We start from the raw sequence: 144,179 nt of genomic DNA, 5'->3' as shown, positions 1-144,179 counted from the left end.
ATGAAAAAAAATACTATTGGAAAAAATTGTTTTTGAAGAAATGCTGCATACCCTACAAGATTAATTATTGCAGATTTGAATTCCTCACAGTCAGAGCTTTCCAAGCATATATAACTTTCTATACCTCGGGAATGTTTACCATATTTTGCGCGGGGCTAGAAAAATGACCCAACAGATTTCATTTTTTTAACAGAAAATTTTACCTTGCCATGTTCTTACTGTAACTCTCCCTTGAGGACACCAGACATGTATTAAATGGTCTAATTCAATTTGATAAGGCATCCAGAAGCAGCAAACCTACTAAAATAGGTATTAATTCCTCGTAATAAACTGCATTATCTCGTTGTATACAAATGCGTTGATTTCAGTGAAAATTCTCCATTTTTTGTACAAATTTGCTTTACAGAAGAGTTATACTAACTATACAAAACAATTCAAATAATTGCTAAAAACAAAATTTACATTTTTTGTACTGAAACGGGGGTTGTTATTTTTCTCGGTCTGCTTTTTGCTTTGTTGAAGACTGATACCACAATATTTTAAAACACACTTCTGTGGTACTATGGCCTCCTCTCTTCCTTAGCAAACCTTCCTTTTTCCTTTAACATAACAACCTTTGTACCTGAGTGCTATACATATTTTGATTATGACCATAATCTGACTGCATATTGTTTTCAAGAGGAACCACGCCATCTGATATGACATGAAGCAAGAAATAGGAATATAGCATCAGATGATGGTTGAATTGCAGTGACAGCTACATGTAGGTCCTTAACAATCAAACTGGTATAACCTGTGTCACATTTGATCTGCAGAGTCCTCTGACACCCTCTCATCCATATCACTTGCATTCACTCCATCGCGACAAATAGGCCTGGTTTCTCTTGGTTTTTTTTATTTGCTCAAGTCATAACCAAGTTTGTCAGTAATATATATGCAAATGCTTTTTAATTGGCTTGATTATGCTAAATATACATATGTATGAGGTTCAGTTTCAGAATCTATGAATCAATTTGAGGCCTTGACTGCAAAACCATGACCGTCCTGATCAAAGTACTTGACGTACAGTCATAGTTCTACCAATGCAACGTAGGACTGTAATTTTAAAATAATTCTTTAATTAAGGTAATTAACACTCATTAACAAACATCCAAATGATCAAAATCTGATTAGTTTTAGTAATTAGCCACAGTTTATGTACTCAAATGCAATAAATCCTAATATGAACATGATTTAACTTAGTTACACAACAGATGCCAATTTTGCTGCGCCAGATCCTCCTGCGCCAGATCCTCCTCCACCCTGGAGCTTTGTTAATTAACAAGTAATTAACAGAACATAATAAATTTTTTACATGTGTTATCACTTCTATCCTCTTGCCCTGCATGAGTGCTTTAATTTAATACCAAATTTAGCTGTATATCTTGCATAATTTTAGAGAAAATTAAATAGATGATGTCATTTGTGCTGCGCAGATGTCACAACTCCACCTATATATGGGCCCAGTTCAAAACGTATGGCCATCCCTGTCTGAGTGAGTCTGCCTATTTTTCTCTCTCCGTCTTTCAGACAGACGTGTCTATCTGTTTAACTGTGTATTTACAATATCAGAGTCTAATACACCCTTCCCAGATTGTAACATGTTTAGTACGAATAAACTTGAAATAAAACTTTCATAAAACTTGTGTGTGGTTCTACTTTAATTTCAAACACAGCATACATAGTTTTCCTTGCAGCAACTGTGAAAATAACTTAATCTAAAAATAGGCGATATACACACATGTACGTAGCTTGTATATTTGCAGTGCGATTTTTTTCACGGCGCATTAAAACCTGTTTGAACGTGTTTCATGGTTAAGAAACATAGGAAGGGGAAATTCTTGACTAAATAAGAATTATGATTGAATTTTCCTGTAGCTTTGCATCATGTTGTACAAATTCCACATGAATAATAGTCGACTTTCCATTTTGAAAGATAAAATTTGGTAATTCATAATAATATAAAACGAATGTTTTGAAAGATATTGCATAAATGATCTTGTCATTAAAGCTGATGAAGCACGGTTTAAATGTTGTAGACACTATTCAACATTGTGTCCTCGCGACATACTACAACATGGAATAAATTAAAGCATCCATTTGAATTTTTAATAATATTTTCCGTTATGACATGAATACAAATTTTCCACCCCAAAATTGTTACCACATGTATCATATGAAAGATGTTAGTGGTAATATACACGGAGATGATCATATATATTGGAAAAAGATAAAACTTGGCCAATTTTGGTTTTTTATTAGATTTTTATGATATAGAAAAAGTTGGGTTTGGGACTATATCCAAGATAGCATGTCATCCAACTCAGTACTCGAGTTTACGCATACAGGAACCACACTACTAATAATATATACTCATTGTGACTGAAGCACTTAGCTTCTAATAAAGTGCCAGTTACGAGTTTATACTTGCCCCATCCAGCTACCAGCTATGGGAAAAGTCTCAAGCTTGCTTGCAAGCAAGCGCTCAACGAAGAACGGCATTATCATGGAAAAAAAGTGAATTTGGATCAAAATATGTGTGCGTGCTCTTTCGGCAACTCTTGCCTCGTGGTGTATTATCATAATATCAGCATTTTTCAAGATTTTTACCCTTTTCCTCAAGATTTCGTTTTACAAAAAACAAATTGAAGAAAACATTTCATGCTAAAAGATCAAAGTCATGGACGAGGGACTCTGAGAGATATCAATTTATACTAGTGATCTTCTGCAGCAGGGAGGGGCCAAAGCACTTTTTGGGCAGGGAACATTGACCCTAGTTCAAAGGAAATTTCCAGCATTTTCCAGTTTATCCTAGCAGAAAAGCTTTATTTTGTTTTAAATGAGGCGAAGTACCGGATGAAAAATATAGTCCAAAACTAAAGAAATTTGGAAAAGTTTAGAAATATATCTTTTAATTGCATATAGATGTATAGAATTTTGTCATCAGGAAATAAGAAAATTTGACTTAAAATGATTATCTGTAGGCCTAATCAATTGATTTTCCGATTTGAAACGTGATTTAAAAAGTGAAAAGATGATTGGCAGTTAAGTGATAATTACGCTTTCAGTCATATTGTTAATTAAAATTACTTAGAATAATCAAGATTGTAGAATTCCTTACTATAACGTTATCAAAAAATAAAATCAGTCGATAGATTAATAATGAAAAAAGCTGAATCCATTCAACCCATGAAAGCACTTTTATAAAATTAAACAGCCCTGCACACTTCCACTAAATCGTTTTGTAAAAGAAAAAGGGAAAAAATACGCTTCCACAGCCGTGCGTCATTACACAGCGAGTTAATTTCTTTTTCAATCTAGGAATAGATTAGAGGTTTTAATATACAAAGAATTGGTTCTCCAGAGAATACATGACAAAGCAAACGCGTCAAAATTTTAGAATTGTATCTAGGAGCGCACTACTACTATTACTAGGGAACAGCTCCCCCCCCCCTTCCAAAAAAATCTTTTCCATACGCAGCAGGCGGCGTGTGCAGCACACAGGTACGTACTGGCAAGTGAGGCAAGATTTCATGTTGTAACATGCAAAAACCCAATGTTTTCAAGGTTGGTAAAAAGAAATGATTGCAAGGAGTGGCAAAGTCCCCAAGATTTGCTGGCAGATTCCATATTCTTTATTGTACCAAGACTCTTGTAATGTTAGAATGAAAGCCAACACTACGCCACTCATTTTAATGTGATTCGAGGGCTTTGACCTGTCACTATGAGTTTCCTGTTGATACCCCAACATTTTTATTTTTACACATTGTCGGGATGGCTATGTTGCTGTGTATGTTTCTATGTTTTGTTTGTTTGTTCCAAATCCCCTCGCCAACTTTCCACTCTATGTGAAAATATAAATCAAACATAAATTCTAACTCTGTTAGGCTATGAGTTGTTTGTATGTATTAAGCATTTCCTTTATATAAGGAAAAGAAATGTTGTAGTCAATAATTACATTATTCTGTGTACAAAATATTATACTAGTCAAAATCTGAAGACGCCCTGTGACACTCCAGTCTTGAAAGCGAGCATTGGTCATAAAGGTGGGTCTGTACTTGCACTCAAACATGGCCAATGGGTCAATTACATGTAATCTAACCAGGAGGCTTTGAAGATTTGGACAAATGTTTTGAGTAGATCTTGGTATGGATCTCCCACTCAAATGTAAAGTGCCTTGTCAGATTTGCCTGTAGACTAAAAGACTCCCTCTGTTGATAAGGGAAGAAGTCTTTCCAACCAAGTTTTGTGTCTACTGCCCCCTTTTGACACCATTATGAAGTGCAGAAGCTGTTTGAAATATGCTGTTGCATTCAGATCATGATGGCTTTTGTCAGAGTTTGAAACCAAGCATGTTTTGTCAAGTTTGATAAATTATATGTGAATCGACAGAAGCGATAATCATGAAATTTGATCCATCTTCCATCTTTATCAGTGAACCCTTCTTTGCAACGTGTGTCTGTGAAACATTGACATACTTCAAATTATGATTGATTGGTTAATTTTAGCATCATGTATTTGAGATTTACCTGTACGTAATAACGCCTAAATCCCCCACTCAATTCCACAGTCAAACCTGATCAATGTGATTGTTACCCAAATTCCTCCGTTTTCTCATGTTGATTTTCCAACAGACAGAGCATTAGTTAAAAATTGTAGACGCCTTTTTTTTTGTGTCATGTCATTACTTTACAGAATCAGGTGGGTGAAAATGCACAACAGAAATACACGTACACATTTCTTTTTTCTTTTTTGTTTTCATTTTGTTTATCATCACACATCTGACTGTGCACAATATCTAGATGTGAGTTTCTCTGATAGTAGCTAGTTAATATTTTATTGTTGCTGATGGCACATGGTGACAAACCGGTATCGTTGATGATGAAGCAAGATTGGTTTCTTGACACTGTTAAAATTTGTGCCCACCTCTTTTTGATCCAGCATTTTGATTTGATTCTTGAGAAAACATATGGACATCTCTTCAATCTCTGTATACATTGTGCGTATTTGTTGTGTTATTGTACAATAGAAACGGTTTTGCTGAATGTTAAACAAGCTGTGATTGTGTTAAAATTCATTTTTCCCCCCTTCACTTTATTCCACCAGACTGCCACAGTATCAATCCCATCATCAAGTGGGTGACTTGAGAATGTGTCAAGATTTAATAGCTGCTTCCTAAATTATTTAAAAGATACAACGAAGACTACATTACAATAGGATTTAGCATCTTTCACTGGGGGCATCTAAGTGTGAATTCTCTAGTCTTCTGACGGGAGAGGGGGCACTTTCACTAACTGTATTATATGTGAATGTGGGAAGCAGGGTACCTGGTTGCCATCCATTAAACATTTTGAACCCTATCGCAATACGGAAACAATTTTGAAGTTGTACTTCATTCTTTCAACAATTTAACAACCCCTAACCTTTCTGTTTAGATACATGTTTTTAGGGGAAGGGGGTGTCAGCTGAAAAAATTCAGGCTAGTTACGACAAATTCTACCCAAAGTAGTCCTTGTCTGTGCCTTTTGCCATTGCCAAAATATATTTTTTCAATGTGACCATTTTGTAAAATCAGGGAAAATCAGTCTTGGTCTTTGAGTTTTTAAGCCATTGGGGTGGTCGGAAAATCCTGATTTATTTATTTTTAAAGTAGGTAATAGTTTTACTTTGTTACATGAAACCAAGTGAAAATGTTTGATAGATTTAATATGCTCTTTTGTAATCCAAATATTCCCTATATCCCATAACTGATTTCATATGAACATCAATGATGACTTCAGGCAGCTATATCAGTCTTGACCATTCTACATTCACCACACAACACAGATCACACCACTAGATAAGCAACTTGACAAATTGCACCATCTCTCTTTGAATGTTAACACTTCCTCGCTACTTGTCATTCCAGACGCACACCATATGATGCAGATGGCACAGGTTGCACAGGCACCGAGGAGAGGACGCAAACCACTGAATGAGAAAAAGAAGAGGCGCAAGAGGAATCGTCCAGGCTCTCATATTAAGAGAGCAAAGACAGCTTATTTTTTCTTCTTGGATGATTTTAGGAAAAGCTACTGCAAAGATGGCGACCAGATTCCCAAGGTAAAGTACCGGGTGAGTCTGAAAAATACTTTTTTTGAGAACTAAAATTGGTACGCGCAGGGAAACTTGAACTAAATTAACTCATTAATCAGCTTTCACATATCTGGTGAATTTTTGAAAATTAACGTTTCCATTCCAGTACTACACTCTGTTTCACCTACAGTTTGGTTGTGACATCAGTGCATTTACGCATTTGCTCCGAAAGCATACAGCAAAAACGCTCTTTCATCCGCAAGCGTGCAAACAAACCGCCTTTGAACAGGAGTGTATATGTTCTGCAGGATTCGATTAGCATGCAAAATACGCACCTACATGTATGTCACTACCAAACTCGAGGTGATTCACAGTATATCTGGATTTTACCCCAAAAAAGACAAGTTTCGATCTATTCCACAGACTCCGTTTCTGCTTCACAAATCAGCAGTATGCAGTGTCAAATCGCGAACCACAATGTCCAAAATGTGACTTTTCACTAGTGATGATATTAATTTGCTGCATTACTGGGCAATCTAGGCTGAAGTAGTCCCAATTGCTATGAGACAATAGAAGCTAGCATTGATAAATATTTGATTGTGCATTTTTTGAATTATTTACAAAAGAGAAAACGTGTAAATTTATAGAGCCATTGACTTGTGGCGAAGCAGTGACATGGCGAAGCATTGCTTTCCACATGAGCCTTGTAAGTGGGATGAATCGGGACAGTCAGGGTTTTTTACCCTACTCTTTTCGAAACTTATTGCGATATATATGTATAGGTAGGACTCTAAATACACGGAACCGAGTGACGGCTAAACATCCCCTTTGAAGGACAGTACTCCCATGATTCATTTATTCAATTCTAAATGAACATGGGGCGAGCAGAGTCTGAATTTTAATCTGCAGATGTTGCCAATTAATTTCCCAATTCAATACCCCTGCAAGTTGCCACCGCCAGGAATTGAATTGCAACAGGAATTGAATGGCAAGTACCCTAACCATTTGGCCATGCTCTCCCTTTGAGTGGTTGGATGCTGAATCCGTGGAATAAATTTAAGGTTGCATGTTATGGTTAGTTCAGGAATGCAAATATAAATTTTTAGCAAATTCAAAAAGTGTGTGAAAGCTGATTAGCCAGTTCATTTGGTAAAGTTTCCCTGTGCATGCTATTTTAGGTCTTGAAAAAACCCCATATTTTTCGAGAGTACAGTTCGTTCAGACTCGCCCTGTATTTATACAAAGTCAGTGGTAGAAACAAAAAAGAAATGTCTAATGATCAGATAATATGTTGAATTATTTCATCTGCGTCAATGCATTTCATTATTTGCACAACACACCAAATCACTCATACTTGCTATTTATCACTCAAACTGTTGTCTGTTATTCTTAAATTTGGCTTTTCATTTCGATAATATTTTAAGGATTGTTTTTAATCACAATGGGAAATGGTACTGACAAACTGGTGCTAATTTGGAATTTGGTTATAATTCATTTGCACTAGCTGAAGCATACAATCTTCTATCAAAATGATTGATACCTTCCAACAGTTTTCAACATGTATTGCCAAGATCACCTCGCCCAACTGTGGATCCATTTGAAAGGACTCGGATTTTAGTTGTAATATTTGTCATCACGTAAAGCTACAGATCACGGCTTATGACCTACTGTTGCATTTGGATGATAGTAGTTTCATCCATAACCACTGGAAACTAAAGCGGTATCAGTCATTGTGATAGCAGGTTGTAACGACTCTTACCTGTGAACTCGCTTAGAGGGTTAGTGTTGTTAGCTACCATTCATTGCCTGCAGCTCCCTGCCTGACCATTTACACTACCCAAATGAAGCGAGGTCTGTGTGCGCAACTACTCATTTAACTGGATAGGTCTTGCTTAGGTGATGAAAAGATCAATGTTGATGCTGTTATGATGAGGAACAGGTGCTTGGTAATTTACTTTAAGGAAATAAAATTGTTTTGGTCCGTTCTCAAAATGCTGCAATATTATGTTCGGAAATCAGTGGTTTGCACAGAGCACACCCCTGGCGATTGGTATTGTCATTGCCTTATTTATCCAGGTAGATTATATATACTTCCTTATATCAAGGACACCAATTCCTGTAAACGTGTTGTTGCCCCTAGTGATAAATTATATGCTGGCAACATTAAAATTATGTGCTACCACTACCATATTAGAATGAATTGGCTATATTGCGCCCATGTGCTCAGATCTTTTTATTACCAAAATCTGCTCTATGCTTTTATGGACTTTTGAGGCAACCCACAAAAATCTGAATAACATCACAGCAAAATTACTGGCCGGATGCATAAGTTTATTTTTCAATGTTTATTATTCACTGGCTGCTCTGCAGAAACATTAACAATTTGTTTGAACTTGACATTGCAATGATATTGGGCTTTCATACACTCTTAGATAGCTGGACCTAATCGGAGGTAAATGTTAGAAAAATGCAAACCATGCATTGATTGTGTATAATGCATGAGCGCGTACTATGCACAGTGCTTTCGGGCGCTTTCATTTGTTTTGCAGGTTAATGCATTTTTATTTTCTTGTATTTTTCAACCTTTTTAGTGACAATTTTGTTATAAAAAAACCAAAAAATTATGGATTTTTCTTCCTTGTGTTTGAAATACATGTCGGTTAATAAATGTGTATCACTTGTTGCTGGAGAAATTGTACAAAACAATGCACTTGTACTGAGATGTTGGTGCATCTAATGTGCTCCCCCTGCAGGGCTCGTGCATTAGAAGCATCATCAATGTGTCAGTATGCATGCATTATTTTGTACAATTTCACTCCCAACAAGTGATACGCATTTATTAACCTATAGTCGTTTCAGAGTAACTAACTGACCATGTTAAATTGCATTGCACAAGCATAATGGTGTTGCTATAAAGTATAATGCAGCAACAGTACTAATGTGAGAGAAGGACAAAGTGAAAGTTATTATACTCAATAAATTGATACATTTTCAGATGTCAGGACTGAAATTAGTTACTCTTCAGGACACTAATAATATATTCTTCTGAAATATTAATACTTTGTATATTAACTTTTTAGTACTATTTATACTCCTGTTTTGATCCTTTGTGTATAGGCTAGTGAAATAACCAAGGCATGCGGCAAACAATGGGGTATTATGACAGAATTAGACAAGAAACCATACGCAGATAAGGCAGCAGAGGATAGGAAGAGATATGAGTCGGAGGTAAGAAAACGCACCACTCCGCGCTATTGGATGAATTTCTAACTTACAATCAAGGCCACAATTTTTTAAGACCAAATTGAATTGGATCCACAAATTGGTCAGAGAGTTGTCTTTGACTGTATTGCTCTATTAAACCACTCAGCTGCCACATGATATACTTTCAATCAGAGAATATATTTCTAAATTTTATCATTTACAAGCCACGCATACTATCAGAAACACTGAAGCTCCAGAGCTCTGTAGAAAAATTGTGATCCAAACAGATTGTACAAAAGCTACTTTGTATGCCCCCCTAAACAAATGTGTGTATGTAGTGACCATCATTCCAGTGCTTCTTTATTTTGCAAAATCTAAGAGCGGATCCAAAGAGAAATCCATACATGTAGATTACAACAGTAAATCTGCAATGTTTACATCATATGAGAGCAGTCGTTAGAGCTCCTCTGTCAGTCAGTTATTTTGTGGTGAACCTAAATTGGTGGTGTGGTTGGCAATTATACCTGGTAATGCAAGGTATCATTTAATATCATCGAGCGATAAACATTAAATTCTATACCATTTTCACCCTGACATGACAGTGACGTCAGTTCGCATTTCATCAGGCGCAGCTTCAAGTAGCTAGCATATATGCTCAAAGGTCTGGCGTATGCAAGCTTGCCCTTAAAGATGCGCACATCAGGGTGAAAAATATTCTATCAACCATTTGAGGTTTTTTTGTGGGTGATGCAGAATTTTAAATATTCTTATTTGTGTGTAGTGTGACAGTTACTGGATATTTGTGATGCGATCAAGCTAAATGAGTCTGATGTCGATCAAAATCATAATTCAGTTTTCAATTTTATTACGTGAGCCATTCCAGAGCTTTATTTTGCTAAAATCCCCATCATAATTGGACTTGTGGTTCCAGAAATATGGTCATTTTAGTGTTGCTCAGAACAATAAAATACAAAGGAAGTTGAATACTATTGTTGCCTATATCTCAAAATCAATATTCCCGACATCTGACTCATTTTGCATGATCGCATCACATTTGTCATCCTAGTACATTACACAAAACACGATTACTTGCCTATATTACAAGACGCTTTGAACACCAGAATACATGTTTGGAGAACAACTTGATGTAATATAAAAGCCAAAAAACACATAGTGATACTGAGTGTTCAGCAGAAAAATGCTGGTTAAAATCACAAACTGTAAGATTTGCTTGCAGGTTCTAAATAGGTATGTTAATTCCAAGTCAATATGGTCCAAGCTCTTACATTTACTGAACTGACCCAGGTGTAATCTAATGCCCGATTACCCGATGTGCTTATGAATATGAAATAAACAATCGCTAACTTGCGCATAGGGAAAAACACAATGTTAGATGCCAAAAAAACACATTTTCTATTATTTATGGAAAACATGACCATCATCACTGTTCTATCAAAACCCTCGCATGTGATTTTCAACCACCACCTCAAAACCACCCCATCCCTTTATCTGGTGATTATTAAAATGGTCACAATCAAGGTTTTGATTGTACAGCGTCCAATGTGACCAACCATTCGTCAATCGCCAGAATAAGATAAGGCAATTTTTCACAGGGTAATCAAAATCACATTGAAAAGGTTTTGATAGAACAGTGATGTCATGTTGTTTAGTGTGTACATTACACTAGATAAATATACATAGTTCAATTTTTAAGTGATGCACAACTAAGGGGAATTGTTATTTATTTTCTTAGAAATATAAATCATGTTATTGGACAGAAAAGCAAATGTATACTCGGTTAAATGATATAATGCCAAATTCTCTGAAAGAACAGTCCCTGGTGATGTGCAAATGCTACCAGCGATTCAGTTGTGCCAAGAAATACCAGGGCAAGTTGAAATCGCAACTTGACATTGGTCATGCTAGTCAAATATATTGGCTGTCCATGTTTCTAATAAATGGAGCGAAAAAAACCCATGAAAAATGCTATTCTGGTAGTGACTGCTTAATATGATATGATTAATACAACCACAATATTAGAAGGGTAACAATTTTATTTGATTAACACTAACCCTATTATTTTGTTCATCATTTACTACTAGATTTCAGTCTACAGGAAAGTGAGGGACCCAGACAAGCCCAAGAAACCCCCAACAGCATACTTCTACTTTCTGACGGATTTCCGTGCACAGATGGCCGGCCAGAAGATCGAGAAGGGGCGTAGATTGACAGAGATCTGCGGTGAGGAGTGGAACAAGCTGACTGAGGAACAGAAGAAGCCATATCTTGATAGAGTGGCAATAGAGTACAAGAAATACCAGGAGAGAATGGAAGAATACAGAAGAAAGGTTGGTTCACTTGAATCATGGGTCCCAAAGAAGATATTCAGGGTATCCCATAATGCACTGCTGTGAGACCTTTACACCAGCTGAGCCAATAGTAATATTTGTTGAAATCTACACTGAATGAAGACCCATTGCATTGTTATTAATGAAGCTATTCAAGTATTCATTTGTATTTGAGTGGGAACATTATCTATGCATTACTTATGTTCACAACCTAAGGGCTCAGCTATTTTAGACAAAATGGGGTCATGGAACCAGCAACTCATACTACTTGAATGCAGTAAACTCAATTCCCTGAGGTGTTTGATCTGACTGATAAAGGTCATACAATGATATATTCCTCCCCTGGATGTATTTTGAGATGCTATGAAAATCTTCTTAGGTACAGATATGGTAATGGTATACAGTAATACAGCATATTATGTAATTGCCAGCCACAAGGTCTGTGATGTAATCAATGCCTATGAATATTGATTTTGAGATATGTCCAAAACATGTGTGCTGTTTCTTAAAACATCCAAAAGGGGTGGGGTGAAATTGAACAATCTCCAGCAACCAACTTCCAGAATGACTACCTGGAATTTCATGTTTAAAAGCTGAAAATGGCTTGAATGGATCAGTCTAAGTCTGAAACGGGTCTAAGCCTGAAACGGGTCTAAGCTAAAAGGAAGATAAGTGAACTATTAAAATAATTTAAATGCATTTTACCTTTGGTCACTGGCCATTTGTAAAAAGTTGATAAGAAGTGGCTGTTGAGGGCACTGTAACTCACATTTTTAATACTCTTTTTGGCACAGTATGTTGGTAGAGAATTCAGGTACACCATTTTATATTTCATTAATCAAGATTCAGTTTTCACAAATTAAGTGTCCTATGCCTGGATGTTTAAAGAGACAAACGTGTTGAGTTTGATTCTGGTAAATTGATATTCTGTGTAGAATTTAAACATTTGGTCACGATCATCTTCAACTGTAAACAAGGTGTTACCCCCAATTATTGTAATTTTCAGCACCAGTTCAATCTCAAAATCACTGACAGGGTAGCACCCATAGGTGAAAAAATATACAGACCATTCACCAACAGGCAATGCTTCATATGCTGCGAATTCATGCATACTCCTGAGGGCTGATCAATCGAACGGATGGGTCTAACAAATCACGCACACATAGTGTGTGGCTATCATGGAACTGCATTAGGGTTTATTATCAGCTCTATGGTGCCTTTGTACCTTTACGCAAAAGATGTCAAGATTGTAAAAATACACTGTAACAGGCACAGAATGGGCATAGTGTTTTCGGGCGTGTGCTTCATGGAACGATTGACCCTCAATAACAGATAATGCTGGACTTTCTTTGTTGATGATTAGTCTGTATCTCTTTACTCTATGGTAGCACCATTTTTACCGATTCTTTTTTTTTTTTTTTTGGTGCACGGCAGCCTCCCAGACAGGGTTGGGCTCGCCAGGGTAGTACCGTTACATGTCCGTGTTCAAGAGTTGATGTCACATAGAGAAAATATCAGGGTTATTTTAATTACAAGCCTAATGTATTCATGCCAAAATTGTAACCCTGTTTTTGTATGACGTATATAAGTTGATAACCAATACCCTCACCATTGTTGTTCCTTTACTTTTGTTTTAATTACAGAAGGGAATGGCGCAGCCTCCACAAACCCAAATGAGAGCCCAACAAAGGGCCCAACCAATTCCACAAGAAATGCCAACACAAATACCAACACAAATACCATCACAAATACCATCACAAATACCAATGAGTTACAATGGCAAGTCAAGCATCGCGATGCCAGTTCCACATGATGAAGAGGAAGACGAAGACGAAATAGACGATGAAGAAGAGGACGAAGAGGATGATGTGTAGATATACAAAAACAAACAGAAGAGACTGATAAGCTTCCAAGAAGCCCAGCGATAAACAAAGCGAAAAAAGTGTAAAAAAATTAAAAAGTGAAAAAATGCAAAAACACCAAAAACAAGACATGCCATCTCGTAGTCGTGAAACATGCTAGTAAGTAGGTAGTCTGGAATGAAAAAATACTGCTCTGGTAAATGCCTCTCTCCCTAATGTAAAAACACTTTGAAAGTTATCCTGTTGCCAGGAAACTATACAATATAAAGACTTAGTGTTTCTAGATTATTAAATGTCTCATGGAGTCATGGGAGAGAAACTCTTACTCAGACTAGTGTGTAAGCAACCTGTTGCTTTACGTACATACATACGTATGAGAGAGTGTGTGAAAGGGTATATCTGCGGTACGTAGTCTCCAGATATAATTGATGACGTTGAAATATATAAAAGAAATATAAATAATAATGCACCAGTGAAGTGTGAACTCTTGGGAAAAATAGAATTCAAACATTTTGTTACTCTATTCACTTTCACAAGGCCTAGATTTCGTCTTGGTTTGCGAGAATCAAAATCCATCATAGTCACTGCACTTACTGTATGATACAATGAGAAGTTGATTCTCGCAACTGAATCTTACGAGAATCATTACGAGAATCGATTCGGTGATTCTCGTCGAAATCTAGGCCCTGTTTCAAGTGATGTTTTTTTTTTTTTTAATTCTATTTTTTGTTGTAGTAAGAGCAAACAATATGTTTGCCTTCTTTTTGAATTCTTATAACCACTTGAATTGAGGAGGGTCATATAGATGAGTTTGGGGGAACAGACTGATGAGAGAGGATATGGTATGTAATCAAAATTATTTCTGCTTCAGACTTAGATATTGTTTTAGGATAAAAAGCTATTGAACAATAGGCTGTCCGAAATGGAGGTCAGACCTATTCCAAAATTCTGTCGACCTAAAACAGTGAGACAAGCAATTATTCATTCATGTTATCTTTCATTCCATTAAGATTTCATAGCTTAATATACTTCAACTCTAAATGATACTTCTTAGAAATGGAATTGGTAAGGACGGTTTTGACCAGTGTATCCCCATGATGGTATTTGTTTACTACGGGCTTCTAATTCGTATGTGTATATATTGACACAAGAGTGAACACCTTGTTGATAAGAAACCTTTGAAGTGGTGTATAAACTTTTTTTTTTTCCAGGAGTGCACAGGGATGGTTGCATGTGATATACATATCTCTCTAAACCCGCCGATGACACATGCATTTCATCCGACTAGCGCATTGGATTAATGCAAGAAAAAAAAACCAAAATATCGCAAAGATAACAAATGATAAGATGTGTGATATTTGCAGTCAAAACTTATGGTGTGTAATTTTTCAGTAGCTATCATGTGTTTCAAGTGTATAGTTTCTTCCACGTTGGACATTTAAAAGAAATGGCTCAAATTTAGTTGTCTAATTTTTTCCTGTATTCTGAATAAAAAGGGAAATATTGAATGTGCTATTACTTGGCAGCTGTATATTTTGACCTAAAGTAAATTTAGATGTTATTATTGTCATCTTTTTTGTGATATAAAATGTTGAGCATTTGATAAACGCACAAAACCAAAGAAATGATTACTGGTGATGGTGGTATGGGGGGCTATGAATGCAAATACCACAAAAAAGATGACAATGATGAGATCAAATCCGTGCTGCTGCTTCTAATTTACCTTTAAACTTATGCACATGGCTTGCCAAATGTATATCACATGCCGCTTAAATGCACACCTTATGTACAAAAAATGTGCTGTGTTGGATCGATCTACTGCTACTCGGATCTTAATTTCACACAGAAATCAACTCAGTGGTTTTCATATACCTTTATTGCTCATGCCAGGTTTGCATGCGTGCCATTTTTTAGTGCTTTGTATCTAAGAAGAAGAAAAAAATACTTGTATTCCGTGTCTCGAGGTAGTGTTACCGAGATAAAGATGTTGTCAGTGTAATTATTATTATTATTATTCCTATTATTATTATGATTGTAGAATTGTAAGTTGCCTATTCTTCCAGAAGATTTTGTAGCAGTATTCAAACATTGGTTCTGACTTTGTCAGTGTACAAAGAGAAACCTGCAATTAAAAAAAGCAAAACCCAAATCCATGTCCCCATCTTATTTGGGGCAAAAGTAACAGAAAACCAGTCACATAAATATGATTTATCCTAAGTTTTCTGAGAAAAGAACAAGAATTATTTGTCCTATTTAATAATGTTGTGAATAGATATGAATATTTTTTGTTTTCGACTTGAGTCGGCAAAAACGTTGCCGGCTCAAGTTTTGTGGTTAACTGTAGTTTGTTCCTTCTCTGTCGATGTGCACAATTGCCATTTTCTATTCACCAAGTCTTCAACTCTAGCTCATGAAGTAACTTTGCCACGTGCAGTATTGATTATGAAGTAACTTCACCCTTTGCAATCCAACGCAATTCAGCTCATTCATATTTGCAACTCAGCAATGTATTTTTTTAACGATGCATCAAGTTTTGAATCGGAAAAAGGAAGTGCACATCACAGAGAGGGCGCTTTTTCTTAATAGCTTTAAAGACTTTATTTTTTAAAGTGACGGTGCTTGAGAACTTGTTGTGTGCAGCATTTCTGTATATTTTTAGTTAGTTGTAAGATTTGTAGTTTTTTTAGCGCTTCTCATATTAACAAAGTACCTGTCAGAGATCTATATGTATTCTTAATTTTAAAATTGGTGATACAATGTTTGTCATCAGCTTAGGAATATTCATAAATATGACAGAAGAAGTTTGATCAAAATATCACAATTGTGTTAGATTTAATTACATATGTATTATATATGTATGTAAAGTCTGCTTATAATAGTTTTATTTGGCTCCCTTTGCCACCCACCTTTATTTCAAAACACCATGTCTTGTGCCTAGGTATTTTATGTTGACTCCTATTGTAGTATTGAAGTGGTTTTGATGTGTGACTCTACATTGTACCTCACTCACTCGTTCACTCATTCACTGTGTTATGTATATTCTTAACATGTATATTTGTATAATATCACATGTTCAGGAATTTATGTGCTGCGAGTCGCACGCAAGGCTCACAGCAAGATGTACATTGTAAAGGCATCCCCATTTTCATGTTTGAAAAGAATTGACATCTTCCTCAGGTGATTGTATAATTGGGGTTTCTTTGTTCTTAGAAGACTTTTTATTAATTCCAATATCGGTTTGGGGTTTGTTTTTTTATCTACGCACTTGTATTATGTACAACTGAGATATATGCTCTCTCTTGAACGCCAAACTATAAAAATCACCAAATCAAAAGAAAACAAAAAATATCTTTTTATCTCTTTGTAAATTATGATAAGACTCACTTCTATAAAAAGTGGATTTTCCATATTTTCATGATGGATTAAATGGGAGATGCCTATAACACACCAATACCACAAACATGTATGAACGTCACAAAAAAGCTTCAGACGCAAGTTGTAATTGAAGAATTATCTGATAGTAAGAAAGCTAGGAGCCCAAGAAGTCTCCTAATTCCAATTTAAATGTGTTACTTTCACTCTTGATATGATAAAATGAACAACCTTAAAGTGGATCCATTTTAGAGGATTCTGTTTAAATTCTTTTTACTTAAAAATTGTTTTTACTTACATCAATTGCATCTTTGCATAAGTGATTTTTATGTGTACAAAAGAAAATTACTCATATTTATGCAAAGATGCAAATAATGTTGTTTAAGAGATGATCAACTGTCAGTTTGCGCCATAATATAATCCCATTTTAATGGATCCAAAATTAGGTGAACAGGGTAATGTAAAGCACCCTACTCAAAACATGTGCCAAATACTATCAGATATTCTTGTTTTTTGCTCGAGTTTTATTTACTTTTTTTAAACAGTAATGATTAATCCTTCCATGTTCAGCAGCATGAAAAGAATTCCCCTATGGCCTGTATTTTGATATATTCGCAAAAAAATTTGAATGTGATGCTAAAAAATAGTGTTAAAAGAAAATTCCAATGCATTGAATTTAAACAATTTACATGTGTAAATATTGGAACCATTTTACTTTATCAGCAAGAGTTATTTTTATATGGATAATTATGTGGTTTGAATTTTAAATATTTAAAGAGAAGAAAAGATTTTATCTTTTGTGTTGAGTCCTTATATGATCGTTTTTTGGCTATTCAATGTTGAACTTCAATGAGTATTCAATTGAAGACCAAAGTTTTATCCTTCCAAGCCCTTGGTGCCTATAGACTTCTTGTCAATATAACTGTGATGACTTCAACCTGATTTGAAGATCTACAGCGGAAAATAAGTCACGAATAATCCAATTGCCATTTATATGAAAATCTTAGTGGAAATACCCTTTGAAATAAATGGCTGAAGTATTTTTAGTAAGTTATTATGACAGGTTTCAGATATTAATATTTCTTATTGCATCATTTGTATTGTATGCAAATTTGCTGGGCATAAATTATTCATGCATATTACTTAAAAGCAAGTTAATACTAGAAGATGGTTCATAGATAATTGTGTACTTCATGTTGTAGATTGCAAATTCTTCATTGTATAAATATAGAAATGTTAGGTTTAATGAACTTTTTGAATGTATTGTGCGCTAACATCTACGAGAAAATAATGATTAATATTTCATGATATGTCGAAAAAGTCATAATATTATAACTTCATATCATCAGCTTTTGAAAAAGTGGTAGTTTTGAAACATGTCATTCGAAGAATTATTGCCAGTCAACTTTGGTATCAAATTTAGAACAATAGCACTTTTCAATGACTTCTTAAATGTTGATTGATTCAGAAATCAAAAATCTGCATAAGCTTTAATGGGCATTGTATATTAAGCTCAAGTAAAAAAAAATGCTGCGAAAAAGAAATTAAAACCTGCACTGGAGTAGTTAACCTGTACCCTCTGCTGATCAGTGGAAATTACTGGAAAAAAATATATGCTTAAGTGGAAATAATAAAAAAAAAAATTGTGGTTCTTAAGAAAGCTTCTGCATGCAACCTTCCAGATGTATAATTAGGTTGATAGCCTACAAGGTGTTCTGCTGGAAAGTTCGCTTATCCAAAAAAAACAAAAATCTTGACCGTTCCAAAAAAAACCCGTCCAAATACTCGTCGCTCTTGTACAAAGCTCTCACTGTGATCACATTGTATAATTCCTGCTTGAGCTGCATTTGTGTGTATCACTGTGCTAGTTGTTAAACATTTCACTTCAGAAGAAATTTAACTTTACAATTTCCTGCTTGTGCAAAGAAAAAAAAAGTTCACCAAGTGAACAAGTACATTGCTTTTAACTTATAGATTCAAAATATATTTTGATGACAACCTAATAACTGTTTTTGTCCTTCTATTTACCCCAAGGGTACTACTACTTGAATGCCTCTGGTCCACAAAGAATTGTAATTTTTATGAGAACCTGACTTTTGCGTGTATTTTTATGAACAATAACTTACCCCTTTTTGAGCCTTGTCATTTACTTGATATTTATCAGCCTTTGTAGATCTCTTATACAACTCTTTGTAAAATAACCAATAGATTGACGTATTGGTATTTTATGAGAAAAATAATGAAAAATTCACCATGGTTACTGGTTATATAAAAGGTGTATTGATCCAGACTAAGTGTCCAATAAGATTGAAGAAACTTTTTGCCACAAATTGCAATAAAACGTCATAGATACCAATAACTTATTCACTAAGAAGCAAATATGTACAAACCATATCATTGATAACAGACCGTAACCAGTCAAAAAATTGACCCAATTATTGGGTCAAGTGAAAGTGACCAAATATGAAAAAAAAAGTATTTAAATGCAACTCACGAATCCAGTGCCCATTACACAAATATAGTTGCCTTTTTTTCAATATTGTCCAAATCATATCACGTGTTGATGAAGAAATGTTGAGTTTTTTTTCCTCTTTTTTTTAATGGCATGTTTGGCAGGGATGTGTATTACTAATGGAAGTTACGACATAAAAAAATTCACTTTTCTAATAAACCGTAATAAATCCTAAATATTAATAACAATAATGTACTTCTCAAGTATCCAATTTTTGAGACTTCAACCAATGTGTGGAAAAATTATCTCAGGCATTGTATTTTATCAGACGTTTATCGTCTCTGGCCTTTATTATTATTATTAATAAATGGGTATACATAAGATTTGAATGTTCCATGCAATTGACAATTTTAAAACCTTAATAAAATAAGGTTATTATTTTGTAAAGGGTGTTTTAGTAGCCCAGGGAATAATGTAGTATGTTTATTGTATGTTTCCTTACATGGGAAAATTAACAAAAAAATTGAAAAACTTATCCTTTTGTCATAGGTATACCCGTTTTGTACCAGTGTATTTTGCTCTTAAGTTTCTGCATTTTTGTGGTAGGTTTTAAGTATAAGCAGACATTTGTACCTATGTGAGTTTTAAATAAAGATGAGACAGACGTGTCACCCTTATGGACCCCAAACTTGAGTGTATCGTGGTCTTTCTATGCTTATGTGATTGTGTGAATCTCAACTGCAGTAATTTTTAATACCAGCTTCAAAATAATATCATTCTTGTCTTTGCAGTTTAGTAATAGAGAGATTGTGATTTCCAAACGTAGCATTGAACATATGTGGAATCTATTCAAAATCCTGTCACAGGAGAGTGACTTTGAATAGATTCCACAAACGTTCGAAACGTACGTTTGGAAATCGCAATCTCTCTATTATGTGGATCCTGAGTTTCTCGAATGGAAGTCCGTTTGACCAAAGTGACCTCCCACAAGGTAATAGGCATAACAATATGCATATATCTCGGAGGTTAATCCATCTCCTTTGTTATACAATATGCGTATCGTCGCTGGGCATGAAAAACCTATGTAAATTTTCACTGTTGTTTGGCAAAACGGAGAACCGTACAAAAAATTTTAGGTATTTTTATTTTGCAAGGTACTTAAAAAACATGTTTGAACAGTTAGCAGTTTTTGCATCTGCAAAATGACAATGCCTTCTAATTTAACAATTTGTACTGTTCCTTGTTATGCCATATGAGTAACAGGGACAATTTGCATAAGAAGTTTTTCCTACCCAGCGACGATATTGTATTATGCGGAGGAATTTCGATCAACTGACTTTTGGTAAAGAAATGCAGGATCCACATATTGCAAAGCACCAAGAATGACCAAATAGCCTTGTAACACCAATCATAATAAAGGAGCGTGTATTCTTTGGAAGATGCTTTTCAATGCGATGTGAATTGTGCCACTGGGATGATCAGATGATGGAACATAAGTTGTGCTTTATTTCAATCCATGTTGAAAAGTATTGTCCAATGATTATGCACTCCCCCTATGTTCTGATACCACCCTTGGTCTGTTCTGCAAGCAATCATGTTTAGAAGTAAGTTTATTGTAGAGCCAACTCGCACTTGCAATGGAACAATATTTCTTTATTATCTTCCAATTTACACAGGGTTGGTTGGTAGCAAGGTTGGTAACTTTTGTGACATCCAAAGTATGCCCCATAATAATTATGTAATGGAGACCCAGGGCAAAAAGTAAAGCGTCATTAAAATTATTACATATGAGACAGAAAAATTTGGCTTGCACCCCTACTAAATTTCTGGCTACGCAACTCTGAAATGTAGAGTAAACGGCCATAAGCGTAGATCCAGGGGGATGGGGGATAAATCCCCCCAATATTTTGCCAGGGGGGTGGTCCATACAATCACCTCCCCCCATGTTTATGCCTGTATGTGGGTTTCTGACCAAATTAACCTAATATTTGGCTATTTTAGCTCCAAAAGTGCAAATTTTCAATATGGCAACATTTTTAGTGCGCAACATTTACCATAAACTTATTCTTTCACCAATAAGTTCTGGATTCACTATACTTCAAGAAATTTTTCCAACCCCATCCCTCCCAATGCCAAGAAGAAATCTACACCACTGTAAACAACGAATCAGGATTATGTATAGGATAATGACCCTCAAACATGTCTTTGAAATTTGGTTAGCTCTCCATAGGCTGTGTGTAAATATTATTGAAAACCTACTTCGGGGCATTATTCCCCTTCCTTCAGAAGTGTCAGTCGCTTATAGTTTTTGGCAAGGTCCTTCAGCAGTGTCCGACTGCTCTTCCTGACTATCGCGTAAAAAGAACTAGGCCAAATCTGGGTCATGCGACGTTACGCAGTGGGATCAGCGTATAAGGTGCCGATGTAATGATGATGTGATTAGCAAATCGGAACCCCACTTCCGTGCTTATGCTGTAAGCTGCGCCAGATCACTGAAGAACCTTGCTGAAAACTAATTTGCAAAGTTTGATTAGTCAAATGCACTTGATTTTATTAGGGCCAAATGGAAACATGTATTTAGCCCAAGAATTTACTTATGTGAACTGGTTTACAGGCAGAAGTACATGATCCCTGGCATCATGGGTTGGCAGCAAGGTTGGTAACTTGAATCAGGAAATTGAATCTGTTACTGCTTGTTTGTAAGTAACTTTTCCTGCAAACAATTGCAGTCCTATTTCCTGCTTTGTAATTACTTCACCATGTGTACTCAGAAGTTGAAAATGTGTACAATTAAAATGTCCAGCACAATGCAGTGGCAGTCCACCTTGAGCCCATATCACTGAGCCAACCTTCTGGCAGGAATAAAAATGTCAGGAGTCCCAGGTCCATGACAGTTTTGGCTGCTTCTTCCATTATATTTTGTTATACCTAGATGTGCCAATTTGCAGGTGAATTTGGAACCTGAACCCCCGTGAAGTGTCACTCCCATTGTGGCCTGTACACCATCCGCGATAATCAACTTTTGAAAAGCACCCTCAACAAGGATTTAACCCTTGGCTAAAACAATACCCTAAGCAGGTGTTTTCACACCCTAAACAGGGATTTTATTCCTGGCATCAAATTTCATACCCTAAATGTCATTTCCGCGTATTAGCAATTGCAATTTTGCTACCATTTTTTCCAATATTCCATGTTTTTAACACCCTAAACGTGTTACGCCCGTATCGTGCCTACCCACAAAAAACTACCCTTTTTACACATTTTTATTATCGCGGATGGTGTACAGGCCACAATGGGAGTGACCCCCGGGCCTGAGTCCCGGACCTGAAATCTCAAAGTCAGCACTACCCTGACTTGTTTTCCCCCACATATTTGGCAGCATTCTGTTGAAACAACCATCACCTTGCTATCACCATGGCACCTTTGCAGCTTTTATATTTTTGAAGTGTGGGCCCTACTTACTGTGCCTTTGTTGGAAATAAATAATTGGAGAGGGGTGTGTAGGGGTAGGGGTGCTGTGGAGAAGATACATGCATGACCAAATATTTTTCACAACTAAACCCTTACATAGATACCATTTGTCCAAAAGCAAGGTTTTTAACAAATAATGCACCCCTTCTTGAAAATCAGTCAATAAATCAATTGATTGATCAATGGATCGCTTAATCAATCTACATGGGCTCTGGAACTGGGGGAAGGTGAGTGTTCAGTCATCAATAATTTGGGTGAGGGGTTTGAATCCTGGTCCCGAATACCCTTTGGACCCCTACCAATACCAGGCCTCTGCCCCAATGTTACAAATCTACATAACCCTATGAATGATCAATCCAGCAATCATTCCATCAATTACTGCATGCAAGCGGGCATGCAAGCACATGGATAATAATCAATTAATCAAATAGTCAAGTAATCAAACATTCAATCAATAAATCATTCAATAGATCAATCAGTTAATCAACATGGGCTCAGGAATCAGAGTATCTAGTGACTCAGCTGGCCGGGTCGGCTGGTCAGTCCCTCAATAATTTGGGCGAGGGGCTACCAATACCATACCTCCCCAAATACCAGGACTTCAGACCTTTCCCACATGTAAACAATCTTCATAAGCCTATAGATCACTCAATCAATCGATCAATCAATCAATGGTTATAGAAATCAAATGTATTCATTCAATCAATCAGTCAATACACAACTTAATGCTAAAATCAAGTAAAATAAATAAATAAATAAATAAATAAATAAACAAACAAACAAACAAACAAACAAACAAACAAACAAATAAACAAATAAATAAATAAATAAATAAATAAATATTATTGAATTATTTAAGGGATGGGGTATGAATGTTTGGACAGTATTTGTTTTGGGACATTAGAGCACATCAGACATATCGAATATTGCATTCTGAATACGAAGAATGTCCTGATATCAAATAATTTTGATTTTTGAAATTAGCAATGTAATACACATTTTATGGCAAATGATTAAAAATTGATATTTTTGATATTTAACAGTACTCGGTAAACTTTATAAATCTGATGATTTATACTTAAAGTGTATGTAGGTGGGATGAAAAGCCGATGATCAATTGAACAAAATTTTCAATTGATCATCGACTTTTCCTCCCAACTACATACACTTTAAGAATATATCATTAGATTTATGAAATTTACCGAGGACTGTTATATATCAAAATGTGAAAAATATCAAATTTTAATAATTTGTCATACAATTTGTATTATATCGTGAAAATTATTTGATATCAGAAAGACATTCTTCGTATTCAGAATGCAATTCGATATGTCTGATGTGCTCTCATGTCCCACAAAAAATACTGTCGAAACGCTCAAAACGCTCATTCCAGATCCCTTAATAACTGTGCACTCTCAGAAATGCATTAAATAAGTTCTTTAAGGTGGTACTACACCCACTGATAAATTTTGTGACTAATTTTTAATTTTTCTCAAAAAATAACTGTACACTGTAACAAAAGTTATGTATATTAATTTATTATAGGGGCAAGGAATCCAATTACTTCACTGAAATTTCAGTGATTCAAGACAAGTGGCTTATTATATATGTTAAGAAATGAGGTACATGTACATTCTAGCGGTACCTCTTTTCTTATCATAAATAACGCACCGCTTGTCTTGAGTCACTGAAATTCCATTGTAGTAACTGGATTCTGTGCCCCTATAATATACATAACTTTGTTACCAGTGTGTTATTATTTTTGAAAAAATGCAAAAATAGTCACAAATTTATCAAGGGTATAGTCCCACCTTAACTTCTGAATTATTTATGCAAGATTATGTAAAGTACAGTATATATTTTGGAAAGGAATTAGTCAAGGAATCAAAATATAAACACAGATTTGGTGTAAAAACCACAATTTTGGAGAATATCACACACATACACCCCCACACACACACACAAAAATGACCTCAACTGCTATAAGAAAAAATTTTGTCATTTCATTTTTGAATATTGGCTTTTTTTTTTTTTTTTTAAATAAGGCCAAAAATATGACTTTCATCATTTTTGGCTTGAATGAATGAATGAATGAATGAATGCATGCTTGAATAATTATATAGTTGGATTTATTAATCTATTAATTGGATTATTTAATTAATTAATAATTAATTAATTAATTGAATGATTTCTAAATACATAAATATGAATGAATGATCGCATGAATGAATAAATTATACAATTGGATCAATTATTTTATTAATCAGATTAATGGATGAATAAATTAATGAAATTGATTATTAAATTAAAGAATATTAATTAATTAATTGATTGATTGATTGATTGATTGATTGATTGATTGATTGATTGATTGATTGGTTGGTTGATTGATTGATCAAAATCCATTTTCTTTCTTGCACCTTGGTTTATAGAACCATAGATATACAGGGTGTCCCAGAAAAATGAATAAAATTGAACGTAAGTCAAGAAATAGACAACAGAATCAAAATAATTCAAATGTAATCCATAGCCTATTTCATTGTGCATCACATACCAAAATTTTATTTGATTCGGTTGACTGGTTGCGAAGAAATTAACAATTATATAATGCGCACATCAATGCAGTTCATTCCAAGTTTGATCAACAGGCGCTTTTGTCATTCTCGCTCACCGCTTCCTAAAGTTTGTGTATCTCATTAAATTTAGTCCACATCTATTTTATAATCCAATGGTGTTATGTTATTCATGCTTTCACTAAAGATAAATAACAGTTTTTCCAAGAAAACTTTGATTTCTGCAACTTTAATTCTTATAGGTTGTGCAAATATGTTATAATTTTACTTTCCAAAGAAAATTTGAGCCAAGAATGACAATGATCAAGTGCTTACAGCTTTACGTGTGATTTTTGATACCATGCAACATTAATGTGTTGAAGTTTAAAAGATTTAAACTTTGTATTACAATTTCTTGAAAATATTCCAAAAACATTAATGTGTGTGAGAAATTTATAAAACCAGCTGGAATTCTTTATGCAATAATTCTTTATGCAACATTTATATCAACATTAGGCCTAAAGAAAAAAGATATTTACAAGTAACGAGCATCATCTTACATGCAAGTTTTCATTTTCAATATCGTGCAGGTTTCAAATTTGAACAAAACCTAATTAAATGTTTTGCAAGAAACAGGTTGTTTAAAAAGAAAGATTTCACAGAACAAAATATGAAGCCCATTGACAGAATTAACTAATGCACATTGTGTTCAATGATCTTTCTTTCAAACTGGGAATGAAGTGAATTGACGCATGCGTTATATAATCGCTCATTTCTTTGCAATCAGTCAACCGATTCCAGTAAAATCAGCGCATAATATGCAGAATAAGATGGGCTACACACTGAATTTTAGATTGTTAGATTCTGATGTCAATTTCTCGACTTACATCCAAATTCATTCGCCCAGTAATTTTTTCTGGGACACCCTGTATGCTGGATTGCTAACATAGCCTGCTTTATATACCTCATATATAGATTCCTGTCATCTGATTGGTTGGATGTGCGTCACGATCAAACTGCGCGTTTTTCCCAGCGTAAAATGATATTACGCACGTGTTAATGTTTTTACGCGCTATATAATTACGCATAAATCGCAGATTGTAATCTGTGTGCCGTTCGCTTTGAAACTATTAATTTCTCTTCCCAAAATCGATGCTTAACCAAACAGATGACAAGAATCTTAAGATTTGGTATATAAAACAAATATTGACTGCTTTTTATTAGGGGCATGGTTAAAATTATAGGCCAGCGGTGATCTCAAAACCATGACTATGCCCTTCGGCTATGCCTCGGGCATAGTCATGGTTTTGAGATCACCAAGGGCCTATAATTTTAACCATGCCCCTCATAGCAGTCAATATTTGTATAATATTCATGCTGGAAGAACGAGATACTGGTAAGTGATAAATTATGAAGTTTTTAATGCTTTTTTTCTTATTTATTTTATTGTTTTTTACTCCATATTTTTACCTTTATCTCACTCAGTTTCAAATTTGCTGCCTTTGGCCCCCATGGACCAGATCATGTCACATACATATGATATGAGCTTTCACCTGATATCAAAATCTGCATTTTGACGGGGTGGGGGATGAGGCTGTCAATCAGGTTACCCCCCCCCCCCCTTTAATGAGACAAAATAGGACATTTTTACACAAAACTATTATTACATGTAAATGAATGGGTATACAATTTTGGTCACATTTTAATTTGGTTATTCTTTGCCAAATTTGGTAAAATATTAGTAGTACCGGTAACAACTGTCAGGAAACTTTTTATTCAGATTTTGGCACCTTTGTTAGTGTCATAGATGTGAACTTAGCCTCCTGAATAAGAAATTTTACATGAATCTGTAATTTCTACTTCATAGAGTGGGCCTCTGTCAGTGATTTGCTCATCCAGATAATCGTAAAAATCAATTTTAATAACTCAATAACTTTAATAAATTATACAAAATGTTAATTTTTTAAGTATACATTAGGTGGAGGTGCCGTATTTCATAGCGTTATTTAATTATTTTCTTCCTATGGAATGAAAATCCTTCACTTTTAAAATATTCCCAGACTAAGTGTAAAAAAATTTAATTGTGAATAAAATGCTGAAGTGAAAGATATGTCATTAAAATTGTTATTAGGTATTGTTGAGTTGAAAATTTGTTATAAAACAAGGAAAACAGCAGTATTGACAATTGAAGCCCCATATATGCAATGTCTTATTTTGTACACTTTCACTGGGATCACTGAATGGGTCTTTATTTGTATTTTTATTTGAAACAGAAATTAATGTGATTGCTAAATTTGATTCAGCATGAATTCATAATAAATTTCACTCGCTGGTCTGCATGGTTTGATCAAAAGAGAATTCATCATGTCATCAATTATATACCCGGCAATTATATCACAGCTACTCTGATTTTTGTACCATTTCCAATGTTTATCCTCTCAAAAACAGCTGGCCTTTTGGACTACTCCATAATTCACATGGGTAAATCTCCTACGTGTGAAACTGTTAACCGTTATATTTTACCAATTATAACGGTCTGTAATTTCCTTATTCTGTCCCCGAAAATTACTTGATTTAATTAAAATCCCTTTATATTGATGTTTACTCTAGATTCTTGAGACTAATACCAGATCAATACTGTTGTATTGAGGAAATTGACCCTTGAGCGGATTATGTCGATGCAACAAGTACACCTCTTTTGTTGTTGGGGTCAACCCATTGGTAGAATTTCCTGTGGAGTCCAAAGACCTTGCAACATCCAATACAATATATTTGCGTACACACGTTGTGTTGTTTTGAAGAAATCGCAATGCTTCCGAACTTTAAGTTCAACTTTTGCTACTCATTTTAACACCATAAGTGCCCATAGACTTCCGTGATTATATAACTGTGATATTCCTCTGCTAATGGAGAAGCTGTTGTAACTGAATACTACACCATACACGGCGCTATCAGTGAATGAGACTACAAAATAAAAGGTGAACCATTTTACAATTCATCACAAGCGGAAAAGTGATATAGCATGTGTGCGGATAGCCATACACCACACCACAGTGGTGCAAATCATGTGAACAATCACAACAGCAACCTATCTAATACAAACGCAGGAAACAGTGGATTTTTTCACTCCGTATGGAACAGAATGTCGGAATATTTTGAAATGAGGACGTTGCATGAGGGTGAGCTTCGAGGGGAATTTTCAGACCTCGAAGATTCCATGGGTTCATTTGATTCTGGTGGAGATTGGGGTAGAAAACGTGAACCAAACGGGAATGTTCCCGGTGTACATCACGCACATCATCAACATGATATTAATGCTGCAGCAAGTACCGGATCCAGCGCTAGTACAATGCCAGCTGGTGATGGTAATGGTATATTCTCAGGTTGGTTTGGATGGAGGAGACCCTCTGGTCCTAACAACAAATCACCTCGCCTTAATATTCCTCGGCCCCATTCCTATTCCTCTGTGCCAAGTGAAGATAGTGCCTACATTGAACCATTCCCATTTGAGGATTTTGAATCGGAGTCTGACTCCGATATTGAAGAGGACTTTGTGTTCGAGAGTGGAGAGGAAATTGGACTTGGCCAAGGACATGATTTTAGACCTGCACAACTTATGAACATGGTAACATGGTGTGACAAATGTGGAGAATTAATTTGGGGATTCTACAAACAGTGCCTAAGATGTTCGTGTAAGTATCACAGAAGGAATAGCTTGGAAGTTGGATCTTTCCGGTGTACCCAAAATTTTTAGAGGATGCCGGCACAGTTGCAGGCACAACATCGATATAGTATGGTATATCCACAGACTACTAGACTAGCAGATTCAACCCATCGTGGGACGTTTTTCCAACAAATCCAGGCTGCCGGTCAATCTGCCGGTCATGCATCGGTCATTCAGTGTGATATGCATGATCGCCTGGTAACATGAATTTGTTTGAAAAACATCCCACGATGGGTTGAATCTGCTATAGTCAATGACTATCCATCAACAGTAAAAATCCCTACAGGTGCTTTGTATGCTGTGAATTCACGCATATTAATGAGGACCTATCGTTCAATCATGAGTGCAGTCACTCATGCCAGCGTTGTTTGCCTACGTGATAGAGCATTTTGTGTCTTCACGTTGTGAACGAGAACGACCGTAAAAAATGCCATGTGCATAGCAGTTTCGTCTGTCGCACTTAATGGAATGATCGGTCCTCATTATCGGATGACGTGACTTTGACTGTTTGTGGTTAGTACATGTAGTCAGACTGTGGGTAAATCAATTAAATCGTGGCCAAGTGTAAGTTTGTACGGTACTTTATTAACATACATGTGCAGTTACATACAACAACCAAATACCTTTTGCCAATTACAACCCGAAAACTTTACCCCTGTGTATAAATTCTATCCTGCTAAAGTTACATTCAGTTTATAATTGACAAAAATTATTTGGTTTTTGTTGCTGCACGCGCAATATAGTCCATTGCAACTCACTCCAGTCATGCAAAGCGCAACTATAGCGTAAGGGCTGCGCCTATCTGTGCACGCCATTCTATATCGATACATGTTATGAGTCTTATTTTTTTTCGTCATAAAGAGCCGAACAAACTTTTAAGTCTTCTATACTTCATTAGCTTTAAAGAATTGGCAAAGAATTGGATTCATAACATCATGATTGTGTATAGATGTAGAAATGCGCATACATACGCTAGTTGGGTAAATGTGTGACTGGCGAATGCCAATTTACGCGAGCAGGGCTCAAATTTCAGGGAAGCCACCAAGGCCATTGCCTGACCTTTTCAGTGTGTTGCCCCATCTTTGTCAACTTCACTATGGACCACAATGGCCTCATCCCAATGGCATAGTCCAATTAAACAATCATAGTGAAAAATTTGACTTCAAGATGCAGAGTACGAGTTTCTGTACTCAAATTGGTTAAGGTTATCCAATGAACGTACAAATGTATTGGGGTTAAAGAAGTGTGCCCTGATAGATGAGCATATTGTGGATCCTAGTGCTTCTTGCATTCTTCATCATTTGTTGGCCTAGGTGACCTTTGTCTTTGCCCAATGGCCTTGAAAATGGGTGCCCCAAAAAAATTTGAGGCCTGTATGCGAGCAATTCTTGCACATTTGGGATGTTTGATCAATTTTGAGATCACACATGGAACACACTGTTGTACAGTTTACACACAGCAACTTGCAGGAGTCATGATTAATCTCATCTGTGGGAATCTGTTTTGATTCCTGCAAATTAGTGAACATTATTTGAAAATTAATCCTCTGTAAAATGAAACTGTCACCATACCTTGTGTTGCTTTGAGTTTGGTAGTGATGTACCGTCAGGTAAAATGTGCCGTCTGGTAAAATGTGCCGTCTCTTTATGTGACAGAGCATTCCGATTGTGTTGCTTTTAAACTTGCTTATTTACACATAACCAACTATGCTTTGATTCCAAGAACAGTGTTGCGTTTCTGACTACGCAACTTTTAAAAAACACATTGATCAGTGATGTTATTATGTCACTACCAAACTCAAAGCAACACAACTTCCATGGTACAGTGGCAACTCATTAACACGAACTCTGGAATTTCTGATTACATGAAGTTCCAAGCTTATATTCTGCATTATAATGTAACCTGATAAAACAAATTCTTGGTAAAACACAAACTAAATTGTGAGGCCCGGACAAGTTTTGTAACTAATGAGTTGCTACTATTATGGTTAAATTGTGTATTTATGTATGAAACTTCTAGTTGCACACATCATAGATCAAAACATGATCTATGTATGACTGAAATTCAGGATGACATTCACTTGATGACAAGCCTTGAAATAAGCGGGCGCGGGGAGCAAATTTACCCTCGTAAAGCCACCAATTGCTCCTGGTCCTTGTAAAATTCACATGAACCAGGAGCAATTTTCTAAAATAAATTGCTCCTGGTTACAGTTTTGCACTTGATGCAGTCGTGCTGGTATGCTGTATTGTATATAGATGCAGAAAAGGATTTAATATTGAAAATTGCTCCTGTTTGAGTGTTTCTTCAGAAATTGCTCCTGGTTCTTGTAAAATCCCAGTGAACCAGGAGCAATGTTCAAAACAAATTGCTCCTGGTTCCAGTCTGCTTATTTCAAGGCTTGCTTGATGACATGCTGTTTTTATATTAGCAGGATCACCAGCGATAAGTTTGATAATAACAATGCCAGGAACCATGATCAGATAATTCAACTGTGGTTCTGTTACCCATCTTCATGCAACTTTCTCTCCTCGGGGGAAGGTTACTTTTTGATGGGTATACGTATAATGGGATGATTACCAACGTGATTGGCTAAAAAATTAAAATGGCTGAAGTGTCCATTTACGTATCACCTACTCCCATTGAATGTGAGCCTGTTGACACTCTTTTTGTATTATCCATAGAGAGTATACACCCCTGTGCGTAAATGTAATTTGTAACTCTTCTTTGAATGTTGTGGTATATCAGTTTCATTTAGATATGTTTTTGTTGCAGTTGTTTTTGTTGCAGTTGTTGTTGTTGTTGTTGTTGTTGTTACTGCTGCTGCTGCTGAGCATTCATTGTACTTAACTTTGTTTTTGTTACCCAGTACTGATTGGATTGTTCTGTTTTTGATTCCATCAATCCAAAACCATTCTTTTGAACCGAGTCCAACACCAAGTGGAGTACACACACTTACACAATTTCATCAAAACAAAACCCTCAACTCAAGCCACCAGCCTTGATGGCGAAAGCCCAAGTTGTAGATATGCACACAAAAATAAGCAATTTTAAAACCCTCACAACATAACAGAGAAACTGGTATGGAATATCATCCATGCGGCTGACTGTATCATCAGTAATATGTTGACACATGCGATATCATACTAATTTGTATACACTACAGCACTTCTCTGGCAGAATGTTTAACTTCTAGAGAGATGCTTTTAGCAGGCACATATCTTGTCCTCATCGACTAAATCAAGACTGTCTGACCGGGCACTAGTCATCCTGTTAAGAGTTGACAAATATTCAATTCATGTAGACTCTTCACATTATTTATCTGGGTTATCACAGTAATGTTATGATATAAAACAGTTCATAGACTGGTCATTTCCACACAAGAACAATGGACATAACTTATACTCCAATCCAATCATCATGCTTGTAATAAGCCTGATCCCAAGCTGAAAGAAAATTGATTAGTAGAGTGATTGATTCAGTTTAATCAAGCAAATTAAGCCAGTAAAGCTACGATAAACAAAGTGCATCTATGTGTGCTAAATTCATCTAGACTTAAAAAAATCAATATATCCCTGCGGATTCCCTGGATATGAAAACAAAATGCATCTGGTGTTTGAATTTTTGTCATTTCTTGTTAATTGATTTATTTTGGATGCAAATGCTTTGTGATGTACGCAAAATACAGGCTTTGTCATTAAAAGTGTCATTTTGAATAATTGGAACCAAAATATTTTGTCCTTATTTGGCTGTCCGCCAATCCTTCCAATTTGCCTGTCATCAACTGAGTGTAATTTGTACAAATACTCAAGATACTAGTGCAGTAGGGTATAAAGCTGTTTGTCCCATGTAGCCCCTTTCTTAGCAGACAATTTAGTGCTTGGCTTGGTTACCTAGCCATCATTTCAGTTTCTCTTAATTGCAAATATGGTGACTGAAGAAAATACAAAAATTAAGTCCAGGCAGGGTCAGAATTTCGGCGTGAATCAGAGAATCGATTCTCGTAAACAGATTCTCGTAAACAGAAATTGTAAACAGATTTGCGTGAATCGAAGTTGATTCCCGCAAACGTTTGTAGTTTACACAGAAGTTGATTTGCGAGAATCAAATGATTCCTGCAAATATATTCTGCAAGAATCAAGATTGATTCTCGCACTGTGAAACGCAATTCTGACCATGCCAGGTTAGAGAGAGCTCAGATCTGTGTACATTATAAATCATGAATTCAGTACTCTACTTGACCTAATTAATGCCCCTAATTAAAATTGGTGAAACATGTTTGAATCCCTAATTAAGAGGGTCATCACAATAAGTAATTAAAAATAAAATAATTGTCAACAAAATATGTAAACCATTTTACAATTAACCCATTTAAGGGGAAGGTTCACTGAGCCCTGTAGTCAAAATGTGGTGTTCCAGAAATTAATGATATTACCGTACTGTATTAACAGATTGCACTAACAATGTCAGTGGATTATGAAATGAGATTATACCAGCTTGCATTGAATAATGTAGGGTACGTATGCAGCTATTCTCAATTTATAGGGGAATCCATCGGTTTTATCAGTGGTGGAAGGTTAATGTAAGGGGGATGGTAGCCTGGGGGGGTCACTTGCATACCAAAGTGGTACGCATGCTCGTCCCCCAAAACATCGAAAAAGGGTTGATTTTTGGCCTTGTGGCTGCGTCGACGTTTTTAGAAAAGGTGCTTTTAGGTAATTTTCGATGTTTAGGGTATATTTTTTCAACTTCAGTGGGTTTGTTTTAGAATTTACGCCATTTAGGGGTCCAGTTTAGTTTCTTACGCCAAATTACTCCATATTTTAGGGGTAAGATTTAGAGAGCCTTACGCCAATAAGGGGTGAAATTTTTCCACACTGATTACGCCATTTAGGTGACCCCCCCGGGGATGGTAGCATTTCAAATTGAGGCATGATTAATTTATGAGAAAATTCATCTTTTCCACAACATTGAGAGTGGAAATTATTACAGTGAGGGAGTGCTTTCCTAGTAGATGACATTTTGTTTTAAAATGCAGTTTAAAAATGGCACCTTGGGCCAACATCCTTCAGGCACAGCTTTCGGGTTCCAACTTCCAGTGTATAAGAATTGCCACTCTAGATTTTATTTTGCTGTGAGGTTTTTCAGCTTCCCCCATAATGTGCACTGTACCAAACACCCTTTGTTTGATACATCCCATTTCCAGCACTTACAATTCAATGTAGAGGCTCTAGCAGCAATATGCTCACTTCCTCAGGCTAAGTTCAATGTTGTCCTAAACAATATTGTATGTAACTATTTCACATAAATCAGATAGGTGTAAATTCTCTTCAATCTCATCAGCTTGCCACTTCCTTATTGAGCTTTTATCTTGGAAGAAAGAGATGAGAGACTATGACATGAATATAGCAATATGCTCACTTCCTCAGGCTAAGTTCAATGTATAACTATTTTGTATTGAAAAGCAGGGTCCGCATTAAGCAATTTTATTTGTGTAGCAAAAATGCTCACTAAATTTGGGAGCGAATGCTTATGAATGGTACAGAATTGCTACACATTCCAAAATTGTGTAGCAAATGATGAAAATTGTGTAACATTTTGCTACTGCTACGCACTTATTGCAGACACTGTTGAAAAGTCCACCATAATTAATCATGGCTGTGTGAATTCTACCAGTCTATGATTCTACACAAGCTCTAAGCACAGACCCTTCTAAGATCTAGGGTCTTGCCACTTCCTCTTTGAACATTGTTAATTTTATTGCTCTTATCTGGGAAGAAAGAGATGCGGACTATCATAGTATGATTTTGTCTAGTAGTAGGCCTATAAATTCTAGATGGTCAAGTTCTTTAGGACTTCAGCAGCTTTTATGCCACTGTAAACATGTATCCAAATGCAACTTCATGTGTAGAGAATTGAACCATTTTATTGACTCATAATAAATGTACCAAGTGCATGTTGATCAATGTCAGGAATTTGATCAATACTGATTTAAAATCGACTGTAATCCACCATACATAGTATTTCAGTAATGGTCTGTCACCGTCTGCTGGTATCATTTATATCAGGATACCAGGGCAGCGAAGTGCCACTAGGGGAAGCAGTACTGTACTTTTTCAATAAATTATAATTTATAATTTTATTTTATTTATACATACACTTTAGTTTCTTGGAAATTAATGTTTGTTTGGTTTTGAAAACTGCAACTAATACATACATGTACATGGTAACCTGAGTTAATTATTTTGAACTCAATCATATTAATTCACAGTTATTGAGCTTGTTTGTTTGTTTTGTTTATTTGTATACTCACCCATTCTATGATGTACTTCAAAATATTGTACTTTGCCCTTCATTGTTGTTTATAGATTATTGGAATATCTATGACTAATTTGATAAATGTGCCAAAATAAAATGTGTTACCAACAGGTGATTGCTCCACAGATAGCTCCATACGTCATAATTTGTATTTTTACCAGACCTACATGTAACATTGAACCTGAGGTTGAATTGTATAAAAACTAATGTGTAGGATATTTTTCAATACTTTCTGTATAAAATTGTGAAATTTTTGGGAGTGTTTGTGTTTCATGCTGTTTTCTCCCTGGGATCCATACATAGTTCCACTTTTGATTTGAATGAAACTACTATTATTCAGCAATGTGGTTGAGAGTGCCACAGGGTACATGTATTGTACATGTACTGGTTGAGTGAACTTCAAAGTACAAAAGTGCCTTCAAAAACTGTTGGTTATCACAGTTATTATAAAAATTGAGAAATACAAATTAAAGATATTGTTTTCCCTGTAAAAAACAAACAACAGTGTTGGATTAATACCTGGTGTAGTGGAGTAAAATGCTCCTCATTTTGGACAACCTGCTACACAATTTGGATACATCTAGCATTTTTTTATAATCATATACATGTAGTGTAAGAATAAATGTTTTCAAAGTAAATCCAATACCGGTACTGCAAACAAATTATAACACATACTTTCAATACATGAACTTAAATGGTCTTTGGCTAACACATGAGATGCATAAAGTGTGGCTGCATGCAGATCTATTGAAATGATTTATGATGGCATTGAACTTAACAGTCATCCCCTCCCATGATGATGAGGCCTTTGATGACCCCACACTGTCATACACCAGGTATCCCCTCCCATGATGATGAGGCCTTTGATGACCCCACACTGTCATACACCAGGTATGACCTGAGCGACCTGCTGTCTGCGATGTTGGGAATCATGTCTTGATCAATGCTGTGAAATATCCAATCAGAGGTCTCAGATCATGATGTGGCCAAAGATCTTCATTACTTTTGGCCATATTTCAAGTTAGAAGTATACTAATATTCTATTCCTATTAGACCAGAAGTTTTGAGAAGTCCAAGGGAATTGGCACACTGTCCATCCATTCATCCATTGTCTGTGGTGTAGACATTTCAGACATACAGGTGATGTATTTTGTGTATGACTCAATTGAACTGTTGTGGTTGAATCTGAAGCAACTTGGTTTGACTAGGCCTAGGTCATATCATATGATTTAACCCAGGATTTATGGTTGAGGTGGTTCTACCAACAAGTTTTTCATTGAGATTTGTTGTGATTTGAACTAGAAAGGGAATCTGATATATTAATTACTTGTCAAAAATAGATGGGTCTCTGTCTGAGTTCATTTTGAGGACAAAATGGTATACCCAGGTGTTTTGTTGGCTGGGTGCCCTGGGGCTTGTTCAGGACTGACCCATAAGTTCATTTAAGGTCAGCTTATTGTACAGGTTGTCATGAAATCCATGTTACTAGGCATATTGTACATAATCATTAGCAGTAGTAGTATGTACATTTGTTTTGTGTGTGTGAATTAATGAGTACATGGTTTGTATTTTACTGCGATTCTACCAGCAATAATGGCGCACATCAGAGAAGATATCGTACACTTCCCACAATGCATTTCTTCCCTGTACTGATTTGCTATTGCGTTTATCATTTTAGCAATACACAGACCTAGTCTTTCTAGGGTCTGTGGTCAGTAGTGACAAAAATAGGCTACCTCAATTGCAAGATCTGGAGGTATTTTTTGTCACTATCGACCCATGTGCACTGTATAGCAAATCAGTACATCCATGGAAGAAATGCATTGTGTGTAAGTGTAAACATATCGTCCTGGGCAGTGGACACACATATTGACATAATCTGGTGGGCGAGCATGGCGGGTGGGGGGGTCCAATCAATCAGTACCCCAGAGTACCCCACTTGAACGGGGCAGCTGATCCATATACGTTATGACCATAATTGGTATTGGTAATTAAATTTAATTGCCATACACTGATACACAGACTACAGAGTGGTATAATTGTTGAGAATGAGATAATGGCAGACTTTGAGGGATTGACTGAACACTCTGCTTTTGTACATTGTAATTGAAATAAAATTATTCACACTCAATGCTGAATTCATTTGTACCTTTAGGAAACAATTAAATAAGACCTTAACCCATGACAGGATGTATAGGCCTGCCTGCTGTATTACAATTATTTACAAACCACCAAACCCAATATGGTACCAGCACCATGTACCAGCAATATGTGGCCCAAAATGGTAACAACCATCTGCTAATACCATCATTTGAAGATTGACTTTTCCCATTTGAACAAAGACTAATGTTCATGTAATGGGTTTCATGCAAGTTTTATGCTTTGATACTGATAAAATAGTGATCTAAATTAAAGCCAGAAGTGTGCCTTTATTGTGAAATCAGGTTGATATGATAATAATTAGTTCAATGAATCATCTTTTTACATGCAATATGATTTCAAACAAAAGGCAATATTTATGATTATCTCAAGTGGCAGGCACATGTATCAATAATTACTCAAGATGTGCATCAAGCATAGATACGTTGTAGCTTTACAATGATGACCTTTTTTTTTTCTACTTGAATCCAGTGTTGCCAAACATTTTCAGTTTTTCACCCTGAATTCCTGGGCAAATCACTAAAATGCCACCCAAATTTTCTCTTAACCGGTGGTATTTATATCGAGTGTAGGAAAGACAATTCGTGAAAGAAGCAGCAGCTAATGTTGAAAAGTGCCCTTTCCAAGGCAGGAAACAGGCAAAACTCACAGGGAAAACCTTAAAAAGTCGCCCAGTTGGGCTATTAAATCGTGAGTTTGGAACCTTCAGTAGCTACTTTCTGTATTATCTAACAAAAGAGTGGTTGCATTACCCTCCACTTTTGATGCTAAATTAATACCAACGTGTATGCATCTCCATATCACATCACTGTAGGATTAAGCCCTCTGCCAAAAAAAATGATTTTTTGCTAATTTTAGTCATAAAATTTTTCACCCATTCAAGCTACTTATTTTAAAAGAAATTTCTACATTATATTTAATACATCTGTCTACATCCCTTTAAAATTCATGTTAATTTATGAGTGCAATGAACCCATATTTTGGCCTGGGATTTTGGCCAAGTAAATGTGGGTGTTTTATATGTATTGGACTATTTCAATTCAGGCAAAACATACAGATAAGCCTACAACATGGATATTGGTTGTCTATTTCGATGATGTTAAAATCATTATTTTTCAACCTTATTTAATATAATCATGTAGAAAATATCCATCAATTCATCATTTAGTCCAGGTTGACTGGGGAAAGCTATACCATACTGCATATCTCTGTCAAACATAATTTGATTAAATATATTTCTCTACTGCATAATAGAATCTGCCTAATTGTGTAATTGAATTTAGTTCATCCACAATTGTTCCATTTCCTCTTTGAATACATTGATCAATCAACTACAAATTGGTTTGTGTACATATGGTCTGTTACAAAGCCATGGGCATTTTGCATGATTGCATGCATTGATTTCATTTTGGTTTGTTTCTTGTTTGTTTTGATGTATAATTTATTTGTGTAGCCTTGAATGCAGTATTTTACCAGATTACCCTGAAATTAGCATCCCTTCCCTTATAAGTGGATCGAGTTCCCCTTACAGACTTGCCTAAATAAAACCAATCTGTTGTACCCCCCCCCTTTTTTAGGTCATCCAAATGGAAAGACCTTATATGGCATCACAAGTTGTGTGTCCGTCTGTCTGTGTTTTGTCCGTCAACAATAATGTAAGGCTTTTTTAAATTTAATTTGGTCTCATATAAACTACCCTATTGCAACCAAACTTGGGTCATAGTCATCTATTTGGGGTGTTCAAGTCATATACTGAGGTCAAAGGTCATTTGAGGTCAACTTGTAAATAGGCTGAAAATACAAAATCTGATTTAACATGAACAGTTTATACAATTGCAACCAAACTTGAGCCAAAGCGGCATGATGGGAACTTTCATATGTAATGTTGGTGTTCAAGGTTGAATATTGACGTTGAAGATCATTTAAGGTCAACTTGTAAAATTGGCTGAAAATGGAAAAAAAAGCGTTTTACCAAAATGCAACAAAAATGTTTCATGGTGACATGGATATTTACTCTGTGTTGATGTTCACTACCCATATCTCATGGATCGACCTATTAATCTGGGACCACCATCCCTATTTTTTACCATTATGCACCATTGAATTTGGCTAATCCAGTATGAAATCACATTTACAGGAAATGGTCTATGGTTGAAGGTTCAATGATTGACATATTTTACAATTGAATACAGTATAGCCTAGAATAAATACGTAGAATGGAAGTAGGTCTAGTACTTCCGCTTGCTACGGTCCTGATGCACATACATGTAGTAGACTTTAGATAATAATTGTATTATCACATGTCCATCTGACAAATTTTGTGAATTCTTCTGTGAACCAGCAACACAGACCTAAAGAAATAGCGAACTCGGCACCATCCAAAACAATTCTATTCAAAAACAGCAATAGCTTGTATGAGGTTGCCAATTTTACATGTATTGAGAATAAACAATATCATTCTATATTTAGCTTACTATGAACCCTTGACATTGAATGTGCTTTAGCATGCACATTGCCAAGATAGATTGTTATCAACCAGCACTTTCAGTACTATTCCATATTTTGGGGACTATTTGGATGAAGATGTGTTGTGTGTGAGCACAGATACATTGTGTCTGTGGTGTAAAGCATTGTGTGAGAGTGCAATCAGGGATTCGAGAATCGGCCTTTCGATATTTCGAACATGCAGTTCTTATGCCTTCTGCTAGGAATGCGACGAACATCATTCAAACCTAATACCTTTAGTTTTATATCTTCCGCTCTTCTCCAACGTGGCTCTTTAGCTCAGTTGGTTAGAGCATTGTGCTAGTATTACGAAGGTCATCGGTTCGAATCCAGCCGGATGCACTGTTTTTTTAAAAATGTTTATATGCACTGGCTACTCAGGGAAAGATTAAAATTTGTTCTTTGTGGAAATCCATGTTCGTAAGAGAGCAGCAGAGGGCACTACATACTGTAATAAGTGTAATACCAGCCTACCAGAACCTCCACAATTTGGCGGTTTAAATATATTTAACCACAAAAGTGAAATTAAGTCCATGCTTTAAATATAGTGAAATGTCAGTGCATAGGGTATATTGCTGATCCATTAATTATCCTTTTCTGGTGCATTGAGAGAAAAAAAAGGGAGCAAATTAGCGATCGATTTGCTCCCTTTTCTATCCCACAATGCACCAGAAAAGGATAATCAATGGATCAGCAATATACCCTATAGAGGCATGTTTATGTGCAACTTTATAATAGTGCATCACATTTGAAAACTCTCATTAGAGACCACAACCCTATAAGCAAGCAATTTGAGGCGGTGTTGCGTACCTCACTGTCGGTACTATGTACAATTGTACATCTTCTCGCACAATACGCTTGCATGTTCAGGCATTCAAGCATGGCGATCCAAGGAATCTGAGCAAGTGATGCACATAAAGGATAGAGGATATGGTGCTTAAAATCCAAAACCTTCTCTCACCTTGAAATCATTAGTGGAGGAAACAATCGATTTCAATTCAGAGAAGATGTGGCACTAATCACACCCAGTAATTTGTAAAAGGCTTACAGGTGACCTAATCAGCTTCCCAAGTTGATGTCATTTGTGAGTGCCATTAATCCAGTGCCTTCACCCCTGATATTAAATTATGAAAGTGATAGCAGGAATATTGGGAGCTGACCTACCATTTTGGCGGAAGGATGAGATGAAATTAAGAAAAAATCCGAGCCCCCTTAGGAGATGAAGTGATTATTGCAGAATATTAAGGTTCTTAAGGTCAAGCTGGAATTAATATTTTATACATTTAGTGCTGGTATTGGGTGAGAATCAATGGGACACAGAAATGTGTGGGTTTAATTTATTTCGATCACAATGATGTATTCCTTCATTTTATGGAAAATCTCAAATTTTGTACAAATCAGAATTTTGACAAAACTTGAGGGTGTCCTCCACAGCAAATATTACAATTATATGCGAATACAAAAAAGACCTTTCAAAATGACCAAATTAAACAAATTTACTCTAAACAATATTGAAGTCTGTCAAGGCTGTGCAAACTGCCATTGTTATTATTGCTTTGACACAGTCATGATAATAATTATTCAATATTTCAACAGTAAAAACAAAGTCTATTATTAATTGTTAAAAACATTTCTAATATTCTTCTTTGTAGTCTTGGTTATTTCCAAAATTTGGTATGATTGAATTTTTCAAATGAGAAAATAGTTCCATGGTTCATATATCAATCTTAAATTGTAATATTGGAAAATATAACAATGGTCAAATTCAAGGAAATCGTCTGACTTGTACACTCAAATACAAACATAGATAGAGGCATAACTCAAACAAAATCAATATTTTGGTCAACCCAAAGAAATGTGTTATTATTTATCTGGTTGCCAGCTATACCTCATCCTGTTTGTAGTACTTGACCGAGGCCGAGATATGTCCATATTGTGCCAATATGTCATCTTTATCTCTGTAGATGATAGAGATAATATAGATTATTGCGTAGTAGCATCATGAGTAGTGGTATTTGTCTTGTACTTTATAGTAGGTCAATCTATCTTTGGTTTCTTGATGTTTTTATAGTGCTCTCTTCACACAATATTTCACCTCCAGATAGCACTTGAATATTGAATAGTCAGAAGAATAGTATTTGGTACAAATAAAAATTATATAATTATTTTGAAGAATATTGTTTTACATATATATGAGAAATTAAAAAAAAAACTAATTTGGATTCACTGGAACACTATTGTACATGATTATTGTTCAATTTGTTGCAGATGATTTAAGTGGTGCAAAAGGTCAATTGTTAGTAAATATGATTGTAAAAATCATAAAAGATCACTTCTTTTGTACATATTCTTGATACATACTATTCATTAACACACAGATACCGAAAGTTGAGCCTTCATATCTTCCAGTGTTAATACCGTATTATACCACTATTCTGTGAATGTGAACTCCACTGTACGTACGGGGTTGCCATGGTATTTGGATTTCTTGGACCTATATAATAACATGGTGTAGATGAAATGCTGATAATGCTCATATCAACTTGCGGTCAAAACACAAACTACCCCAGAGGGATGGAATATAGTATTCATAACAATAATATGAACATGCCAAAGTCGGCCATTATTAAGCCTCGCATTTGCGTACATGCATTTATCACACCATGGCTCACTGTCCAAGGGCATCGCTGAAAGAGAACTGTGCCCAGTCTAGTTTGCAACCCAGTCTTTAATTCATTCAGTTCATAGTTGTTGTTTTTTCCCACCCAGTGTAAAATATGTGAGTGATGATACACTTGTGTATCGTGCAATTGATTCCCTTAGTCAAGAAAATTGTTTATAAAGGGAAATGTGTATTTGCCCAGGAAATTCTATCTATATTTATTTTTAACCATTTCCCTAAGGGAATTAAATACAAGGGGTCAGTAATCGCTCATGTAATTCCCAGATATTTTAGGAGAGGACCCCAGATGACATGTTGATGTACTTGAGACAGGCTCGTCAGGCAGTTTCTTGATTGTTGTATGTGTGTTTGCGTGTTGTTGTTTTTACAATTTACTCACCTGACCCATACTGCCAATATGTGAAGGTGATGAACCATATAAATATGATTAAAAATTGATGGTCAGATATTTTTCAGTATGAATTGAATACCTTACAGGAAGAAGGGCCCAACTCCATCTCCATAACATTCCCAATATTTGTGGAAGAAAGGTCCAACTCCATTCTTCCATGGAAACCATGATTAAGTGTACTTGGAACACTATTTGAGAGGAAGCCCCACCAGAGCAGTTCTTCTGGAGTAAACCAAACTTGCCTGGTTATCAAATTTATCAGTGGCAAGGTTATCTCTGAATTTGACAGGTGCTAATGGATGTTTTAATGTTATTGCATCAATTTGCAAAACTGTCAAATTTAGAGATAACCTCATCATGGATTAATTTGATAACCAGGCTGGTTTGGTTCACCCCAGAAGAACTGCTCTGGCGGGGCTTCCTCATGCCCTTCTATCACACACAAAACTGTTTTTGCCAAGCGGTTAAAACCGCATTTTTTTCTGCCTGCTGCAAAAACCTGCGAACCCTGCTCTTACCCCAAACCTTATCAAGCTCCCTGCCTACATTGTAATAGAAAATTTAATGTCCAATTTTCCAGTGCTAAATTACGATGGTATTGAGTATACATATTTCTCCCTTATTATATCATTGTTGGAATTGTGGGGGTACCTTCTGATCCCCCAAGCTAGATATCGATAATAAATTTCAAGATTCAATACTCTGATCTACGATTAGTTTGGGTGCCCTAATGCAACATGATATGTATAACATAATTATGCATGCCCCTAAATCCAGCCTAGTTTTGATGTATAGTCAGCCATATCAAATGTTCAACTACAGCCCATCTCCTCACTCTTCATTGTAGAGTGCGCTTTCCGGATCTGTTTTTAAATGCATGCGATATTGTCAAGAACTCTTGGGATATAAATAGTTTGGATGACTCAGAACTGCCTGCGTGGCTGCTTGCCTGGAGGGGTTCTTCTTTATTCATTTGCCGGAGCACCATCAACGTACAGATTGTTCTACTGTGGATACGTGCAACTTGAATTTTTAGTAGCTCAAAAATTTCACTGAATATATATCTTTTTTTTTTTTTGATAATTACAATTCTGATATTGTTGCCGTATTCTGCATAAAAAGAAATTCCTATCATATAAACTTGAACAAGATCCATACTACTTTGGACATTATTGGTCAATTAAAAATCACACATTTTGTTCTGCATATTTTCTGTTATGGTGCGATAGATTTAACTAGGTACATCTTGGAAGGAGTCGTAAAATTAATTGGCAAGATGCAAAGGATGAGCGTGTTTGACATAAAACAAATTATACAGGGGTATACATGCAAGTATGCAGCGTTGCATCATGGAATGAGGGAGCATATTTCTTGATCTTCACCCTCCCTTTTTTATATATCTGTATAATATCATTAGCAAATACTTGTGTAAATTGACATTTGAAAACATTAGAGATGTAATTTATAGGATTATATTATTTATCATTCAATTTGTCCATTAATGAGAGAAGTAAGAGTTGTGAATTTCGTGCAAATATTTAAGTAAATTTAACCATTCTATTTATTCAGTTACAATGAGTGTGTAAATACAAAACTATACAGTCCTTTTTTATGTCACTTATGTTGGGGAGTTAGAACCATCCAACCTGACAATCCAAGTTACAAAAATGGTTGATTCACGATTACTACTCAACTGGAAAGTATGTGCTCTATTTAATTGGTTAAGCAAAGCATAAAGGAAAAACAAATAATAGTTTTTGAATGTTTGTTTTTTCAAGCATCTATTTTTGTTAATGTGAAAGAAGGAAACTATTAACATTTCTATGTTCTAAACTCTTTTTTTTTGTACACTTTATTAAGCTGAAATGTAGCTTTCTGAAGTTAAGTTGCCTGATACATATGTACCAGGTAATTTCAACAAGTGGGCACTAATAATATATTCATTTTTTGCTAGCAGAATCTGAGAACTAGGAGAAATGGCAGTAAATATGTACGGTAGAAGTGGGAATATTGGTGCTATATTTATTTTTGCATATTTTATATTCTAATTCTAAGTTGCTCCCACAAAAAGAACAACGCATGAATATATTCCATTTGTGTATAGATCAATGTAAAGAAGCTTTAGAATTGCAAATTAAAAAGCAAGTGAACATTTCAAAATTGGTAAAGCACAAGAACTTAATCAGGTGAAAATCTCCACTTTATAAGTAATAATTGTATAGATACAAGAATATTTAATAATAAATTAAAAAGAAAGAAAAGCAATGTGACATTTAAAAATCTCATTATCATTCATATGACCAGAACATTTTGAGATTATCAAAATTAATTCAAATATACACAGCACTTATAAAATGTATGTGCAAATGACAATCATGAAAGTGAATGAAGGCACAATATGACATTTATTCTTGCATGAGTGAGGCTACTCAATTCAGAAACCATGTTATGCTTGGAATAGCCATAAACATTTGCTAGAGTATTATGAAGAAACAAGTACTGTTTTAAAAAAGATAACACCATGGATGAAGGTCATGTTTCATAATTTGGCATTGATAATACCTGAAATGCTGATAATTTTTGTACATGTGTGTGTTGACAGTGTTGTATAAATAACCAGGTGAGAAATACAGGCACATTTGTTGGTGGTAAATACCACCAATCACATACTGAGAAATACATGAAATACTCAAGAAATGTCATGTTGGAGGCTGAATTGAAAACTGTGTGCTAACTACATTTAAATTCATGTAACAAAAAGCTCAATGGAAGTCACATCCACCAAGTTTCATGACAATCTAGATATACAGATGACCTTGAAAACTTTTGCTGCTTTAGTCTGGTCATATCCACCAAATTTAATGACAAATCCAATTTATACTCAGTTGACCTTAACATGACCTTTAATTATTGGGTGCTTAATTGTGATTGCATGCACCAAGTTTTATGACAAATCGACAATCAATACTCAGTTCACTGTAGGTGGCTTTGACATGACTTTGAACATTTTGACAAGCCAACAAGCTATGCTAAGTTGGACATTTTGACAATCCAACAATCTATGTTCAGTTGACCTTGGCATTGCCTTTAACATTTTGGCGCTCAATCGTGATCACATCTACCAAATTTCACAACAATCTATACTCAGTTGACCTCGGATGATCTTGGCCTGACCTTGAACATTTTCCGTGCTTGCATCCATGTTCATGATAATCTTATAGACCATTGATAACGGGACCATGTGCCCAGAAAACACAATGTTTGTATGATTGAACTGATGTGCCCTACTCATGTTGAAAGAAGTTGGGAAATTCTATGCACTGTAAATGTTACCTGAGTGATAATGATCATAGAGAAACCTGTTGCAACTCCTTAATAAGCAGATTTTCAAAAGAAAATGTTATTGTCCTTTCATTTTTGCTGACCAAAATAGTTAATGCAAAATTCCGATCTCAAATGACACAAACACTCTCTCTCTCTATAAAACATTAAATGTAACTTTAGCAGCCTTTAGATGGTAGTGCTCAGATGGTGAGTTTCAAAATACACGGCATAAAAGGATTTCCTGTAAGAATAGTAGCATTATCTTGTAGCTGCAGAGTCTGGATGAGAATTGAAGACCTTCAAGATGATCACATTTCACTGCCTTGTATCATTTGTTGTGCTTTATGGTCCAATGTACTTTACTAACCAAGAAATGGGAGTACTGATTGGAAGTGACAGCAAAGAAGAGCTTGAAATATTGCAATATATCTCTGTTTTTCTAATCTGATACAAATTTAGCAGGTTGGCTGAGAGCATATTCATGTCTGGCACAATGTCAGCATAGACCTGACCCTGGTAGTAAGGTATAGAGATGCCTGGTACTGGGGCCTGATAGCTGATCCATGATCCGTGCTAGTTCAACTCCCAGTCAGCTTAGGGAACAAACCAAAAGATCAATGACATCCTATATAAACGAAACTAGTTTCGTTTAGGGGGGAGGGGGTAAAAATACTCGATTATGTTTGTACAAAAACATCGGTCTGAAGAATGTGTCATTATTATTATTATGTTTATAGGACGTCATCGATCTTTTGGTTTGTTCCCTTACACATACATTTAAAAAGGATGTTTACTGGCCTAACTTACTTTTATCTTTTCTTAAAATCATGAACCAATGAAGCTGTGAGACTTACCACCGTGGCTTTTTTTATTCAAACAAATTAATTTTGAATTTTCCTTTTTTTAAACTGGTGGTTTCGGTGCCCTGGCTTGCTATGACTAGGGATGTGAGAGAACATAACTGCCAACCCATGAGGAGAAGTTTATATGTGTGATCATGCTCCTCAGTGCATCTTTGATAATAATGTTGTAGTAAAGATAGGCATCTCCTTGCTACTTCTGGCAGGGAAAATTAAGATTGATATTTCTGTGGGCTGTACTTTAACACGTTTAACTAAGTAACATATTGATTTCAATATACCATGATGGTAGGGCAAATTTACAATCACCTAAGAAATGTTAAATGTACCATATTCGCTCTTTTAACAGCACATGCCCCAATATGCGCCCACCCAGCAATTTTCAACTTGCAAAACAGATGAAAAAAAGTCACTTGGCACCCACAGGATTCAACCTTTGACCCCCCCGCATGCCAACCACACGATCACAGACCGGTAGCTACACGGGTTATCGCTGCCCAGGCAGCAATTTCATGAGCATATAACACTTAGGGTGATTGCGTCATCGCAGACCCTGGGATTCACGCATGCGCTTAATTTTTCATTGTGGTATTCCGTGGTATTTTTGGTTGTTAGGGTTAATGGAATGAATCAAGGGTAGCGCTAGGTCGCTTTTTGGGGTCCCGGACCCACCAAAAGAGAGTTCGGACCCCCTGTTTTTCAATTTTCTGCAAGTTCAGGGGTCCCTGCAGACCCCCGATTTTTCAATCTAGCACTACAGACCTACCAATTATGCTGCATTTGTGCAACTCGGACTCACCAAACTCTACTCAGGACCCCCTACTTTTTAATTTTCTGCAAGTTCGGGGGTCCCTGCGGACACTGGAGTGTTTAGTTCTATGGTATCTTATGCATATTATTCAGTGACTTCCCTGACCTGATCATATGGACAGAATTGCTTGTATTTTCTAGGTCTTGCTTGATACATCCTTTAATTTAAATGCAAATGTTTTATGAAGGTTATATTCAAATTTAAGTCAATGCAATAGTTGCTTTTTAAAACGCCAAGATGTAATCCCAAGTGTCACATGTCAGCTATATAGCTTTTTACGAATATCTTTTTTACAATTTTCTGAGAAAGAAAGCAATGTATTTTGGAGGTACTCACAAATTAACTATTAAAATTGCTTTTGAAATTTTCACAGAAAAAAGTGGCAATTGATTGACATTTCAGCGTTTAAATATTGATTTAACATTTGCCATCAAATGGTAAATTGCATTTTCATTTTCAAATCTTTGTTGTGTATCTATATATGTCAAGGATGATAGTATTTTTGTAAGCAATAGAACAATGAGGCCAAAAGGCTGAGAACAACAAGGCCAAAGGCTGAGGACCTTGGGAATAACATACCGTAACCACAGAAATGCCTTGATGAATAAATAAATAAATAAATAAATAAATAACAAACAAAGGTACCAATCAACAATAGGCTTTTTAGCCTGGTTTGAGCATTTTGTTTGAGCCAGGTCCCATCAGGACCCAAGCGTGTCGCCACACGGAGCGACTGTTTAAACAAACAACAAACAAGCACAGTTTTGCCCAAGTCATAAGATAAGGGATGGGGCATGGGAGTTTTGGTCAGGCAGAATGTTTTTCTTCAATTTTAATGTATACCATCATACAGAGTTGGGTGGGGGATTGTTTTTACTCATCAGGGCCACCACCCCTGGAAATCAAATTGTGCAGCAATGGCAGATCATGTGAAAATACAAATAAATATGTACCCAGATCATGCAATAGGTGCAGTATTAACGAAACAGTTGATCACATGTTTTTTGACATTGTAATTTAATCTTCTCTGAACTTGAGAGCATGCACAACATGACTATTGTCCTGTTGTTTATACCGGTATGATAACATGGTTAGAGGAAAGGAAAAAGGAAAGAGACTGCAAAATTGTGCATTAATTGCTACGAATTGCGGCTGTGTCACAGCATGCTACCATGTGATAGGGTGTACCAAAATGGTTACTACTAGTATTATGTTATCTATTCAAGACACACATTCAAATTGCCAGTAATTTATTTGCAGAATATGTTTTGATAGACACATATAATCAGTGTTTTTCGTACAAGTCCTGAAAAGGTCTTTTGGCCTATTGTGGGGCATCAAGATCAAGATTTGGTGCACAAAAAGGTAACTCCCAACCTTAACTGAGTCGTACAGTAGTTTTTCCCACAAAACCTAGTCAACTGAAGATGATGTTAATGATGTCTGTACCATTATGTGTATCAATTGCAGATTTGCAGTCCTTCCATGGCATTCTACATGGGTGATGATGTACAATTCGCTGCAAAGGTAGTGATGTAAACAGGATTTATTACCATAGCGATAGGTGAAAACTATTTTTGAATGTATTGGCCTGCACTATAAAAGCAGGCTGCATTCAATACCCATCATGCCATCTGCAACACCAAATCATCATCACCTTTAAATTCATTGACATGATTCCATTCTTGGCATTGGGATGCCGATGGCCATGGGAAATTTGAATTTCACAAATTATCTCCTGATCTTGCATGTTTTTACATGATTGGAAATGTAATATAAATATAATTTTGTGCACAAAATCTTGATCTTGATTCCCAACAACAGGCCAATAGACCTTTTCAGGCCAATATACCTTTGTAGCAAATATATTATTTGCTACTGCAAACCTGGTGAAAAGTTATGTTTATCATAGGCTTAGGAACTGTGGGGGGCACAACCCCTCAATAATTTTGGTGCGGGGGCTGGTATACCTTTCAGCCCCCCCCCAATAATCCTAGGTGAAGTTAAAAAATTGTGATATTAAAGATAGAGGGAAAATGGGTGTTTGTGACCCATATTTTACAAAATTGTCTGACACCCAGGGGGAACCCCCCCTCAGGCACCCCCAGGGTGGCCCACCAAAATTTCAGCCTCCCAATGTTGAAAATCTTCCTAAGCCAATGTTTATTATATTTAATTCCTGTGGATCATGCCACTGTTTTTCCATGTTGAAAATATACAACAATGTGATGTTGTGATCAGGTGTTTGTGTGGGTTAATGCAGCTCCACCTGCAGCATGTGATTAAGAAGAGCTTTATCAAAATAATGACCATTACAAATCGCTATTATAGGAAGCCAAAACAAGGAAATAAAGGAAGCTTCAGCCAAGGGTGGGTATAATATCCCAGGTACTTCATGTGGATTGTATCTAGCTAACCTACATCATGTGCATCACCAGTGTTTGTAACTCTCTTTAAATTAGGTGCGCCAAATGAAGCATTTTTCCTAAATTGGCCGAATTTTGGCTCACAAATTTCTCAAATTGACTCATTTTGATACAGAATTGCACATTTTTGTGCGCCAAATCTAAATTTCGCTGGGCCACAATCGCAATATACAGCCTCTGAGTAAACACTGTGTATCATTGACTACTGCCAAATTCCATAGTGATACATTTACAGCAAGTAACATTCAAATGTCAAAATGTGATGATACTTGTTACTTGAGTTAAAAATGTTACACACTTCAGGCAAGTCTCTGAAGTTCATTCAATCATTTGTAAAAGTTCATTGCCTTTGCCTTTGTAGTAATAAACACACTATATTTCAATTCAATGACTTTGTAAATAGGTTCTCTCATGAGTAGTATGGCCGGAAGGGTGGATATCACACAGCCAATGACATGGTATCTTTTGGTCTTGTTTTCTCTATAGTAGTGTGTTGTTTTGTTAAGTCAGTTTCAATTTCTGTCTTGTCAAGATTTGTGTAATTTAAGCTTTACTATCTATTTGAAGTTGTCTTCAGGTCACCTTTGGAAACTGATAATCTCTAGGTTTGAATGTTTGCTGTGTAAATTGTGCACAGTAATTGTTGTGCAGTGGCACATTTGATAAACGGACATTGATTGATTAACACAGTGTAGTATTGAGAGTTCAATTATAAATATAAGAAAGTACCATATTCATTCCATTAAGGGGGTACTACACCCCTCGATAAATTTGTGTCTACTTTTGCATTTTTCTCAAAAACTAATAACACAGTGGTAACAAAAGTTATGTATATTATTGGGGCAAGGAATCCAGTTACTACACTGGAATTTCATTGACCCAAGACAAGCAGTTCGTTATTTATGATAAGAAATAAGGTACCGCTATGATGTACCCCATTTCTTATCATATATACTGAACCGCTTGGCTTGTGTCACTGAAATTTCAGTGTAGTAATTGGATCCTTGCCCCAATAATATACATAACTTTTGTTACCAGTGTGTTATTATTTTTGAGAAAATGCAAAAATCGTCATTAAATTTACCACAGGGTGTAGTACCCCTTAACCGCCAGGGAGCTTAACAAAGTCATTTTGGGTTGGCACTTGTTTTTTATATTGTTATAAACAATTGCCCAAAATTTGAATTTCATATGTAGGCCTAGATGGATCCGTGTTTGATAAATGTGTAGTTGGATCCATAGGATATAAGTGTTGGATCACAAATTAGCACTGTCTATTTTCATGTGAGTGTGGGAACCAATTTTGTTTGATATTAATGTCAGTTACCTTTAGATTTACTTATTGTCTTTTACTAGGCCAAACAAAGTCTACCCGGGTACTTTAAGAGTGGAAATTTTAGGTGAACAGTAATTTTCACGCTTTTTGTGTTCAATCCAGGTACGGCATTTTAAATAAAAATGCGTTCTTTTATGAATAAGCCTTTGCAAAGTTAAATATTTTCAAAATTGATGCAGTGCAAAAAATTACACACACTAAAATTACTACTTTCACTGTAACATCATGTCATCATCATGTAAAAAACATGTCAATGTTTGAATGCAAGCACGTTTTAACTGCTTTGTTATGAGACTCGCAACATTGTTGTATTCAGTCAATGATATGCTATTTTAAAGGTGGGTGGTCCGATTATATTCAGTGATATGATCATTTTAAAGGAGGTTGATCTGATCTTCTAGAATCTGTGGTCTGATTATAATAACACATGATGTTTTCTATACCTCACATTTAGGACCATCATCCAAACATTCTTATTCCAAATTGCTCCAACGGTTTGCATTCTACATGTAGTTCTAAAGTGGGTATCACAGTGACTCTACATGACTTCCAGGGTGGTGTATCGCCAAACTACCTGTTTTTTGTTCATATTGTCAAACGAGACATATTCCACGCCTACAATTCCACTGCAGTATGAGCTTTCACCTGATAGCAAAATCTGCATTTTATTTGGGTAGATTGGAGGTGGTGGTGAAGCTGTCATTTGGGTCATCCAGCTTTAATGAAGCAAAGTTGCCTTAGAAAGGGGTCAAAAGATGAACACAATAAGTTAAACTTGCTATTGCTGATAACATGTGTTATTGGTTGCTTGCAGAGATTTCAATTGTGCAATATTGATACAAAGGGTATAAATCAAGAGTGGCAGATTCTGGACATAGAAGGCTTATTTCTTGCTGTGGGTAGGAAATAATTACAGGTAAGAATGAATCTTCAAAAGCCAATGACTTGATTAGTTGGCAACTACAAAGGAACAGTGACAGTATTGTGTTCTTATGCATGGGGATTCCTTACAATTTAACTGTCCAAGATAAATGAACTATTGTTACGTTTATGGCTCACAGGACTTTCAAATTAAGGTAGGGGATGGATATACATAATGCTTGTTCAGCTGCTCTGTGTAACATGGAGGTAGTGCGAGTCATCATTTAACACTAATACTTATCCACACGGTCCCTCCTCACGGTTGTTACTCTAAGCACTCCGACTCCATATTAGCTGCAACGTTTGCTCCGTGTTAGTGTGCTACCACAGAGATTCTCGGTGGTAAATCTATTGTGTTAAGCTTTGTGTTTGTTAACACGGGTGCTAACCTCAAAGGTAGCTTAGTGTTAGCCTAACACAAGCTTAACTCTAAGCCCATGTGAACAATGCTATAATGATTGAATCTATTTTAATCAGCAGTCAAATGCCTTGGGGTTTAGATATTAGCCCTATCTTATTCTTTATACTAGTTTTGGGATTAGTAGAGTCAGAGGTAATATAAGGGCTAAGGTATAGTGTTGCTTTGTACCTTTTTATAGAGTAAGGGGTAGGATTTAATTTTCTGTGAGTATGCATTTACCCCAAATGCTTTATCAGCTAAAGTTGAATACAGTCACATTTCTCACATGACCTGTGGCTGTTTTCACGTAATTATTCTTTTGATCTCATTTTAATATATTCATGAGAGGGTGCCCCGTTAAAAATTCAACATTAATTGATCTTAGAATCGGCCTAATATTCATGTGTGCATAATGTTGCTACAAAATTCAATCTATTAAATACACACAGTCCCCCTTTGATATGGATTTATTTTGTAGCAATTACCCACTGGAAGTTGTTTAGTATGTTGTTTGCTTTCATCTGAGGAAAGTTCAGGTCCATGTGTGGCACTGCAGGGAATTATTGGCACTTTTCAGGTTTAAATCACAATAGATTTTAGTACAATTATTACTCTGGTCATGCACAGTGATTTTGATGTATACAAAACGACAGATTCTTTTAAATGTGAGGTCGCGTGGAGTCATGTACGCCATTGTATGAAGACTATTTAAATATCCAAATCATAAAGATTGGAAATGATTTAGTTATAGTATAGATTTAGCTAGGTTTATAATTTACTATTTCAATAGTGGTCGTGATCAAGTAATGTTTCTGTTTTGTGGTAAAAATGCATGCACACACATACACTTTCATAACAGGCTGATAATAAAAGTCAGTTTTAAAGCAAATTGTATGTTTAAAGGGTCCAGGACTTGAATCATAAATACAGTGGTGTATCCAGGGATGTGAGGATGAAGTGCCAGTATCCCCATACCAAGGTCTGGTCTCTTAAAAAAAAAACCCAATACAAATCATTTCAAATAAGTTGGCAATGGATAACATCAACATCGTGCTGGAATGCTTCAAAAACATATTTGGTACTCAAAATATTTTGGTTCCCCTCAACCCATCCATCAATTTCAAAAGCAGCTCTTTCAAATTGTAGCCCTCTAAGTAAGGACCATTGATATGTATCGATAATTATCAATAAATCTGACTGTCCAATAATATCAATATTGCCGATATCACTTTATGAAGAAAAATGATATAACAAAGTTGCAGATAATGTAAAAAGTTTTGAAAAGGACTCCCCATAAGTTGCTGGAAGGTGGCTGGTGCATTTGCGAGTCCAAATGGCATACCGCTTTATAAGACACTGGAAGGTGACTGGTGCATTTGTGAGTCCGCATGGCATAGCGCTCCATAAGACACTGGAAGGTGGCTGGTGCATTTGCGAGTCCAAATGGCATAGCGCTCCATAAGACACTGGAAGATGGCTGGTGCATTTGCGAGTCCAAATGGCATAGCGCTCCATAAGACACTGGAAGGTGGGTGGTGCATTTGCGAGTCCAAATGGCATAGCGCTCCATAAGACACTGGAAGGTGGCTGGTGCATTTGTGAGTCTAAATGGCATAGCGCTCCATAAGACTCTGGAAGGTGGTGCATTTGCGAGTCCAAATGCCATAGCGCTCCATAAGAGACTGGAAGGTGGCTGGTGCATTTGCGAGTTCAAATGGCATAGCGCTCCATAAGACACTGGAAGGTGGGTGGTGCATTTGCGAGTCCAAATGGCATAGCGCTCCATAAGACACTGGAAGGTGGGTGGTGCATTTGCGAGTCCAAATGTCATAGCGCTCCATAAGACACTGGAAGGTGGCTAGTGCATTTGTGAGTCCAAATGGCATAGCGCTCCATAAGACACTGGAAGGTGGCTGGTGCATTTGCGAGTTCAAATGGCATAGCGCTCCATAAGACACTGGAAGGTGGCTGGTGCATTTGCGAGTCCAAATGGCATAGCGCTCCATAAGACACTGGAAGGGTGGTGGTGCATTTGCGAGTCCAAATGGCATAGCGCTCAATGAGACACTGGAAGGTGATTGGTGCATTTGTGAGTATGGTGCTGACCAATGTATCGTTATTTTTTTTAAATTCTGACATTGACCGTCCTTGGCTCGTTGGCCCTGTTGGGAATTGTTTTTCAAAAACTCCATTTTAAGCACCCCCCCCCATTTCCCTTTCCTGTTCCCCTTGTCCCCCAGAAAAAATCCTTGTGCTGCTGCTAGCCATTTCATAACATTATAGAAATAGTAAATAATTTCATAACAATTAACATTACCTTGTTAGATCAATTTTGAATCAAAGTGAAATTGGCCGCAGATTTCATTTGATCACTGGTATACTGACATATGTAATGCAGGATACGGTCAGTTTGGAATTGGCACCCTTTGTGCTATCAAATTACGACGCATCCACACTCTGGCTCTGGTCAGTGCATACTCATCATCTCCATGAACCAGATGGTATTGTCTGGTTAGCTCATTCATTACACATCACAAATTTATAATATCATTTAGAATATGGGTAGTTTTTCTCCAGGGTGTCAGGTGTTGTTTTCTCTATAGATTCCATGTTCCTATGTGAATGTGACCTACATTCCAATGTTTGCGCATCTAAGGGAAAGAAAATAAGAGAATGCATCATTTTTAAATGCACAAAGGATGAAAATTGTGAGTATAATCTCATATAATGCATTGGGCTATACCACAGGAGTGAATAGCTCATATTCTGAAAGTCCCAATAATATCAATCTTCATTATTTTTTATAAATGTGAATGTTAATTGTGAAATTGCTTCAGCATAATTTTTTTTATATTGATATGTATATTCAATTTGAAATAGCGGAATTGTTTCGTACATTTTTTTTAAATGAAAAGACATTTTGTTAGCCAGGGATGTAAACATTGAATAGATATGGAGACATTATACATTTGATCTTTTACCATCAATAGAAGATTTCGAGGTCATCTCTAAATTTAGAATAGACCAGAAATGCTAATTTATTTGCAGTGATTGAATAGAGTAGAAACTAGAGCTAATTGCGCATACACATATACGCGACCTTAGCAATAGCTAATTACCTAGGCCTATAGCTAATTAGCCCAGCTATATAGCATGAATGCATGTAAGAGGTAGTATGTTATGCTGATTTTACTGAGAGGTCTTTTTTTGAAATGCACTATAACTTTGGAATTTGGCTAGAGACCAAGGTTAATTCGTTAGCTCACCTATAGCATATGCGAGTTCAAAAGGTCCAGCATATGTATAATTCATTGGAATATACATGTATGAACAGAGTTTGTAGTATTATAATTATAATCATAAATTATATTACATAATTATTTTCCATACTATTACAGTATGTGAAATCATTTTGATAAGGCCAAGTAAAATAAAAAACATGTTTCAAAAAGGAGGAAGAGGGGGATTTTTATTTTTTATCCTAAAATTGGTGCAAATACCCATAATTAGAACTGTTTTAGCGCACACAATAATGCCTGGAAAAAGGAGGAGGCCTCTTTTTATATCTTGTTCAAAGAGATAGGCCTCCTCTAATTATCATAAAACCTTCCAAAAGTGTTTCTTGTATATTGGCAAGGCTATAGAAAGCATCTTTACTCCCAAGAGTTATAACTGAATTTCAAAAAATAAAAATATAATTGAAGAAACCTCAAAAAAGAAAAAGGAAGTGGGAGAAGACGCGAAACATGATTATTTTTTATTTGGCCTAACCAAAAATTATTCAATATTCATGTAAATATTTCTGTGCAACTTTGGTCATGCGCTATTATAGTGCGACTTCCTAAGGTAATTTGCTACATAATGGAAGTAATACCTACATGACCTTTGACCCCAATGACCTTTGACCCAATGACCTTTGACCCCAATGGTTGTATGCAAGTAATGTCATGCTATAATTTATTTGTGATTGACTTAGAATTTTTAGTAACAGAACAGAAAATCACATCAGCCATAATGACCTTCGTATGACCTTTGACCTCAAGGCTAATGCATGTGTCAAGTGACGCATCTTGCTGTGTAATTTAGTAAGGAGTAGCAGTTTTAGTAAAATAATAGGAAATAACATTTTCGACCATAATAACCTTTCCATGACCTTTGACCTTGAGTTGGTCATGTGACATTTGTGCCACCAGCTATTAGTCCTGATGACCAAGTAACATTGTTGTACTATATATATTTGCGACAGGAGCAGCATTTTAGGGTATTTGGTCATATACCAGAAGTATCCCCTTAATGACCTTTGACCCCGATTCTGGACAATAACTTTTAGACACTGGGTATAGCTGATGCATGTACCAAAGTGCCATCATCGTGCTGTGTAATTTGTGGAAGGAGTAGCATTTTTAGTGAAATCACGCTTTTGGCCATTGGCGGAAGTGGATGACCTTGACCTGAAGTTGATCATGTTTCATTTGTCCCCCACCCAATGGTCCTAATGACCAACTATGGTCAACATGGCTCAAAGCATATGGCTACGGTGGCTCATTATAAGATTGACAGAAAGAAAGAAAGAAAGAAAGAAAGAAAGAAACAAAGAACTTGACAGAAACAGACCTTAGCAATTTTGCAAATTGCTAAGGAATAAATTGCAATTCTGATTCAACTTAGCTTCTTGCCTCTTACTGTGGAAGTGGAAATTTGTGTGTGATTAATTTGACACGCTGTGCCAATTTTTAACTGCTTCAGTTATTTATAAATTTGAAGTTTGTAATTATAAGCTTCCTTACATTGAGCAATGCAAAAAAGGAATTTACTAACCCGATGTAAATTTACTTGATGTTTTCTTGGAACGTGACATGTGCAAAAATAAATCTAGGGTGAAAATGTCCACTATTACAGTATTTTAGTATTGCACCCCACTGGTTTGTTTACATGTGTCAATCACCATCAATAGATGGCAGTATTTCATTTACTTTGTAAGCATGTATTGAGTTGGCCACACTGAACCTACTGAGGGCAGCATTTATTGTGTACCATTGCAAATCATCGGTCTCTCCAACTAATCTTAATAATTTATGGAGTAATGACTCATACGTGCAAATTTGATGATATCATTGGTTTAATGCTCAATTGGCAAAGTCTCCGACACAGGCACAAATATGAGACATGCTCTTCAAGAAGGGGTAACAACAAATCTGTGTTTGAGACAAGTTGCAATAAACATGTGGAGTGCACATCCTCTCACAGCCGCACAGCTTGGCCAGGTCTTTTAGTATTACATTATACAGGAGTGACATAGGATTGTAGAAGAGCACAAATCTATTACAGTGCTAAATATTTGTCAGAAAATCATCACCATATTGCCAGATTTACCAGTTTTCTCATCAAATGAGGCAAATTTCATCCTCCACAAACCCTTGTCAATATGATGCTGTCTGGTTGGTATGGAAGATTCAGAGATGGGATGCATTCGATGAAACGCTGGATGTGGAGCTATTACAAAAATTGGGAGCGGGATAAAGTTATCCAGACTGGTCTGTTCCATCCAGAACAGCTGTCATGGGGCACCGGTAAGATGCCATTTATTTGTCTGTCTGTCTGATTGTCTGTCATCAATTTTATTGAAATGAAAATAATACTTTTGTAATAATAAGTTTTGAAGCTTGAAGTATATTGTATTATTACTAACACAGTTCAACACATGTTGCTGTGTTTCTTGTGTTTATTGAAACTAAGATTAACTTTTGTATAAATTAACTTAAGTATAACAGACATCTAGATGTAGAAGTAAGATGTATTTGAATTTTGTATGATTTTTAAGGTTAAAATAAAATTTGTAATGATTTTAACTTTTAAAGGCAGTTTTTAGTCAGTAGTAGTAATAGTACTGTTTATAATATAAATTGGAAATCTTTGTAATAATATAGGCCTAGATTCTTTTTTAAATTTTCAGATAAACAACTTTCATGAATATTGCATGATACATATTTATATAGATTTTAAAATATTTGTGGCCATATCAAAATGATACAGTTATTAGTTATAATAGAACCTACAAAAATGATTACCATTTTGTCCAACAGAACACATTAGACCATTTCAATTCCATTCATTCCAATTAAACCCGAAGCATGAAATAATTTCCCAAACTCTCGCATATAAATCGGTACCTCTTCAGCATCACAAGCAGTGCGGCGTTACAATGTGTAACATGAAAGACACAATCAAGCGTGAGGTGTGTCTTGTAAAAGAGATAATTTTAGAGATTAATGTTTACGTTGCCAAGGGTCATGACGTACATTTGCACTTTACTTTCCATTTAACTATAATCTTGTTGCGAAGTGCCAAATAGGGGAGGTGTTAGTGCAATATGTTAGGAAAATATTTTACCTGATGACCCCATGCTGACATTGGCTAAATATTCCTTATATTTCTTGTCTGCCATTTTGTCCCCCTAGCTTTCTTAATATATACCGCTCACTGCACTTGGTTTTCCAATCTTGATTTGAAATGGTCTATAATTATAAGAATAACAAAAACTTTTGTGGCCTTTACATCAGGGCTCAAAATCAAATTTTGGGAAGTTCATTTTCAATGCCATTAAGGTAAGACCAAATGAAAACATCCTTCAAGGTCACAAGGGACAAAATAATGCCTTGGGGCACTAACATAGTTTGAAACACTCAAACTAAATGGATGAGCTAGATAGAGTCCCAGGGATAGGGTAAATGGTAGTATTGGAGGGGGGGGGGGGGAAGGGGCAGCAAAAAACCATGTTTAAGATATTTGACATCTGAGATATACCAAAGTGAGTGATAGCGATCATGCCATATGTGACTGGACGCCAGCGAATCAGCCGTAAAGTCAGCCCGGTCAATTTTGTTTTATTTCGTGTTTAGAAAATATATACCATAAGCTTTAAAATGGTATATCATTTGACTTCAAACGATATCCAAAAGCGGGGTTATGATTTGTTGAACTCTGTTCCTTCGACAAAATTGTATTTTTTATCGGTTCTACATGTGTCTCTTTTTCTACATTTCTGGTAATAAATATCCAACAGTCATAATTGGCGGTCATTTCAAATCATCCCCAAGTCAACGAGGTTCAGAAATATCCTCTCATTGTTCATTGTTGATTATACATACCCAGACAAAATACAATGCTTTGTTATCTACCACTTGAACAGGATCTAGCCAAAGCAAACAAAGACAAGAACTATTCTATAGAAATAGGTAGAAGCTTATTATCCTCTTCAGCAGTAGTATTATTGATTGATTTAAACGGCGTTTGATAAGATACTTGTCGCAACGAATTGATACACCTATGAATACGACCTTCACATACATTTTACACTTTAACTCAGAATACAATTTGCCGAGTTTACGGCTGATTCGCCGCGTCCACTCACATATTAAAGGTCATGCGGTAGTCAAAATCTAAAATTGCTCCGCCAAGACATTCCTCTGATCATAAGAATTCATACCAATAATCTGCATTGTATCATTTTAGAGTTTTATCAGTGGGTGAAAAGGTCACATTTTGGACATAGGGGTCAAACTTGGTGAAATGCTCTGATTCTCATAAAATTGGTCGCTAGGTGTTTGATGTGTGACAACAAATTAATATACATGTAAATAGTTTGCAATATCTATATAGGGTGTTTAGTATAAATACAGCAAAGTGATCAATGCCCATTGAGCTCTATTGGCCATGACCTATTTAGTATTTGGCAAAATTTCAAGGTATCTACCTCTGTATCCACTGAACACACAATAGCCTTAGAGCGTGTTTCTACAGGAGCCCCGCTAAGTTACCGCTAAATGGATAACGGTATCTTACCGTTATCTTACCGTTTAAGCTGCTGTTTCCACAGACAGGTTTTTGCCGTTAGCGTGTTCATACCGTTTAAGCTGAATGACGTCATGTGATGTCCCTCTACCCTAACATCCCTATTGGTTTTAGTTATTTGCATCGTACCAACAAACATGTTTTAAAATTGTATTTTGTCTTACCTTTTACTGTAGTATGGCCAGAATCTTGCATAGTAGGCCTAGAATTAATGCTATAGAATGGATTGTTTAATGGTTGATTACTGCTAAATAATCACTTTTAAGTTTGTTAGATTTTGCAAATCAACAGAAAAGTTTGAAATTTTACACAGTTTTTCACTATTTTGTGGCATTTACAAATTTCCGTGAACAAACCCTGTTATTAAGGTTTTTGTCATGTCGTCCGTCCAATTTACCTGTTGATTAACAGCCATTTTGCCTGATTTTGCTCAATACACGGCAAGTTACCGCTTCGGTCTGTTTCTATAGAAAGTCTACCCGCTTCGTCAACTGCAAAAACCTACTCCAACGAGGTTTCCGTTGGCGTTGAAAAGGCGTTGCAAAAAGGCGTTGCAAAAAGGCGTTGGGGGCTGTTTCCACAGGAGTGATTAACGGTTCCATACCATTTCCAAAACGGTATTTGGCTCTGTGGAAACACGCTCCATGTAGCTTACAGTGTTAATTTTGAGGCTTGCTTTATTGTGTAAAACAGTAATGATGAATGAGATTATTATGGTATCATAAAGAGAGTGAACTGTCATTTCAACTAGATAGCTCAATTTTTGGCACAACTCTATCCTTTTCATGTGGGTGCTATTTCTTCTCTACAATAAATATTGTACTACATTAGTGAATATATTGTTAAATTTAATGTTTAAGGACTATTATAAGCTTCAACGGGGAAGGTGTAATAATGGTGTATACTGGGGAGGGGGAATTGCAAGGGGCTAAGCATTTTTTGGCAGGTTGAGAAAGGAGAAATGGATGTTTTGGGGCAATTTTTCAATTTAATGTACTCTATAAAGTGTAGAAAAACGTTGCAAGTGCAAAATGTCCTGCTTGCTGCGCTTTTACCACATTGTCAGACAATTTAAAGATATGTCGTAAAGGGGTCATCAGCAATGATATTGGCAGATCATTTTGAGAATTCACCCCATACATTTATGCACAGCCTCTTAGAAGTCCTAGAAGTCTTGATGTTTGTACAGAGGTGCTCTAATGTATGTTCCTTTTACTAAATTAATTTGATAAGAAAATGTGTTAAAATTGTACATGGAACATATGGCAACCCAGATGATGAGATAATCATGTTGCAAGTATATATTTGAGTAACTTTAATAACCAATCCAATTAGACCAGGAACAGCAGTAAGATTGAAACTAACGCCAAGGGATATATGCTGCATGATCCAGCAAAATAAGATGTTTGTCGGAAAAATTGATTTCAAGAAAATATTGACCATGATTCAAGCATATTTCGTTATATTTTTATCATTTGAACTGAAATCAGAAATGCTAATATTTCATGCTCTATATTAAGCCGTTCATTTTCAACCAGTTACATTGAAATTTGAATGGTATTTTGGGTGCATTTGAAGTGCAGATAGAATTTTTTTACCTGTATTATAATTCAGTCTTAATGGTATTTAAAACATATGTTGGTGAGTGAACAAGGTTAGCTACCTCTTAGTGCCTGCAGAATTGTGCACATGAATTTACATGATCAAGCTATCCGTTACACCTTCAATCAATTTAATTATACATATTCTTACATGAAAAATGTTCTAATGGAGGAGTCTAGTTTTAATATTGACCTGGATATACTATACTAGCCAGGAGCTTCTCAAGATGAAGTTGTCGTTGCAGCATTATAGCAGAAACAATGCATATAATTTAGCGACAAACCGCTGTGCATGCTGCGAATAATTCTGGCTATTACGATGATGATATTATGTTGATATGAAACAAATCCTGCGATACTAATGAAATACGTATGTGCACAGAGGTGTTTGATAGAAAGTGGCAAATTTTCAAGATCAGGTTACAAGTTTGAGATAGGAAGAGACGCAGGAGTCCATGGGAAGATTGGTAATGAGGTTGTTCATAGAGCATTATCATGCATAATTGAAATTGACAAGACTCTGTACAAAATAGTTGCTATATGTTTATATTTTTTTGGGGGGGGTTCGGTGATAACTAAGATGGTAATGATAAAAGCCTTCAAAGCAGAAAGACACATAGTGTTTATAATGCAAGTTTATGTCTGCTTTAGTAAAAACTATGCTACTTTGCCAGACCCTATGGATATTTTTAGATCTGTATAATCTGTATTGCTATAATTTCACCTTCGTTTATGAAATTGAAAAAGCCACTTTCTGGGGCAAAGCATTAACATTTGTTATATTTAGAACTACATTATTGTAAATCAAACCTAAATTCCATATCTGCACCAAAATATTGGTTTGTTAATTTTGGAATTTTATTTTCATCGTTGAAACCTTGTGAATGAATTGGTAATCTTTATTGAAGACCTTGTTAATGTATACCCCAGCCAGAGGAGTTTAATAGTAAGAAAGCCAGAAGTTGGACTGTAGCCTTACATTATTCATGCTTCACTCAAGTGACAAAAGTGGTTTGGTTTGGGAAGGAACTCATGGAGGTTGGAACTGAAGCTCTTGTCAAAAATGTGAGCATTAGCTGGAGCACCTGAATTTTTGTATGACTGATTATCGCTGCATGGTTTATTGCTGTGTGTGACAAACCATCCCTGGCAATAACCAATTGCACCCTAGTCGTCGCCGTGGTGGGCTTATGGCTGTTCCATGCGCATTCTGCGGGCTATTTGAGGGTATCGCGATCAGAGGAACTGAACCACATTTATCATTATCATGTCTGATTTGCTATGCAAATTTGGAGGTACTAATCTTCATGCTTCTTTTTACCATGCACAAACTGACTCCAAGTCACTCTATGCTAGGATCTCTGGTATGAAGTAGAAATGTAGGTGTAGATGTATATAGTAATAGTACTACCGGTAGGTGTATTTGTAAATAAACACATTAATTTGACTCATCAGAACATGCAAAAGGAAACAAAATGGTAGTTCCTGTTGATCACGGTCCACCTGTGAATGACTTCAAAATTGACTCTAAATATAACCCCTATTAGATCAGCAGGTAACGTTTGACTTTCAATTGACATTGATAATTGTGATATTTATCGATCACGTTCAGGCTAATTTTCAGTATTTGTCATGGAAACCAACCACGGACCATAGCAACCATTTAAGGAAGTCACTGTGAGACGCATTTACATGACAATACTTCCACTTTTTACTGACAGTAGTACCGACTCTGAAAAGGACTGGTTTTGTTGCAAAATTGGCCCTTTGGCATAATAACTTTTTTATGGAACAGTGGGCTGAGAGTGTCACGGTGTTGTAGTTCGATATGGCAACATTATGTATGATGGCAGAGCAAATGCCGTTCGTAGAGGATCATTTTGATTTTTACTCGTACTTACATGATTTTGATTATGATGATGATGACGATGAAAATGGTAAGCCTAAGTGATCAAAGTTTGAACTTATAGCTTGATTTTGTTGGAAGCAAAACTGATTTGTGTAGGTCATTAAGAAATGATTTGTAGTAAACTGTAATAGATAAAATATTGTGGTCGTACAAGATACATGCGGAACATATAGTGTAGTATTTCATAGGCCTAGGAGTCATTTTGATTATGAGGAAACTCTGTAGCAGTAATGTAATCGTAATTTTGTTTCAAAATTGCTCAGGTTTCATAGTCCGCCTTAGATGTTAGAGTATCATGCATGGACAAATGTAACCTTTATATTGTATTCTAAGCTAGTTAAAATATTGATATTATTTTTGATATCATACATGTCATTGACATTGGATCCTTCTCCTATACTACTACCAGGAACCACCGCCACGCTCAATCGTAATTTAAACGAGGCAGCGCAGGACTATGTATGGCTGTATTGGAATCCAGTTTGGAGAGGTATAGAATAAAACTACTCTTTAGCTATGTCTTGTGTATCTATGTTTTAAGTGTTGGCCTACTAAGGCCTTGTGATTGTGGCTTCATAAAGTTCAATTCAGTCACCAACATTACCACAATCAGTATATTTTTATGAGTCACAAATTGTTAAATATTTTCAGAATTTTAAAAGCATTTACAGGGAAACGTAACATAATTGGCTGTATCTTTTCCAGTTCTTGACTAATTTCTTAAAATTCTGCACCTTATTCAATGAGCTCATATGGATACAAGTGAGCCCAGAATAAAAATTTCAATTTGTCCCGAGGATTTTTACTATGTAAATAGATTTTCTCAATGACCATTGACTAGTTCAAAATCTATCTTTGAAGAATAACATGAATGAAATGAATCATGCAACAGATGTAGGCCTACATGTAAATGTCAGGCCAAGAGAGCTGAAGCGCTTCTAAAAGTGTCCCGTCATTTCACCATATGTTGCATGATGCAATTCCTCGGTGAGGATATGAACTATGTATACCAGCATGAGGAAGTCAGGTATTTATAGTCAGATACAGGGCCGCTGAGAACAGTGCCAGGCTCGGCATGGGGAAAATAATCACTTCAAAATAATAGAAGTATCAAAGATGAGCCCTTTATTTAGGATTTGCATGGGAATGGCACAAAATATTATATTTTTACACCAAAATATTCATCAGAAGGCAATTTCTTAGCAAAAGTTTAGCTTTGGACCCTCTGCCTGGACAGGACTGCTCTTGGTCCCCTGTAGGCCTGGGCCCCAAGACTTGTTACATGAACGTGATGATTCATGATATAAATGTCAAATGTTTTATTTGTTACCTTGTTTCTTATAGTTTGATCTCTGACTTTTTACTCTACGATTCAAATCTTTTTAATTTTACATAGAGTTCCAAAAGTTTTATGAAATTATTTGATGTCAAGTTCATACTGAATTAATTTTTGTGATATTTTGTTTTGGAGGTATTTCCAATACCTTACCTTTTCCCCCTTTTATTATGTTTGCTAATAATGTTGTTTACGTTTTGAGATATATTGCTCTCAGCAAAATTGTGCTCATATTTAATTACACACGGTTCTCAATTCTTGATGAAATTGCAGCCGATTATTAAAATTATTATAATCTATGAGATATCTATTCCTAGAGTGATATCAAAGCAAAGTTTTGAGCCTGGGGTCTACAATGAACTTGCCTAACCTTCTCACATTTGATATTCCAATAGAAGGGCACAACCATGCATGATGTTTTTAATATGCGAACAAAAATAAATATAACCTTATACCGAAAAGCATAGATTTATTATCACCGGTAGCCCCGCAAGGGAGAATACATTCAAAGGTGAAGGCAGCAAAGTTGGGTGTAGTGGCTGCTTGATGAAGATAACATGATTATACAAACTTTTCAAAATAAGTGATCCTACGTTTAGTCGTACTCACTTTTAGGGTCTACTGTGTAGCGGATGTTTCATCACTATTAATTTTTTGTGATCTAAACTCTGAGCAGTATAACGGTTTCTTGTATTTGCGGTTTCAAAAATCGACACAATAAAACCCATAGCTTTTAAAGTTGTGGGCGTCGTTGTGGAGCAGATCGCACATAATATGGCTTTCATGTTTTGGATCACAGATCTGTGCTCATTAACTTTGGGGAAAACTAGGTCATACCTCAGTTTGTTTCTAAAGAGTCACTGACACCTGAAAGTACACATATGTATAATTAAACGTGATGCCTGCTTCTGCACACAATTAGTGATAACAAAATTACCTGGCAGCTATTTTATTCACCTGTCCACATCTGCCTGTATTTTTGATGAAAGACTTCCAGCTCATAACCCTTGTAATGCATCCAATATGTTGTGCGCATTAGTGATAGGGATGTCTTCATTTAGCCAATCTCTCTTACCAATATATCATGCCGATGATATCCAATTAGCACAAATCACGGCTAAATCTCAGCGAATGATTTCAGCCGATTATCGGTTTATGAAACTATGTATATTTGATACAATCTTTTGCAGTCAGTCATTTTGCTCTTGTCACTTATTTATCAAAATGAATAATTTGAATATTCTTTAATATTTCAAGTTCTGGTCATCTGCTGTATAAATTTACTAGCTTATTTCCATACTACACCAGGCACAAAAAGAAACTCGTCAGTTATATTCATCCTTGCTGTTCAATAACTTGATAATTTTGGATTATTCTGAAATATACATTTTGTCAATTGGACTTTGCTTTCTCATTTGACACCCTGTTCGTGAAAAAGCGAACAAGAATTGACTCAAGATATCGCCTCCAAAGCCTCAAACCCCAAAATCAAAAGTTGCATTTTCAACGATTTTCAATGGGAACGCATCGTTGTATTGCACACAAGCACCACGGGCCAATCAATAAAGCACACAGTGTAACAGGCACAATTGAATGGTTAAAATTGCAACTTTTCATTTTGGGGTTTGAGAGTTTGAGGTGCATATCTTGGTCAATTCTTGCTCAATGTTCACGAACGGGGGTGTCAAATGAAAAGAAAAGTCCAATTAACAAAATGTATATTTCAGAATAATCAAAATTATCAAGTTATTGAACAGCAAGGATGAATATAACTGACGAGTTTCTTTAAGCCTGCTGTATTTCATTATTTAAAACCAAATTCAGAATTCAAGTTCAATACATCATTCAGGTTTACATAGTACATCAATTATTGACCTTTGAATGAATGGAAATTACAAAAATTTTAACAGAATAAAGATCGGATATATTGATTGACAGTAGTAATCACTATATCGTTTATTTATTTGTACAAATTCTGTGATTTAATCAAATTTATCACATCAGTTAATTATTTCATAGAAATTATGATTATTGATTATGATTGATAGCAGTAATTCATTAGATTGTAGAGTGGTGATCAAAAAACATAGAATTACCACTTATTTGTGGTTAATGATTCATTTTGTGGCAGACCATTAGTCAGAAATTTATGTAAATTTTAATGGTAATACTGCTAAGTGTCTCGAACATTCATTAGCTAAAACAATGGCATTAATTAGTACTGCTGTAAAGGCTAATGACATTTGTATCAACTATGGTAAAAGAAATTAATAGAAATTACTTTATGGACATTATTTTTTAGTACCGGTAAATAACCCCTGCACATGTTCCTTTCATTGGAAAGCAGTGCTTATTTATGGCTGCTTGTGAAATATCCTCAAATTCAAAATCTATATGTTTATACATTCTGTGACTCAGATGTTGCTCTTGACATTTTCTCAAAATTGTTTATAGTTTTTGTGACTCAGATTGAACCATAGACTCCCATCATGTGATTGTAAGAGACTAGGATTTGACTTTTGAAATGCAAATTATTTCAGCCATATTAAAATATGTGGAGGATGCTCAGCTTACTGATGATACAATTTACATGTCATATTGGCATCAGCTGGAGTACCTAATCATGTTATATAGCTACGTCATTACGTTAATTCCAATTTATCTCAATAGGTAGCCATGCTTATTCATTTAAATACACAGAATTACTTATAAATAGACTGAAGTTAACCATGTTCGTTACAGTAAAATAATTTCAATACAAAATCACTCGGCTGCATTACAATGGAGTTATGAACATCCTGTTATGAAAAATAAAGATATATTTACTAATTAATACAAATGTTTTGTAAATTTTTCTATATTTCAATATTTTCAAGGAAATAATATTCTGTTAGCACTATTTATATATTCATATCAGAAGCACAAACATTTCACAGGTGTCATATTAGGGATAAGTTAAAAATGATCTTAATTGATGAGCCAAAATTGTCTCACTTCCACTTGCAGAGTTCAATGACCTCCATGAAAAAGCATAGCTCAAAATCTGACCTCAAATTATTGAGTATGAATTTTAGTACCCAGCACATTCAAAGGTCATTCCATGAATGTCTACACATATTGGTGTTCAAGAACTGTGTCCTGACAGATGAGCATGATTAAGATCTCAGTGTTATACATGTACTTATTACTTTGAAATCTACATTGCAATCTCTTCTTACTGACCTAAGCTGCAATCCGCTGGCATGGTGTGATTAGAAATACAAACTAATCATTAATTTAAGGATTTACATGTGCACGGAGGGCAGTTTATCGCGTAAAATGACGGCATACTTTAACTGGTAGAGTGTTCATAATGAAGCCATCATAAATCCTCGGGACATTTCACAATTAACACCCACCTCCGCAGAAATTGATTCTAAATAAGATAACATGAAGAAGTTGACTGATAATCGAGAGGTGACTTTGTTTTGATGAGCCGGGAACTAAATATTTTACTGCAAGGGAATATTTTCACTCTAAATAAGTAGAATTCTAGTGATTTTAAAACAATCCCCGGGAAACAGTTGGTCAGCATAAATTAACAATATTTATTTTGTGTGTGTTTGTTCATATTTGAAGCTCATGTAATTGTTTTACTGTCTGTGTTGTGGTTAATAAGTAGGATTTCAATATTGTTAAAGAATATTGTTTGTGTGTTTGTCATTTTGTTTGTGAAGGTCAAATGTTTACTTGTCCATGTAGTGGTTAATGAGTATAATTTGGATTAATTTTATTCGCTATAGCATTTTTGAAATCGCTATAGCATTTCAATAATTTGGAGTAATTTTATTTGCAAAATTGTAAAAAAAGGATTTGACCTTTGATATTGAAGTAGATTTGTACACCTATTCTTTACACTTGACAGAAGACCCAGAGTACTTAGAAATTGCATATGGCATCATTGTAAAAGAAGGTAAATTGGAATGCAATCAAACTATATAGCAAATAGCATTGTATATGTTTGCATATACTGTAATGCACTTTTCATCATCATTATTATGGATATTTATTGTTTGGTAGGAATTCATTGTCTTTTGTCTTATTGTTGATATCATCATTATCATCGTACCTGCACTTGTCACACACCTTCCCTACACACTCACTCCTGAATGTCCCACACCCTCTGAATGTCCTATTCAATTGTGTACATGTATTCACCATTCACCTTAACTGAAATTCACCTTGGCTTTGTGCTTAATTCTAAAAATGGGGAAACTGATCAATTTTGCAAGTTTAATGATATCTGTCAAGAGAATTCTATTGTTTTCAATAGCTCTCTTAGAGAAGAATGAACTGTCCAATTTGTATGTTAGGAGAGGATGTTACAAATACCAAAATCCTGTCTTCATATTTAAACCACCTTTGAATATGTAAGCCAGGATATATGATGCACTTCAAGATTGGGTTAGTGAATAAAGTGGAGTAACCAAATTTTGATAAGCAGCAGCTAGCCGGGGACCATCATGGACAGTGGTATCAAAGATTGGACCATCTTGTAAACTTATAGCACTTAATGATTTTCCAAGTCGAAGTCAACAGTGTGTATTTACAGGGCCTACAATGGTGTACCGGTCATTTAGTCCACTAGTACCTTTCCCCAGTTGGCAAAAATCAATTGTTGGTACAATCTTCAAGAGTGCAAATTTGATGGTAATGATGAAGATTGCATTTGCTGTTATTACAAATTTGATTAGAATTGGATTGTACACATTGACCTATGAATGTCCATCATACTACAGTAAGATGATATTCTTCCCTTGGCAAAATTAATGTAAAAACCCTTGTTTTGTATCTTGTATCACCCTATGTAAAGAGAGGCTATTTATCTTGTGAAATAATGCAAAACAGTGATGAAAGTTCAACTGAAATAGCAGCATCAGCAGCAGGGATTTGGTTTGGTTTTAGAATAGTGTCATGTAAACTAGGCATAGCAAGTGGGCTTATTTGTTCTGCTGTACGATATTTATCTGTAATTGAAAAAGAGGTTTTTTTGCTTGTGGCCATCAGCTTGTGTATGCATTATTCTCTCCAATTTCCATCTTTTTGTCAAATTTAATTGTGTATTTAACCAGAAGCTTTCACTGTTTGTGCAGTTGTGCAGCCATGATGTTTTGAGTTTCCCCAACTAGGGACAGCAGTGTTAGTAATTTAGCTCACATGAATGTGCATACATGTACATGCAGATCTATAGATCCTTGCAGGCTTGAAAATAAATGTCTTTCAGTTTGGCACCTTACAACAAACATTTTTGGTGAAACTGGTCATTTTGACATGATGCAGTAACAAATTTGGCAAATTTATGATAACTTAGATTTTTAGTAGTGAACATGAAAATATAAAAATATAAAAAACTGTAAACTATTTGCCAACTTCAGAGTGTTTGGAAAATATTTTCACACAGTTTTAATATTTCCTAAATTGTTTGACTTTTCAAAAGTTCATAATTACGTATCATAAAATCATGATTGTTTTCAGTACACTCACCGGTATGCAATAGCAAGTAAAATGCAATTTCCTAAAATGTGAACATCAGGAAATTCAGGTATGAAAAAACATATCCGATCCTATTGTTCAACTTTCATTTTCTGATTAATGAGGACCTACAAGGGAGTTCCCAAATACATATTTTAAATATGAATATCTGTTCATCATGAACTTGGCACTACATATGACCTTTAATAGTCAGCTATATAAAAATATATATTGTATTATTGCTAGTTTCATGTTTTTAACTTACTTCTGTGTTGTTTTCTCCAAAAAAGTATATGACTTGTTTTTGTGCTGTTTGTTTTGTGCTCACATTCTATAATACTTACTCGTCGCTCATGGATAAATGTCACATTATTTGTCACATATCACCTGGATGTTTTTATGAATGCACTATATCATTCCTTGCAACTATCCCTGTGTCATCTTCACCCATGTTATTTTCACACATATGTGATATTGTGTTGCATACACATCCCTCTCTCTCATTGATACCCAATGCATGACACACAATTTGCATGCTTCATGTACTTTCAACTCGGCGTACATTCAAGTCGGCATGCATTTGAAACCCCTTTAAGCGCGAGTTGCGGAGAAAAGAGGAGGGAATTTGAGGCTCCAACCTCTTGAGTATTGATCTTAGCCATCACGTTGGTAATACATTAGTTCATTTTAGATTGAAGATGTTATTGTATTTTGTGGTTCATTAGGTACAGACAGGTGGCTTAGGAGAAATGTTAGGAGAAATATTGTGTCTGTATTTGATGAAATTGTCAAGAATTAGAGCATTCCACAATCTAGACTGTATTGTTTAAAAATTCTGTCATTAATATCCAACATGAAGCGTATATTATATATTGATTCAATTTGTATATAAAAATTATATTTTTCACAAAATGTATACGAATTTGCTTTATTCTGGAATTAAGGATACAGTAACCTGTTCACTAAAAAGTGCTTGATCCAAAATGAGATGCACACATTATGTTTCCTATGACAGTATCAAGTGTAAATATGGTTGATGTTTCAATTATGTAAAAGCAGTACAATCTTAAAAGAGACATCAACATATTAACATTTGAATTCATTATGATGGAAGTCAGCTGTAATAAGTAACTACACGCTGCACGAAGTACAGAAATATTGGCGGTATAGCGAAAAGGTCAGCGCAAATTGATCACACTAAAACAATTGGAAATTACTTCATCATAAAGGCTTTTTCTTTGTGTGCATAATTTTCAACATTTGTCAGTTTTGGAAAAAAATGTATAAATTGCTCAGTTTATGATATCTATAATGTTTCAAAATGTTATTCTAATATATTAAAATGTTTCACATGGATTTCTATCAGCAATTATATGTTGATTTGCGAAATTCATGAAATACAATTACCACAAATATAATAGCATTTACAGTAGCTACCTGGTGTGTGCATCTTATATTATATGCACTTAGGTTTACAGGTATAATGGCTATATAAATTTCATCAACATTGCCTGAAACTGATTTTAACTTAAGCAGTGTTTATTTGTAAAAATGCATTATGCATATTTTTACTTTTTTTAGAACACCCTATTATTGGTGACTTCTTTAAGAATGATGCATACACTTTTGAATGTCACAATTGTAGGGTCTTCTACAAGATAGCTTGCATTTTATGCACATGATAAGAAATATCATCTCTTTTAGTTATTAATTTTGCATATTTTGGCAACTTTTTTCCTGAACAGATTGTAAATATACCTGCCATTATAAATGTCACACAGATGTGCGATTAGACTGTACAGAATCACCTATACACCAAGAACTACCTGACACACCAAAGGAACAAACTATATTCTCAGAAGAGGTAAGATATTCCACAGGATATGTGCATCCAGGATTCGGTGGCAAAAACCTGTTATAGCCAGTTTTTGCCCGGTTTAAACCGGCAAAAATGGCAAAAAAAAATGTCAAAAACTCACTTATAGTCACTTAAATATTAAAAAGTAACACAGAAAGCTCATAAACAAAAACATAAAACTTTTAATGAATCATTCAACATATTTTTTTTTCATCAAGTCCTTAAAATGAAAAAGTTTTGAATTTGATATATGCCACATTTCGGTTAAATGCTCTTGAGCAATGAAAACACATGCCTTTAATTTCTTAATATGTTATTATTGTTACTTATAATTACAAAATCTGGCCTTGCTACACTCAGGAAATTATTTTTGTAACTTAATAATTTGTTTTGAGATGAAAAAACTGAACTATAAATCACTTTTTTAGTTTTTGCCATTTTTGCCGGCAAAAACTGTTTTTGCCAAGCGGTTAAAACCGTGTTTTTTTTCACCTGCGGCAAAAACCTGCGAACCCTGTGTGCATCAACTACATGTAAGGCCAATATTCTTGGATCATGTATTTAAAATGTATTTTTCATTAAAAATTTTGTTTCAGTAGATAAAATACATAAGCAATTGTGATCCATCACATTAAACCCGACTACTTTGCAGCTGGCTTTATTGACAGAAAACAATTAAAGAAGATGAGAAAATATAAAGAAAATAAAAAGAAATTTGAGCTTGTTTTGCCTGATAAAACATTTTTACTGTATCTGATTTCAACAAGTAAGATGTAATTTTAAAGCTAAATATCAGCAGTTTATCCTTATGTTTAAATCTCAATTTTCATTTCTGCCGTGAAGTGGTTGGTTTTGATGTGATGGGTCACAATTATTGATGGTATTATTCCTGAAATTATTAAAATCATGGGTACAAAATTATCCAGCTATTTGCATTTTATGTAACAGAAAAACAGATGCTGTAATTAGGAGAAATTTGCACCCTTCCAGCTCTATATATTCTGGAATGGGACAATATCAACCATATTGTCAGCCATATTTCAAATCTATATTTAGGAAGTCATGACTATAAATAGGCAAATAATCCCATCAATATTAGGGAAGAATTGGATTTTTTTGCACTATGTATGATCATGTTCTATCCTGATGCTGTTAAGGGTTCTACTGTTTAAAAAGCAGGGCAGGTAGTTTTACCTATGCAGTATGCCTCTGGTTGAATCAGGTATGTGTATTATGCAGTAAGCTACAAACCACGAAAATGTCATCTTTTATTCATTGTGAATTATGTATTGATTGCCACATAGGAGCACAAGACACTGTTGCATATGAAACAATGTCCTATAAACAATATTTTGAAATACAGTAATTAGATGATAAATAACCTATAATTTAATTATTTTTGCACTTGCAGCAAACAGTTGAAGAAACAGTTGAAACATGGTCGGGGCTGTCAAGAGATGAGCTTAGAAGAAGAATAGATGAATTCAACACACTTTCAGAAAAAGATGTCTTCACATTGGTAATTAGAAATCTTACTTCTCTCCCTCCCCTCCCCCTTCTCCCCTCCCCTTCTCCATCCCCTCCATCTCCCTCTCTCATATCCATCTCTCTCCCTCTTTTTCTTTTGTTTTCACCTGTGATTCTCTCTTTATTCCCTCTCTACCTTTTCTCTTTTTCTCCATATCTCTGTCTCACTTCTGAGAAATGGAATCTGCAATAAATAAGCTAATGTTTACATTGGATATTCAAATAGGCCTACATATCAGATCATGAACAACAACATGGAAAATGTAAAGGTTCATGCCTATGTCACAGGCCAAAAGTACATGTTTTAGAAGCGACAAGGCCCGATTCCACTCTAGTATAACATATTTCGGGGGATTCACCACATATCCCAAACCTTACACTTTTCTGCATAAGATGCTACCCTTATACAAAATTATACATCTGGGTCGAGAGGAGCAACAGAGGGAAGGGTCTTGCTTACTTGCACAAACAAGGGAACTACTGAGTTTGGAACCCACTACCTTATGTCAGATCATCACAAATCAAAGCCTGTACCACATGAACACATTGAACAGCATGTGTGACATTCATACTCAAAAAAGTTCTTTACATGACTACACAGTCTTCAAGTTTCCTCATTTCTGATCGCTGTCCAGATACCAGCTTCATAAGGGTATTTACATCATCCCTATGCAAATCCCATTTCTTATCCATTGATAAATTAACAAATGTGGGGAGGTTGAGAAAAATCTCTTATACTGTACTCCTAAAAAACATTATATATCACCTTTATCCTGTCCACAATTCCTTCTTTCCTGGCATAAATTACCTTGTTGTGGTGTTGCTGTTATCTTGGATTTTGCTGTTTTTATTTATACTTTTTGGAGGATGAATGTATTTTACCACATAGCAACCTCTCCAAATATTGACAGAAAACCCACTGAATATGAGTGCTTATCAGAAATTATTTGGCGAAAGTGTTGATGAACTCAAAAGTTGAAATAAGGTTACCATTTTAGATTATAATGTAAATCCCCTAAATACATGTAAACCCCCTAAATACTTTCTCAATATCTTGAATATCCTACGCTTTGGTGGTGTTGTGTTTTTTGGACACATTTCATTTGATTTTTGTTTATCTTCAATCAAAGTAGAATTTCTTATCATGAACATAATCAACATACCACTATTAGCTGGGCAGATTATTGACTTATATGGCCACAATTGTGCATTTAGTGATACAAGCACCAAAATTGGTACAGACACTCCCTTTGGGTCACTTTATACAAAAACAACGTTAGCCAAATTAAAATCCAATATGGCCGCCATTTTTTCAAGATGGCCGCCACTGAATGACACATATTAATGTTACAAAGAATTTATTGGTCATACAAGCTCTAAAAGTTGCAACTAACCTTTCTTTGTGTCACTTATCAAGCAGAAATATAAAACACTTAAAAAATCCAAGAAGGCGTCTGTATTTTTCAAGATGGCGGCTATTTCTTCCTAGATGGTCGCAACTGAATGACATATATTGATGTTACAATTAATTGGTCATACATGTACAAGTACCAAAAGTTGCAGTTACCCTCTCCTTGTGTATCTTGTCATGAAGAAATAAAAACCACTTTAAAATCCAAGATGGCCGCCATTTTATTCAAGATGGCTGCCATTGAATAACAAATATTAATGTTACAAAGAATCAAATGGTCATACAGTGAAGCTACAGTTAACTGTCATAATTGAAGAGCCTGATGATATGAGTTTTGATCTGGCTTGACATATTAGTGTACCCTTGATGCTTACAAATCTGTGTTTTAACATGTAATAAAACTTGTTCTCATCAGTCCTGGCATTAAGATGAGCACTGTGGTGTACGGGGAAGACCATATTTGTAACACTGGCATCGTCCACGACATTCCTTAAGTACATCCACATTTTGTTAGTTCTTGGCCAATAGTCGCAATAGGAGGAAAGGTACTCCAGTAGATCTTGCAAATATCAGCTTCCTGTGTCCAGCCCTCTGGCTGGGATACTGTTGATTGACTCCAAATCATACCTGTCTGGTACGGTAGGCAGCCTGCTTACCAATGCAGCTCGAGTAGGTGGGATCGAATCAAATGAGTTCACTCTTGTAGCAGTGCTGGACCTGTCATACATTGTGACTACAAACCTGTCTCAAGAGCAGCAGCATCATCAAGTGTTGGCAGATATTTAGTTTTGAGAAAACATTTGATACCCCATTATGCACATTCCATGTTTGCCAGGCTTTGCTTTACCAAGGAAGGCAGATTCAATAATCACAACCACTAAAAGCGTGAACAAAGAGCATTCCATATAGTCTTTTCAGGGCCAATCGCATCAACTAGTTCATGTATTGGTATACATCTCAGATATGATCATTGACTAAAGGCAAGCCACAACTTCTGCAGGCCAAGTTCTTGCAAGGATGGCAAAGTAGATACCGTAGAATTCCGTCTAGAAGCATATATGCCTCTAAACGAGGGGTTTTTTAACGAAAGATATGAAAGGCCAATACCCTTCTCAAAATCATTGCAATAGATTGGTCTTACAAATATACATGTTTGTACAGCCGCCTTTATCAGTAATATAGTTGTTCAAACTCCAAATAACGTTTTTGTTGAGAGTGTCTGCCTCTTGTCTCTTGTGTCAAAAAAAAACCTCGTTTAGAGGCATATATATGCTTGTAGACGGAATTTTACGGTATTGCAATGACGACAACATCAATATTATTTGCCTTTATCATAAGGACTTTCTTGCCTTCCTTTACCACATGCCTGACGTATACAAACACACATGCGTATCTGCCTCTTCGTGGCTACATGGAGAACTATCGTCCAAATTTATCACATTATTGCTGAGGGCAAGTTCCTCCTTAGTTACGACTACCGGATCGACTGTATCCATGTCGTCGATTTTGTCTGCAAGGAAATGGAAGAGTTCTGTATTGTTCTCAGCACCACACATCCTGTCACCGTCTTCTGGCTCCTGTTCCTGGCTTCAATCTTATTTCAGACTTTAAGCTTGAAGGCAGGTAGCGTCAAAGACATTGTCTGTTATCTTGTACTTGGCAGACAGTGCTTGTACATATGGGATGACAGTTACGTGAGGGCAGACAATTTATCAATGCTGATCCATCAACAACGATAGCCTCTACTTCTGGGTCTTTGAGATTGAAGAATATCAGTAAGGCCATATTTCGGGCACATGTATAGCTTTCCGTTGTCACTCAGAAGAACTGGTTGGTTTTCATATTTGAATAACTCGTTTATATCATACTGCCTGCTTTGGCATGATATGAAGAGCTGTGAGAAGAGATTGCAGTCTGGCTTTCTGCTTGGAATCAGTGGCAGCACGTCCGTTGAGTGAAGAAGCTAATTGTGTTCTTTGTGATGGATTTATAGAACAAGTCTTGTTCTTGGCTCTCTAGTCGATTGATAAACTCACAAAATCTCTCAGTGCCCCTTTCATAATGTTTGCCAAGTAGTTCATGAACACTAGGTTGTGCAATGTCCTTTAAGTTATTAAAGATCCAGTCACTTGACTCCTCCTGGAAAGGATTGCCCATGTCTTGAAGAACTTCGGTTAGGTTCCAAGCTTTATCAAGGAACTCTTGTTGTACTTTCATTGTTTGCTCATGGTGGTTGGTGTTTACTGTTGCATTTTTCGCCTCTTGGGTTGCTTCATATTCAGAAACCAGGTGACTGACTTCAGTGTCAGCGACTATCCACCTTCTGAGGGCTGATGGATCCTCAGTCACACCAATTGCTCACCGTCACCTTCCTTCAATAACAGCATTGACTTGTTCATGAGCTTCGTCTATAGCCATTGCTGAGAAGTTCCGATATGATTTCTATTCCGAAACTCATTGGCTACTTCCAGCCCTCGAATTAAGGATCTGAAGGGGCACGGCAACTTTTTTAGGGCAAGTTGATAATTGCCGTGGATTTTCTCTGAAAAGGCAAGGCAGCACGGCAATTTGTAATATTTCAAAAGGGCATCAAGGCAACTGTTGAAAATTTGAGAAGGGCACCAAGGCAATTTTTCAAAAGCGAATAGATGCATTACCGTCAGCTGAATTCAACACCAAAGACGTAAAATTCGACTCTCAACTTTACACTAAAACTAACCTGATTGCTTTAAAAAACCTGCTTTATAATACAAAGCAATCAAAAATCAACAGTTTAATTTAGTTAAATTTTGCGATTTCTAGTTTTTATTTGCATATCTGAATCGAAACAGCGATGAAATAGCTGTAACTTTGGTAATAATATTGATAAAATTCGCCGGATAAAAACTATTTCGCAAAACATATCTAGAGATGGGCTCACATGTACAAGATAAGACGAGACCGGAAGAGTATCGCCATCGGTTTGCAATGGGAAGTCAATGTTTGATAATCGAGAGAACAATTGATTTGCCCAGCTCAGATTTTGTTTACGACACGAGGTCGAGGAGTCTTAGTTACTAACAGCGTTTCTGATTGGTCGATAGTACGTTGGAGGTATTTCTCTGACCAATCGAGAAAATGAAGTCAGAATGTCAGATTTCTAGCAACCAGATAATGTATAAACTGTATAAAAGCCGATGTGATTGGCTGAATATGTAAGCTTACGTATGGGGTAATGAATATTAATTCACAACAAACTATTGTGCATACTGTGATTGATAGCTGGGTTACGATGCTCAAAATAGAGATCGTGTTCAAGATTTTCGATTTAATTTTCCACAATTTTGCTGGGATTTAACCAGTACTTGTTAATGATTTTATAACGAAGGGACAGGGCTGGCCGGCTAGGGACCCACGGCAACTTCATTTAGGGCACGACAAGTGACTGCCGCCGGTAAAGGACATATTTTGAGGGCATTGCGGCAATGGGGGTGGGCACCCACGGCAATATGCCGTCGGTGCCGTGGGTTAATTCGAGGGCTGGCTACTTCAGGACGGCGTTGCTCATCAAGGGTTACCATAAACTGTATCCAACATGCATAATTGAAATTATTGTTAGCAAAGAAGTATGGTATCAGTACTGTCCGGGCTCTGACATTTCCCTCTTGCCAGTCTCCGAAACTGATTACGTATTTTCTGTTCTCAAGTGTTTCACTAGAGTATATAGTCATTGTATGCTATCTTAATCAGCCTATAAAGACCGACAGCTGTTATTTGTTGCGCGTGGCGCGTTCTTGTGATGCTTGAAGCTGACAAGAAAGACCCTGAAGTACCAGGCGATGCCACACTAGCTTTAGTAAGTGCACTTGGATGTTCAACCACTATCTTTAAGAAGAGATATCCAATGGAACGGAATACAGCCATCTCGATGTGTAATCCTTCGAACATGATCACAAACTTGCATTCACCGTAATTCTCAGATCAGGACCATTGAATCTGCTTGGCTAATGTAGCGAGTGGTTGGTCTGCAGTAATGAGAGTCCTGGATTAATGCCACTGTGTCTCTAACTTTGTCCATGCCATGCTTGATAGTGGCAACAGAATGGGGGTGATCACGAAGCAACGGCAAGAGTGATGTGATACTAACTTCAAACTGCTTACTTCTAAGCTGTGATGCATGGTGTCGGCCATCTTGAATATGGCGGCCATCTTGATAATGACAGCCATCTTGAAAATGGGACCCACCTTGTTGATTCTTGTCTCGATAGGTTCAAGGGAGATATGAAGTGCAACATTTGGTTCTGTGTGACCCTTAGATACTTTGTAATATGATTATGCTTTACATTGTATGTGTCACATTGAATTATCAAGTGGCTAATGATTATTTGTAATGTTCATGATGATGGACCCAAAGCGATGTTCATTTCTCATTTTGGCCCTTGTATATCCTTTTGATCTTCGGTTATATCAATATTTGGCCTTCAATGGCAGCCATCTTTAAAAATGGCGGCCATCTTGGATTTTTAAGTGGCTGGTATGTTGTTATCGACCCATAGGAAGGCCCAAAGAACAGTTAAATCCAATTTTTAGTGCTTGTATTGCAACTTTATCCACCACAACATTAATATCCATCATTCGATGGCGGCCATCTTGAAAAATGGTGGCCATGTTGGATTTTAAGCTGGCTAACGTTATTTTTGTATTTAGTGACCAAACAGAAGCATGTGTACCAATTTTGGTGCTTGTATCACCAAATGCACAATTGTGGTAATAATCTGCCCAGCTATATATAGTATATGACAGCGTTCAAGCTTTGACTTACGTTTGGCGGACAAAAGTGTGAAAAAATTATTTAGGGGTGAAAACAATAAAAATTCTTGATTGTTTATATGTTTCCAATGGTAAAATATCATGTAGTTTCAGATTTTGGTACTTAAAACTTCCTATCTTTTATAGATTTCAAGAAAAATTCAATTTTATGTCCAATTTTGGCCGAAAATAGCCATTTTGGGGTGACAAAAAAATTGACTTGCACATTTCCTGTGAGTGAATGAACATGAAAACTATTAAATAGAGCCTAATTTTCTATACTAATTGTGTAACAAGGGTACAATTGTGATATTAAAAGCATTGAATGGGATCAACATATTTCTTTATTTTCGTAGCAGCAGTAGAAACTTGAGCGTTCGGGTGACAATTGATTTGGAAAAAAGTACGATATTCGCCGCATTTTCTATTTTAAAAGGCCATATCTCCACAATGGTATGAGCTATAGGGATGCTTTAAGTGTCTTTTTGCTCAGTATTTCAATAGCTAAATGGTAATATAATAAATAAGTAAGCTAGATTTACAGAAAAGAAAATAACTTGCAATATGCTACCCCACCCCTAAGAATTTTGAGGCGTGAAAAATTAATGGATTCTCTAAAAAAATAAGTCCTTCAAAACTGGGAGGTTTAAGGCTAAACAAACACAAACTTGCTCTTGCCAATACCTCCCTCTAGAGCAAGTTTATGTTTATTTAGCCCCAAGTATCCCCATTTTGAAGGACTTATTTTTTTTAGAGCAAATTTTCACTCATTTTTGAGGATTTCGGGCAGAAATATGCCTGTACAGTGCTATGGGGGAAATTTTCAAGTTGATAATTATGCATTTTTTATGTCAGATTCAGTTTCTACACAAAATTTCACCCTAGAAAATGTTCCTTTTTAAAGTAGAATATCTTTCACTTTATGTTTTCAACATTCTCGCCACAAAAAGTAAGTCAAAGCTTGAATGCTGTCATATGTAATTTTTGTTGTGTCAACTAAACGTAAGTTCCCATATTTGATTTAATTTCTGTACTTATAAACTCCTCAAAAAAAGTTTGGAAACTTTCAAAAACGGTTGTATATCAGAAAATTTTAAAATCTATCTCCATATTGTTTCATACCAGCGAAAACATTGTTCTTTCCTTTCAACAATGACACCTCATTTGTGACGATAGCTTATTCCACGGCTGAGTAACTCTCTTTGAAAGACAGAGAGGTCGCAAAGAAAATGTGCGAAACTTACCATTATCTGCGCTCATCTTATTGCTCTGAATGAATGAACGAGTGGTTTAATACATGAATTTAAAAGAATGAATGAAACGAAACGTTGTTTGCAGTACCGGTACATCATGTTGAATGAAAAGTGCTAGTATGGGATTAGCAGTTCTACTACATGTGGATTCAAACAGATCAACGCAAGTCAACGTATCTTGCTGGTCATTTCTTCATAGTGGTCATTTGCAAGAAAGTTCTAATCAAACATGGTTCGATTACCAGACCTGGATAAGGCTCGTGCTATTGGTCAGCTTGAGGCTGGCATACCTAAGAATCACGTTGCGGCAACTTTTGGATTTCCTGCAGTATGATCTCCAAGCAAAAGTCAAGTTTCGTCAGACGGGAGATGTCAAAGACAGACCCAGAAGTGGCCATCCAAGAAAAACAACGGCTGCAGAAGACCGGTACGTGAGACTAGCAGTACTTTGAAACCGTTTTTAATGAAACAGTGTGGTATTCCTTATTCATGTTTACTGCTGCAAATGGCGCAGACAATGACAGATTTGGCACATTTTGTTTGAGACCTCCTTGTCTTTCAAAGACAGTTACTCAACAATGAAATAAGTTATGGTCACAAATTTGGTGTCATTTTTGACAGGAAAGAACAATGCTTGTATTGATATAAAATAATATGGAAATAGATTTCAAATTTTTCTGATATAAAGCCGTTTTGGTAAGTTTCCAAACTTTTTTTGAGGAGTTTAGCTTAAAACTGTATGCTATATTTGATTCTAATGTACATTGGATACTGTACATGTAACCTACATTCACATTGAATGACAAGTTCTTAACATACTTTCAACCAACTCATGAAAATGACTTAGCAACTTTGTGTGAGTAAAACATGTTAGGTTATATTAGGGACATGATAAAACAGAAACATGATACTCATTAGCAAACACATCTGACACCTTCATTAAGTAAATATATAGGGTTTCATTTTGAAGTTGTAGTTAGGGTGGTAAAAGTTCAAAGTTTCGCATACTTATGTTGATTGACCTGATGGCGCTTGTGGCTATAAGTACCCATCTTGCGTATATCAGTAGATATTCTTTACATAGATGTATAAGTAGGTCATCCTTGTGCACCCTAGAGATGAGAGAATGTGAAATGTCAATTGGTCATATCAGTGGCTGAAGGCACTTCTAGTAGAAACCGTATGACTGAGTTGAAGAGCATACGTAGGCTATGTTAGCTAGCTAACCTATGGTTGCGATAACGAATGGCCGGCCGTTGTGGCATCTCAACTATCTCCTTGGCCTAATGCAATCAGTAAGTATAGACGACTGTTCGTATCAATCGTATGATTTGTTATATTACTTCATCTTGATTAATTCAATTCCTAGGCCTTGTGTGATTTTGTTACATGCAACCAATGAAGGGTCAGCCATGTTTTATCTGTAGAACAGGATGCAAAGATGGGATGTGCTTGTTGTTTTGATGTTCAGTGATATCCCGGATTGATATTTCGTCAGCCATGTCTATACCTTGTGTTGTTGATGAAGACAGCAGAAAAGATGATGTTTTATAAAGAAAAGCTAATATGTTTGAGTTTATTAGGTGATTTTTGGCTCCCACACATATGTGGGGCTTATATTATGATCCAAATGGTTGGTTGTCTGTCCGGCTCTTTGTTTAGCTGGTCGGTTGTTTGGCTGTTTGTTTAATTGGCTGGCTGGCTGTCCGGGGCAGAAGCAAATTTAACTTCAAACTTGGTATGGTGATTGGATATGGTGGACTGATATATCATGTTATTTGCATATTTATGAATATTAATGAGCTGATTTGCATATTTTGCTTACATTTTCATTAATCCACTCTGCAGCTTAAACGCAATAACCGATCAACTTCAAACGTGGTATTGTGATAGTATATGGTGGCCTGATGTGCTGTATAGTTTTGTGTCATATTATCTGCATATTTATGAATATTAATGAGATTATTAGCATATTTGCAATTTACTTTGCTATTTACACACCTTTGTGTGGGGGCCATCTTAATTACGGCATAATTCTAGTATATTTCTTCAAGTTCATTTCTGATTGTTGTTGATGGGATAGCAATGTAGATGCCAATTTTAAGATCATCAATTACCAGTAATAAGTAATCTGTATGGAATCAGTTTTAGAATGATATGGATGCGGGAGGATGTCCTCTAAGGCCTGTAAAGCTACAACCATTTTCTACCATTCTTTACAAATAGTTGATGGGTTACAATCAATGGCGGTTCATTATTTGTAATTTTAAGCAGTTTATAATTCTTCCTTTTTTTCAAATTTTGATGAAATGTTAATTTTAATAACAATTGCCAATGGAAATTTTAAACCAGGGCACAGGACTCAAAATAAAGTTTAACACAGTGCAACAAGTTAAACTCAATTTACCCTTGCTGAGAAATGGACCAATCCATGTTATTGTTTACGGGTCAGATGTCAATCATTGTCATGCAGATAAATTTGTATTGTTTGGCTCGACCCGGGAACCAATGGGATTTACCGCCAGCGGGTTTCGGGCGTGATTAGGTGGTTATTTATTCACTGTTGGTTTTGTATTGGACACGACAACAACAAAAATCTTCCCACCCACCGCGCCTGTGTGGACATGTGAGAAGGAAGTAAAATATAATTATGTGTGACAGTAATGAGATAATGACCTGTATAAATACAGATATATTTTATCTACTACATGGTAGTGTGTTTTGCGTCCGAGTGTTTTCAATTTCTCTGTCTTGGGGTAATAGTATATTTTGATTGCACAGGCCATTTTCAATGTATTCCAAGAAAAGCAGCCTTTGCGTGTATTAACCATCAATTGGCAAATATTTTTCACAGGGGCAATTGAAATTTGGAACGATTTGCCCTTACACGTACATAACATCTTCCGATAGCATCCCAAACAAATCAATTCTCCTCTTGACCTGACCTTAAAGAAGAGCCATCGGTTATTAATAGATGGAGAAAATGGCCTCCTAATCTCATTCCTTACACCATGATGCAGGCAAAGAGGATGCTACTGACTCCTCAAGGCAACATAATTGTAGTTAGGGTGGAGATAGTGCACACACGCAGCAAACAAGCTTCTCATGGGTCAAATAAACATCAATTCAAACAAGTTCAGCCGGTAGTAGAGGAACACTTATGGGATGGAAAGAGGTTGTTTTTTACAGAAGAATATTGCACAGTTTTCATGTATTACAATATATTGCAACATGATCAAATTATTTTGGCAAAGTTAGTTAAATAGCTTTCATGTTACATGCAAAACCCTTATTTACTCACTGTACCTGAGTACAAAGAACCAGGCCATATTTGACGCAATTGTCCTTAGTTCAAAATTCTGTAAACAGGTCTAGCATACTAGATAGTCAAGGTTTAAAAATAAGTGTCAAATAGCTAGACCACTTAAATTAAGGAAATTCCTTATCAAAAGAACACACCAATTTGCCAGTTTTCTTTAAAGAGCTGAAGATGACAAAGACTAAACGGACAGGGAATCATTGCAGGGTAATCGCTCGGTAGTCATACATGAAGTCACCACAATCCCTTGATTTGATTGAATGTGACTGATTGTGTCACCATATAATAACCAATATAGCCTTAGATATTTACACCTCGAAGTCCAATTAAAAGATCACAGGTTATTTACTGGCTCTTACTTCTACAGTTACAGCAAATCACAGATTATGGTACACAATATTTTATGCATTTTGCACTCTTTCAAGTTTGCACAAAATTAGAATCTGTAATCAATTGCATATTCTAAACTTATTTTCCACTTAAGTTTTTTCATAATGCTTTGGTATAGTGTGCAAATATATTGACATTTTATTGGATAAATGATAAATATTTGCCACATCCTCACAAAAAAAAAAAAAAAAAAAGCGAAAAAAAACCTAATGTAACAAAGTGACAGGAAGCTCAAATTCAATTCCACTTGGCCATATGTTAGGTAAATCATTGAAAAATATATTATCTCAAAAAATGTCAGGTACCTACTAATGCAAGACTTCAATGCACCACTACATGGCAACGCCTGCTAAATTTGCTCCCGTTGGAAAAAACAACTTCTAGGAAGTGAATCAGTAGTGAGGAGCGATGGTCAGTTCCATCGCATGCATAGTACCATGGTTGTGTTAACTCCAAACACCTTAAAATAACCGACGTCCTATCGGCTCATGGCAGTCTTCAAGTGTTCTATATCATTGCACCTGTTTGTTTATTCTAACTATTCATCCATTTTGATATTGCAAGGGCTGCTGTTTTTAAGCGCAGAAGCGTTAATAAGTTGTTTATTTTCCAGGGTACGTTTTCGTGAAAGGTGCCTAGTATAATTATTGGCCTGCTTCTTTTATTTTAGAAATGTCACGTGTGTGAAGAGTTTTGAGATTTGACATATTTATGAGCTTTGGCTTATTTGCTTTAGCATTGTATTGAACAAAAACAAATGGTAACCTGACTTAATATATATCATAAAAAAGATGAAAAAGATTATTTGCGCAGCTCACTTAATATTGAGAAAAAATAAAATAAAACATTAATAATTAAAGTTTTTTATTTCCGTGGAAAAACAGTGGCATGATCGACTTGAATTATGTTTTTTTTATTTCCCTTGATCCGGTAACATTTCAAAGAATATTGCTGACAAATGATGGTATCCATTGCATAGGTTTACTTGAAGCAACAAGTCTATGGTTTACTTTAATGCAGTTATTAATCAACCTCGTTTTACCCCATATAATGAAAGACTAGACATGCTTGACACTGTGTGTTGCTGCTGCTCAATTCTTAAGTTACATTATGTGACATGATCAAAGGTAATGAGTGGGAAGTCGCTAATATTGTTTTTGAGATATTGGCAAGAACAGTGTTTTTCTGTTTTATATTGTTTTCAGCCATTGATAAATTGCTCATAACTCGGTAACCAGGTGCCCAACTTTGATGGAGTTTGCATCAAAATGTATGAAACTGACAGAATATGATGTAAAAAAATTCTTCTAAAAATTGCCGACATGTGATTCATTCCCCTTGATCATGTCGCATATAATGCATCATTTCCCATGTTTACATCACTATACCGTTGAGATAATTATGTCAGGTTAGCCAGACTAGGCAAGTAGATCATTTTTCTTAACATTACCATCTTTGAAACCGTTCACTTCTACAAATGTGTCAAATTCACTGAAGTGATTCTGTAGTTCACTGAAGTGATTCTGTAGTTGCCAACATTAATTTTGACAAATGAACACATGGAAGTGTGTATTTTCATCTGTATTTGATTGTGTTCTGTAACATGAATATGCAGAACCATTTGACCCATTTGATGTCATTTCAGCCAAATATGAATATAACCTGTAGAATGAAGAAATGAAAATGGCTGGTTGCTGAACATGTGATTGGATGTTTTTTTAGTGCATCAAAAGTGCTCATTCATAGTTCAAGATGAGACCTGTGAGCAGGTTCATTATGTGATGCACACCCACCCAAGTTATCAGGGGCTACCAGTCGTTTATTATACAGAGATGCTGTTCACACCAATGTCAATGTCAGCTACACATGCTTAACCAAATCAAATTTGTAAACGATGGGGTGTGGTGATTAGACGGAAGGAAACTATCACATCATGCTCTAGCCGCCCCAGACCACCTTTTCAACATTTTCAAACAAATCTGATGACAGGTTTTTGCTTCAAGATCAAGCAGAAGGAAATGAAATTATGAAAATTTAAACAATTTGTCTGTTGCAGTGTGGGGAGGTCACTTGTTTATTAAATCAATTCAAAAGAATTTGTATTTTTTACTTTAATAAGTGTTTAATTGCAAAGATATAGGAAAAAAGAGTATCAACTAAGAGGCATTGTTATAGATAGTACTAGCTGAAGTCTCTCCCTTCAAACATACTTGGACTCTGACTTGGACTTTGTTTCTGTTTCTAAATTATAATTGTGCATACATAAAAAGTGAAAGAGCGACAGAGTATTGCTATAGAAGCCATGACAGCATTCTTCAGTGCTGTACCATACCCCATTAACATTTGTTGTTTGGTATCTATTTACCATAGCCACCTAATGCAATCACAGATATCACCAAAGTATTACAACTGATCCTGGTGCCTTTAGGTATTGACTTGGTACCCCAGGAATGTGTCTGTTCTGAACCCACTCTTCACTCTTCAGAGTTTGTAATTTGTGATCAGTGTCCCTTTTATTGACAGCTCCTCAAAAAAGAATATTTTTGAGGAATGATTTCCGCTTCCACTTAAACAACAATTCTAATGTATGGATTGGCTAATTAATAGGCAATTTAGTAGCTAATTTGAGCTAGCTAAGCAGCTGTGACCATTATGTCAGGCAGGAGATCAGCAAAAACAGAGATGACACAAATTGTGTGTGTGTCAGTTTGTACCTACTTTGGCAGAGCCTCCTCGGTGATCAATATTTGCATGATGAACATACAGTTTTGCACGAGGGGAAAAAAAGGGGGCATATTTTCCCCGAAAATGTGGGAACACAATATTGTTTTCAGATCAAAAGGGAATGTAAAATGAAGACTTGAGAAATCAGAGGGAACACAAATTGTTTGAGCAAACTCAATGGTAGGAATGCACATTGTTTTATCCAAAATATTTCTAATTTCCTCATTCCACTGATATTAATATTGATTGACCTCTAATAGATTATGTAGGTTAATTCATTCATAAACAAAAATGCAGTACTTAGTTGATGTGTTTGATAATTAAAATGAGGATTATTTTCAATTATTTCTGTGTTTGTAAGATAATTTCAGATATTTAAATGTCATATTAATTTAAAATGGATAAATTTGTTGCAGTAAACGACTGTTCAGTTGTTATTGATGGATTAACTAAGTAAGTAAATAATTAAACTCTCCAAACCTGTTTATTATGCAATGTTGATAACGAAGAAAATATCTGTTTGTGGCTTGTAGCGATTTAGTAGTATCACAGCATTTTAATGAATAGTTTCCTGCAGTATGTCCTAAATACTAATCACATAATATGCTATCACATACATTGCTACACAGACAAAGTAATAATATAGAAAGTGCAGAAACCCCCTTGCTTATGAACGTTGACCTAATATAGGTAAATCAATGTAATGAAATGGGTTCATTAATCATTAACGTAAACAAATACCGTATAAAGCTCGGTATTTTTACAAGCTTCGTTATCTTCAGCTTGAATTTGTGTAAAGTTGGTAACATATTCTTGAAAATTGCCTATTGCAATGTGAAGCATTTTCATGCGTAAAAATTTCTCATACCCTTTGTTGCAGTATGTTTTCAGATGTTTTTAGATGTTTTCAGTGTGAATCAGATTTAGTATCCGCTTTTGTCACATGATTTAACAATGTAAAGCTAGTACTTGGCTCATTGTTATATTGTTCAGCAACATTTGTTCAACTTGATTTATAGAGTCTACATAGAAATAATTTGCTAATTGGGAAGAAAAATATTATGCTTTCTAACAATTAAACATTCAATAAATAAAATGCAATATGCACACACCACAAAGTATATGAATTGATTCATGAATTTCATAAATATTTCCACAAGTAAATAGATTGTACCAATTTTATAAAATTATAATTAGGATATATTGAACAGCGCAACTTGGCTTATGAAATTGCAATGTCCTTATGTCGTGTGGGATAGGCTTTTACGACGGGAGTTCATAACAATTAGTAAGTTTTATAGCGGCTTCACTGTCGGATAAGTTTTGAACTGTCAAGCTTTCATCAGGAGTAGCTCGATCTGACTTCTTCAGGAGAAAGTACCTAGGAATAAGACATGTAGACTGCCCCTTGCCTACTGATGGCTCTAAAAAGAGCAGTTCACTGAAGACTGTCCCTTGTCAACAGAGAACAAGCAGCCCTCACCTATCTGCTAATGTGAAAGTTTTGGTGGCCCTGAAAAGAGCCATTCAGTGAAGACTGTCCCTTCACAAGGGGCCATCTTCAGTGAACGGCTCTTTTTAGAGCCACCACTTTTCTCTGTTCTCTCTTTTCTTTACTTTTCTCTGAGTGAATGTATCTTCTTTTCATATGTAATATCCAATATTTGCAAATTGCAATATTTATCAAACCATAATTTGTCTTTTTTCTTAAAATCATTTTGCAGGGGAGCGACACTTGTATATTTGTAGGGTCCATCAAAGTACATCTAAATTTGTCCAGGCCTATTAGCGTACCAACAGGGAGTAATCTACCCAAACTTTGCAGTACACTCAAGCGTTATGACCACAGTATAGATACCAGCAAAAAACGGAAGAGGACATCCTTCTTCTTACCAAAGGACACTGTGAAAGTAAGTATCTCTTATCAAGCTGCCACTTGTAGGCACAAAGGTTATCTCAGGATTTCCTGTTTAGAGTAAGTATTCTACAATGAGTATGATATTAATTCCAACCATTCAACTGATCCAATGGTGCCGGGACCATCTTTTAATGAGAGTGAGCACAATTGCTCTCCCATATAGAGGTGTATAGCTAGAGGTTGTGGTGCCCGGGGCAAGAATACAGAATGCACTCTCCCTCCCGATTCCTGAATAATTGCGCACAGAAATTTGCACAAATACCACTACTTTTGGTCTGAAAACGGTCTTTTAAATGACTATTTATGTTGAAAGGTGCAAAAAGTTTGATTTTCACCGCTTGAAGGGTGCAGAATAGATCTAGGTGGCGCTGAATTGACATGTGCCCTCCCTTACCCCCTAGCTTAGCCACTGCTCACATAGCTTCCCTAATAGCTCCATATATGTGACGTGATCAAGGAGAATGAGTTTTTTGTTGCTAATGGTAATTTTGAGTTGCAGAAAAATTGGCAAAAAAGGTGGTCTAATTTTGTTGTTTCCTGATTGTCTATAAATTGCCTGTGGGTAATCAGCATTTTTGAATGGCTAGTTACTGATTTAGAAAACTTGAAGACTCATTCTCCTTGTGTGTCACATATGTGAGAGTTTTGTGGGCATCCTCTCAATGAAAAGTTGTCCAAGCAGCTCTCCTAATACTAAATTGTAATCGTTGGAAATGCTTTTCATTGGGACATGAGTTGTGACGCTTGGATATTATTGCATCGAGATCACACTTTTTTCTGTATTGAAAAGCATCTTCCAACATTTACACACTCCACATCCCTTTTAGACAGAGCTCTCTGTAGGAACATCAGGAGAGCTTTTTACAGCTTATTTGTTTTATGTGCGTCAACCATCTTGACTCTGAATTACAGATATCTGTGTGAGTACCTGCATAATGAGCATCATTATTTATGCCATTTATGCATGCAGGTGTTTCCAAAAATACAATTTGAATGTGCACAGTTTAAATTGAGTATTGCATAAATGATATTAGAACCCCAATCCAATACTGATAGCAACTAGCATGAATCGATGATCAAAAAAAATTTATGGCTCTAAAAAAATTTTGCATGTGCTGTTCTTGTTATATATCACCTCAATAATTGTTCTGTTCTCTTCACATAAAATTTCTGTGTGCCATGCTTTTGTGAGCAAACCTAGTTCCCTCGCTTCCAAATAATTAAGTCAAAGATGAAGATGACAAGCTAGGGGCTAACAATTTGATGCATACCTGTAGCATTACTTAATACTTACGTGACAGGTAAATGGGGAAAGACAGAGGAGAGAGAACTTCACTTACTTACTTTTACGAGTAAATTTTACAGGATTCTATTTTTCATAAATTAAAAACACACACTTGTTCTGTAGGAATTTGTTCCTTCCAAAATATTTTTTGTTCCACTATTAAATATGTTTATGAGTAAAGATGATCAGCAATTTACTTGAGCAAATCTGAGCTGTGTGAAAGTGTGCGAAATTAAGATTGTCACGAAATGAACATGTTTTGGTGAATTGATAAATGCTGGCAGATGCGATGCGTTTGAAGTGAATCAAAAGAATGGGGATCGACTACTAAAAGGCACTGCTTACTACTGTGCATTGACAATTGGAACAGATGGAGGAGAGGAAAATGGGTTTGTCAATATGGAAAGAATTAAACTTGTGTGGAACATTTGAGATTAGCATAGTGATTGAGAATACAGGGATATCAAGTTCCGTACATGCAATTTACAATCAGAATTGGTGAAATTGTCAGAATCGGTTGCAGAATATATGGGAACAATTATTTGTTTGTTGAAATGGTTTACTTGTAAGTTGTATTAGTTATACTTGCTTTGAAATACAAATTACAATAACCTCTTCCAATTATCCTTACCCCATCTGAAATATATTGCATTTTTATGTGCTGAATGTTTCATAGTTTCATAGTTTATTTCATCTCAAGCAAAAATGTACAATACAAAATATATAATAACAAAAATGATTATAATAATACAAATATAAAAATAATTAGGAAAAGCTATTCAAATAATATAAATGAGACGTGGACGTCACTAAACGCAGAGCGTGATGAGTGTGACGCCCAGTAGAAAAAAGTTGCAAAAAAAACCCAAAACATTAAACAATGAACATTAATGAACCTAACATTTGAAGAGTCAAGATGCAAACATTGCTAAGTCCACCACTGCATGTCAGCATCCAGGTCATCGATTCACTGAGTAACAAACAGATAATCCACCCAACCCGCGCATGCTTCTCTTAAAAAGTTATATAAAGAGAAGAAAAAAAATAAACAGACTTAATATGCAATCCATGATTACATGAGGATAGAATAATTCTTCAAAAGATGACAAAATTTCATGTTGCAAAGATGACTGATGATTTGAACTACTGCTAACTATGATGAGCATGGCTTGTAGTAACTCCCTAGAACATTAGGTTATCAAATATTTAAATGAATTACTGCATGCAGCGCTCATGTTGCTGATGCAGACATGCGAATGCAAGTGTAAGTGCCCACTTTCTAGTTTTTGTGCTTGCTTAAAGTTAAATATTGATATGGTTTATCACAGTGGTTGATTCTATCTGAGGAAGAAACTGAACATGATAAGGGGAATGGGGGATATGGTAACAATATCTAACAGATGTAACTTTTTGTTGTTTTTAATTCATGTCTAATAAAATGTAATGATAAAGATAGTAAATTTAGGTAATGGGGCAACGCATCCTGCACATTACCATATAAATACAATGGGGAACGATAAGACCATTAGGCCACCAGCTTTCACTGATAAACTGTGGTTGAACTGGGTACTAATGTAGGCAGTGGAGGTATACAACAGGGTTGTAGCTAGGATATTTTTAGTGCTGGTAGCATTTGATGAAAATGTTGCGTATTTGGCCATTTGTTGTCAAAATTGACCAAATCCTTGACTAATGCAATAAAATTGACAATTTTGGCCTCAGTACTGGCTCCAGTGCTGAGTGGTGGGCTCTAAAACTGAGTGGTGGGCTCTGCTACCCACCACCACCCACTGTAGCTACAAGTAACCCTGGTATACAATACACAAAAACAAATCTTATGTAAGTACACAAGTACAGGAGATCATTACTGATGCTTAATTGTTTCCCCAGCATTATGCAAGTATTAGGTAATGGGCCAACGTATCCTGCACATTAACATATAAACACAATTTGGAACGATTGCTCGCTACAAGAAGAAACTGAATATAATTAATAAGAAAGAAAGAACAGTTTACCAACCCTGCCAGATTTGTTATACAGCATATTTTTTCAGGGCAAAAAGTGTATTTCTTTCCAGGGAAAAATATATGTTATATGTGCAGGACTATTGCATAGGACAAAGATCTAGGGTAAAGATATTTAAAAAAAATCCAGGGTATTCAAATTTTGCAAACTGAACTCTCATAATAGTTGAACGTGAAAATTCCTGTCAATTACAGTTATTGCATACGTGAAAACTGAATATGTCCCCAGGTTTGACACCACTTGATAAGCTTCAGTGACACGTTGATCGTTTCATTTGATTCCAGTATTGATTTTATGTGTGATGAACATTGACATAATCTTACCAAAACAAAAAGAGGAGAAATGACAAGAATGTGAAGACAAGACTGATCCTAACAAATCATGTTGTCAGGCATTGTATTATAGTGCCTATATTTATAGCAGCGCAGGATGGGGGAATAGAAACATGAAACCTGACAAGCGGCTTGCTATCAGGAAGTGCCATATGCAAGATAAATGTTGGCCTAGATTGAAAACAGGAAAATGAAAATCTACAAGATTTATTTAGGTGAAGAGTAGCTGTAGTTACTAACTCTTTGGTATCACTATTTTTTTAGAATTATTTATTTTCTTCCATTTTGACATGTGAAAAGAATCAAATGTTGACTTAGAATGGAATCAAATTACTTTGTTTTGATGAATTTGCTTTCTCAAATTTAGCCCTACATTATTATTCCATGTGTTCGTCTGTTGTTTCATAATTTATAAGTTTGACGCAGTGAAGACAAAATTGATCATATCTGGTTCAGTTTTACATATTTCATCAAATTCCTTGTGAATTGTGACAGCATTGTCATTTTTGTTTGTGAAGCACTCTGGAATCACTTTTTTTGGGTATTGTCTGGTTAGAAGAATAATTTCTTCTATGAATGGGCAACATTTGCAAGCAATTCTCAACTATTATTTCATATCAGTTTAGCATTACTTAATTTCATAATTTCTAAGCATGTGAAGAATTTCACAATGTGAACTTACTACATGTTTTATAATGAAACTGTGATGTTTGTCGTTTGGGCCAGGAAACTCTATACCACATTGCTGCAACCATGGGATGTGATAGGCGCCTGCACGGAAATGCCATACATATTGTTGTAGGTGCTATAGATTGTGAAAGTATTTATTATTAACCTAGTCAACTCGCGTTCTAATAAAGAATGTTAGATGAAATAGTTTGCATGTTTTTAGGTTATTCAGGTGCGAGGATGGAAATGATTTCCTGCAAAGTTAAACCAGGTTTGCACCAAAAAAGGTTCACAGGTCTAATGAGTTTAATTTGTGAAACTTGGATATAGAGGTGATTGGTTCACTTTGGGTTCACAAGCTTAAGCAGGTCACATCATGATGTGATTGGCCCTGGTCCAGATGTAGTATTGGCAAATCTTTTAGAACCAGGCATTGAATTGAAATGCAGGGAATATATTGAACATGAACTTATTCTAAATTTGTGATGACATTATTGCGACAGAAAATATGATAAATTACAGTACAGGTCCACAACTTAACTAGCTCTTTCAATTAACGTTTCATACAAGGCCGTAGCAAGGTTGAAAAATGTGGGGCGGCCAGGACAAATGTGGGGCGGCCCAAATACAAATATATGCCCAAATTGAAATAAAGATATAAAGAAAAACATAACAATTTTCTCAAAAAGTGGGGCGGCCATGGCATCCCGGCCGCCCCGCTTGCTATGGCCCTGGTTTCATATTCCAAGTGGACAACACACACAGCAACATAATTCTCCACATTGTAAGCACCTATAATTTGTTAACGCTTATAATTATTTTCCTATTGTAGGCACCGATTAAATAGGAAAGTACATGTAAGTTCAGCAATCACATGTCGTATCTCAAACTTAATTTCTTGTTAGTGTCGCTTTATAACAATTGTCTCAGCTGTTGTAGGACATGAGTTCACAGCTTAACGGGTCTGTTTCCACTTGCAATTCTGTGAGTTTACTTGAATTTTGTAGAAAGATGAGGCTTTATACCTAATATTTGATAGCCACTTCCATAATTACACCAGTATTAAAGAGAAAAAAGAAGATAATTAAAAGATTATCAGTCATGTGTCAGTTTCAAATGTTTGCACATTAAATGCATTTCCCATGTGGTTTTATAACTTAACGCGGGAACTTAACTAGTTGCACTTCACTTTCTTTCCTCCAGTAATCACATGGATCGTATGACTTCAGCAAATGGGGATATCATTGCTCATGGATCTGTTAGCACAAGAAATGTTTAGTCACATAGTGTTATAAGGACCATGCTGTACCTGTCCCAATAGAAATACGAGTTCCTCTGAAAACAAAATGTCAAGTTGAGATTGTGACATTCACAAGTTCAAGGCAAAGTAGAACTTCAGCAATTACCAGTAGGATTTCTTAACTAGGATAATAAACTTTTTAATCAGAATTTGTGCTATATGGGACACATAAAAAGAACATCAGAATAATTTGGCTTTTAATGAGAAATACTTCAAAGATTGTCATAAAGGTATCAAATATCTCTGTGCATATTATGCATTTAGTAAATTGACATAATTATTCATTTGAAATAACAGTTTACAGCAGTTTTCCAAATATTTTCTTTCATAGTGCAGTCGGTGGTGTGGAGGTAGTCATTTCGCACAAACATCTATGGGACATGTGTAAATTTTACCATGTGAACACTGCAAGCACTTTGAACAAATGCTTATAATTTGCAGCTATGAAATTGACACTGACATCACTGATTGCACTCGACCGAAAGGACTGCTGGACAGGTGGATAATTCAGGACATTCCAATGGCTTCCTGCCGTAATTAATTATCTATATAGCTAAACTTGATATTGGGTCATTGGGTGTTTCCATATTTGGCCATCTATACCTATACAAGTAATATATTCACACCTGTTGTATCAAGACTAGGGTTTCAGTAAGTGGCAATGACACTATCTTGTCAACCATACAGATCTTTGTAGCCAGTCATCCACCCAGTTTAGTTTGCTATGGCTTACTGCATCTCACTTCAAGTTGAATATCGTCATGATTCTGTCCCGGGATTCTGTCATGCCAGAAGTCAAGCATGAAGAGCTGATTACACAAACAAAACAATTGGAGCACATGAATGATCAGAATTGAATGTGGGAAATACAGACCTGTACAAAGTATAGCCAGAGTGCATTGAATAATGGGTGTCTTCATTTTGTTATCAGGATCTCTGAAATATAATACTCACATCACTGAAATAGAGCTGCATCCATTTCACATTGTAATTTTCTGAGGTGCATTAGTTGTACACATTAGTATAAGCATTAGTACATTTATGTGAATTTTTTTTTAAAACAAGAGCTGTTGAGACCAATTATGTAATCTTGACAAAAAAAATTAGGATATTTTAATCAAATTTGGCAAGCTTAGTATTTTATTCTGATATTTCTTTTTCACTCAAATGAAGGAGCCAAGGTTAGGTGATAGCTCTCTAAAAAGCAGCTGCCTTTGAACCACATTTGACAGCAGGTATAACACATTACATTTTTTCTGTTGAAAACACAAAGAACATAATGTATTATATCATATTATTTCAAATGGCTTCAATCTGCGACAATATTTTTTTCTGCACAACTGTCTCAGAAATAGCAAAGAAATCAACCTGCGTGAATGGAATTTGACAGATGCGCTCCCAGTCGACAGGTTTGTCAGAGCCACGGGCCACTGCTTAATTTAATGTCATCAGGAAATTTAACCTCATGGAATTTTGCCTCAATGTGGCAACACAAATCCATGCTTCCTCTGATTGCCCGTCTTATGACCTATGATGCACCGATTTTAAAACATACCCGGAGTAATTGCATGATTTAGACAGAGCCTCTTTTGTAAAAGGAAGTATTATAGAAAAGAGGTTAATATTAAGATTTCATGTTCTATTTATGTTATCCAGTTTGTGCACATGAAATATTACTCATAAAGGGGTATTTTAGAATTTTATTTAACATGAATGATTACTTGAAGTAACAATGCTTTTCAATTCTAAATACTGTTAATTGAATCTACTTTGCCCATCTTTCCCTAGAGAAGTCAAAATCAAGCATAGGCTTAGGAACCGGAGGGGACTTGGGGGACTCGGCCCCCTCATTAATTTTGGTGCGGGTGCTTGAATACCTTTCAGCCCCCCAATATCCTAAGTTAAAAATTGTGATAAAACTGAGGGAAAATGGGTGTTTGTGACCCATATTTTGCAAACTTTTCTGACTCCGAGAGGGAAACCCCCTGGGGCACCCCCCAGGATTACCCACTTTTTTTCAAGTTTCAGCCCCCCCATGTTGAAAATCTTCCTAAGCCAATATCAAGGGCTGAGCTTTTGATGCTCTAGTAAGCATCATCAGTCTGATTCTCTAACAAATGTCAACTTCATCAGCTTGAAGATGACAACGCTAGAATATCAAAAGCTCATCCCTCTAGTATTGACTGCAAGGAAGGATACAATCCTACACAAATGTTGCAAGTTACCACAGCTCTGCAAATAGTAAGTCTCATGATTTGCTTCAAACTTTATACTGTACTATATATTGTTGTTGATGTAAAAAGCAAACAAGCAAACAATTTATTTTGCAAGTCGTGAAGGTCATCATAAAGAAAAAACAACAAAAACAGATTGAATTTTATCGAACTTAAACCTCAAAATAAAATTCCTAATAATAAACTGTAAAATAAAGTTGTGATGTTTAAGTTGCCAGGGTTTTCATTTTGGTGTTGATAGAGATGATTAGATTGTAATTAGCAAGTAATCACAGATGTGTTAATCAAGGGTACTATCCAGCCACACACACTTGTAGAAAGACCTATCTCCTGAATGGATTTCCTGACTTGTAAGTTATAGATGTGTAGAAAGATTACCTGTATGCACTTGTCACACCCGTCACCCCTGTGGACACGTGTCCTAGACGTTTGAGTCAACACAGGTCTTTATGACATTAGTCTTTGGCCATTTTTACTGAGAAAACGCAGATCTTGTGAGACTCCCTTTTGGCAAAATTACTCATGCATGCTGTTATTGTCTTAACTCAAGACGGATGCATGGGATGTTTAGTTGACAATAAGGCCAGTGTGAATAGTTGTACTTTATGGGTTGTTAACTGTTTGCATGATCAACCACAGGGTGTTATGATCCAAAGCATTGCAATATTTAAATCTGTTTAGAAATCACCTGTCGCAACTGCACCCAGTTTATTTAGCTCCATTGCCCTCCTGCACTGTGTCCAGGAAAACCTTGCCTGCAAGCTTCCTGAAAAAAAATGGCCACATATTTGATCTCATGAACCCTTTGTCCATAATAGGGAAGAACAACACATCTTCAAAATGTGCCCTCATGTACCCGTTATCAGATCCATATAGAATTGGGAAGAACAACACATTCAAAATGTGTTAAAACTTTATAATTATTTGGCATAATTCTTGACCTTTCAAACTTCTTACTGATAAGAATGGAAACTAGAAACTTTGGATCGGTCCAGAATCGGTCTCAAAATAATTGAGTGTGGAGCAAAAATTATTTCATTTATATGTTGTTTCCAGCAGCCCATGAATTATTTATAGATCTCGATTTGAATTAATATAGGCCTATATCTCAGAAACTGTAGGTGAAGTTCTAGCTGAGATTTTTAGTACATTGTAAGCTATGCAATGGTCAAGAATTTATTTTCTCAACAATTTTACAATTTTGACTCATTTTACTGGATTGCATCAAATGGCTGTCAATCTTATGCAGTAAGGTAGTATCACAAAGTGGTTGTCATAGATATAGTCACCTTATATAAAGCTCCCATCATCAAACCATAAAGTGCAAATTGATTCCAGTACTGATAGTTATCTAGACAGCGTTGATATTTTTATCGATACCACCCAACTTGAAACACTGATACACCTGCTCTAGGCATTAACTGCTCGTCAAATCAATTCAACGTAGAGAACTGAAGCATTTACTAGTTTCGAAAAAACGAACTTAATTCTGTGACAGCTTCCTGGCGTTAATTATCTACCTGCTCACAATCTGTTAATCTTTTAATGGGGCATAGAACTTGGGAAGTGCTGAATTTTTAGACGAATAAAGAAACGACCTAGTTTCATAATTTCCTCCCAAAAGAGGCAGAAACCATTAATTTTAAAGTGTGCAGATAAATGTAACTTATGTTTGTAGTATATTGCTCATTACTAGATGTGCACTTTTCAAGCAATCACTTCGCACATAACAGGTGACAAGATACTGTCTTCTATTCATTCAATCTTAATAAGACTTAATAGTATGTGAATAACTTTGTACATTTTAATCTACACAGGAATTAAATGAATTAACCAGATGCCACCTCGTTCAACATTTTAATAATGACTGTTTTTCTTTCTTTCTTTTTCTTTCTACTTAATACAGGAATTGAACATTGCAAGTGAAACCACTACACAACAACTAGTTCTTGCCTTGCTAGAAAGGTTAGAAATCATCGATAATCCTAGAAAATTTGCTCTCTTTGAACTCACAGAAACAGGACAAGAAGGTGAGTGAGTTTTACCAGACCTGATCCAAGCAGACTAAAGTCGGCAATAATGAAACTTGAGATATAGGCAAAAAGTGAGGAGAAAAATATAAGAAAATGGAGATATAAAAGGTTCATAACTCTGCAACCAAGTATGCAAGAGACGTGGGGATTTAACTGAGCAAGTTAGTAATGGTAGTCACTCAATTTTGAACATTCCCGACTTTGGCCTGAGTGGATCAGAACGAGTCACAAATTATCTCATGGACAGTTGCATGGTTCATGAACCTTCATTTAAATATCATACCAAAAATTGAACCTCGCATTGTTGATGAAAAGTGTTTGTACCCACCACATTCAGAGGTCAATCTTATGATGTACAAACATACCAGGGTTTACGAACTCATTAGAACTGTGTACTGACAGATGAGTATTGAAGGAAAGGAAAGTTTAAAAGTGGATACACAAAAACAGAGATACATTGATAGCTGTAAAGAAATTATGTACCATTCAAAAGCTTCTATTCAATGGACTATTCCAGTTTAAATCCATACACCCCCTATGGAAGACATTACCTTAATCTCCCACATAGAGGGTGTAGATTTTGAATGGAGTCACCCATTCAGGGACCTCAATTTGAAATTCAAAATTCCTGTGTGGAAGATTAAGGTTGTGTCTTCCATGGGGGGAGGGGGTATGGATTTCAACTGAAATAGCTGAATATTCGGCCCCAGCAAGGCAAAGGATAGATTTTGGCCATTTGTGAATTCTGATGTCATTTGCAATTTCTGGTTTTTCTCTAGGTCACATCTGTCAATAAAGATCCACACTTTTATAGCCCAAACATGTCAAAATGCATCAGATTTTTTTTTAATGCACAAATTAGTTTTGTCTCTGGTGTTCCCAAGTATTTTAAATCTCTGATCATTTTGCACATAGCATTTGGTCACAAGATCAATGTTTAGAGATAAGAATTTCTGAATATTGAGTTGTTCAGGAAGAAAGTATTTGATATAAAGGAAAAGGAAGGCATATCAACCCTGACCAGACAATAACAAGGTAGATTTAATCTCGTACTTCAAGCATAGCACATTGTATTGGTCAATCAGACACAGCCTCAAGGGTACTTAGGCTATTTTGGATCAGACCCAATAGAGACATACAGCTTAGGCATTGACAGAGTGTAAGAGTATGGTTTGAATGCTAAGCTGGCTGCAGTTTTCTTTCTTCAGAGATGTATTTGTACCCTGTAAGTTTTTAACACTTGGTTTTTGGGATTGTGTACCTCTGTCAGTTTTGATCCATTCATGATGAAAATCATGTCAATTTTCCAGCCAAAACATTTTAAAACATCATGGACTCAAATTGCATTATTGTCTTAAATAATTGGTTTTAATATTTCCATTATGGGATATGAATGAGTAGCGAATATTTTTTAAGCTATTGGGGTTTAGAGAAATGAAAACAGAGTATTTTGAGGTACAACTATAAATGGTAAATTTGTCACCACAAGTGGTAAAAATATAACTGTTTAAATTATCACCTTTGTTCATGGTATGTGTCAATGGGATGAGCAATAGGCTTGATAAGATGAGGACAATATATCCTTGTTCCTTTAAACAGGCCGGTATTACTGGCCGGCAGATACAGGTAGATTCTTACCATAAGGCCTATTACTTCCCTTCTTCCTTCCTATGTTTCCTTTCCTTCCTCTGATATATGTCCTGTAACTGCCATTGATAGCATTTGCAGCTATTACTACTAATTGTGTTAGACACTTCATGACATTGTGTTAGGTCACTTCATGGTGTACATAGTAGGCATTGAATAGATTTCCACATTTTGTAGCTTAGCACTGACTTGCACACATGAAGTAAATCTTGAGACTAATTAGCTCCCTTGAATGATGTCATCTATGCATCACAAGTTCTATACAAGTCTACACATATAAAAAGTGTCATCTTCATTAGCTCCTGTTCGTCATTTTTAGACTGCAAATTTGCAGATGTAATTCATACCTTTTACCTTAAGACCACTAAGCACCTAACCCTAATTCCAACTTTCCCCTAGCTCTAAAGGTGAAGAGAAAAAAAGGAGGTTAGTCCTTAGGCACAAAACAAGTTAGACCAGGTCTAACTTTAGACCTGGTCTAAACAATGAGGTAAAACAAAAGAGTATCAACTTCACCGTATTCTATTTGCCCAGCGCACAGCGTAATAATCCAGATGTTAATTATAAGTGACAAGCAAGCACGGTGAAGTCGGTACTCCTTGTTGCACTTCGTTGTTTAGACAAGGTTTAAAGTTGGTCTAACTTGTTTTGTGCATAAGGTTTAAGACTAGGAGCAAAGTTGATGATATCTTAAATAAGCTATGTAGACTTGACTCAGTATAAATTTACTTGTTAAGATACAACATGACTAAAGAGGAGCTATTGTACAATGTACATTGATGAGGGAGCTATTGTTTGGAGATGTAGCTCTCATAAGTTCACCTGTTTTTCAACTACCTTGTCATCTTATTAATGAATTTGAACGTGTTTTAATAGGTCATTATTTGATAACATCAGTATAACTCTGTCATAGCGCTATATTTATAGTATACTAAAATTTAAAAATCAAGACTTGCCCCTCTGGTCAACGTTCTGCCCAGGACAATATGTATGAGGTGACATATTAGCTGTTAAGGATCTACATATTTTTGCTTACTTTTGTAATGTCATGTTTCCATTTTTTTTTACAGTACTAGTAAGGAGAATTACAGAAGAAGAAAGACCACTAATTCTGTGTCTATCATGGGGAGCCAGTAATAAAGTCAAGAGATTTGAGCTCAGAGAAAATGAGTCGGGATCAATACAGGTAGGATGGAATATGTATAGGAGAGTATCCTTGGTGTGAGATATTCATGAGATATAGAGTAGTGTAAAGTTAGACTAGTGTCATTTCATTGAGGAATTAAACAGCATAAGGAATAAAAGCTGTTCAATCCTTCAATAGAAGATTTCTGTGTCAGGCTAATTCTGTTCCGTTTTACATGAAGGGTAAACCACACAAATGTTACCAAACATACCTTTGACAGCCAACAATGTGACTTACAATTTTCAGCAATGTCCTTTGTTCTCGCTGACACCTGCACCTGTTTATCGCATGAAAATAACAGAGGCATGTGATTCTAGGGCTGGATCCCCCTGCCATATTTATGCAATACATGTGCTACATTGGCAAAAAAATTGCAAAAAGTACTCAGATAATGGATGCAGTCATGCAAAATGAGGACAAATTTCAAATTCGAATTGATATGTTAGCACTGTCAAAAGTCTTGATTTTCTGAACCCAACTCCCATCCAAATGTGTCCTGTGATGGCAATTAAACTACAGAACTTGAAACAGTAACAAACAAGGGTTTTTATGTTAAATCAGGTCAGAACAATTTGAGATATATCGTCCCCAATTTTTATGATCGGTTCACAATGACAAATATTAATGATCAACACTTATGTGCAAGCCAATGAGGTGTCATTACTGGAATCTGTAAATCTGTATTGTCTTGTAGCTACAATTAATGTGGTTTACAATACATGGACCCTGGGTTTCTCTACCGGAAGCTACCTGTCATTGCGTATCCTGGAACAACCTGTAGAGTACGGGAACGCACACTGTACGCTTTGCTGGTGCTTGTATGGGGTATTTTTCAGAATTTCGGGCAACGGTCAATTTGTCATCTGGTAGAGAAACCCAGGATTCCTATCCCTTCTCACAATGTGTAACAATAATCTAGCAGGATCTGGTTTGCACTCATGCAGAAGAACATACCTAAATGATATTCTTAATTTTATACAACATATTAATCATGAAAAGAAGTTGGAGGTAGACAAGTTAGAGATAGACATTCTTAAATTAAATCAAATTCAAAGTTTAAGGGGCTCATCTCAAAATACATTTATGACTTCCACAGACGATAGAAGCCAGGCAGTGCCATGATCGGGGTTGCCAAAAATGTTCAGCCCATTCTGCGAGTGTGACACTTGAAATGTCATACAAATGTACACAAATCAGCCCAAAATATACCTTGTCAGTATCAATTTAGAGGATATTTTGAACAAATTTGGTCTAAAGTCTAAAAATTTGGTTACTTTATTTGGATTTTTTAAAATTGTTATTTTATGTGATTTTATTCAAAAACCACCATTGAATTCTCATGATTTTTTTTCTTTTGTAGCAAAATTCACTGAAAAATGGGCTTTTTCCAAAATTGAGCTGGCCATTTTCAAGTCAGGGGATGATCGTTCAAAGTCGCTTAATTGGACTTTCAAATAGCGGGTTTGGCAACCTTGAATGAGCCCTGGATAAGATGACTACATACAATAAAAGATCATTTGTCTAGTATTCCTATGCACCAGATGTAATTCACCATGACATGATCATATTATTATGTAGGGCAATAAGTAACTCACATGATGTCTTCTTGCTATTTATATCTATATGATTTGACGGCATCTACGTGTGGTGGTCACAGTAGTAGACGTTTTATATCAGAATCAGCCGCATTGTTTGAAGTCGGTAATCGTCAGCTTTTCAAAATACAAGAAGTGGTTATTTCCCGCTTGAGGTCTTCTGAGATTTGACTCAGCTAAGTCATTTGGTTATTCCATTTGAAATCATCCACCCCCTATGGAAGACATAACCTTAATCTCCCACACAGGGGTTGTAAATTTAAATGGATTCACCCATTTAGGTAACCCTGTTTGAAATTCACACTTCCGGTGTAGTAGGTTAGGTCATGTCTTCCATAGGGGGTGTATGGATTTCAACTGGAATAGCTCATTTTCTTGTCTGACTTAGCAAGAAGTGATGTGAAGTATGTTGAAGTGAAGTTTAGAGTCTTGATTTGCAAAAATAACTGAAGTGGAAGTAATACTAAATTTGGGGATTTATAGGACAAGATGCCAACCCACCGGCCTATTGCACATTTTACTGATTTTCACTGACTACTGTGTATACAATACAATTATTCGGTTATTTGTTAGGGAAGTGTTTGTGATGAATTTCTGGCTCAAGCCCAATAGTTGTAGACAGATGCTAAAGTGTGCTCCCTGCATATATATTAAAGTCCCAACTTGTTCTTGTGTATATTCATAAAAATGTACACTTCACATATAGTCAGCCAAGCAACAGGTTAAAGCAGTCAAGGGTTTAGCAGTCAAGTTAGCTCAATCGATAAGGCGTTCGACTATGGTGTGAGAGGTTGCGGGTTCGAACCCTGGCGGTGCATAGTACGCTCTCGTGGAAAAATTGAGTTAGCTTGAAATTCCCCTGGACAAGGAACTCACTGCTAATTTGTCTCGTTGTAACCCATACGAAACTCGGGGAGCTGATCCTGGTTGCGATGGTTATTTGAGCAATGTCTAGGGTGTGCGCTCTTGAAGCAGCAAAGTCTCTGAATTGTTGTTTATGGAATGATGTGGGGCCGTAGTGGTCAGCGACAACCTGTAAAGTGTGCTGAGGCTTGTGGATCAACGTCTAGGTGTTGTGCCTGTGCGTAGTGCACTATAAATCACTGCACTTTTTTTTAAAGCACATATTGCATAAGTGCTGCTGCACCCAACTGCAATGTTACAAGTCTCACCATTTAGTCCGATCAAATTTAGACAGACAGGTAGTCTTATAATGAAAGCAGGATACTATGTGCGACAGGTTCCAGAGCCAAAACTTAGGCAAATTAGGTCTTGAAAGTACATTGAAGACATCTGATGTCAGCATTCTCAAAATATTGCCTTGTTTTTCTAATGATTGTACTTTGTTACATCCTGTTATTTTGAGAGGGGAAATGGCATCATCAGTCCCAGTTGTCAGATGATAATTAATTGACTTGTAGTTGATGCTCTTGATGTGTAATAGTAGTGTAGTGCATTGTCATGCTACTAAAATTGTATATGAAAATGATCCAGGGCCGTAGCAAGGGGGGCGGCTGGGGGTGTCATGGCCGCCCCACTTTTTGAGAAATTTGTTATGTTTTTCTTTATTATCTTTACTCAATTTGGGTAAATATGAGTAATTTGACCGCCCCACATTGTGATGGCAGCGCCACATTTTTCAACCTTACTACGGCCCTGAAATGATCGATACCTGTGAATTTAATTCATTTTTTAGACTGGTTTGTATAGAACCATGCATTCACTATGTATCTACTTCAGTTGGTGTAGAATTTGTAAGCAATCGTCATAAAATACTTTGAAATACATAATAAATCTATACACAAGGGTAATTATTAAAATCGCACAAAATTATAATATGTAAGGATATTAATAATAAGTAAGATGTTGGATGAGGAAATTGCTAAACTCAATGTGTCAAGTGTAGTGCCCAATGGCCTGACATCACTAGAGTCAAAACAAGTTGCCTGTGATAAAAAGAAAAGCAGAAGTGCCATGTTAATCTTACCATTCTGTTTTGTTTGTTTGTTTTTCTGTCAACAGTGGGAGGCCTTCAGCATCCCTGAATTACAGAACTTTCTCAGGATTCTTGACAAAGAAGAACAAGAACATATCCAACAGGTCCAAGAAAAATATGCCAGATATGAAGCCCAGTTGAAGGAAGCCATGGCATTTGTACAAGATCATCACAGACAAGAGGTAGAAGAGGAAGCAAAAGTACTGGAAGCGTTGGAGAAGAAGAGGAGGCAAAGTGAAGGAACGCCTGTTGATTTTGATAAAGAGTTAATACGAAGAGAAAGTGAAGAGAACATTCTTGTGATGGACGAGAAGCATTTTGAAATATCAGAAGCGTAGAAGTTGATGCCATTTTATCATGTAATGTTTGTTTGTCTTTGCTTGTCTATTGACATATTAATGATGTATCTTGTCTGGCTATTATAGATCCCTAACAAGATACAGTATTAATATGCTGGAGAGATCTTTTCACCAGGTTCCAAATTCGCAAATGATTTGATACATCAATCAGGGGCAGTATTTTTTCTGTCATCTATTATGTTTTCAATGGCCAATGGATGATATAACATCAGCCTGAAACATGTCAATAATATCATAATGATGTTTATTTATATGTAGCGGTAAACGTAAATCGAAAGCAAAATTATACTTCTACGCTACTCAGATTTGGTACACTCACCGGAGTGCTTTCACCGGGTCAACCTGCATCTTTAGCGGATGTTATTCATCTGGTGAAAGCGCTCCGGTGAGTGTACCAAATTTGAGTAGCGCAGAAGTATAATTTTGCCTTCTATGTCAATTATCATATGTGAATTTAGTTCCATATTCCTGTATGCAATTGACCCACAGGTTAAATTGAATGAAATAATTCAGATTGATGTAGACTCTGTGCCAAAATATGATTCATGAATGAATGTTTGGTTAACACAAATCACCTTTAAACTTGTCCTATATGATGGTTGTCTGATTTATCACACCTTGTAAGAGTAGAATAATTTACTTAAAAAAGACTAAGATGTAAGAAATTTAAGTGTAGATTTATGATGTACTACTAGGGTAATATTTACTTTTATTGCAGTAACACACCTTGTATCTTAACAAAATCAGACTAACCATCTAGATGAGTCTGAATTAACTTATGATGACCAATTAAGTTAAGCACCTGCTTATTATTAAGTCATATTTAATGATTTGAATGATATCATTCTGATCTTGGGAAAGATATTCACAACAGTCCGAGAAATGAATAGCAAGAAATTGTTATTCATCAATTATTTTGCCTCAGCATGTAAAGCTGCCTTGGGTCTGTTGCATACGGGAGTTGGGTGAAATGTATCTATTTGTTTGCTTTTTATGGTCATATTAATTGACCAGAAAGTGGCAGCATCAGTGCAAAATGTCTGAGAATTCCTTGTAGGTGTCGGCTTCTGCAGAGTAACCATCAAAATATGCCATGGAAATTCATGTTAATACATTAAGCTTTATACATGGTCATTCTTTGAAACAAAATTATCACTGATCACATGTGAAAATGTATTTCATATGATTTTGATTCATGATACCCTTGGAATCAAGATATGGCTTGGAATGAATTGAGTAAGTAAACAAGCAGAAGTGAGCCCCCATTTGAGATAAGCAAATACAGATGTCAGCAGATTGCAAGTTCTCCATTTACTGCATACAGGTCCATATGGTAAATTGCATTTTGTATCTTTATTTATTTACTGTGACATTCAAGATTTAACATGGTATAGATATTTCATAGCCAATATATGTCTTGATTGTAGTATGTCGAGGTCTTGGTGCAAAACTGCGTTATCTCCAATAGCTCCCCTGGGTAATGTTGTGTATAAATGCAATCATGCCTTATGAATAACTTACCCAGAGCAGCTATTGGAGATGAGACAGTGTTGCACGGAGCTCTTGATGATGTGGAGATAAAAGTAGAGATACATTACTGTGCAGCAGTAATTCATGAGGTGCCACTGATACTGACACATCTTTAAGCTTTCCCTCTTTCTCCACCTGCCACCTGTTTAATCCATTTGTTAACCCCCTGAACACTGCCGATCTAACATTGTCTCTGATTGGTCAAATGCATGGTATCTTCACTTTAATCACCAATCAGAATGGAGCTTTGCAAATAATTCACCCCAATTTTTTAGTGTGGTGAAATTATTCTAACAATGTTGCTGATTGGGCCAATTGATAATGAAAACTTCTTTTGGGCCAATCGGCAGGTAGTTCTCATGGGGTTAAAGGATTCCAGACATTTTGCATAGGGTGCTGATCACTGATGTATTCATGAATTTAAATAATAATGATGTATGTGTGACTGTGTGTGCCTTATATTATGTATACATAAACTAAGAGTATTCCTAAGTGTTAATAACTTATGCAAGCCATTCTTTTAACACTTGTTTTCTGCAATTTATAGACCCCAATCATCTAACAATTATTCAAACCTAGCATTCAACACAAAGAAAATAAGATATGACACAAAGTTGTTGTTTGTGCAGGCCCCTTGCCTCGTTAAAATTTCAGTGATAAATAAGATTGCTTAATTAGTTACATTGAAGAAACAGATGTGCAATGTATGGAAACAAAATGCTGTATATCACTATAGAATACAAGAAAGGCAGAGCTTTACATAGATTTTGTAACTGTTTCATAGCCTATTCTTGCTACTCTTATCAATACTTAATACTAAAATCCGTAACCCCAATACTAAAATCCATAAACCTGATACACCTGTCCTTAAGCAACTGAGACCCAAGTTTTTATTTATAAGATTTATCTCAATGAACTTATTTGCAATTCCTGATTTCCTTCCCATCTCATTTGAAGTTAAAATTGTATCATATCAGTTATACTTCTAAAATTACAAATGAAGGAGTAGAAGTGGCATAACACCATTACGTCCCTGTTTGAGCTGAATGCAGTTTGCATCTTTGATAAAGAAACAAAAATGCAAATGACTACCCTAAAAAGTTGCTGTGGATAATCAAACAACTTACTGTTGGTGCATAATTCTTGGACAGTATAATTTGAAAGCAAAAGAGTGCATTCACAAGCATTCCACATGCATCAAATCCACTTCCTCTACCCTCCCTTCTCTAAACCTTTAAATGCATCTTGATGTATGGCATGTGTTTTGCTTTTTGATTATATGGTATGACCAAACCCGGGGGGGGAGGGGGGGTACTCAAGTTTGATTTTGGTAGGGACGTGCCGCTGAGAATTTGAAAGTGGACCCATAAATATACCAATTTTTCAAGAAATTTGGACCCATTGATATACCAAAAGTCAAATTTTTCGGCCAAATTCAACCCAAATTGTCTTAGTTTTTACAAATTTCCTCAATTTTTTTTGGGAAAATTTCGAAATTTTGGCTAGATTGAGGCAAAATTGGGCTATGTTTCGAAAAGATTAAAAAAATTTTGAAAAAAAGGACCCATTCATATACCAAAATTGGCTTAGAAAAAGGGGTCATTGATATACCAAAAGGCCGAAAATGCTACCCATATTAGCGGCACGTCCCCGTATGGTCATTTGTACTAAGTACCCCGGGACCAAACCAGGGGAGTTTACACTGTGTAAATGAAGACGGTCATTTTCAGCACTGGTTGCCATTCAGCTCTGACTCAATGGATCTAATCTGTGTAAGTTATCCAGAGATCACATTCTGTCACTCTATTCACAAGGTAAAAAGGTGCAACAAAAATTAAAATTTTTAAGTTGTGTCAAATTGAACAGTTTACATATACTTGATGAAGCTACCATAAAATATAACCTTCCACAATGGCCCACAATTGCCCCACAATGAACCAATTATTCTATAGGGCTGCAAGTGTCAGTAGCATGCCCCAGATAATAAAAATCTCTTCAGTTTACTTTTCCATCGGTATGTTGATTGAATGACTTGCATAAGCTATTCTTTATTCATAGGCTCTTGTATAACTCCAAAGTTCTATTTTTTACTACTGCAAATTTAAAGTCATTGTATGTGTAATATTGAAGTTAAGCTAAGAATAGGGTGTTTATATGAGGTGCTGTCTTGTCTATGATGTTTGTTTTAGCGTTGTTAAAATTTTGTATCTTGTATTTTTTCGTATAAATATGTACGTTGTAATCGGAGACAAGCCTCATACAGCGATACAAAATACTTTTTGTCAGGTTCGACCATGGGCTTATAAAGTAATGTCACAATCAAAACAGATTTATTCATTTGAAACAGATTTATTCATTTGAAACAGATTTATTCATTTAAAACAGATTTATTCATTTGAAACAGATTTATTCATTTGAAACAGATTTATTCATTTGCAACAGATTGAAGATAACCTTTTTTGGAAAAACACTGATTAAAGAGATTGTCTGATTTCTTACTTTTCATTATCACAATAAATTCCTCACAAACCTAACACCAAACAGAAAGAAGCTGTTAAAGTTTCAAAGTTATTCCACAAGAAAGAGAAATTCCAGGACTTTATATCCATGTTGACCAGCGCAGATACTATAATGTTTAAGTATGCTTGCTGATGATAAAGCAAAGTACATTTGGAAATTTGTTCAAAGCATACATCCTAAGAAGTTGGAAATGTTCCATAAACATATATAACTTCTTAGAACTTGAATGATTGTTCTCCCCCCCCCCCCCCCAAAAATGAGTGTATTGTGGGGCAAATCAGTTACAAGCATAGTAAAATATGACTTATCAAGCTGGTGATTGAGCCACACAGTGTTCTACCACATGAAAAGAGTTGCATTAAGGTGAACTTATCAAAAATTAAATTTCAAATCATCCATTCAAGATACAAAAGTAGGTCTAAGAAATAGGTTTAATTTAGGGCCGTAAATATTAGGGTATAGTTTTAATTTGACTACAAATCAGGTCTGTGATACTCAATGGGGAACTAAATACAAATGTTTTCAAAAGTGCTTCCATATTTGGGCAGGACTTTGTCATAATAAGGGTTGGTGATGATCATAATAATAGTAGTATAAAAATCCAGGTTGGATATGCTAATTTACTGTTTTTGTGTATGTAAGTGGATGCTCAAATGTATGTGCTTCAATGCAGATTGATGTGTTTGTTCTCATCATTTTAAGCAAAGTGCTGTTCAAACTGCCTGGCAGGGTTCCTGCTACACCGAGTTTTGGGGTCTTTTAGCACAGTAAAATCATAATGGACTCCATATTTTTCAAATTTTGAAAATGATGTGGTCCCCATTATTTGAGACTAACATGTGAGAATTTGTTTGAGACCCCATAGTTTTAAAATTTTGCAGAATATGGGGTCCAACTGGACCCTATAATATTTGGACCCAGTGGGAACCTTGCTGCCTGGTTTATTCTATATGAGCCACAGGAACTGTGCCTTGTGCCAGTCGCAAATGAAGTATTGCATCTTATCTGACCATTACCAAGTCTACCGGATCACACATTTCCCTTATAATTTGGTAGTCATGTCAGTGCTTTTACTTACTTGTGCTCCAAACATACCAACAAACCACCCTTGTATGCAGTGGTGTCAATCTGTCTTGAAAAGTGGAGGGGACCTTTGGCGTGAATTGTCAAATAGTGACCATAAAGAACAAAAGTGGCTCATGTTTAACCCGAAAAGTCAGCCTTATGTCCCCCCTCCGTATTGTGTGTAATATTCAAGAGGGTAACATGATGAACTGCGCGCAGGTGATGATAATATGTTATGTGTACATTAAGTGATAAGTATTATTAATTTAATTATGTAATATTTTGCAGCATACAAGAGGCTTTGTCCCATTATCGGTAGCTTGATTAGTTTCCATTTATTATTTAACTGGGATATTTTATTTAGCATTATCCTTTTCGTTATCAGGTTTTTGTTACGTTCAATTGTCAGGGTAAAATATACATATCCAATCATTGAAATGTAATTGACTATTATCAAAAAGGTGGTGCTTTCTGTAAACTTAAGTTCAGCATTATTCACCAAGATCTGATTTTGAGACAAAGCACTACTTCTATGTTGCAGAAATATTGATCAAAACAGTATGTTTGTATGAACGAACAATATATATTTCTTAATAATAATAATGTGCTATTTGCTAAGGTTTCTGTAATACTGATAGGTTACCTAAAGTAAATTGTGTAATATTGTGTGTTAAATAATGTAAAGAAAGAGAAAAGGTTTTGTAAAAACATGTATAGTGAGATGTGTGTAAGTGTAATATATGATATGTAAATACTTTTTGTATAGGTCAACAGGGAATGGAAATAGGGGTTATTTATGTACTAGAGTCTAGAAAAACTTTTTTTGTAAATACTAGGTGTACATAAAGTTTGTACATAGTTGTAGGATCTTGAATCATTTTTTGTTTTAACTTGAAGAATTTCTCAACAAAATCTTTCAAGGAATTAAAAAAAAAGATATATATATTGAAAATTCCAAGCTGGATTTTGGGTTAGGTTTACTAAGTATATTTGTAATTAAGTGTGCTAAGTACAAGGTTCTTTGAAGCCAGGAAAATGCACCATTTTTTTTCTGCTAAAATACTTCCCCAGTGTTTGGAAGTGTCTATTTATTTTTTTATTATTATCATTATTTGTTTGTATGGGCAATGTCATATTTCTAGTGGAATTTGTTGTCCCAAACTCAAATACAAAGCATTAAAATGCTTCAACATTATTGTTATTACTTTTTTTTTCAATAATTGTAGCATTTTCTGGGCTTAGTGCAGTTCCAAACTTTGCGTAAGGTAATTTTTTTTGTATGTAAGTTATAATAAAGTACTATGATTAAGTTAACAAGTATTTCCACAGTTGCACCATTGCTTGAAGCTTTGTCTTTGTTTTCTCTCATGTCATGGACCATAATGGCCTCATCCCAATGCCATAGTTCAATAACCTCAATTAAACAATCATAGAGCAAAATTTGACCTCAAGGTGCAGAGTATGAGTTTGTGTACTCAAATTTTCAAAGGTCATTCAATGAATGTGCAACTGTATTGGGGTTAAAGAACCGTGCCCTGAAAGATGAGCATGTTGTGGATCCTAGTGTCATTCACTAAAAACCAGAGAAGATATCTTACACTTCCCACAATGCATTTCTTCCATTTTGAAAATATGTACCGATTTCCTATTCAGTGTTGATAGTGACAAAAAGTACACAATGATCAGAGTACATCCAGATCTTGCAAAATGTGTTTATTTCTTGACTATCTTCCCATGTTTAGCAAGTGTATTCTCAACATGAAAACAAGTGGAACTTGTGCAAAGAAATAGGAGTGTCATTTGATGAAAATATTGCAAAGGATTCTGGGAAGGGTAAGATATTTACTATGACTAAAAACCTTGGGGTCAACTTATCTAACCTGTATGAACAACCTTTCCTAACATGTCATTTATATAATTATTAAGAAACTTAATTGGATTGTAATATCTTTTCAATTGGTATGACCAATTCAAAACATTACTTATTGTTATGTATATAAGTGAGGACTCAAAATAACATACTAAATTGCAAAGCATATTTTCTTTCTGCTTCTAGGTTTTCATTTATAGTAAGAGAATGATATTTCAAACAACAAACTCGCAAAATCATTTTACATAATTTGTTCATAAGATTGTAGTGTATGGGAAAATTGTTTTGATTTTGTCATTTTTAGAAAGCAAACTGTTTGAATTGGTTGGTTTTATTGACAGAAAATATTGTTTTAATGAATACAATCTTGGAGGGTGACATATCTATTGTGGACTTATTGACAGCTCTCTGCAAACACGTCAAATATATTTATGCAACACTTGACAAGATTTGTCACATCACTCAAATGAAACAACTTTCTCTGCAGATGATATTAAATTGAAAGCAAAATGTGTTATTAATATTAGCGGGATGCCAGTGGCCGGACGTGACTGTGCAGGAAAAGCCTGAAAAAGTGCACAAATGTGGGGCTATAAAGCCTCAAAACAGGCTGAAAAGAAATAAAGGTGCAGAAATTTGGAGTAACAAAAAGTTGGAAATTAGGTAATTGCCCGAAAACTGGTATCCCTGTATTAGGAACAGTTTATTGTCGTTGAAATAAGCCAAATCAATTTAAAATCTGCTAAGTTAATACCAAGGATGTATGTACTGTTGTAATAACAGCGTTCTATCAATATGATCATTTGTTAAATTGTATTATATTAAAGGCTCTATCCGTGATTCCAGCAAAAATGTTAAACAAATTAAAACTTGTAGCATTGGGTTAAAAGTGAAGGATATGTCAATAAAATTGTCATTAGATTGGGTTTTTTTTGGTGAAAACATTGATAAGTGTTGATAATTATGAAGCTCCATTCAGACGCATGAATTCCCTGATTTAGCGAATCGCTGATAGAGCCTCTAAAAGTAGCAGGGTTCCATATATAGAAAACTTTGACTATCATACAATTACAATTGTTGCAAAATCATTTCTATTTTTTTTGCGGATGAAAAGATTACATCGACTTAGCCATTAAGCTTAAGCAAACAATAAATGATTCATTTTGATGTCATAGTCACAAGATGATGAACTTTGTTTAAGTTACTTTATGTAATTAATTTTTTTTTGTGAAATTTTAAATCTTAAGCCAAAGAAACGATATTGTATATTTGTGAACAATTTTCTAAAACTGGGTAGTGATGCAGTCCCTATTTTTGTATGCATGGACATTAACGTGACGTTATTTTTAGTTTTAAGATTCTTTTAAATTGTTGTAAGAACAATGTGTTCTTTGTTAATGCAAGAAAAATAAAGTGATGTTGATTGATTTTTAGCATGGTCTTGAAAGCAGACCACTATAGCATTGGAAATCTAACGTGATTTATGACAATTTGTGTTTTTTCAAGAGTTAATGGTATTACTGTTTTATGATGGTGAAAAGAGTGCATAGAATTTATAATATACTGATATAAAATTGGATCGGTTCAGCCCATATTTATTGGTCGAGCTATGAGTTTTAAAATATTGGACGAGACGTAGTCAAGTCGAATATTTTACAACTCATAGCGAGACCAATAAATATTGGGCGTAAAGCATCCAATTTTATCATTATTATGTTTTGGATCCAATATTTTCACACACTTGGATCCATCAAATATAATAATTGTAATTATTGGTTCTTACCAAGCCTAAAATGATTTGTTTGCTGGAACAGGCAGTAAAGATTAGGATTGTAATTGTATTTCATACTTTTTATTTTAATGTTTTATGGTTCCCATAATTGAAATAAGTGAGAATGTGATATTTTTTATTTCTGTAAAGAAAATTGCCAAAATTGTACAAAATTTATATTATTTCCTTTTTTTTTGTTTTTTGTTTTGAAAATTACATCAAATGAAGATTGAGGATTTCAATCTTTATTTACACAAAATGAGTATTTCTCTAATTGGAGAAACATCTTTATTTTGTTATGGAATAGCAAACAAACAATTTTAGGCCTAATTTAGACCAGTACATGGATGGTATTTCTTTAAAAGAGTTAGCAAAGATTCTTGAAAATGTTAGCATTGTAAACATCTTGACAGGTGAGAGCAAAACACATAAATATGGACTCAGCTCAATCCAATAATAATAATATTGAATTCAGATGGAGTTCATCAACCTTGCGTTGTGTTGGCTGACAGTGATATAAAAAGCAAACTAGCAGTATGCTTGTAAGCATGGTTAACATCATAAGAGTTATATCCTATAATTATCACACCTAGCAATGAACCATGCTTTTGTTTTAAAGTCAGTGCTTAATTAATGAAACATTCCATGCCGATGCATTCATATAAATATATTATTATACAAATGGCCTTGTTTATAGGCTGCAATACATAATACTATACTAATCTGCTGTTGCAATTCATGTGTAACCATACATCAAGTATTGATTCATAATTTACACTGTTTATTATAGATTTATGTGAATTACTGATTATAAAAATTAATTGAAATATTGCTTAGGTAATACCAGATAGGATAAAAGTATTGGTAAGATTGTATTTAATGGAATCAATAAATTGTTGAAATACAGGTGGCCAATGGCCACCATATCACCAAATAGGATTCCCACATTTTTTTGGAAAATTATAACAAAGGGAATTCTAATTCTAATAAGATAAGTAAATTTTGGATATATATAGCGCCTTTTTTCCAGATCTCGGAAGATTCAAAGTGCTGTAATTTCGCTGCCATGGTGAATCATCACAATCAGATGGCATCAACTTCCCAATATGATTATATCCAAATCCATTGTAATTCCCACTTGTTTTCTTTGTTTTTTCACCTTGTATGGCAAACATTAAAAAACAGTATGAAGAATAAGATAACAAAAAAGGTTTTGTGTTGTTTGATTTTGTTTCTGTAAATTGGATGAAAATTCCATTTTATTTTGCTACTAGTACTGGTAAATTTGTTAACCCATGGGAACTATCAGCCAAATTATTGGTCTCTACGAACAATTTTGATTGGCTACAAATTGAGCTACATCAAGTATTGAGGCAATCAGAGATATAGTAAGAAGACTCAAGAGGGCTGAAGTTGAATTACGCTTGAAATTGCTAAGAAATATAAAAGCACTAATTTGATTGGTTACTGATTTCATTAACCAATCGGGGGTACTGTAAGAAAGCCAATAGTTCCCATGGGGTAAATCCAAGCAGGTCATTACAATTGTTGTATCCCGAGTTCATTGAAAAAAACTATATGGAAATAACCAAATGATGTATAAATAAGTAATTTCAACCTGCTTCATGAGTGTCTGTGCCAGAAGTTGTTACTTTAAACTACACCTTTAAACCTTATCTCATATCATTTTAAACTGATCAACTTTGTAAGCTTGTAGTAATATGCAGAAAACAATGATTTCATTGTATAATTTCTATTGGACTATTCCTGTTGAAATCCATACACCCCCTATGGAAGACATGACCTTAATCTTCCATTAAGTAATCTTCCAATATGTAGATTTCAAATGGAGTCGCCCATCAGGTAACACAATTTGAAATCTACACCCCCTGTGTGGGAGATGTCTTGCATAGGGGGTGTATGGATTTCAACTGGAATAGCCTATTATTTGCAGTGAATCTGGTTATTTTTATGCTGATTATATTTTTGGTTAAATTCTGTACAGCATACTATACCTATTGTCTTGGTTCTGTAATTGGTACTGACCTATTACACACATGTTAATGTGGTGTTGAGCCTCATTTAGTATGCAATAAAACTCTGCACTTCAATATTAATGATGTGTTTAGATGAGAGTCAATTTGTGAGTCGGTGATGCATGTGCATGGATTAATTGTACACATATTTATAGGCTGGGTATCATTCCCCACCCCCAGATATTAATGCCACCCCAATATTTGGCCATGGGTAAAAAGAAATGTACATACACATGGGGCATACATGAGTAATGATAAATTCCATAATACTTGGGAGTGTTGGGAAAAGGTTAAGTGGCATTAGGCTTTTCGAGATATGGCGGACACAACAGAGTGGGGCTGCACCGAATGGGTAAAGTCTTTTGAATTTGCCAGGTTTTACCCATATTGAAGACTGCCCTCTTATTGTGTGCCATATCTCGAAAAGGCTAATTGGACCTCTACTCTTGTCCGAAATAGGTAACAGAAGTCAGTATTATTGATCTCCTTCTTACTGCATAGCGTGGAGTCAGTGAGTATGTGAATTGATAATAATACCTGTACAAATATAAAAGTTACTCCAAACAGTTGTGTAACGTATTCACTACTTGCAGGGTTCCACCATTATGCACTATGTGCGGGGAGAGCCTCGAACCGGCAGCATACATGAAAGGAAGAATTACGTAACCTTACAAGAATGTTGTCATATCTGCTATTTTGGTAAAAATCACCAGGGACTGGATTCAGATATTTTGGGCCCCACACTACCAGATGCTCGACTTAGCGGATGGTAAATATTTGCTACACAAAAATCATAAGTTCTGTTGGCCATAATCTTTGATGTCAAGGTTTGAAGGGTTACAATGATGCTTACTATATGAATCATCTTGAATGACACAAAAAAAACAATGCCTAAAGATATTATATAAAACAGGCCATGTACTTGCGCACAAGCAGTATTGTTACACTTTTAAAATGATTCATACACTGATGAGGAAAAGGATGACTTTTATGATCAGTTATCAGACATAATCCAAGGGGTAAATTCGGATGACAACCTACTGGTTATGGGAGATTTCAACGGAAGAGTGGGAAACCAGAGGACACCATGGGAAGCACACCTCGGCCCACACAGTGACCACAATACCAACAGAAATCACAACGGTCAACTAACACTGGAGCTATGTGCTCGGCATGGACTGTTCATCACAAATACATTCTTCCAACACAGAAAAAGTCAAATTTACACCTGGTATAAGTGGAATGACCTGCAGCAGGCATCACAGATAGGCTTTTTTCTTGCTAGGAAATCACACCAAAGACATGTAATAGACTCCAAAGCATGCCCAACATACAGATGGACACTGACCATCGTCCAGTCATGTTGTAAACCAGGACACCACACCAACTAAGAAACAGGAAGCCAAAACCAGTGACAACCACTATCAACTGGAAGAAACTCAGAGGAAGACACCTGTCAAGAAATAGAATTGGAGATGTCACAGAAAATGTGTGACAATCTTTCAGACCGGAAAGGTACAGCAGAGGAGTGGAACTTGTTCAAAACCTCACTAACAGATACGCTGAAAGCAAAGTGTGGGATAAAGAAGGCAGGAAAAGGTGATAAGAAAGGAACTGCATGGTGGAATGACACAGTGAAGAGAAGCAAGAAAAGAATGTAAGAAAGTGGTTAAAACAGCTAAGAATGCACCTTGGCAGGAATATGGAGAAAACCTAGCAGAGAAATGTGAGAAATCACCCAGAGAATTCTACAAGGCTGTGAAAGCTGTCAGACAAAGGGATGGATCTTTTGGCACCACATCACTGATAAATGATGAAGCTGGAAACCCACTCACTGACCAAGAAGACATAAACAACAGATGGGAGGAATATTTGGATGGTCTCCTCAACTTCGGGGATAGTCAACGCTCCCAGGAACCCTTCAATCCAGGTTTTCCTGATGAAGAGGAACCCTCTATCTTGGAAGATGAAGTTCGAGCTGTTGTGAAAGAAAGTGCCAAAAATAAAGCAGCCGGTACTGACGGCATAACAACAGAAGCCATCCAAGCATGTGGAGATGTTGGAATCAAGTGGCTTACTAGAGTCTTCAATGCAGCATGGGAGGAGAGAGCAGCACCTGATGACTGGCAAAAGATAGTGATTCCTATCTGGAAAAAGAAAGGAAGCAAGAGAGATTGTGAAAAATACAGGGGGGCATCTCCTTGCTGAGTCACGCCGGCAAGATGTTTGCAAAGATCATAGCGAGAAGAATTCGACCTCTAGTGGAGCTGCAACTAAAGTGAAACACAATTTGGCTTCAGAAAAAACAGGGGATGTACAGATGCCATTTTTTGCGCTACGACAGTTATGTGAAAAGTGTATCGAGTTCAACCAGGAGCTGCACACGGTGTTCGTAGACCAAGAAAAGGCTTTTGATCGGGTGGATAGAGAACAGTTGTGGGCTGTAATGGTGGGCTATGGTATAAGAGGTCAACTGCTAGATAATGTCAGATCTCTATATAAAGACAGCAAATGCATGGTGAACCGGAAGTGGGCAGTCAAAGTGGTTCCCAGTAACATCAGGGGTACGTCAAGGCTGTGTGCTGTCGCCACTGCTCTTCTTGATTTATATGGACAAGATCGACAAGGAAGCAAATCCAACGAGTGGAGAAATAAATGAGCTTCTCTTTGCAGATGACCAGATCCTCATCCCCAAGGACTCAGCAGGACTTCAAGATCATACCAACAAACTAAATGCAGCATGTGAGAAATATGGCATGAAAGTCAGCATAGCCAAAGGCTATGGTGGTTAGTCGATACCCCACCATCACCATTAACAACAGCAAGCTAAATCAGACAAAGGAGTTTAAGTACTTGGGGAGTATCGTTTCTGAGGATGGAAGTATCACCAGAGAAATAGAGACACGATGTCAAAAGGCCAATAATATTATCTTCCAACTAGGCCCGCTTCTCACACATTCTGCAATACCAATGGATACAAAAGCAAAACTCATCAATGCCATATTTTTCCCGACTTTATGCTACCAGTGCCAAACATGGACTCTAAACAAAAGAACAACCCAAAAGCTCATCACCGGTGAAATGAGATGCCTAAGAAGAGCAGCTAATAAGTCCAGGAGGGATAAAATCAGGAATGAGGATATCAGAAAGATGGTGGGCACCACACCAATCACAGAATATGTTGCAAAACAACAAGTTAGATGGTTCGGTCACCTTGTGCGAATGGCCCCTAGCCAACCTACAGCAAGAACATATAACAGCAAAACAACCGGAACTAGGGCTAGAGGAAGACCAAGGAAGAGGTGGGCAGATGAAGTAAAGGAAGTCATGGGATTACCAGGAGTGAGGCTACCCGACTCGCCCAGGAAAGAAAGTTACATTTCCCCACGACGCTATGAAAGGCAAAAGTGGTGGATAAAAGTGGCGTTTTGTGGGAAAACTTCAACGGCAGGGGGATCAAGGCCACGTACAATTGGCTTGTTTTTACTGGAGTTATAAGCGTAGGATACTTCTGCATGGGAAGAGTATAGAAGAGGCATATATTTTGAAATAGAACATGTCATATGTTGCATCTCGTAGGAAAGGGTGTAGAGAGGAGAGGGAGGTCATTGGAATTGGACAGTGAGGTGCAGTGGCGGTAGCGCAGGAGAGGGACATCTGCTCTATAATGTCTATGGGACATTGTCCTGCTTAAACCTAAACCTGTGGGATGCTGGACGCAGTGATGTTTTAGGCCTTTGTCATTGTTGCCCTTTTTTTTCCAACAATGCTTGCCATTGAAAGTCACCTCCCCATGCCCTCCTAAAAGAAAAACTCTGACAACGCCACTGGGGAGGGGGGAATGAGTGCCCATGAGTGGGAGTGAGGTAATATTGGAGGGTAAAGTTTGAGAGAGCAAGGATAGATGGAGGGGGGAGCGAGGGCGATTATATGGAGATGGGAGGAGAGGGAAAACAGGAGGGGAGGGGAGAAAGAGATGGAGAAGGAGAGGAAAGAAAGGAAGAATTGGCATTTCATTGCGCTATTGTAAAATAGAAATATGAAATTGACGAAGCTTACGTTAACTTCAATAATTGAGCCTTTATTAAATAGTATAGGCCTGCTGTTATAAGAATATTTATCAAACATTATAGTGAGTTTACAAATACTATAATAAAGAGATTATCGCTGGCTCCCGACATGATCCCTGTTGACGTCATCGCCTGGCAAGTCCATTCGTGTTTATTCAAACGAAGCGCCCAAGGTTGGGTCTTTTATGTTGAGGTGTGACCAATAACCCACTTGACCAAACAAAAGGGAGTAGTCGCTTACAAATGTCCTTCTTTTGATCACCCATTGATACATATGTCCCAAGTTTAAGCGACAAGACGGTATTGTGCAGTAACCAATCCGACGTTCGCTAAGGCGGTCGACTATTGTGTGTAAGGTTGCAAGTTCGACTCACGGTGGTTACGCTCTCGTGTACAAATTGAGTTAGCTTGAAATTCCGCTAGACAAGGAATTTACTGCTGATTGTATTGTTGTAACCCGTACCAGAGTCCCTGTGCTGTTGTTTAATGGTTTATGAAATGGTATGGGCCGTAGGGGTCAGCGACAACCTGTAAAGTGTGCTGAGGCTTTGTGGATCAACGTCTAGGCATTGTGCCTGCACTATAAATCACTGCTTTTTCATGTAAAGTTGCCATTAAACTAGAAGTAAATTTTTATATTGTGGGAACAGTGGGATAGGGAATTCATAACAATTAGTGGGTTTTTAGCGGGTTCGCCGTCGGACAAGTTTAGAACTGTCATTTTCAAACTTCATTTCGCAAACTGTCTATTTGCAACCATGTAACGGGCCGCAATAGTACGTTAACTCTAAAGTGATTGATAGTCCGTACCACATCTTGGCAGCACAGGGAAATACCTGTCATACCCAAAGGTTGTAGTAAGATGGTTTCTCACAAAACAGGCTTTGTGACCCAGATCTCAATGACCGTGGAGGATTATCTTGAGAAAGATTTTGTCTAAAATTGCTGTTGTTTTGACGATTAACTATAACAGGTTTCCCGATATACGTCACCCGCAATAACAAACTTCCTTGTTAAATATTAAATGAAAGTTTGCTTTTGCCAAAATAGAGCACAATATCACACCTTTCTTCCCCCGGGTTTCTTCCCTAGCGGTACTAAAACTGACAGATTAATGGAGCCAGATAAAATACACAGGAAATACCCATCTGCTCAGCGAAATACAATCGAGAGCTGTACCAGTCATCATCACGGATACCCTTTGGCGTAAGAATACGACTTAAAAGGTGGCGGATTCGCTGGATTATGCCCTCTGGACTCGCGCAGATTTTTAAATACTTTAAGTATCGTGATTTCAATGGGCAGATTTTTACTAGCCTCGGTTCGAGTCGTTAGGGCGCGTGGGATAGTGCCCCCCTTTTTTTTTTTTTTGGCTACTCAATTTATCTTTATTCTGATCTCTGTAAGTCTTGTCCACCTACTGCTGATATTAGTATATCAGATCGCTCGTGGCCCTGCCGGTTTATGGTTTAGAAACCAGAGAAAATTGCTGATCCCAATTTTCATTTAGTAACTGCTCTCAACAACTACAGGTGCTCAATCTATCATAAACTCCCTTCCCTTTAGTGATCTTTCTCTAACTTTTTGTACTCTAAAACAATATTGAGATTAGCCTCTCCAAATATTTCCGAAGAAATCATCAAAAAACAAATGTTGAAATTAGTCTTAAATGTGGTATATTACGTTTGAGACTAATTCGACAGTTTTTTGATGATATCTTTCGGAAATACTTCGATTTGGAACTTCTAATTTCAATATGTTAATGAGAAAAATAGAATCACTCATTTGATATTAATTTATTAATATCATTTTAAATACAAACACTGTAGACTATCATGAATATCACGCTGTATAAATGTCAGTAATTCTATAAGGAATTCCATCTCCGTGGAGTTCCATTTACAAGAAACATTTACGTGTTCTTTTTGCATGAATGATTGAAAGGGACGACATTTTATCTTATACGACAATTTTAAAAGAATTCCATTTCCAAATATATCAGGTCACTTTCCTTTAATTAACAGACTAGTACTGCAGACTAGCGAATCAATTGAGCCAAGGTGATTCAGCAACAAAATTGGCATATACTCTCCTAGCAGTTCACTTATTTGGAAACATACGTTAGCCATTTGTGCAATCCCTTAATTCCAAGGTCAACATTTATACAGGGATTAACTTTCAAAGTTGCTCAAATTTTGGTAAAACCAATTCTAAAATATTCCTGTGTAGTTATCTATAGTTTGAACTATTCTTTTTCTTGATTGCTATTACAAGACGACAAATGTTAGACCATTTTCATCAAAATCGGAAGAAATTTTCGGTTTTGACCTATGTGTAGCTTAAATGTCGACATTCCACCTTTTTCCTCATAACTCTGGAACGATAAGCATCAGATAGGTCAAACTATACAATCATTTTCTGAATCCTAATGACTTCTGGAATTGCACAAACATGACAAATGGCTAACGTTAGCTAACGTACTTTTTCTAATAAGTGACCCACAATGAGAGTATTATGCCAATTGTGTTGCTGGTATCACCTTTAATTATTATATCAGGAACAACGTATTCCCATTTTACATATCAACATTATTTCTGCCAGTCACAAAAACAATTATCCATAGATGGTAAACTGCTACAACATATCCAATTTTAATACGTAACACGCAACCAGGTGAATTAATACATTCTCTGAATTCTCTGAATTTAAGGGTCGATTCATACTCCATAGTCGATATGTGCGACGTCGAACATTCGATGCAACAAGTATTTGTTATACAATTTGTTTGAATTCATTTTTATCTGACGAATGTTTGTTGACGAGAAATCAGTTACACATTCGATGTCAAATACAATGTGGAAATGTATTATCGTTTAACGTCAACAAATATTCGTTAGAAGTTGAAAATAAGACTGGAAATAGACTTGTCGAGGTCGAATGAAAAGTACAAACCGGGCCTAAACCCAATGAAAATCAATTTTTGTTGGTTGCCTTTCACTTTGTGCGATAACTTTAAAAGGCTGTTAATGACAATTGATTTTTGGTGTATGTTATTTTTCCCCGTGTTTTTTTCTGTCACTTTTTATCATTTGCGCGATCCTTATGTGTGTGTGCCGTGTGTGGTGGCAAGAAATTAAGAATATTGATTCTGATGGAACTGAAATGATACTGATTGAAAAAGAACAGTATAAATTTATCAATTATAAACTCTATGTAATGAAGTATATGAATAAATAGCAACAGACCTAAATGCATCAAAGGAATATAAGTCAAACAGTCAAATGTGATGTACTACCAGTGATCATTAGAAAGTTTGAATGGGACGGAGAAAAGAGAGAATAATAGATTGATCATGAAGATATCTGTTTTACAACAAAGTGTCAGTTTCTAATTTTTCCCACGCCTATATATCAAGAGTCCAAATAGTGGACCTACAACAAAAAACCCTAATGAATAACATGGATTTCGACGCTTAACAACTAAAGCTTAATCAACTCGGCAAATGCGTAATTACACTTGGACAGTAGTCTAATGCATATGACATCTTACATAATAATCAATCAAATACATGTAGCTCCTCATCTTCGATATCAGCTTGATAATTACTTCATCAAGGCCGATACCAGCAGTAGATAACTCATAATCAATGAACTCGTTCTTAAACACCGATATCAACTTAGCTGATTTACAAAAGAAAATGATCAACGACGGTATCTGCAGCAAATAGCTTACTTATAATCAAATAATTCTTTAACACAAATATCAGCTTAACTGATTTGTCAAATGAAACATACTTCAAGTCCAATATCAGCAGTATATATCTTACTCATAATCATTTTTTTCTTTTGAACACAAAGTAATATCAGCTTATATCAGCTTACTGATTTATCAAATGAAACCTACTTCATCAAGGAAGATATCAGCAATTGATAGCTTACTTTATAATCATATTTATAATCAATCAAAAAGTTCTTCATCGTCAAGGCCGATATCAGCAGTATAGCTTGCTCATAATCATTTTTTTCTTTTGAACACAAAGTAATATCAGCTTAGCTTACTGATTTATCAAATGAAACCTACCTCATCAAGACAGATGTCAGCAGTAGATAGCTCACTTATAATCAATCAAATAGTTCTTTAACAATGACAAAAAAACAGCTTAGCTGATATTAGCAGTAAGCATATCAACTTATATCAACTTATATCAAAATAAGCAAAGTAGTTTTAAACTGTCATTCAACACAAACATAATATTGAGAATATTTCGATGTGTACAACACACATCGTCATCAGGAGGACTCCAATGATGAACTGATGGAGTTGAATGTCCTGCTCTCGACCTTTAATGTCCTTTCTATTGATCGGATTAGGGCATTATATAATGAAGGGAACTCAAGTCCTTGATCACGGTTGAGTTTTCTGATTTGAAGGGCCTTCTATCTTCAAAACCTTGACATTATCCCAGTCACTGGGATTAGTATCAGTACTGTGTTCAGACACGGCGTATGGGGCCCTGCCGGGGCAGTGGACTTATATTCGTTTTAAAGTCTCTGTCCCAGTTGTCTTCCAGACTGTCCGATGTAAGATTTTGTGCAATCGGTGCGGTTAATCTGCTATATACAGTCACAACGTTTTCCAATTGGAACTGGTTCCTTAGGTGACACAAGGATTTTGCGAAGAGTCGTGTGAGGTTTGAAGCTGGTGGCTACCCAGTAGGTTTTGAATATACGTACACTGAGGTTTTTGCGAGATGCCGCCCAGAAAGGGTACGGTGACGAAAATCTTGTTGCTTGGTTGAGGAAGGTTAGATGTTGCTGCTGGAGGGTTGGAATGTTGAAGCATACTGACGGTACCCACAATTTCCAAGTGCACCCTTGATATGTTCAATTTCCAAGTTTATGAGAGATCGGATGATGGGAGTTGAAATGACGATATTAATCGGTGTGTGTGGGTTTCTGGTAAATCGTGATGTCCAGTCAACCACTTTCTTTCCTAGTGATTTTTGTATCAAGAACGGCAAGATGTCCGTTTGTTTCTGGCTCCCACGTGAATTTGATATGTGGGTTTTGGGTGTTAATGAATTGGAAGAAAGATTCTGCCTCTGCTTTACGTAATATCACAAATGTGTCATCCACATAACGTAACCAGATCTTAGGTTTAATAGTGGAATGTTTGAGCGTTTCAGTTTCAAAATACGTCATGAACAGGTTTGCGATAACTGGGCTCACAGAGCTTCCCCCATTGTGCAACCCTTCTATTGTTGATAAAACTCTCGGGCTACTGTTGAGGTAGAGTTGTAATAGTTCAATTACCTGATCAGCGGTAAGATCTGTTTTACTTTTCCAGGAAGAATCCCTCTTGAGTAAATCTGAAACTACTTGGATAGTGTTGTTAACTAGTATGCACGTAAACAAAGAGGACACATCATAGGATACAAGGATTTCGTCTGATTCAATGCGAAGATCCTTGATGCGAGTAACAAAGTCTTCAGTAATCTTGATGTGATGTTCTGATTTCCCTACTACTGCAGACAAAATATTTGCTTGTAACCTGCCCGATTCGTAGTGGACCGAATTAATGCTGTAAACGATTGGCCACAATGGGGCTCCCTCCTTGTGTATTTTTTGAAGTCCATACAGGGTGTCCCCAAATAAAGAGAACCCTCATTGCACCCTCTTTGTCTCCTATTTTTGGAAAATTGGTCAAATTTATTTTGGTATGTAAAGAGACCTTCAATCGTTAGCTTTAATAAATCAAAACAATTATTTCAATCGGCTCGCAACTTTTGAAGATATGCTCTTTTAAAGAAAAGTACCCGTTTTTCACTCTGTCCACGGATAGCAAATAGAGTGGTTGGGATGGGTCATGGTGTGGAGTAACCTGCAAGATCACCAGACCTCACACCACTTGATTTTTTCGTTTGTGGCAAAATCCTAGATCTTCGCAAACGTATTACTGCTGCATTCGCAATTATCCGGCGCCCAAGGATGGTACGCAACGCAATTGATCCAATGAGGGCCAGGGCTGAAACCTGTATTCGTCAAGGACGCAACCAGGTAGAGGGCAGAACAGCACAGTAAACTCGCTTCAGAAGAACAAAAGACAAATCAAACAGCCCTTTTCATGGCTACCTTTTATCCTAAAAAGAGAAATGACTTATGTTGTAAATAAAAAGAAAGCAAGAAACAACAAAAGTAAGGAAGGGAGAAACATAATAAAACATTAAAACATAAGGCATAAATAACCAAGAAATAATAAGTAATTGCAATTAAAGCAAAATAAGCCCCTTTCCGCATCCATTTTACCAACAAATTAATAACACATAACAGAATCTATAGCCCATAAACCCACCGGTAAAGCCCATTACCTATCATTATCATTGAGGAATGTTTGATATTCATGCATGGTACGTGCACTCCTTTTCAATCTTGAAGTAGCCAATCCACCTCCGTGGACAGAGAGAAAAACGGGTACATTTCTTTAAAAGAGCATATCTTCACAAGTTGTGAGCCGATTGAAATACTTGTTTTGGTTTATTAAAGCTAACGAATATAGGTTTCTTATACATACCAAAATACATTTGATCAACTGTTCAGAAATAGGAGAACAATAGGGCGCAATGAGGGTTCTCTTTGTTTTGGGACACTCGGTAGAATTGGGGCACACAACAGGCTGTAGGGTAAAGCTTGTTATATTGCTTTTCACTTGCCGGATTTCTTAAAGTCTTTCAGTAACTTAATTGGAGAAAACCTTCTGTTAATAAAATGCTATGCTGAGCCACCAGCCTGGGTGGCTCACGCTCCAGCAATTTTAGATGATTGAGCTCAGTAATACATCAAAGAATGTCTTCCAATTCATGAAAACAAATAGATAATCAACTTATCGGATTAAAAGCTTAGAGGGAAGGTCTTGCTGCTCAGCGAGTGTTTGTAATTATCATCAGGTTTTCTCCAAATTCATTCTCTAATGATGAGATTTGGTAAAGTTTTTATTGAGCTTATCGTAGGTTTTACTCTATCCAAAACAACACACCTTCGACCTTTGTCGGGTGGAAGGAAGAGGACATTCTTGTCCTTCCTGAAAATAAGGGGGTTAAGTTTAGAGAGCATTTCTTTCTTCGCGAGAGGGGAGGTTTAGGTGGCTTGATTGAGCGAGCTGGTAACTTTGGCTCTTAACTCAGCTGCCGAGTCTGCATCAATACTTCTACTGTACTGAAGCCTTTTAATGGCGTATGCAGAGGCCCTTCAAATCACAAAACACACTCCAGCACTCAACAGTGATTAAGGACTTGAGCTCCCTTCATTATATAATGCCCTAATCCGATCAATATAAAGGACATCAAAGTTCGAGAGCAGGACATTCAACTCCATCACATCACATATCAATTTGTAAGCGCTCTTTTGGCAAAGTCATAGTTTATTGAATTTACAACCGTACATGACAAAACAGGCGATAATAGTCACTTTTTGCACACAATTTGCAATTTAAAGAGAATTGGCCATTGCTCATTCTAATAAGGCTAGTATATGGACTATATAAGTGTGCTCTTTCATTTAATGACATAAAATTTGAAAAATATTGTAAGGAACACTTGACTTGAGGTTTTGACTTTTAAAACCTGCATTTTGTTTGGGATAGGTCGTTTTCCACATCCGCCTTGCTATAAATATAGAATTGCGATATCTGTTGACCTAATAAGAAAAAGTGTTTTTAGGGGGAAGTGTTAGCTTTCGTTCTATATAAAAGCATTTCTGATAGGATGAAGGGAACACTTGAGGTTTGGACAAAAACCAGTCACAGAGGCATATTTTCCAGCTAGAAATTCACAGCTCTTACGATGCTATGTACTCAACCGTGTTGTGTAATCAAAGACGTTGTAGAGAGAATTCACTGCTTGCTTGGAAGCTCTTGGACGAAAATATTGAATGACAGTTTAAAATCTATTTTGCTTGTTTATCTACCAATACGTATGAGCACACACAGTGATATATCAAAATAGTTCATCATCTTCGATATGCAACCTACTTCATAAAGGCCGATATCAGCAGTAGATAGTTTACTTATAATCAATCAAATAAGTGCTTAGCTGATTTATCAAATGAAACCTACTTCACCAAGGCCGACGTCAGCAGTAGATAGCTTACTTGTAACAATTAATTAGTTCTTTAACGTCAATATCAGCTTAGCTGATTTATCAAATGTTCTTCATCAGCGATATCAGCAGTAGATAACTTACCTATAAGCAATCAAGTAACTAGTTCTTTAACGCCGTGCCGATATCAGCTTAGCTGATTTATCAAATGAAACATACTTCACCAAGGCCGACGTCAGCAGTAGGTAGCTTACTATAATCAATCAAGTAGTTCTCTGTCATCGATATCAGCTACGCTAATTTATCAAAATGAAAACTACAATCCGCGAAATTAATAGTTGGCACACTTGCACTAAACAATGGAAATGCGTGCCCTATTAAAATTGGGGAGGCGAAGGAAACATCCCATGCATGCAATATGTGTAGTACAGACTCCCCCCTATATCTCACCCTTCCCCACTCCCCATCATTCAATGTTGGAGGGTCTCACGGACCTGTTGACAACATGGCTTGGTCCAACATTGAATTGGGGGAGCGGGGGCAGAGATATACCAAAAGACAGACAAACTGTGCCAACCTTTTTTTCCTGGATTGTACGTCATCAGCCATGTACAGATCAGCCATGTCAAAAGTCATGAAAGTAGATAGCTTACTAATAATCTATCAAATAATTCTTTAACAAATGAAACCTACTTCATCAAGGCCGATTTCAGCAGTAGGTAGCTAAAGTAGTTCTCTAACACCGATATATCAGCTTAGCTGGTTTATCAAATGAAACTTTTGTCTGCAGTATAGCTTACTTTTTAACAAATTAACAAAAAAGGGTATCAGCAGTAGCTTACATATATTCACTCAAATAATTCCTCAACACCGACAGTTAAGCTGCTTAAGGCTAGACGAGGTATTGTTGGTCGAAGCAACCTAAAAATTCATTTTCATTACTTAGATCAATATATTATTGAAAATTAACACCTTGATGTTTTGCAAAACTTCATTCTACAACTCGAATACTCTGCAAACTTGCTTAATTTATTGTTGTTAATTAGTTATGTACGTTTTACAAAAGTGTCGTTGTTTCAGCCCTCTTTGCAACGTAACTCAAGAACCGCAGCACCTATAAAAGTATATCTATGATATTTTAATTCTTCTACACGCTCGCTATGAGTTGAGCAATGCAATTTTTGCCAAAGCTCACTACCATTCGTAAGATGCTGTGAACTACCAAATCACAACAGTTTAAAATAATTAATAACCTTAACAAATGAAATCCACTTCATCAGCAGTAGGCATATTACAACTTACATAGAATCAATTATAGTTATCATCTTCGATATCAGCTTAGCCGATTTATCAAATGAAACCTATTTCATCAAGGCCGATATCAACAATAGAAAGCTTACTGATAATCATTCAAGTAGTTCTTTAACAGGGACAATAAGAACACATTCCTCTGTTGCATTGAGATGAATTGATTTTATTCCTAGTTAGTTATAATGAAAATAGACTAGGCCCTACACGTGGTGATCTGATGGTGTAGATTCTTTTGATATGATTATATTCTCAAATCACTGAATATATCCCGATATTTTTGGTATTTGTACAAATCTTTTGTAAGACTTGCAGTTGAATATGTGACCCGCTCTGACAACTCGCATTTTTAACATTTCATGATTTGAATAAAAATGTAAGAACTAGACAATAAGCTTTAAATTGATAAAATGATGGGCCAATTAGTTTCCTGCCGACATGATTGAATAGGGATTATCATAGTTCAACTGTTAATTATAGCGGTTATCCGTGTTCTATAAGCTGCATATCCTTCCAACGACTGCTATACCTTGTTTAGGACTTTCAAAAGAAGTCCCTGCATGTGCAACCATCACTGTTTCAAAATGGCCCGCCAAAGTCATGCAGGTAACTCCGAGGTCGTGCATTGAATTCTTTTGAATGAGGAATACTACGGGAACCAGCGCCTTTTGTTAGAAGTCACACATGAGTGAAGTGGATAACCTCTATTGATTAAATAAACCTGTTTTAATATAAGTTCTTTCAAGGATTTGAAAGTCCACTAAGGGCCGCTACAGACTCCGAGTATTTGACGTAGAATATTAGATATCTACGTTATTTAGTCTATTCCCATTCTATTTCCAGCAATGTTCATGTTCTAACGAATGTTTTGATGACGTAAAATCGATAATATGTTATATAGAATATCCAGTAAAATACCAAAAATATTTTTGTCCTTTTTTTTTCAAGTTCGAAGACTGTACAGTCTCTCTAAAAAAACGGTAATACCGAGTCATATTGTTGCAACTGGGAGTGTTTCCGTCTTTGCCGTAGAGAAGTTTTATATTCCCCCTCCCGACTAAGAAAGCTGTCAACGTCCCCGGCAGCTCCTGGCGCGGGCGGTGCGTCGTGACAATAGGATAAGCGACTTTCGAAACGCAATGATCTCATGTAATTGCGCAATATACTGTGATATTTATTTCCACCCCTTTCCTTATTTTATTTTGTCTTCTAAACGAATCAAACATAAAATAAACCCCACTCTCCCGAAGCGAATCCCCAGCACATAATTTAACAACTGCGAGTACATCACTGAAAAGTCACTATAGAAAATGAACATTCAAGTACAAGAAATGCGAGAAAGGCGAAACCTAAGACTATTTTTGTCGTCTAAAATAATTTGCAAAAGATAATCAATACACTGCACTGATGTCGGGGAAATTATGGATTCTGTGAGGTTTAATGCTGATGAAAAAGTATTGGATTTTAACACCCAATCGAAAACGTAGTCTCCGATCGTAAAATAAATCAAAATATCCCGAAGATTTTAGCTGTATCTTGTACCATCTGCAAATGTCTGTGTCCTTGAACTCTCAAAGATGCATTAAAAGTAAGTCTTTCTTTTCCATTCGTGTAACATCACACACATTAAACACTAATTTACCATTTTATTTTCCTACTAATATTTTAGCTGATTCTTGGGCACAGAACATGATACATTTTGGTATAAAACAAGTGATCATGAAGTGCTCCGTCTTTCGAACATGGAATGCAGCTAAATGCTGAGACGTATAAGTATGATACAGATCTTTAATAATGGGTAATACAGAAGCAGGACGGTAGTTTGAAATAAAGTCACTTTCATCCTTCTTATACAGGTGAATGACCTTTGCTACTTTAAAACTGGTTAAGCTTAAAATTTGATTATATTTTGTAAATGTGCTAAGGAGAGAAAGATACTGCTAAATGCTGCCTACCGATCAGCTCTAGATAGTCAGCATGCATGTTCAGACGTATGATTATTGATCCTCGTCTGTGGCGTTCTGTCAAGATTCAAACGGGAGGTTAACAACTATCTTGGCGCCAACCCATCAGCGTTATCATACCGATAGCAGCTGTTAATGCCTTGCATAATTCAGACATTAAAAAAAAATGCGAGATTTATTTATTTCCATCCCTTTTCTTATTATCTTATTTTGTCTCCTCAGCAAATCAAACATAAAATAAACCCCCACCACTCCCCCAAAAGCGAATCCCCAGCATAAAATGTAACAACTGTAATTGCATAACCCAAAAGTCAATATAAAAACTTGGTAGGTTACCATGTTACTGACATGAAAAAAATTAACATTCAAGTACAAGAAATGCGAGAAAGGTGATATGACACCTGAGACTATTTTTGTCGTCTAAAATAATTTGGAAAATGTAATCAATACACTGATGTCGGGGAAGTTATGAATTCTGTGAGGTTTAATGCTGATGAAAAAATCTTGGATTTTAACACCCAATCGAACGTACTAGTGGTCTTCGATCTTAAAATAAATCAAAATATCCCGAAGATTTTAGCTGTATCTTGTACCATCTGCTAATGTCTGCGTGCTTGAACTCTCAAAGGTGCATTAAAAGTAAGTCTTTCTTTTCCATTCGTGTAACATCACACATTAAACACTTATCTACTATTTTATTTCCCTATATTTTAGCTGATTCTTATGCACAGAACATGTTACATTTTGGTATAAAACACATGATCATGTAGTGCCCCGTCTTTCGAATATGTCAAATGCAGCTAAATGCTGAGACGTCAGACTCGATCTCGTGTCCAGTAATATAACGAAGTCTTGGATTCTCCGTATGCCTTCATCGAGGCAGTAATTTAGATATACGAGTATGATGATAAAAGTATACATTTTCAGAAAGAAAATTACGCAGGGAATCCAACTAGCATATCACATTCCTGTAGAAATGAGAAAATCACAAAAATATTATACTTTACTGCCTCGAGGGAGCATACGGGCTGGCTATAGTGAAAGAAGGACACGGGACAGATCATGAGCGCCTGCATGATGCAAATAAGGGAAAATCCATAATAGGAAAACAGAGAAAAAGGCCCCTGAGGTTGTTTTACAATAATATTATCAGTCAGATTGTTGCGAGCCGTAAAGACTTTCCCGGTTATCACACGAATGCACAACAACACACTGTTTCATTAAGTTAACAAAATCTGAATCTTTGATGAAATGTATAATATGATTGACAATGATTCTGCACATAAATATCAATGTACACTTTGTAAATCACACTATTTCATATACTTACCAGGCAGTCGTCTTCTTGGTGATTACAAAGTTCTGTTGCACTCAATGTTCCGGACGACTGAAATATATCCTGATCTAAACTTGTCCTGTGAAGGTTACTGTTCAGCGAAGGCCACTGTAGACTTGAATTTATATACCCTTTGCATATAAAATCCTCGCAGAGATGACAATTTCCAAAATGGTGCTGCTTTCACCAATCTCTCACTCACTTGATTGTTTCTGCACTGATCCACTTTATTGACAGAATAATATGTTGTTTCATAAACCAGACTCCAGCAAGTCGACAAAAGAATATTATCCCCTTGAGGTGGATGAGCACTGTCGTGTTCTCGAAATCTCCTTCGTTATTGTTGTATTGATAGCACATTATTGGCTATGCAAAACGACTGGCTCACATATACCTTTGGAGGCACATAGACTACCAACACATTAGAGAGCCTACCACCCCTCTCTTGATACAATCTGCCAATTTTCGTAGCTTCAAAATAACCATAAACAGCTTTTTTTTGTCACTGAAGAAAAAAACCAACACTTTTGCCCAGTGGTTAAACAACGGTATCTGCACTTGACGAGATCTATCCATCTTCATATGAATTCCTAGTTGCCCGAAGGTCAACCATTTATTGTTCTCACACTGCACCGAAAACTTAGTTGCAGACATACCTGGTTGTACACAAGGTCGTTTTGATAAATTTGTGAGGTAGCCTTAAGGGTATACGAGGTATTGTTGGTCGAAGCAGCCAAATTTTCATTATCTGAATCAATATATTATTGAAAATAATACTTTGCAATTTCAAAGTTCATTCTACAAATCATATACTTTGAAAACTTGCTTAATTTATTGTTGTTAATGAGTTATGTACGTTTTACAAAAGTGTAAAGTGTTCCCGAAAGTGTTGTTGTTTCAGCCCTCTTTACAACATAACTCAAGAACCACAGGACCTACAAAAGTATATCTGTGATATTTGAATTCTTCTACACGCTCGCTATGAATTGAGCAATGCAATTTTTGCTAAAGCTCACTATCATTCGCAAGATGCTGTGAACTACTTTTTTTCTGCTGCTTCGACCAACAATACATCGTATAACCTTAATCATGTTAATTGTCTGGCAACGTCTCGACCAAATCTGATATAAAATTGGATCGTTTGAGCCCATATTTATTGGTCGAGCTGCGAGTTTTAAAAAAATGGACGAGATGTAGTCGAGTCCAATATTTTAAAACTCATAGCGAGACCAATAAATATTGGGCGTATTGACGAGATGTAGTCGAGTCTAATATTTTAAAATTCATAGCGAGACCAATAAATATTAGTTGTAAAGTATCCAATTTTATCATTATCATCATCATCCAATATTTTCACATACTTGGCTTCATCAAAACATAATAATGTGCATAAGTGCGCAGTGATGTTGGGTATCACACAATACTGTATCGAAGACTACTACCATGACTACGTGACCCAAAATGGCTCTGCAGTAACGGAATTTGTCGAAACTTGTTATTGAATTTCTTGTTAAACCACTTAAACATGGGCGAAATATAAATATCTGGACAATGACGGTGAGTTTTATATCATTGGAAAAAACCATTTCTGCATTATGAGTATGGTTTTGGGACTCTGTCCGAGAGCGCTACTTTGAGTTAGCCATAATGTAGAATGCCAGCAGTTATGGCTGGAACGGCTCAATTAACCGTTTTGAGTTCTTAATATTAAAAACGCGTACATTGAGTTTTTTAAAACCAAAATTCAAAACAGGAGATATGTTGGCCCCGGGGGGTCACTCCCATTGTGGCCTGTACACCATCCGCGATAATCAACTTTTGAAAAGCACCCTAAACAAGGATTTGGCTAAAACGATACCCTAAACAGGTGTTTTCACAGGTAATTTCAGCCTTCGGTCTTTAGATTGAAACAACGTTCAGTCAAACAAACAAACAAAAAACACGCAATACAAAAAGCACATAGTGCGAAGAATAAAATACAACTAAATAGGATTATGAATAATGCATGTAAATTAATCATTCAAGCACCTGGCAGTGAAAAATATTATGTTACCACATTGATAGAGCAACTTTGGATAGAACTGTATAAAATCATATACAGCTCTGTGTGTTATCATTTCTGTACATTTCATAACCTTTTAACTGGAGCGTGACAAGACTGTATATTTATAATTTAAAGTACGCCTTTAACTTGACTACATACTGATATGCATCTATTCGATCTAAACATGCGATCAGAAGGTGAACATAATAACAGAAAATATTAAAAAAGCACAATTTGCTCGAGGTTGGAAATCAGTGATCATGGTGATATTTTTTCGTATGGTCAGGTGGTAACTATACCTCTAGAGCAGAAAAATAATTCAAGCAGGGAGGAAATCTTAGAAGGCCTTGAACAAGGCTAATCAAAAGTCCCCGAAAATCTAAGTAGTGGAACAATGCCTAATTTGCATAAATCCAAAATGACCGCTTATGCAGAGGGTGAAATTTCAGATATAGTCCAATCTTGATAAACCATACCAATGTATTCTTCTCATCATAAGGATTTAGAAAAATTATAGTCTGTCCTATCTCTGATGTACAGTTCTTGGGGAAAGGGTCAAATGTCAAAATTTGGATTCCACAGGGGACTTATATTGAAAAATATTCTGATTTAAATGGTCTCAGATTGCTTGCAAAATTTTTTTTTAAAGAATAGTTTGCCATATCTTAGGTGGTGGCAAGAAATATCAAAATCCATTGAGCCCTGTTGACCTTGACCTATTTTATGATGTTACCTATGTAACAAAACATCCAAAACAATGCAACTATTCTCATTTTAACATAATATTTGTAAGCGCTCTTCAGCAAAGTCATAGTTCATTGAATTTACAACCGTATCCCAGTGGGCACGCCTGACGTTGAAATTTCGACGTCGAAATCAATTTCGACGTTGAAATCAATTGAAATTTCAACCTGATTTCAACTAACCTCTAGGCATGATGCAGTCATGTCTACAGTAGAATTCATCTCGACCTTTGCAGGACTTAACCCCATTAAAAGCTATTAAACCAAGATAACACTCATTGAAACAGCTCAACTGATTAAATCGGATCTTCTCTGGTTGTGCACAAGTGACTGTTTTCATGTGCGATATCGCAATAAAGCTGGTATTCATAGCTTCAGTTGGGTAACCGATTATAAAGGAAACGAAAGGAAACAATGTTATGTGTGGCTTTGTTCACGACATCAGACAATGGCGTGCTTTTTGTAAACCAGCATTCTTGAAAATGAGCAACATAATGATTTTTGACTTAACACGGTTTGGAAATAATTTCTTCATATTTTTGGTGTTATCTGTCGTTTACATGTCCTTCCTAAAACACAAAAGTACGACCCTCTCCAAACACCTAAATTAGCTAAAAATTTAGGACATGTTACAAAACTATATTGTCTAGAATTTTAGAAGAGTACTTTTAATATTGGCCGGTTATTTTTCACACAGCGACGTTAACTAGGCAATGTACTATTACCTATAACATTAACTAAAACACCAAAGTACGAATATTTCCAAACATCTAAATTAGCTAAAATTTAGGACATGTTAAAAACTATATTTTCTAGAACTTTAGAAGAGTACTTTTAATATTGGCCGGTTATTTTTCACACAGCGACGTTAACTAGTCATATCCCCATACTGTTAACGTAGGGCTATTTGTAAAGGTCACGCGCAATGGGAAAGAGCACTGTGTATTGTGTATAGGAAAACGGACAGTAACTGCAGTATGGTTGAAATCATGTTGAAATCAGGTTAGGTTGAAACTTCGACGTTGTATCAACGTTGATTCAACGTCGAAATCCTAACCTGTGCCCACTGGGTATGACAAAACAGGCGAAAATAGTAACTTTCTGCACAAGATTGGCAATTTAAGGGAGGTGTTATGAGCGAACCGTGGTTTGGATTCCAGAGGGAGGGTGCCTGTAAGAGGCACAGCCATCAGAAAATGAATAACTGAGATCGCGCGCCAAATAAACTTACTGCAGTAATTTTCAGTCTTTAAAAAAAAAAGACATAGTTGGGAATCGAACCCGGCACCTTCCGGTTCTGAATCAACAGACAGTATCACTAAGCCAACTTCCTATCTGCAATAAAACCTGTGATATTAATTCTTGATAATGTTTAACGGAAAAATCAATACTAATGTACGATGTCATTCAAACTCACTCAAATAGAAGTCCCACAACTAAAGTAGCAATCGATAAATCTGCTCACTCAATCATCAAATAATCAATCGAAAAATAAATAAATAAATAAATAAATAAATAAATGAATGTGTCCGTTCTCTCGAGCCCCAAAACGTCATTAAATAAATAAATAAAATAAAATAAATAAATAAATAAATAAATAAATAAATAAATAAATAAATAAATAAATAAATAAAACAAACAAATAAATAAATAAATAAATAAATAAATACATAAATAAATAAATAAATAAATAAATGTGTCCGTTCTCTCGAGCCCCAAAACATCATTAAATATGTAAATAAAATAAATAAATAAATAAAACAAATATAAATAAATAAATAAATAAATAAATAAATAAATAAATAAATAAATAAATAAATAAATAAATAAATAAATAATACAAAAAGAAATTATAAATTATATAGTTTAGGCCCTACGCTGGAAAAATAAAGCAGCATAAGAAAAGTAACAGACGCACGGTTTCGAACAAGCGACGCTCAGACAAGTAACTAAGAAACCAAAACTTGCGCCTTAGACCACTCGACCATAGAAGCACACAGCCTTCTTACATTACATTACATACAAGGCATTTATAGGGCGCCATTTCATAAAGACCACGGCGCCAAGATGGAACACAAAATATTTGAAAGGCAAAATAAAACAGCAAAACTGAAACAAAGCCACCAGATTATTGTGGGAACAGGAAGGTTTTGAGGCCTTTCTTGAAACTTGGCAGAGAAGCAGCAGTACGGAGTTCAGATGGAAGTGAGTTCCAGAGTGCAGGTGCGGTGAGAGAAAAACTCTTGTCGAAAGCTGATTGCAGGCCTTTAGGCTTGAATTTTGGTACAGAGAGACGTGTAGTGTCTGTTGCAGAACGCAAGCCGAGACGAGTTTGGTTGTACAATGAAATTGATTCGATGAGATAATTTGGTCCATATCCATGCAGACATTTGAACACATAGAGCATGATCTTATATAAAATTCTCTGCTTCACAGGGAGCCAATGAAGTTCTTGCAAATACTGGCTGGCATGGTCATACTTAGAAGCAGAGAAAATTAATTTTGCACTCCAGTTCTGCAAGCGTTGTAATTTCATGATGTAAGTTGCATTAGTTCCTGCTAATAGTACATTCCCATATTCTAGACGTGACAGCACAAGAGATCGAACAACATGGGTGCATGTTTCATTATCAAGAAAACGACGGATCCGAGTAATATTGCGTAAGTGATATGTGATGTTCTTTGACAGTGAAGTTATCTGCGGCAACATACTCATAACATCATCAAAGATAACGCCCAGGTTTCTGACACTAGTGGAGGGGTGGACGATGTCATCTCCAATGTGAAGGCATATATCAGGCATCTGGCGTTTGAAGTGAGGTGATGATATAACCAAGAATTCCGTTTTGTCGTTGTTTAATTTCAAGAAATTAAATGTCATCCATGTTCTGATTTCTTTGATACAAGATGTTATTGATGACAAAGCGGTTTCAATTGATGATGGGTTAGATGGCTCAAAACTACAGAAAATCTGTATATCGTCCGCGTACATGTGGTATGAAAGCGAGTGGTTTTTGATGAGCCTGCCTATTGGAATTGTATACACTGTGAAACCTCAGGGGCCCAAAATTGAGCCCTGAGGTAGTCCATAGTCCATGGTCTTTGCCATTGAGTAGACACCATCAATCACAACAGTTGTTGTTCTACCAGTAAAATAGGACCTCAACCAGTCAAGAGCAATCCCAGTCACCCCGATCTCATGCGACATTCTACTCAGCAGAAGGTTGTGGTTCACCGTATCGAAAGCCGCACTGAGATCGAGTAAGACAAGGAAAACTCCTTTCTGGTTGTACACATGTCCCATAATCTCATCCTTCACTTTCAACAGTGCCGTTTCGGTGCTATGGCCACGCATATAGGCAGATTGCAGTTCTTCACCAAGATGATGTTTCAACATGTGGTTGTTGATGTTGTTGACAACATGTTTCTCTATCAACTTTGAGAGGAAAGGTATGTTTGCAACCGGTCGGAAGCTTTTCAGTTCACTCTGGTTCAAAGACTGCTTTTTGATAAGGGGGTTTATGACGGCATGTTTCAGTGAGCTGGGAAATACACCTGAGGAAATGGATATATTTATGATGCAAGTTATTAATGTCAAACAAATATATTAACCTTTAACGTTACGCAATATTGGCACATGACACGGGCACATGTCTGCGGGTAAAGATACTGCATGATAGAAAGGCGTGCAAAGGGTCTATCCCTGAAGTTAATGGTCATTGACATGTAACCAATTCTTTGTATACCAGCTCATACCAGCTACACTCAACCTATACAAAGAAGTATATTATTAGGCGTTGACGCAATCATGAATGCGGGAAGTATAAAACCATAGCACTTGTTTGAGTCCACAGGTATTCCGAAAACAGCCTTCAACCCCGAATTCAGAGGTCGATTTTGGGTTGTTACATGCAAATACAAACTAATTATATCATGAAAAAACCACCAAGAGGACTACGATACTTATTCAGAGCCAATCTACATTATGTTATTTACAAAAGCCGACGGTCAAAGTAAAATTATAAAAGGAGCAAGACCAGATATCAACGTTAAATCACGGTAAGCCTAAAATCGCATCGAAAACGCCAAAATGCAGTCACAAAATTTATAATATTACTAAATCACCACCACGAATTGTAACGTAGGTATGCAGAAAAGAGTTGTATTAGCAATAACAAAATAAAAAAAAAAAGATTTGTCTTTGGCATGTCGCTTTTTTAAATATCGCCAAAAATATGAAATTTTGGAAAAACGCCCCAAAATTTAAAACAAACACGAACCTTCCAAAATAAATATATATTAGCACTCAGCGGCCCAGTCACTACCTGTCGCTGTGATTTGGAGTAACTCGTTGCTTCCCTTCTCCAGATACCTGTACTTCAAGGTCGCTCATACCCCAGCCCAATTGGCCATTGCTCATTCTAGTGACACTAGTGTATGGACAATATACGTGTGCTTTTTCATTTAATGGCATAAATTTTGACAAATATTGTAAGGAACACTTGAGGTTTTGACTTTTAAAACCTACATTTTGGTCAAAAAATGTGCTTGTATAGGTAGTTTTCAACAGATTTACCACATTCGCCTTGCTATAACATTGAAGTGCGTTATCTGTTGACCTAGTGACGAAAAGTGTTTAGGGGGAAGTGTTAGCTTTCGTTTGATATTTAAAAAATTCTGATTGGATGAAGGGAACACTTGACATGCTTGAGGTTTCGACAAAAACCAATTACAGAGGCTGATTTTCCAGCTAGAAGCTCCACAGCTCATACGATGCTATGCACTCAACCGTGTAGTGTAATCAAAGATTGTGATGGAGACAATTCACTGCTTGCTGTTCTCTGCTTGGAAGCTCTTGGACGAAAATGTGTGCTCAGGTGTATCGAGGTGGAAACTGTGCGTATATATGGTTTATAAGAGAATCGTTTTTGTATATAAACCTTTCCATATGTTTATAATGCCAAAGGAACAATTCGCGATATATGAAAATTTGAGCATTTATCAATTGTGGACACCTGTGAACACCAAAATTTGACCTTTGACCCTTTTGCCTACAGCCCAAGAACTGTATCATGGTATGTCGGAGACATGTCAAACTATAATTTTTCTGAATTCTGAAGATTTGACCAACTTCTAAATTCCAGCCTCTGCATAAGCGACCTACTTGGATTGTCGGTGATTGTTCAATGCTTTTCTGAAATGATTGGTGATTAAATTCTGTTGCAATTAGTGGTGGCTTAACCCCGGAAAGGTGAAATCCCTGTTGCTAAAACAGCTAACAGTTTACTGGATACGATACGTAGTACGTACTAAAAGATTCATAGTTATTGGCGTACCATGCTCGACTCACACACAGCGAGGTCAGTCACCGGGCAATTGTCAGTAGCCTTAGTCAGATGTCCTTCGGCCCATTATGCGTCTCAAAACTATTAAACAGGTCGGAACAAAATGGCCATGCGTGGCGGTGGATTCAACCTACCACGGCGATTTCTGCCATGAAGATATCGGAGCGATGACACTGTGCAGCGCACCATTATATTTCACTTTTGAAAATCAAACGTACTATTTGTGTACAGCTTGCACTTAGCAATGTCCTTGAACATTTTACTTTCTCAGGCAGTATCAACGTGACATTGATTGACGGTTAATGTTCCTATTGAGTGCTCCATTTATTTCTCATATCTCAGTTCTGTTATTTTACTTTTCATTGCACATTAATTGTTTAGCCCAATCTTCTTTTGATCAAAAATTGGCAAAGTAGCGAGCGAGCGTGACGCTGATTTGATATAGACCTACCTTAATTGAACAAAAAGTGTCTTATTCAAAATTTATGAACATTCTCACTTTTCTATATTTAATAAATCTTCCATCTATACTGTACTTGCCATCTGTGCTATTAAGCATATAGGAGGGACGGTCAATATGTTCCCCTCTCCGCTCAAGCTTGACTTTGATGACTTTCACTTATGATGATAAATCATGAAATACAAGCTTGTACCTTTGTCTTTCAAAACACACAACAGTTATATAAGAGTACCTTGAATTACGTAATCTCATTTGCATAAAGTCATTGCTATTATGTGCACTGACAATTGTCAGCATTGGCGGGAAATTTGAAATGCAGTTAAGGAACGTGTAATAAAAAGAAGCATAGTCAGAACAATCGAAATTGTGAAAATGCATGATTAAAAGTACCAAAATTATATGAAATTTCATCAAAAAAGCGCTATAAATATGACTAAATACAATGTTGCGGAACTGCAGTGTGAGTGAGTTGTTAAACGAACCTTTTGAAATTCAAATTTCTTTTTCAATTCATAGCCTCTCTATATGGTGTGCTACTTTGATTACATAAGCATGACGTTTTAAAAAAGGGTTCTATAAGGAAGAAATGTTTGTGATTTCACCACCCACCCTTTTTAATAATCAGTAGTTACCTAATCGAACCAGGTACCATTTGTTAAATTTTGTAGTTGATTAATCTAGCTGTCTCCAATTATGTAAAGAACAATGGACGATAAAGCTTAATAGAAATTGGA

The 144,179-nt window shown here is 36.0% G+C and overlaps 4 protein-coding genes across 11 annotated transcripts in view; all 4 read left to right on the top strand.

The window, feature by feature from the left end:
- LOC140148439 (uncharacterized) overlaps window positions 1-20,040 on the top strand; it is a 45,337-nt gene extending 25,297 nt beyond the window's left edge. For 6 of the 7 annotated variants that reach the window (XM_072170380.1, XM_072170383.1, XM_072170381.1 and 3 more), the window contains 4 exons: window positions 5,948-6,153; window positions 9,232-9,342; window positions 11,421-11,666; window positions 13,310-20,040. In XM_072170380.1, coding sequence (XP_072026481.1) covers window positions 5,948-6,153; window positions 9,232-9,342; window positions 11,421-11,666; window positions 13,310-13,540 — 794 coding nt within the window. In that variant the 3' untranslated portion in view covers window positions 13,541-20,040. The remainder of the gene's footprint in view (window positions 1-5,947; window positions 6,154-9,231; window positions 9,343-11,420; window positions 11,667-13,309) is intronic. The other variant, XM_072170379.1, reaches the window with a different exon arrangement.
- An 8,095-nt stretch (window positions 20,041-28,135) lies between these two features.
- On the top strand, window positions 28,136-111,587 carry LOC140148437 (ras association domain-containing protein 1-like). Of its 2 annotated transcripts, XM_072170375.1 has the most exons (9): window positions 64,421-64,623; window positions 65,005-65,085; window positions 69,836-69,883; window positions 73,188-73,306; window positions 74,712-74,819; window positions 90,437-90,622; window positions 100,382-100,505; window positions 103,226-103,341; window positions 106,959-111,587. In XM_072170375.1, exons 1-9 carry the CDS (start codon window positions 64,515-64,517, stop codon window positions 107,268-107,270), a joined length of 1,203 nt encoding a protein of 400 aa, XP_072026476.1. In that variant the 5' UTR covers window positions 64,421-64,514; the 3' UTR covers window positions 107,271-111,587. The 2 variants fall into 2 exon arrangements, with proteins under 2 accessions (XP_072026475.1, XP_072026476.1); XM_072170374.1 differs by lacking the exons at window positions 64,421-64,623; window positions 65,005-65,085; window positions 69,836-69,883 and adding an exon at window positions 28,136-29,067.
- Window positions 111,588-118,399: 6,812 nt separating this feature from the next.
- LOC140147227 (uncharacterized) lies at window positions 118,400-120,291 on the top strand. Its single transcript, XM_072169006.1, has 2 exons — window positions 118,400-118,435; window positions 119,782-120,291. The coding sequence occupies exons 1-2, from the start codon at window positions 118,400-118,402 to the stop codon at window positions 120,289-120,291; spliced, it is 546 nt and encodes a 181-aa protein (XP_072025107.1).
- Window positions 120,292-120,692: 401 nt separating this feature from the next.
- LOC140147226 (uncharacterized) lies at window positions 120,693-121,581 on the top strand. The gene is made up of 2 exons (XM_072169005.1): window positions 120,693-120,870; window positions 121,025-121,581. The coding sequence occupies exons 1-2, from the start codon at window positions 120,693-120,695 to the stop codon at window positions 121,579-121,581; spliced, it is 735 nt and encodes a 244-aa protein (XP_072025106.1).
- Window positions 121,582-144,179: the final 22,598 nt, after the last annotated feature.

This window comes from Amphiura filiformis, chromosome 3 (genome assembly GCF_039555335.1).
Source record: "Amphiura filiformis chromosome 3, Afil_fr2py, whole genome shotgun sequence".
Classification (NCBI taxonomy): domain Eukaryota; kingdom Metazoa; phylum Echinodermata; class Ophiuroidea; order Amphilepidida; family Amphiuridae; genus Amphiura; species Amphiura filiformis.
This window is presented reverse-complemented; position numbering and strand designations above follow the sequence as displayed.

What these genes read in the sequence shown, in the direction of transcription:
- LOC140148437 (XM_072170374.1), top strand. Translation starts at nt 28,398, where the DNA reads ATGTGTGCGGATAGCCATACACCACACCACAGTGGTGCAAATCATGTG. An exon ending in AAAAAGATGTCTTCACATTG is followed by an intron (nt 74,820 to 90,436) that starts GTAATTAGAAAT and finishes ATCATTTTGCAG; the next exon opens with GGGAGCGACACTTGTATATT. An exon ending in ATGAGTCGGGATCAATACAG is followed by an intron (nt 103,342 to 106,958) that starts GTAGGATGGAAT and finishes TTCTGTCAACAG; the next exon opens with TGGGAGGCCTTCAGCATCCC.
- LOC140147227 (XM_072169006.1), top strand. Translation starts at nt 118,400, where the DNA reads ATGGCGGACACAACAGAGTGGGGCTGCACCGAATGG. An exon ending in AGTGGGGCTGCACCGAATGG is followed by an intron (nt 118,436 to 119,781) that starts GTAAAGTCTTTT and finishes GCACCTTGGCAG; the next exon opens with GAATATGGAGAAAACCTAGC.
- LOC140147226 (XM_072169005.1), top strand. Translation starts at nt 120,693, where the DNA reads ATGGACAAGATCGACAAGGAAGCAAATCCAACGAGTGGAGAAATAAAT. An exon ending in CATAGCCAAAGGCTATGGTG is followed by an intron (nt 120,871 to 121,024) that starts GTTAGTCGATAC and finishes TCTTCCAACTAG; the next exon opens with GCCCGCTTCTCACACATTCT.